The sequence below is a fragment of the Lepidothrix coronata genome, unplaced genomic scaffold (assembly GCF_001604755.1).
Source record: "Lepidothrix coronata isolate B3197 unplaced genomic scaffold, Lepidothrix_coronata-1.0 Scaffold19, whole genome shotgun sequence".
NCBI lineage: Eukaryota > Metazoa > Chordata > Aves > Passeriformes > Pipridae > Lepidothrix > Lepidothrix coronata.
The window spans coordinates 4,302,153-4,446,331 of NW_016690199.1; the positions used below are offsets into that span (position 1 = coordinate 4,302,153).

Here is a 144,179-nt window from a genome sequence, read left to right on the forward strand (position 1 = left end):
AGCAGGGGGATCCTCAAGAAATTCTAGATGCCATATTCCTTTGCGTACAACCTGACATAGTGCCAAATGTTAGTAAGTAAACACGGTGCACCCTTTTCCAGGGATAAACCTTTGGATACCCTTTGTAACCCATACAAAGTCACAAAGATACTTAAGCATCAAACTCTTGCTCTGACTCTCCCACTTCTCCAGCTGCAGAATGAGGAGAGGGAATTTAACCCCCCTCCCAGGCTCTTGTGACTGTAAGAAAACTCAGTGCATAGATGCCATGCTGTTAGGGCTACGTAAGGAGAGAAAAAGAGGGAGAGGAAAATTTCACACATTATGGGGCGTTTGGACAAATGGCTGCAAAAATTACTGGAGGTGATGTCATTAGAAGCATCAGCTTTACATTAACCCTGCCTCGAGTGACTCCAGCCAGCATCAGTGAGTTGAGGATCAGGCACAGCTACTGTCTGACACAGCAGTGTCAGAGAGAAATGAATGCAGTTGTTTGCCATGATGGACCTAAGGGGCTCAGGGGTTGATTCCAGTTCCTAGTTTTCTTGTGGTTTTAGACCCATTTTTAATTGCTTTTTCTCATCAGGGAAAACAAGTATGTGAGTCACAGGTCTTTGTTCTGTAAACTATAAAGTGCTAAGAGATTATAAGTATTATCATCACTATTTATTTTACCCTTTGGTGTTTCGTCTCTTTCCTGATTGGTTTATCATGACTATCTCTGTTCCCACTTATATGTCTCTTGGGCAAAGAGACAATGTAATATGACATTTAATACAGTGTACCACAGGCCATCCTCTCTCTTATGAACATTAAAATCACACACATAGCAAAAAGCACTCATAACAATAGATGTATCTTTTATTCACAGATAAAAACTGAAGCAAGCTGTTATAATACATATTTATACAAAGGATTTGAAAAAACCATAAAAAGGAAGATGATTAGAAAATATGATTCGTTATGAAATGTGGTATTACATACACTATTAAACCTTTCCAAAAGTATTTGTTTGGCAACAATTTATCAATAGTTTCCACACTTAAGTGGCCTCCTTCAAAAAAGCACAAATCTCATGCAGCATGTATAAACTTGATCCTGAGGGTTTGCCTTCCTTAGAAAAACTGTAAAAAGATATACTATTTGTCTTAAAAGTTCAAAATGCAAATGCTATATTTATAGTCAAAACTATATAAAAATATGGACCTAACTTAACATTTACAAAAACTTTTTGCTCCCTTTTTTTTGTTTGTTTTATGGTTTTGGTAATAAACATAATTCTCAATTCCTGCAGTCAGAGAGGAAAAAAGAAAACCAAAACAAACCACAGTGCCCTCTGTAGACTTCCTCACATTAAGTTTACGACTCCAAAAAGACCAGGTCTGTGAAAATTGAGGTTAGTAACCAAGGAAGTAGGTAAGCAGTTAATATATATCTATATATGTATATATAAAATGGAAAACAAACATTTATTTTGATCTGAAAAAGTAATAATACAAAACCTGAAGGTAAAACAATCATCTCAAAATGCCATAATACTCCTTTTCAATAGATAAATGTTCATAAAAATATCTTGAACCCTAACCAAGAAAACAATTATAATACAATTTTAATTCTGCTACATAAAACAGCTTTTCTATGAAACAAGAAGGCAAGTTCAGGTATGAAAACATAATTTACTTATTGCTTTTGCTACAATGTTGTTTGTTTTTTACATATAGTCATAAATACACTATACAGTATAAAATATTTCGTAGGAATACATTTTGTGGTCTGCTTAGGTTTGCTGGCTTTAATTCTAGCACCAAATACAAAAATGAAAAATCAAATGAACTTTAAAGGCACTTCCATTGTATGTTTGTTTGTTAATTAACATCACGGTTTGTACTAAATTTTTTCACTTCCCTCTGGTAGAAGCAATACTTGATCCTACTTTTATCTTTGTACAGCTCAGGTCACGTTGAGGCACCAAATGATTTATGAACATTCCCATCCCTCAGCTGTTTCTTTCTCTTACAACATTCATTGTTGCTTTTTAGTCTTCACCTTTCCTCCTTCGCTTCCCAGCTACTTTATCTCTTTACTTCTTCATGTCGGACAACCCAGCTTCACTTCCTTCAGTCCCTTGAAAAACCTCTCTTCAAACCTCCACTTCCCTTACTCCATCTTGCGCATCTGTTATTCCAATATCAAAACAGGTCACTATCATGATATGTGACTTGCACAGATTAACACACTGCTCCAGTTCTTCTGTCACTTGTTCCAGTGCCTCCAGGTACTCCTGTGACTCCTTGTCAAGATCAGGATCCACCTCAACTGCCAGAAAAAAAATTACTGAGTAAGAGAAACAGCTCATCATAAAATATTATTCTATCACAAAGGAGACAATAACGTAAAGTAAAATTTAATTTTTCTTGAACTCAGATTTTTTTTCCCCACTTTGTTCAGCAGATGCAAAACTCCACCTTGAGACTCCAGTTAAACAGAGCACTCAGTCCGTGAACAAATCTCATGTCTCAGTTTCCCAGCTATAACACGGACATATAAATATTTAATATTAACAAGCATCACAGTGTGTCTCTGCACCACTTTGACGTTCTCTTCTGGTTGGTTTGGAGGATGTTTTTTTTTCAAATCCCATATTAAAGAAACACAGACTGAGTCACAGATTATTTTAGGGTTCGATTCAGCAAAATATCTTATCAGGTGCTCAGTGGGACTGTTGACATGTTGAAAATCTGTTAGATGCTGATCATACCCACTTTTGCAAAATACTTACAGTCTTCTTTCCACTTATTTGGATCCATCATCAACCTGCACTTTGTCTCTTCCAACTCTTCCTTCAAAAATTCATGCTTTGCCTTTATTTCTCTGATTCGTTGCTGGCGCCTTTCTAGTATCTTCAGCTTGGTGTGGAAATACATCAGACCCTTTTAAGACACAGAAAAGACCATTCCATGAATTTTCCTGTTGTGAGCTGACTTTCAACAGTCTGACACAAGCTTATTACTTACTTGTAAGAGTTAGCAGGTGGGTTATTTTGTTTGGTTGTGGGGTTGGTGTGGTTTTTATCTTTTTGGGGGTCTTTTTATTTGAAGTTTACATTAATAGATTCTAATGTAGAGGATCAGCAAGCTACATCACTTGAGCATTTGTTCACTTCTCTGAATTGGCAAGCATCTCTTAATACATTCTGAAATTACTACTGATTGTAGATAAATATTTTTTCCAGCAGTGAAAATTATAAACACAGTCTAATGATAATGTTAGAGTTACAGTTAATACTAAAACAGATGAATTCTTATTTTCTTAAAAGCATTCCTACCTTCTCAACATCCTGGAAAGGCTATTATGAAAGAAATGGGAAAAAGGCATCAGTAGAACATAGAATTCTGGTCTTCAAAATAGAATTAGCTGAAGTGTTTTCCAATTAGAAGTAAATTAAACTCAGTGTATCCCTGATCTAATAGAATTCTGTCATCTACATAAAGAGTTAATGATCCTGTTGTTGAGGGAGCCTGTAAGGTTTCATCAGTCAGGCTAAGATTATGAAGTCTTCTCATAATGTATTCATTGGTAACTTCCATTTACACCATCAGTCATGTTAGACACAATTAATTTTAGACAGTAATCATTTTCATTTTCTGTGTTAAGAGTACCCCAACATATGAATTGTAAAATTAATAATTATAGTACTTTAATTGCAATCAATTTCCTGAACACCATTCCAGCATTCAAGCAAGGACTCTGTCTGTATATTGTAATTTAACTTGTCTACATTTGTTGTAAAATATGTGCTGACCTCAGTTTCCTCTTGTCTGTGCCGCTGTAATCGTTCCACATCATCAATCTCATAAACTTTAATTTCAAATGGCTCTTTTAAAGTGCCTGGCAAAGGTGGCAGATCAACCCACTGGCCAGTGACACTGGGTTTCCTTCCTAGGGAGGCAGCATCTGGCAATGGAGCAGGAATCAGTCTACGACGCTGGAGACCTAAAATACAGAAAACAAGCGTTCCTCAGACTCTAAGAGACTTAACACACTGCAGAATGTACTGCAGTCAATTAAAGAAAGATCTAGGTTCTCAGAATACTCAGGAAGAAATGCTTTTCTTGATCTTTTCCTTTTAGTAAAATACCCTCAGGCTGCTAATTGAGTTACTGCCTTGACAAAGTATGTCTCACTTGGTTCACAGATGGGAGTAACAGCAGTTCCTCTCCCAAAGCAGATGTCTGAACACCAGTTCTTTATTCTATCCTCACAAAAATATTTTGCCTGGATTGATTTTTCTTTGGTGCACTACAGTGGTATTCATTACCTTGCAAAGGCAATGAGATGGTGAGTAATCCAATACTGATATTGGCAGATGTATCTGGAAATCTCCTGCTCCTCCAGTTAAAGCCAAGCAAGGCTAAGATCCCTCTCATTGTACTACCTCTTTGCAAAGACCAAACAGTTCCCTCCAGAACTACTACTGATATTTTAGAGTGCTAAATACCACCAGTTATCAGTGACTTTGCTGGATCGAGAGGCATTCAGAAGGCATCAACCAACCAATCTGCAACTTCAGCCACCTCTAGCATTGAGATGTATGACCCCTTTGAAGCAGCACTCGGAAGATCAGTGCATGACAAAACTCACCACTTCTGGCAGCCCTCAATAGGGGTGTTCCCAGATCTACCAAGAAACATCACACCAAGAAACATGCCACCATTGATGTGTCTGCTAGGGATCAAGTTTCAAGAAGCAGAGACTGAGTTATGTCCTTCAAAAATGCTGATACTTTTGATTACAAGAGTTAGTACTTTCGTGTCCAGCATTTTTTTGTGATTATAAGTCTCTCTTCATTCTGTAAAAGGCTGATCTTTACACTATATGTGCCAAAGATGAGAGTATGCACAGAGCCACACTAACAAGGTTGCAGTTCAATCCCTAGGTAAGGGAGGGCTGAAAGCCACCAGAAACAAGCTGAAACGACACAGTAGCAGTAAGTAGAAGCAGTTTTTGGGTGACTAGTGACAATAAATTTAGTACTTAAGTTCTTCCTCTTAATTAAAAAATAACTAAGGGGTAAGGTATCTTCTGCTCTTACAAAAGGGAGCATATCAACAGAAGAGACAGCACTGCTCAGAGTACAGTGCTGCCAAAATAACTTCTGGACTGAGATGTCTGCAGGAGAGGTAAGTGCAAGTTAAGGCTGTCAGGTAAGCCCTGTCATGAACTTCAACATGAAAAGAAGACAAAATTCCAGCAGGTACTCCTAAAGCAACACAAAGCCACTGATACTTGAAGACCTACCTGCTTTATACACTCTTAAGAAAAACATCCCTCATTCTTAATTTCATCCTTGCTAATTTCTAAGTAACAAGAACAAAACAGGAATGTTTTCAAAAGGGGAAGACTTGATTCTACTTCTACAACACCTGTTCACCATTCTCACACACTAATCCTTTTAGCCTGAAACACCACTATCATCCTGTCAGATGAAACCACAGACTGTAACTCTGATCCTGTAACCACTTTGGTCCTCTGAAGAGGACAAACAGATAAAACCAAACACATGCAAGAAGCCAGAAAACTTCATATCCTTCCACTGTACAAGCCAGGGTCATCATCATTTCTCCGAGGATGAGGTTAAAGGATAAGGGAACAAGGTTTTCAGTGACATATGGGAGTAGGATCTGTCCTTAAATCCAGAGACTGCAGGACTCCAACACAGTTTGGAGCAACAGAAGCTACTCCAAGAACCTCTAATAATGTGCAAAGATTACAATTATTTTAGGATAATAAAGGGTCTGAAGTAAACATTTCTCATAAGAAATATTTGATGCACATCCTAGCAAACCTCATTTCATGTATAAAACACACTACTTTCTTGAAGTCTACAGCACTCCAAAAAAAGTAATACATAATTTACTGATATAGAGCAATTACAGTTGGAAAAAGAAATAGTTTGTCATTTTTAAAGACCTTATAAGCATTTCCTGGGGCAAAAACAAATACAAATCCATCAGTGGGTAATGCCTTCTCAATATGTGTGCAACTCATACAGCTGTTAATATTGATTTGCTGGAAAGGTTTAAGAGGTTGATATGAAAGAGAACTGCGGCAAACGTTGCACTAAGTTTCCAGAAGGGTTTATCACCTGATGAAGCAACTCGGTAGCCTTGACCGGAAAGCACCATGAGATCTACATCAGCTTCACTCATTTGGTTTTACTGGCAGAACTGAGCATCATGGGTATCTACAGGGATTGCAATAATCACCGCTGTCCAACCAAAAGTTCAGATTCAGTGCATTGTTGATATTAGTTCTATTATGTTTCCTACAGTCAGTACGCTCAGGTTGCTGAAGGAGACTTTTGATTATCAGCTACAGATTCTTTACAATACCATAGGACCTCAACTTAGATCAGTAAAACTGAATGCTGTAACAGCAGTTATATGAGCCTGATTTTGAAGATGGCTACAAATACATTCGACTACAAAAGCACTTACATGAGCACCACCTGCGAAAGCAATAAGGAAAGGCACCAGAGAGAAGGAAAGGGGACCTGGCTCTCAAACGCCCACCTTTGCAAGCTGTGGTCAGACACAGAAAGTGAGCCAGAGTAGCCTCTTCCCAGCTACTAACTGTCAGTAGTTTCCTACTGCTCAGTCAGTTTCCTACTGCTTACGGTGTCCACAGATACACACTAAAAGTTCTTTATATAACTACTATTATCATGCAGTACAATAATTTTACAATTAGCTGGGAGCATTAACCTAAGAGTCACTGCATCTTATGTACACACCCTAATGTTCTGCCTCTAAGCCTTATCTTTAGGTAATCTAATGCACATTCAGCAATCCTCATTAATTCACAAACACTCTTCTCCCCTCCAGGCCTTTCCTTTGTTTCCAAACTATAGTCTCAGCCCTCTCACTGACATTCCCTCACAGATGCCTAGCAGCAGAGCTCCTCCTTTCCTCACTGCCCTTCTTTCACCAGTCTTCCAGGATCACTTACTTGATCCTCACAAAAACTCATCAGCACTCACCCAGCACCCTCACTTTTACCAACACACCCATAACACCCTCCTGTTCTGGGCCACCCTGGTGCTGTGCTCACTGCCGGCCCTGCCAAGGGAGGAAGGAATATCCCCCATCTGCCGCCTCTTCCCTCGTAGGGAGGCTGCCGGCACCCCGGGGCACCCTGCATCTCTCCTGCCCTCTCCACCACAGCACCTGTCTCACACCTGCAGCTTTGAAGTGAAATAAATGACAAGCAGCTGCTGTCACAGCAATACACATGCACACACAGGCACACGCAGTCAGTCCACCTCCCTGCTTTGAGACCCCTCCAAACCTCCGCTCCTTCTCTGTCAGAGATGCCACAAAGCACCTCCATCCCCAGGGATGCAGCAGAGCACCAGCGGACACACCTGGACACCTGCCCCTTTATTTCTTACCTGTTGATCGTTTCTTGGGGGATTTAAGGCTCCTCATCCGACCCGGCGAGGACATCCCGCTCTCGCTCATGGAGTCGTGTGCCGAGGAGGCGCTGCCAGTGGCCTCACTGTCCCGAATCATGCTCTCATAGCCGCTGCTGCCCCCACTGTGGTAGAACAGAGCTGTCCTCCCCATGGCTGGAGGCAGCTCCCCGCTCAGGACACTACTGTTGTCACTGCCGTGCCCACTGCTGTAGCGCTGTGGTCGCCGTGGTGCTGTGATCTTGCTGTATGGGGATGGCAGAACCGGGATTTGTGACTTCTCATCGCTGAGGTTAATGCCACTGTCATTGCCACTGTCGGAGTCGGTGGAGCCTCGGAAGTGGCCTGCCTTGGCAGAGCCACCTGACACCAGCTCATTCACACGGCTGTTGGCTGCCCTCATGGCCTGCTTGGTCCCCATGATGGTCCCTCGGCCAGGTTTGCCACTGACAGGCTGCACAGAACGGGGGGCTGCCTTCCCACCAGGGGCCATGCCAGAGCTCTTCCCTGCAGGCTGTGCCAGGGACTTCACAGAGGAGCTGAGAGATTTTGACCCACTGGCAGAGAGGCCCCGGTTTTTGTTCCCATTGGCTGGCACCTTCTGGTTAGCAGTGGGTTTTGCCTGGTTGTTTTTACCCGGTGCAGGGGCAGCAAAGGGCAGTGGTAAACCCACACTGGAAGCAGCAGGGGGGACCCCCAGCCTGGGGACAGAGCGTCCCGCCCGGCTGTTGCCGGTGCTCCCGCTCTCCCTCACCACACTTGCTTTGGATCCAACCGATGTCAGGCTGTCGCACCTCTCCAGAGACATGTGGCTCCCATATCGGTGCACAGCTTCACTCTTTGATGTCTTCGCCTTTAAGCTGGACGTCATCTTGGGCAAAGAGTGGTCACCCTTCAGGTTCATTTTGCTGCTGGCACTTTCGCTAAAGTAAGACCCAGCTTTGAACCGTAAATCTGCTTCATCTTCAGCCTTCGGCGTCGGAGCTCTGGCAAAGTCCAGGTCAGAGGCTTTCCCCCCACCATTACCCAGACCGACAGGTTTCTGCTCCAGGCTCGACTTGCGTACAGGAGGCGTTGGAGGTGTTGGCCCACCTGGTCTGGGCAACATGGTTGATTTCTGTGGTGCATTCTTCTTTCCCAGTGACGATTTCAAGCTGCCAGTGGCCAAGGGAGCATCCGAATTCCCTCGGGTCACAGATTCTGGCAAAGTACTGTTAGCATGTGACACCGGCATCACTCCAAGTGTGGTGGCTCCTCTCTTCAGCTGTGGCATCTTCATTACAACTTCTGACTTCTTTGCAGTTCCACTGGAAGATTTGCAGGCCATTTCGCAGCCATCCACAACCCTCTGAGAGCAGGCAAGCATAGTCTGCGACTTCGCTGGCCTGGATGCTGTGCCAAAATACTGGGCAGCCTTTTCTGGCTGCTTCTCAGTACCAAACGTGTGAGATTTTGGAGACAGCAGTGAGTCCACAGGTTTTGCTTCCAGCTGATAATCGGTGCGTAACAGCCAAGGATCTTCAAATATGCCATGTGGATTCTGCAGCTCTTTATAGCTGAGAACAGTATTATTGTGGATTGGAGAAGAGGTAGTTTTTGTTTTCCTAGGAAGACTAGAATGTATTGTTTCTATCACAGGTGTATCACGAGAATTACTAAATTTAATTTTTACGGGCTGATCAGTGACACAAAAAGCACTTTTGATCTGAGATGCTTTGGTAGTTTCAGAGGTTTGAGGGCTTTTGCTGATGCCTGAGGACAGCTTGCTGGAACTCAGGCTCTCACTCTCCAGTTCAGAGAAGCAAAATCCACTGTCGTTCAGAGCGCTTTTCAGGGGGACACATAAATGGGATGAATCCAAGTTGAAGGGTTCCTCGGACTTATTACAGCTGTAAGATGACTGTGCAACAAAACTGTCACTAGACTGAGCTCCATCACTTTCAACTGTACAGATGCTGACTTCACTAAGCCATGAACTGATGGAGGAACGTCTGCTGCTGGTAAAGGGATCCTTAGCAAAGGGCACAACAATATCAATATTTACACCAGTAGAAGTCTCCTGTGAGGTATAAGCATCAAACTCATCATTTATGCTGCTGATAATACTGACCGGCCTCGAACCCGATGCAAGGGCTTGAAGGGAACAGTCACTGTTAAAGCTAATGATACTGGAAGGTCTTCCATTATCCATAATTCCACTAATAGACAGCTCTTCCACCACTGTGAAAACAAGCTCATCCTCTCCATTCAGCTCAACAGGCTGCTGCAAAGTCACTGTGGTGGTCAGTATATCCCGATCAAAACACTTTCCTCTGAACGCTGACCTGAAGCTGTGTACCTCTATCGCACCTGACTGATTCTGGGCATTGCTACCAACCAGGAATGTGCTTCCTACAGGGTTTTGCTCAGGGTTGTTTCCCATCTGTTTGCTCATTCCCACAGGAGGAGTCCGAACTGCATTGCTATTGTCCAGCTCCAAATTCTCAGCTTTGGAGCCCAGTGAGTGCTCTCTCTGCTGTGGAGGGGGAGGTGCTGGGCTTGGCAAGGGTCTCTTCATGTATGAGGACTTTTCCTTAATGACACATTCAGCTGGGGCCTTATTCTGCTCTGGATTTCTTGAAGGGCTACACCTTGAAGACTGCAGGGATTCAGTGATTGTCTCTCTCTCTCCCTCCAGTATGGAGTCTATTATTTTGTTGTCAGCTCTGCTCTGCAGCTTGGAAACCTCTGCTTTCAAGTGAGGTGTGCTATTTTCTTGACAGTTGCCATTGCCACCCCTTGGTACAACAGCCTGGAAAGGAAGATTATGTCCTTTCTTGGGAGATGCAGCTTCTTGTGGAATTGGTTTCTTAAATCCTCCAGAAGGAGAGGACATTTTTTCCTTTATCAGCTTAGACTGGGTGTTTTCCGTACCTCCAGGAACAGGACTACAACTGGACCCAACAGAGATTTCTCCACAAGCAAATTTCATGGGCTCCTCACTTCCATCAATGCACTCTAACCTTTCTTGCAGTTCAGCAAAAGTGTTGCATTTAAAATGGTCCTTGTCAGAACTCCTACCAATAGCAGAATTGTCTTTATTTCTTTTCTTATTTAGGGATGGGATTATGGGAACAAACTCTGGAGGACCTTCATTGTCCGTCAATTCCCTGTCGGACAAAGCTGCCCCATTGGGACCAACATATATAACAGTATCACAAGACTGTTCACTGCTGGAGGAATAATCTGGATCACTGGATATATTCAGGACAGGAAGGTCAGGGTCAAGGGCAACAGTTCGTGGGTGGAATGGTCGCAAATGGGGCGGTCTCCGGACATGTCCTTCTTCACATGAACTCTCTCCTCCAGAGGAGCTGGATGCATACTGCAAATGATCAACACAGCAAAAGTTATTAATATTAATTGATAAATAAGGATATATATGTGCATGTAATTGATCAAAAGGTCAAGTTTGCTATATACTTCATGCTTTGGGTATACTATCACCACTACATCTAGTGGGAAAATAAAATTAGAGTGGAGGGTGAATTAAAACAACAAGGTCACGCTACATAGATTTTATTGTATTAGGAGTAATATAACAATCACACCTTTTCAGATAATTTCCATTAAATATTATGCATTATCTTTCTCCCCAACAGTTTTCTGTTCCTTATTGGTTTTCAATTAATACAAATAGAAGCTTTTGAAATAGTTCCACATGTAGGCAAAGAAAGAATACGTGCTTGAAACAAAAAGAAGGGAATTTCAGGATTAAGGATTGGGGGCAAGATGATGGCTCAGTGCCAAGTCATTTGTCAGTTCCTCTCCTGAGCTTTTATGCATTTTGTATTACTTCTTACCATTGAGAAACCCCATGTTCCCCTACCAAGAGGTTAGGAAAACTCATTTTCAAATGAATTAATTTCTGCTTGTTTGTGAACCAACCTTGGATTTCTTCTTTCTCATTCGGTGGATTCGCGATGCGAGCTGAATGGTGGTGAGAGTTTCTGCATAATTGGCTGGGGAGTCAGAAATATGTGCAATCATAGTAGTTCTGCAGTTGATGTTCCCAAGTGATTCCCTCAATAACATTGTCAACTTGTTGTCCCTGTGCAACAAATGAGAATGCTAGAGTGACCCAAAGAAATCACAGTCTTGTTCTGCAGAATTTTACACCACAAACCATGCTTTCGCTTTCATAGGATACATGCATGTATGCTACATGTAGATAAGAAACATATTCCTATTATTGACTGCACTTCAAATGTGCCTAAAAGTGCACATACGAAGATACTAATATTTTAATTTATCTGCCTGTGTATTTACAGTATGATAAGTCATTTTCTTTGTTACTTAGAAAACTGTAAAACAACTGACTGATAACTCTTAGTTCAGGTTTAGCTCATATTACCCAAAACAGCTCATGAGTGCTGTATTTTTAGCTGAACAGACTTAGTACTAAGATAGTTGCACTCTGTGAACTCTGTGCAAACGATTTTGATAATAAGAAAAAACTAAGTCAAGAGAAACGTTAAGAAATTTCTAAACAAATACAACCATGTTAGATACCAGAAATATATTGTAAGTGTCACCCCAACCAATCTACTTTCCATTCTACCACCTATGGTCTGCTCTGACATAGCAAAGAGAAGCAGAAGGCTTTCCTGGTGATGCAAATCCTCCACTGTGGATAGTAAAGCTGACAAGAGAGGTGACATTTTGTCCTCCACTGGTCTCCAAGCCACCTCTCCCCAGGGCTCCCCGGAGTCCTACTGCCCCCCTGAGATAGTCCAACTGAGGGAACTACTGTCATGTGTGCTCACTAAACCATGGTAGACGACAAAGTTGAGGATCTGCCCTTCCCTACTCTAACCCATCCATCTTCCATTCCATACACAAATCTAGCAACTAGCCCGAGGAAAATATCTTTCTGCCTAATACAGAAAGAAACAACACCTGTTTGAGATACATCACTAGATAAATATGTGAAATGACATGATTGATAACAACAGCGCAAAGTTATAATGCATAAAGACAGGTAGCAATTAAATTTAAGGACTGAAGGCCAAGTTCTGGTAAGGGTATCACCAGTGTGGCTGTTGTCTTTCAGCTGGGCTCCCCACAGGTGTGTTTGACACAAAATTATTGTCAAGTACACTCCACAAAGGAATACACCTAAGTGTTCACTTCTGCTAAACAAATGTGCAACGTGGTGGTCTTTTTTTTTTTATCATTCAAAAAAGACAAACAGAAATAACAACCTTTTGATGACCATACTTGACAAACTCTCAAATATTTTCTGAAATTTCAGTTTAAGCTTTATGTTTGGAAAAAGAAGAGAAAATCCTATGAAATTTTGGTTAAATTGTTCACTGATGTCCAGCTGGCTGAGATCAGCCGTGATTCCAAATCCAGGAAACAAAAAAGAGATAGAAAGAAAACATCTTGGTCATTTTCCCTCCACTTTTTTCAACAACCAAACTATCCCAAACATTTCACTCAACTTCAGTATATACCAATATGAATATAGTTTTTGACCATGTAACTAAGAATTTCATTTTACATTGTAACATTTAGAAAACTGTGTGTATGTATATATGGACAAGTAGATGAATAGATACATGTGTCTGTAATATAGAAGTGACCTTAAAAGAGGACAGATCCCTCTCTGAGAGAATTTCCTTTAACTTGATCTTAAGTGAAGAGTAAGTTGTTATTGCAATTCATTTCTCAGGTAACACCAGCCACAAATTTAAGCTAATGCAGACAAGAATTCACTTACTTATATGGCACATGCTTAGCACCATTAATTAAGGCCAAAATTACATTGCCCAGGGCAGAGAGAGACAGACACAGAGAGCCTCCTCCATCTCGGCTCTTGCTCAGCACTTTTTCACAGCTCCCCAGATCAATGAGATGCAAACGACTGCGTCCTCCAGACACTAAAACAAAAAGGGGAAAAACAGTTGTACATCACGTTCTTGCATGGACTCAAGCCAACCCTGGTATTCAAGATGTATTCAAATGAGGAAAATAATGAATACAGCATGTGATAATGACCAAATTAAATATTAATTGTGAGGAAACCAGATATTGGCCACAGCTACAAAAGTTAAAGGTGACTCAACTGGCTTGAGAGTTCACTTCATTTTTTCTTTTTAAGTTTATTGCAAATTATTATTAAAACTAACCCAAGACCACATAATTTGAAAATAAACAATAGGGCAAGAAGATTCATACTTCCTCCTTTGCCACTCTTCTCCATGCGATACTGGTATATGTGAAGAGTAAAGAGCATATGTGAATTCCTCCTATCCTCTTCCTCGCATTCAGGTTTGCTGGTGCTTCTGGCAGCAATTGCAGCATCAAGAAAAAAGGCAGCTTTCTCTGCTGTCGGGGCCCTTAGCTCACTTTGGTTTTGAAGCTTGAATATAAACAAGAAAATGACTAATTAGCACAGGCGCATTTTTTTATTATTCTTTTGCTGAACTGTCTAAATCTCCAGGGCACTAAAAGAAACAAATATGTACACCATGGGAGAAGGGTTTATAAATTAAAAGCAATAATTTTTTTTTACTGTCTTAAAAGTTGTCATAATTGTTGTCAGATAACAGGAGATAAAAAGTAGAAGAAAGTCAGGCTCAAAAAAATCTATGCTCTGATATTCATTATACCTGGGTTCCACATATTGGATCTTCTCTCAGATAAACCCCGGGAGATTGGCCATCCTGAAGGCTGCCAGTGGCTACTTCAGCTAACAAATCCTTAAGGTTTTCATCTTTGCCACTGATCTCCACAGCAGATACTCTAATAGAGAAACGAGTTCCAGTTTTTTCTTTACGTTCATTGATTAATTTGAAGAGCCAAGAAATTGCACAGGGGATGATACCAAGGCTTTGTGTGGAGTTATCTTTCCCAATCATGGTAAAAGATTTTCCTAGAATGAAAAGACAAACACAAACATAATTTACCTTTCTTGTACAAGACAGTGTCTCTTCATATCACCACTGTACATCGCATGTAATGCCATACAAAGAACAGATGCAAAAATTCAAAGTATGTAATTATTAATCTATTACTGTTTATTCAATTAGGTTTGAAATTTTTGTAAGTCAGACCCACAGCAAATTAATGTTAAAGACATCTCTGATCTTTTGATTTTCATCACAACGCACCTACATAAACCTGCTCTTGAATAAGCTAATCTGATGCTACATTTTACCTTTTCAAATTAAAACTTACAGTCACGGTGTAGAAATAAACCATGATAAGTTTGCAAAGCTAATTAAAAAGAAATTCTAATCTATTCATATACTCCAGGTTTATTGTTCCAGGAGCTGACAGCATGTAATTACCAGACTGACATAGTAATTAACTGTAACGAATTTGGGAGCTCACCAAGCTTGACATGACCGAAGCAAAATATGCAACCATCTGCACCATTCACAACAGACTGAATTACTTCTGCTACTGTTCCAGAGCATACCTCAGCCTGAAAGAAAGATTGGAGACAAATAAGTAAAAGCCATATACTGCTGTGGTTTTTACTATTCTTCTGTAATGAAATGAACGACTCAATATTTTTGAGGCGTAGTATTCTCCCCATTTTTGTGGCATCAGTCCTATTGTTTTAGTAACTATGCTATCTTAAAAAAATAATAAGATATGCTACTACAGCCTAAAATAGTTTTCAATTCTATTAAACCTATTCTCTTGGAATATTGATTCTATGACTAATGTAGCAGACTGAATGCTATCCAACCAGGCTTCCTGCTGGTATAATAGCTTAGCCAAGGCTATTCAGTAATAGTAGCAACTCCACTGAAATTAAGCTACTGAGGAGCGCTCACGAGAATTAAAAAGACATCCATACTGAAGAAAATGCATTAAGATCCCTGAATAAGATTTCATAGTATCACATTTTCCTTTTCCAAGGGAAACATCATCATCAATAAGGAGAACTTGCTAAAATATTTGAGTGTGTTAAAACCAGTTTATCCACGTCAGTGAAGGTTTCAAATACACGATACGATGATCTATCAAGTAGAGCAACTGGGGGTAAGGGAGAGGGCTGGTGTAAATATGTAACTACAGTGAAATGATAAGGCTCTGTTTGCAGGTGCATGGCAGCAAGTTTTACTCCAGCAATGACACCTGCACAAAAGTGGCTGCACTGGCCAACATTACCCAGAAACACCACAACAGGCCACCCAACAGGCCCACCACAAGGGATTGAAAAGCCAGCCCAAACCAGAGCTCAATAGCCTGAAGGACTGGTGCCAAAAACAGCAGGGAAGCAGGTTGTGACCAGCCACCTTGCAGCAGGGCTGGCAGCACAAGTGAGGAAAAAAACTCACTTCCAGTTCTGGACTAATGTTGAGATCACCATTTCATATTTCTTCACAAAGACCCTGTTTGAACACATGCAGGATCTTAAAAACAGCCTCCAGATGTGGTTACCATTGCTCTGGGCACTGCTGTGTGGGGGAAGTTATTCTCCCTTTTTAGTGCTTGGCTAGAACTTAGACTTAATAGATAATTTCATATCTATAGTCTGGGACCCAAAAAATTAAGAACACTAGGAGAAGATCTGATCTTGGGATTATGAACTAGATCTTGTCATATTTTCTCAACATTAATAGACTATTTTCACCCTGAATGCTTTGTGGTATTTTTCACCCTAATTTTCTTTCCAGCAGTTCAAACTTGGCATAGTTCATCATACACTGTTGAATTTGTTCTTGTTTTTAAAGTTGTTCTAGGATTTTTTTTCCTGAACCGAAGATTTTTTTCCCCAGAAGGAAACTTCAGGTGTCCATGAGGAGAACCTCACTGAATACACTGCAGATCACAATCCTCTCCAAGACCAGTCGTCCCTCCTGTATAGCTGATTTCAGGTCTGGGGCTACTACTGTACAAATATACTCTTTTACAGGCCAAAAGAAAGGCATACACCACCATCAGCACAACAGTCAAGATAAAATAATCAGTCAAAACCACAGTATAAATGAACTGGAAAAGGTGAAGAGAATATTAAAGCTCCCTAAATGTTTCAGTACAGCAATCCCAAGGGGTTAGCTTTATCTTTGCTCCTAACAACAGCATTTAGTTTAACATTAAGCACATGTTTATTTCTCATTGAAAGCCATGGGGAAGGACTTTATTTCCATGCCATCAAATGGATGGAAACTGAATTTCAAATTGGCTGTCTGTCTTGCTCTAACAAGAGAAAATGAAGGAAGGTAATTTAGTCAGCAAATCCATCTCCCCAGATATTATTCCTTAATTTTACATCTCAACCAAACTGAAAAACATAAGAATTTACCTACTTGTCTGTTAATTACCATGTTTTTTTCCAGCACTAAGGTAACTCATTTAAATAAAGTTCCCCAGAAACAGAAGGAACTCTTCAGGCAATCAAATGCAGTGGCCATGAGAAGACTCGGGAGGTTTACATGAGTGACTCCAGTACCTGTGAAGCATCCTGGGGGAAAACTGCATCAAAGGCAAACATCTTTGGGACAGCAACAACACCTCTTCTGTGACCTGCATTCGAAGGCCCACTTGCTGCTGGATCATAAAATGTGATTTGTTTTTTTCGTGGGTCTACCTTTAGGAAGGACATGGATTCAGATGTTTCATGTGCTCCTTGAGAGGAACAAATCCTTACCATCACTTTCACCTGCAAGAATTCAGAAGAAAGCGACAACTTGAGTTCCCAGCTACAGATAAACACATGCAAAACATTCCTCCCAAACCCACTCTTCTTCCCATGATGTGTTTGTTTGTAATGGTTAGGTGTGTCAGAACAGCCGTGGGACAAACATAGAGCCAGATTTTCCAGCCTGGGGTCTTCACTGAACTAACTGGCTTTTAAAGGTGCATTTTGTCTCTTCAGTTGATTCTGTTCCAATTTTACCATTTCAATTTATAAATGTCTGACCTGCAGGTATGATCCACTGTAGGTGTAACACCACACCAAAGAAAAGAAAATGCTAGTGACCTACCTTTCAAGTACTCAGTGTGACCAAAAAGACATAACACTTTGAAAATCAGGCTGAATAAGACAGGGCTCAGACAGTTAGTCCATTTGAAGTAAATCTAGAAACTTTCAATTCCTTGTTCACATTATTCTAATAAAGAGGTGTTTTTCTCATAAATTTCCCAGGCAGATGCCTTTATGCTGTCATTGCTAGGCTCTTTAGTGGTTAATTGCACATTTAATGGAGAAAAAAAGGAAGGAAAAATTCCCCACAAACCATTAAAAAGTCAAAAAGCTTGAAACAAAACCACTTGGAAAGTACTTTTCTATTGCAACACTACAAATGATGATATCCTACACAAAGATTTTTAAAACAATATTTTTAGAAAGCTCAGACATGTTGTCTGTGATTTCCAAAGCAGCTTATGGGAGCCAAATGACTGGGTCTGAGGAAAGTTCAGCAACGGCTGCACACCTGCTTCTTTTAAGTTTCCTGGAAATCATATTCTTACTTGAAAAACTTGTGAAATACTGCCTCACACCTACTTACGACCATTTATCCTTATGAAATTATTCCAAGGTCAGTACCAACATGTTTTATACACCTTGCATTGAAGTAAATTACCATTACAGGTGCAACTACAACTCTGAACTGTCCAGTGGATCAAACTTCAGGGAAAAGCACTGTTTGGCCAGAATTACTTTTTCCATGGCCAGTCTGAAATGTTTCAATAACAAGCCGAACAACAATATTATCTCCTTATCCAACTACCAGACAACTCTCTCAGTACCAGTGTTAACCAGGTAGTTTCACTGGATGAAGAGCCTCCATGGCTACCATAGCTGGAACACTTGCACTCTCCATAGCACCCACCAGGAGCTTCATCTCCTGCAACACAGCTGCTTACCCACTAAACATCCACTCCTGTTAAAGCACTTGCACTTGATTTGGAAGGGGAGTGACAGAGAGGAACCCCTCCACTGCAAATCTACCAGGTGAACCCTCCAGACACAGAGCACACAGTCACCTACTGATGAGTCATCACTTGGCACTGGTGAGGCCACACCTCAAATCCTGTATTCAGTTTTGGGCCTCGCACTTCAAGAAAGACTTTTCGGTGCTGGAGCATGTCCTGAGAAGGGCAACACAACTGGTGAAGAGTCTGGAGCACAGGTCTGATGAGGAGCAGCTTAAGGGAGCTGGGAAAAGAGGAGGCTCAGGGGGACCTTATTGCTCTCTACAGAGAACGATAGGCTGAAAGGCTGTAGCGAGTTGGGGGTTGATTTCTCCTCACAGGTAACAAGTGATAGGGCAAGAGGAGATGGCCTCAAGTTGCACCAGGAGAGGTTTAGGCTGAATATTAGAAAAATATTCTTCACCTAAAGGGTTGTCAAGCCCTGGAACAGGCTGCTGAGGGAAGTGGTAGAGACACCATCCCAGGAGGTATTTAAAGGACATGTGGATGTGGCACTTGGGGACATGGTCTAATGGTGGGCTTGGCAGTGCTCGGTTGACAGTTGGACTCGATCTTAAAGATCCTTTCCAACCTAAACAATTCTGTGTTTCTACGAGACGGGCTCACTTTCAGCCCTGAGCTGGATACTGCACATGGAAGCCAGGTTCGAAAGCTCACATCTCTGATAAAGAATGATTCTCCATTTTATTGCTAAATTTAACCTTATATCTCCCAGAACAATTTAACTCCTACTTACTATGTTTCAATAACATTGTCATTAAAATGGTGTGCACTTATTACACTGACACATTGTGTCTTTGCAAAAAGAATTGACTTAACAGTCAGCACTTCCCCGTCACTCCTGGATCCAGAGAAATAAAAGCTACTTCAGCAAAGCAAAAAATGGGAAATGCAGGCAGCGAACAGAGCACTTATCTAAACAGCCACCCTCTGGGACTGCCCTTCATACCAGACAAGATGAAAAGATGATGGCATACACACCTGCACCCAGTGTGTGCAGTGAATTGCAGTGCCCAAGCCAGGATGATCTACAGCAGACAGGTGGGAACAGCAGGAAGCACAACGCTGAACTGTCCCTGCCTTTATCAGCTGGGAAGGGCAGGTAATTTGAACATTTCATTGAAGTTCTCAACTGTTCCATTTTTCCATGTCCTCCTCTCTATGGCAGTTAACCTGCACACAGGCATCCCTACACAATTATTCAAGGACCCTCACAGAAAATATTTTCCACAAAGCAGCTACAAAAGCTTTTCCCCAACATTTTTTCCAAACAAAGAGGTTAAGAAACAACCAGCCCTTCCCATAAACACTGCAGGAGGCTCCACCAAAGGTAGCAGCAAATTCTTCCACCTATTGACTCAAGCAGTCCCCTTATTCAACACTTTCTTTTCTTTCCCCTTTCATGGTAATATGAATATGAAAATACAGTTGCAGAAAACAAGCAAACCTTAGAATAAATAAAACAGCTGCCTCAAAAGCAAAGTGCATCAGAGGTGACACATTCAAGGCTGTTTCCCCATAAAAGCTGCATGAAGCCAGCTTTGTGTATTAGCCTGCTAGCTCAACCTTGACATGCTACCAGGGTGCTCATAGAAATAACCTCCCTTGGGCAAAAAAAAAGAAACAAAAACTAAATGTATAAATATGTGTAAGTACAAATGCCCACTCCAGGGTCACTTGATTAAAATGAATTTTAAAATATATGCTGTTTTCAGAGCACTTATCTAAACAGTCCTTTCTGTTCTCTCTTCCACCTATTAGATTATAGCAGTCAGAGCTTGGATAAGAGGAAAATTGGTTTGCTCCTGACCTAAACATCAAGTTACCTTCATCAGGGTGTTGCTCCCCCTAAACACAATGATGGCTTCACCCTCAGAAAAACCCTGCATGTCAAATTAGCTTTTTAAGACCACCTCTCTGAAGCAGAAAGATTATAAAATAGCTTCCCATACTGGATCAGATCCCAAACTTAACAGGTCTCGAGGGTCATCTTCATTTTTAAAGTGGAAGTGAGCTTTCGAGACAAATGGGAGTAGGAGGAGAAAAATCAGCTTAAGGGAGTTCCCCTTTTAATGTTTAAAAGCAGATTTGCCAGTAGAAAAACAATGATTACACATTTCGTTTCTCTGCCCACTAAATAAATCTATAAGTGGTATCTACCAGAGACTGTAGGGTTATAATGTGTCTCACTTATTCATGATGCTGAGCCAGACTGATTTCACTCAGAAATAAAGCAGAAGTGCTCATGAAAGTACCAACAAGCATGAAGGTTACTCAAACATATCCCTTCACAACAGCAAAAACTAAGAGCAGGCAGATCCCAGGTGCATGCACAAACTTCTAAGTGCATAAGCAAAGGTTTGGTGCAATACTATTTATTCTTCTTACACTTCTTGCATGCCTGTGCCTGAGGACCAATATTAAGTGACAGGTTTATATTCTCAGCTCTGAAGTTCATCCCAGTACTCTTCTGGAATGAATACTGCTGGAAAAGCAGTGTACTATAGAGCTAGCATGGCTCTTGCCTTGAGGATCAATTTAACTGCAGCTTCTCCTGGGTCTCTTTATCTAGTTCTCATACAAAAGACATGCTCACCTGCAGGGACAGCAATGTGCAGTGCAGGAAATCATCCAGATACAAGGGCTTGCAGGGAAGGGAGGATTCAAGATAACATGTGAACCCATAAATCTGAAAGTAACTTTGGCCCATAACTAGAGAGCGAATCAGCAATAACTGCGCTCCAATGCTTTTATTCACTTATGAAAATGAATTATTATAATTAAGTGCAATAACAATAATTTCAGGCCCACTCAGGATCACACCCAGCATAGGCAACTATTCGACAACATGTCCAGCTTTGTGTGGTCAACTCCAGCTGCAGTGGTACCAGCTACTGGTAACGTTTGTAAAAAGCAAGGAAACACAAGATAAGGAATTTAGAGGAGAATGAACAAAGAAATGGAAGAATAAGACAAGTAGAAAGAAATAAGAACAGGTCTGGTGGGGGGTGGAAAGAGAGCTAAAAGAAATGGGGGGAGAGGGGAGAGAGAAAGAACAGAAAAAAAGAAAGACAATACAGATTTGGTGATTTCAGAAAAGTCATCCCAGGCTATGGGCATCCTGCCCTGACCTCCTCTTACACTCCTTAAGGAGAACTAAGACAGCACATCCATCCTGTGATGGAAATGACCCTTATTGCTAGAACCGGGTATTATTACTAACTCCTTTTTTTTCCCCCCTTTTGTGTATTTCTTCTTCAATGCAGAGGACAGTGCAGGGCAAGAAAAAGAAATGCAAGTGGAAGTTTATAATCATAAGGATACAAGACTTTGTACACAGACATTCATACAGACATCAAATACTGGATAGAGACTCTATTTTAATGAGGGTGTGAATGGAAAAGGAGGCTAGTTTTATATTTGAGTTCCATTTTTGCAAATAAAATAAACACAAACATCACAATACTTGCAGATTAGTAACATTTTTCTCAGTGCCTGAAGACAACCTAAATCATGCAAACCACTGAAGTATTTCATTAATTAACTGGCTCTGATCTGGTGGGTTTTGTACACTGGGGTTTCACACTCCATTGCTGAACTTTTCCAAACTCATGTTTCTGCAGAAACCAGCAGGTCAGCAGAATTGCTGCAGGAAATCCTATTAAAATCAAAAGTGTTTGGGAAAAGAAGATAGCAAATACATCTTGAATATGTCATTACAAGATAAAGAATTTTTTAAAAATAAATAAACAAGGACCTAATTTGGAAAAGCTCTAGAAATTGGTGGCACAAGGTCAGAGACCCCTCACCCAGCACAACAATGGATGTAATTTTAACCTTCACTGGCAAGGGTGGGAGAGACATTCAGAGCAATGAAGGAATTATTTTTTTTTTAAGTTTATCTGTCTGTCAGCCTACAGTGGAAGTCAGGGCAAAGAAAGGCAACAAAAGAAAACAATTGCAAGCTAGAATTAATTCCAGCTATGTAAGGGCAAGCCTAATGGATGGATGCTGAAGCATAAAAAAAAATCGTACCACAGTTTGTGTAAACATAAAGAATTTTAAGGGAGAAAAACTGGCAAAAGGGCACATTTCTGAAAAGAAAGGGGGGGAAAGAAAAGGCCCACGTGTGGATGACAAGGGCAATGTGGATGATTCTGGGACTAAACCCCAAAAAGTTTTAGAAACATCTGATGAGATCACTAGAAAACCACAGATCCACTCAAATTTCAGTAACCTGTTGGAGTCCTGAGACAAAACTCTAGGCCTTGAGATCTTTGACCCTTATTAAAGTAAAATCTAAATGCATATTTAACAATTTTCACCTAAATACTGAAATAACTCAGAAACTGAAGGCTGTACATGCTGGTTGGTACCAGCCCTTCCTCCTCTTGCAGCTCTCCTCCTCCACTGCTACTGGTTGCCCCGTTTCACACCTAAGGGTCACAAGGAGAGACCTCCTGCCCCACCACCACATGGCAGTCACTGTTCCCATGCTGTGACCTTCTCCACTGTTGCCAGTCCCGTGGGACCCTTTTGTGTGGACTCGTGATTTCCAGATCCTCCCCTGAACATACTGAACGAGTTGGAGTTGAGGAGAATGGGATGAGGGAGTCACAGCAACCAAAATAATGAGTTGACTTCTGGACTCATCAAGACAGTGCAGAACATCAAGCCTATGTCACTGCCAGAAGACAGGTCTGGAAAAAGTAAGAGACAGACCAAAAAACTGTGAAACCCAAAATTCGAAGCAACTCTGACAGCAAGACATGAATGTGAGACTGATGGTCAGAGGCAAGCTAACAATTTTATCTAATAAAGCCCATATATTTTGGATATGCTGAATTGAATGGAGCTATCACAAAGTCACATGTCAATGAACACAAAACTCCCCTAAGACCAGTGAGGCATGTGTTGTCCCAGAAGAAATCACATCCAAGGCTGAATTGGTAGAGAAAAGAGAGCCAGTGATAACAGAGGGAATGAGCTACACAATTCTACACAATTTTAGACAGAAACAGCCAGGAGACTGACAGTCAGGTTCTCACAGATTACTACCCCATAACCAAGAGAGATGGAAAGGCTATAAACTCGGAGACCAGAGAAAGGGGAAAGACCATCTCACACTTAAAGAACCATATGATTTGAATTCTGTTCTTAAGACTATCATGGACCTCTACTATATGTTTTAGACAATTAAAAATGTATTTATATAAATATATAAATAGAGAGAGAGAGAGATATCAAAGTTGTTCATTCATCTCTAAGTGGAGGGTGCCAAATACTCTACACAGTTTAATGAGGGGCAGACATGTAGATGGAAAAGACTCCACTAATTCACTAGGTAATGACTAGACTCCATGGCATTTTGAATGGTGAGGAAATTAAGATCCTGACCCAGCCAAGTATGTTAGCACAGGCATAACTGTAACATATGGTACCTCCTTTGAAATCAATGGATGTGCAGTGTTTATGTTTTTGTAGTGATGTTTTGTTACATTTGATGCTTATGTAGTTGTCAAGTTTCAAATTAGACAGAATGAGAAGGAAAAAGTAAAAGGAATGGATTAAAAAGCATGTAAAATTTTAAAATACATGGGCTCAAGCCTTTTTACTAAAATAAAGTGACTTAATCTGTCTGTATTTTGGGAAGGTGATGGCACTATACTGGAATCCATTTTAGAAATGCTGGTCATATTCTGCATAAGAGCAGTATCATAATTCCTAAATGAACAACCAATTTGATCTTTAGCAATAAATGTCATTATATCAAATTTGAACAGACACTAAATATTCCCTGGAAACACACATCTTTGACAGGCATCGTGCAGCCAGGAGGTTAATTTTGCCCAATGTTCACAAAATGGCATATAGCAGCAGGTTAATTAAATAACTATGTTTAGACACCCACCACTCTGAATTAAGATTTCTCAGTGAGAAATTACAAAGAATTCACATTCAGTCGAATAAAGACCATTTTCCAATGAAATCACTTATTTTTCAACTACAGTGTAAATCAAATTACAAAAGTCCTAGTTCAGAGCCAATATTTTTCATGGATTTAATTGTAACTGACAGATATATAACCCTTGCTAAATTGGTTTACTGTGGGTAGTTCTTACAAGCTTTTCATATACTGCCACTACAAATGGATGGCAAATTTATATGCAAAATTGCCATGCTAGCATAGACCAGCTAGCTCCCCTGGGAGAACCTAAAAAAAAAGAAAAAAAAATCACTTCTATATTGTACTCTGTTAAAGAATAATTGATTCTCTACTCCCAGAAAACATGAAGGAAACTATTTCATTTTTTCAAGGTGAAAACAGTAGAAGGTGAAAGTAGAAGAATTTATGTATTTTTATCTAACTTTTCCACATTTTTGTTTAAGCAGTTCAAGGTGTTTTGGCAGGGATACACACACTTGGGATGATACAGTGCTACATACATCGATAGACAAGTACTTAGTATGATACATGACCTAGATCAGAAATAACGCTTTAGTCATTAGGAAACAAGGAGCAATAAAGATGACAAAATTAAGTACCTATTTGTTATCTGTCATCAAACCATTCTGAGAAGCAGTGAATGGGACACACAGCAAACTTAAGAAAATCCTGCATGATTAGTAAATCATATTAGCAGTACCTTAGCTATCACTTGGTAAAGCATAAATGAAAGTAAATGCCTAAAACTCGTAAACGGAGACCAGTATACATATACCTGTCCAAGAAACATGTCTGACAATTCAGGTCCTCTGTAAATGCTCCACTTCAATTATCTTACACAGGAGGATTCTGTCATTCTAACACAAAAAAATTGACAGAATCCTTGAAAGCGACAAGCACTTAAAGTTGCTGTTGTAAGTGATGCAGTATTATAAAGAATGAGCTGAACAGAATCCCAGAAAAAAAAAAAACATTTTGCATGAAAAAGGTTTCCTACCACGCTAAAGAAAAATAGCACATTAGAATGCTACGCAGCAGCCACTGTAAAAAGGATGCCTTTTTTAATACCACAATATGATAAATTATCTTAAGTAGCACATTAATGTCAGAAATTGAGCATAATCTAACTTCTTTCCAGTGACAATATTAAATGGTTTTCAGACGTCTTTCCTACTATTCTGACATTAAATTTAATAACACCCAGAGAGACCACAAAAATGATTCGGTTACAAGAATCATACTGCACTGGATCATTGCCTTTTAAGTAGGATTCAGCTAAATGATTTGGACTCTGATGCTTTTGGCACATTCAAGAGAAAGGTATGAATTTTACTATGTAACATTTATCAGTAGTGAGCAAAATTCCTTTCAGCATCCAGTTTGCATTGGTAGTGGGATTTTCCTTTGTGCAAGAGTTTGATTATTGTTGATTACATGAAACACAGGTCGCAGACAGACCTACCATTCTAATTTTTTTTTTTTTAAACTTTTCTCTGCTTGGTATTGTTGAATATCGACAATCCCTACAAGCACCTGTTAGAGTGTATAACATTTTGCAGTATTAGTAAAGAAAATTAACAAAAGGCTTAATTAAAGATTTATATCACGGGACAAGTCCACATACTGCTGCTGAAATTATTATAATGGGAAAAATTAGTATTTCCGAAATGTAAAAGAAATTAATAAGATATTTATTTTCCACCTTCCAGAAGAGTACTTGAAACAGTGAGAAATTATAAATTCAAATTGTAAAAGATACACACAGGCTCTCTGCTGAAGTAGGTCTCTAATAACAAATGCATTCAACCATAAAAGCCATATAGCAATTTCACCGCAGCAGAACTGTATGATACACATGGAGATGATGATGTGAGATTAGGAATAAATTTAGATGTTAGGCTAAAATAATCAATAACTGAGTTCAAGTGCAAGAACTGGCCATCGAAATCTCTCCGCATCCTGTCTCGTCCAGCAGTTCTCACAATGCACAGTAACTGCCTTTGCTGTAGTCATGCAGCTTACGAAAAGCAAGAATTCAAGCCTCTTCCTTTCCCCAAATGCCTGTTGGGCTCAGAAGTTCAAGAAAAGGTTCCACAATCAGTGGCAGGACCTGTCCAATTATAGACACCACAGAAGAACGCAAAATAATCCAGATGCTGCCTTCAAACAGTTCCTTAGATTCAACTGTCCCATCACCCAATTCAGAATAACTCTTATTTCTATGTTTAACTTTGAAACCAATGAAAAAGGCTTAACACCTTCAGCTCACTATTGAGTCAGTGCTTTTGCCAAAGGGAGTTTTTTGCATGATAAGCCAATAGTCACAGTAGGACAGCTTTGAAAGTGCATATCAAGTAAGGATAAGGAAGATAAAATTCTAAGTACAGATGTTAATTTGTTTGGTGAGGTCTTTTCTCCAAAGGTTTAGGCTGACTGGGGTCAAGGTCTATGCCAGCAGTGAAATACGCTCCACTGCTGCTTCTGCATGCTGGAGTCTGAGGACCCAGTCCTTCCCTCACTCAGTCACAGGAGTGCCTCTCCTCTGAGAAGGTAATTTGGAGATAAATACATGATAGAGGAGGAGACATCTTTATATTTCTTGTTACCATCCTCTCAAACTTCTTTAAAGATCTCACCTCAAGGAAGAAGGCGAGTACAGGAAAAAAACATCAATGAGTGGCTGTTATTTATACATCATGAGCCTGAGGAGGAACATGTATTTACATCACATATTGTTAGAGATCCCCTAAAAGTAACAATGCTTAATCTTTTTGCCTTCTAAACAGTCAGTAAAGCATTTCTTTAGAAGCTCAGGTTGATAACAAACTAATGCTGTAGCTTCCACATTGGCTGTTAAAATGGGTTCTAGTCATGTCTGATTTCCTCACAGCTTACTGTTTGTGCATGCAGAGTCAGAGCTGCTTTTCTTGCACACGTTACCCTGTATTAATCAATATGAAAGTCCATCTGCCTCCTTACTCACCCAGTAACTTCAGTGTCATGACAGCATTTCCCAAATCTTCACAGTCAGTTTTAGTTTTGGCTGCTGTGAATACACAGCTTCACCACCTCACCCAAACTATGTAATAGAGACAACACCAAACCAGGATGGATTTCCATATGACAACACTGCTAACTTTCCTTCAGTGTGAAATCTACCCTCGTTTCCTACCAGTTATTAAGCCACTAGAGAATACATGACAAATTAGAGTTTTTTAAGAAACTTAGGTCAAGGCACTTGTCAAAAAGCTTTTACATAATCCAAATACACTCTATAAATCAGACCAACCCTATTCTAATGTTCACTGACTCTTCCGCAAAATGCTAATGTATGTGCTCCATCTGTAAAAGCTTCAACAACTGATCCCTCCTATATGGCATTAATCCCTGCCTGCTAATTTTTATCTTTATTATTGTTTCAACCACTTTGCCTGGATACCTGGTCTCAAAGTCAGCCTATACTTCTAGATTCCCTCTGGACACCTTGTTCTACTTTTGGCCCTCACATCTTCCACATTATGTTCCTGTGTCTCTTACAGCATATTGAATACCAGATAAAATACAACCTTCAGTATCCCTGGGCTAACAAAATATTTAGAATTACCACTGCAGGGACCATACAGAAAGCCATTCATATTTGCCATTGTAAATGTTTCAATGTGCACTTGACTCTAAGTTTCCAGCAGATTTACAAAAGAAATGAGACTACTAAGAATGAGTAGTCTCAGATAATAATTAGTTGCTGTAGTATTCAGGCCTTAATCACTTACAATAAATGGTATTTTGGTACAGTTGGCATATCATTCATCTCTTCAGTTTGCCACATTGCTCTCACTGAAGCATCTTGGACACTTCATGGATTTCCAGTTTGTTACTTCTATTCATCATTCTTGCACAACTTCCTCTCCTCGGAGGTGAGGGAGGAAAAAGCTGCCCCACCAGCTGCTTAACCCACTGTAACTACACAGTAATAGTTCGGTGAGGGACACTGCTGACATGGAAATGATCACATAAACCAAGGACGGCATGAGCCACAGATGCTGTGGTAGGAAAAAGTGACTCCATAATTCATCACTGATTCTGTCCCCTGGACAGGCTGCAAAAAAAAACCTGAGGAAAATGATAAGCAGGAGGAGTGTAAAGTAAAAAGCTGTTAGAAGAGAGACTGAAGTTAACAGAGGATCACAGCACAACTGCCAGTGTTTACTGATTGTTCTCTCAATTGCTGTGATACTTAAAGCAGCGAGGAATAAAAGTGATTACTTTATTCCCATCACCCTCATCATGAGATACCAGCTGAGTAAATCTTGATCAGCAGAAGTCGATGAAGAGGAAATAATGGAGAGTGCTAATGCATAGTGAGCTAAATGCTATCAAAAGCTGTTTGGCATTGCTCAGAAAAGGTTAAAAACTATGAGTTTTTACTACTAAAGTACACCTATAAAGAAGTGACACTTCCTTTGACCACAAGTTCTAAGAATTTGGACACATGAGATTTCATTTGTGCTGACTCATAATTTTTACAAAAAGCTGTATTGCTGGAGGGCTTTTTTTATGGGCCAACACTGATATTTGTGATGTTGCAAAAGAGGAATGGGTTAAGAGAGATATTTAATAGGTATTGCATATCAAACTGGATCAGAGAAGATGCCTAGTTACTTTGTTTTTTGAGAACTAGGAACTAGCACACCACATCACCATTTGGATGGTCTAGGTTTTAACTGTAAGAACTAAAGGGCTGATTCAATTAGCAGAGAGTTTCTATCCTCTCCAGCACAGCACAGGGTTCTTCCAAATTTTGGTTAACAAGTATGTGGTGAGAAGGACTCAGCTGAAATCCTGGGCCCAAACAAACAGCATCTTCAATACTCAATAATCCTTGCAGGTCCTGTCCAACTCAGGATATGCTATGATTCTATGTTTTTAATGTTTTCAGCTAAGAGCTAAACAACAGACATTTTGAGGGTCAATAGTAACTCACTGACCCATAAACTCTGGAAATTCTTGTTGTAACATGCTGGGCAGGGGAGGAATGTCACCCATATTTCCAGCACACTACAGATATATATCCTGTGCTGAAAGACAAGCTTCCACAGTTGATTTGCTCAAGGTCCTACCGTATTCCTTAGCATTTTGGTAGAGCTCTTCCCTTGGAAAGCTCTCTGCTCTACTCGCTAATGAAGAAAGTAGGTAGAGCACATGACTCAAGGCATATAATCTCCTGCTATCTGGGATAATGCATTTGATCTATATTAGACTTTTCAATCTTGTTTAAGACACCAGATAAACCAGAGCTTTCCATAAAGTACAGGTCTTGCTGAGAAGCTCCACCAGCCACCCTCAAAGCATAGTACAAAGGCTGAAGTTTCTTGGCTAGACATAGCTGGAGGCACACAAGTGCAGTGAGGTGCAAAGACAGTTTTATTGAGCCGTAGGCACAAGGATATACAATCACACTTAAAGGTCTTCCTAAGGGAACGTGCCTCAGAAATGCCATGCTCCCTGTTATTGTGCCATGGACAAGTACTAAGTCTCACAGAAAAAAGGCAGGCACAACAAATGGGCTCTGTTAAAAACACACACATAGAAAGGGTATTCCTTAGCAAAACCTCATCCACCTGGGAACCTCTAAATTACTGTGTCAGGTTTTCTGTATTTCACCATTTAATACTTCCTCTTCTTTTCTAAGACATTGGGAAAACAGAAGAAACCACATTTTCATCTGTGAGTTTCCACCTGCTTAAAACAGCCAAAACTATTGCTTTGTTTTCCATTTAGCACAAATTCACTGAGTTAGGAAATACAGAATATTCACTGTGAGCAAGTGTCAGCTGTAGGTATTTAGGCTGACAATCTCTTTCTGTTAATGTTGATCTGTATAGTTAGTCTAGGTGCATATTTTAGTTCTCCTGTGCACATTACATACTTCAATTCTATCTTCAAACACTAGTCTCTTGTAGCCTATGTAAATAAGTGTTCAGACTCTGCTGTGTGGGTGATTAAACAGTTATAAATATGAATAAAGCTTTAAGTAATTGGCTTCTATTTTAATTAATTTTAGATAAAATTAGCACGAATTTTTCCATTTCAAAAGGTGCCGCATTTCCTAAGCTGGTGAAACGTATATTTCTCTCCTGCTACTCCATTTTCCTATTCTTGCTTTACAACGACATGCAAAGCAGAGGGAAACAAAGCCCCCTCAATGTATCTCCTTCGTCTCAGCTGACAGACAGCACCAGCACCAGTGGCTGAACCTTGCAGGCAATGCAGAGACTATTTCTTCCACAGGCAAAGCCTGTATGTGCATTGGTTTAGGACCAATGACATCAAAGGAAATTTTGTCTCTTACTTTAACAGAAGGGAGGGCAAAACAACCTTTGCCAATACTGTTGTCAGTGATGTTAACTGGCTTCAAGGAAGCCTGCACTCCAGCACTGAATCTGCCCTGAGCCTGCCAACTCTTCACAAAGTCAACAGGAGATAACAGGAACATTCAAAAGGATGTGGCTATATCTCTCTATCCCAAGACCCTTTCCTTGAGCCTACCCAGCTCTGTTCTAGGCTGAAAGCTTCCAGCCCCATTAATATTTGTCTAGAAAGCTGTTTTAAAAAATTGAAATCCAAAGTTACCTTTCCAATGCCAGGGTTGTCCTTGATTTTGGACACAGCTCTCAGAAGGCATGGTGGTGCTGGGGGAGGACAGAGCTGCAGGATGCCACTAAAGTTAGTAGCATAAATAGAGAAGTCGTGTGTGTGTGGCAGGGGTGGATGGTATTTCTTTCTCTTCGAAGACAGGTTAAGCTTCTGTGCTGCTCTGTATAAAAGTAATAGCAAGAAAGGACAATGTTACTAGATGTTAATGGGAATCTGGACCAGACAAACAGATGCTCATTGTCATCACTGCCTGCTTAACAAATCAAGTCATTGCATTCTAATCTGATTTCATAAGGATAAACCATCAGGATGCCAATAGAAGGAAATATGGGTAGGAAAATTACTGGCAAAATATTTAGTTAACTTCTCCACCAACAGAGTTTCAATTATTATCTAACTTTCCCTTCTTTCCCCCAACAGCTAACATCTGAATCCTAAAAAGCTAACATCTCACTGACATAATAAAAAGCTGAAATAATCCCCTTGTCACTGGCAGAACCAGATGGACTTTGTTGGTGATAACATTATGAAAGTAGTTCTTTGTACTCTACAAGTTACTCAAGGTAGAGAATAACACTCGAAGTCAGCCAAGCTCAAGATCCTCTCCTGTTGGCTGCACAGAAAATCCTTAGATAACAGAAAATTTCCTTCAAGACAGATTGGTTTTTCCTCCCCAATTCCATTCTTTCACATTAAAATGGAAAGCTATTAAAAAGACATGCTTTAATGTGCTGAATGATAATGATGCTGCTTTTGAAATGTAGAAATTCAAAACATAAAAGATGAAGGAGGAAAAATTAGAACATACAATTAAAATTGTAACATTTTTCCCTGTGAATAAAAATAGGAATATAATCAGTTCTTTTCTGTTATTTGCCATCAGCAACACTGAACAATACAGCAAGAAACAACAACAGAAACTCGAGTCTACATCAAAACCCACATGGAAAAAAAAAAAAATCACCCTGCAGATTTAAGTAGAATAAAAATATGTGTTAGCAAGCACATGCTGGGTATCTGGGGGTGGCAGTGGGGGTGAAACCTCAGCTCTCTCGAAGTCAAGGAGAGCTTTACTACCCAAATAACACATCTGTGATCTGACCCTGAGGCTGTCAGTAGATAGTAGTCCACTCACAAATAACTATCATAATCCAACATGTTATTTTTTAACATTACTTTGAACAATTGCAAAATGTTCAAAATTTGCAAAACTGCAAAGTGTTCCACTGCCAGCACCTGTGGACAACTCGAGGCCATGCTACTGATGCCAATAGGTCTTCTGGGGACAAATCCCTATTCTGGTCCATGCTTGCAACAAAACAGCTTGTCACTTTGAACATATTAGTTTATAAATATGTGATGACCAAAAGTATCTTTATACAATGACTACTTTATATTTTCATCATGTCTTTCAGCCCAAGATCTCCAAGTACTTTTCAGTGAGATCAAACTGGCACTAGCATCTGTGAAGTATTATAAGCAACAGACATGGAGAAACTAAGTCAATGCTTTGCTGTCATAACAAATTAAGGGTAAATCTAGAACTCTAACCTTGCCCTGAATCTTGTTGTCAGTCAGTCTCAGGCTGTCAGTTTAGTAAGCTGATCAGAGATAGAAACTCTTCCTTTTCTTATATTTATGGTAATAATAAATAATGGCCAGTCTTTGCGAGCGAAGATTTGGGAAAGGTCATTAACCCTTCGAGCCTGCGCAGTGGATTTTTTAGGTGAGACCCAGCGTGCGCTGAACTGAGCCCACCCTTTAATCCTGAGGTTCATCTGCCGGGGCCGAGCAAGCTTGGACAGTGGCAGTGAGGGACTCAGGACGTAGGTTTGTTTAGAGTGACCTTCTCTTAGATGGATTGCCTTACAGGGCTGACGAGCTCCATCTGCCCGGGGGGCTGGGAATCGAACCCCGGTCGCAGCGGTGAGAGTCCTGCACCCTAACCACTAGACCACCAGGGGCCCCTATATTTATGGTAGGTTAGAAGCAAAACCAAACACTAAGAGCAGAAGGGCCGCACAGTTTCTTCTAGCAGCGTTACTGGCTTCAAATGAGTAACAATACAAAGAACTGGTGGTATCTGAGGAGCAAAATGCCACATTTGAGTCAACATTAGACAGCTAGTCAGCATTAAGGGCAGGACTTTCAATACAGATCTCCAAAATTCCCAGTCCTATGTTCTATATTCCCAAACTTGTGTGTTATGAACCTTTTTACTTCAACTTCCAGAGTTGAGGACCCCCTAAGTGCTCCCTTTTCCCTCTATAAACACTGCAGCATTTAGAAAAAGACAAAGATTCATATGATGAAAAATGAGGCTCTAGTTCCAAACTCAGAGGGAGCCTGAAGCCACTGTCTATTGAGGAGCAAGCTGGACTTTTGCCTCTGAGGAAAGAAGCAGCTTTTGACTTCAACTGCATCCTGAAACCAGCAGGAACTGGATCCCACAGCGAAGCAAAATACCACAAGCATGGGTTTATACAGAACCTCGGCGGGTTGGTGGCAATGAGAACTGATTTAACTGCCTAAATCTCAAATCCCCTTGCTAATACTTCATTCAGTATGAAAACATATGCCTGACATAGGACACCAGGCACACAGTTGCACAACTTCCCAGTGGTTGCAGCTGCACATTAAAACTGTAATGCCTCCTAAATTATATACAGCTTTACTGTGCAGGAAAGAGTCTCTACCTGTTGGTACTGCCATTGTGGAACTCAAGACAGTCATTAGCCTCTATCTCCAAGTACCAATTAACAATTGTGGTTATTATTTAATCATCTTGTTGATTAATATGAAAGATAATGTTTATTTTCTTGTTTACATGCTATGATCCCTTGTTGAAATTATAAAAACTCCTCAAGAGAATGTCTTCAAAGCTCAATCAAGCTATACATTAAATCCTGATGAAATAATTACTCCTGCAACAGATCTGGCTAAAGGAGCTCCTCTGGGAAACATACATGAAAGAGAATGAGATACAAAGGACAAATTTACTCAGGAATTGTGTATTCAAGCAGCCAACTAAGCACTAACATTCAAGGAGTAACTGCACCCAAACAGGCCTAGCTAAGCAAAGCATACTAATAAATCAAGAGAAATTCCACTTTTTAGAAGTACAGAATCTCTCAAAATAACTCAGTAGCACATTTCTGGGACATTTTGATAAGCAGATCTAAGATACTGAATCCACTGCTAGTTCTCTTAACTTCCACACCAAGATAGAACAACTTTCAAAGTGGTTTGCTTTTGACAATACGCGCCACCTTTCTGCATCTCCACTGTTCAAAGGACAATGCCATTTGCTAGCTAAAGCAATTAACTGCTGTAGTGCTGATAAATCCTCTTCCTATGAGTCTGGAGTGCTACAGTTTTACGAAGAAATTTGGCAAAGGGACTGCTGATGTCCATGTGAGATAACAGGAAACTAAAAGGAGAGGAACTGGAGTAGCTGTTGTAGAAAATAATCGGTGCTTTGATGGGCAACAGGCCAATAGCTCTAATAATGATGTATGTGGTTCACACTTAAAAATCATCTCTTGTCAGGTAACAGAGCACAAAGCTTAATCACGACCTCTTTGTGTCTGAATGCAAGAATGACTTTGCCTGATATTAAAACAAGGTTGTTTCTGGAGCTGGAACATCACAGATATCTTGTACCAGCAGCATCAAACAGCTTGTGGGGTTTGGTTTTGTTGTTTTGGAAAAGGTTAAGGATCTAATGGAAAGAATAGGTTGATTTAGATAAAACATCACTATCAAGCCATGCACTCTGAATATGAATTCAAGTAATTGTCATCCTCAGCCCCCATAAAAAGCACAGTCAGTTCTTTAACAAAAAGCCAATTGGGCAGCAGCCCTCATATGCTTTGCTTGGGCTCCTGGACTTGCCCAGGCAAAGAGCACAGCATAAGGACTCATCAATCTTTATGAACTTCTTGCAGAACCAACAATATACTTGGTGGCATCCCAGTCAAGTACTCATTAGGCCAAAAAATAGGCCAAGCTGGTCTGGACAGGGGCCCAAATAAATTAAAATAAAATCCAACTTCACAAACCTCCTTCCTTCAGAAAAATTCATGAGAGGATGTATTTACATGAAACCAATGCTGAAACACTCCAGAGTGCTGGATTTTCTGCAGTCCTTATCCAACAACCCATTACTGAATCTATACCTAAGTTTCCAGTTGTGTCTTTTCTCCAGCATTCCTTTTCTCAGGAGGAATTTGTTCCATGGAGACAGGGCAGGCGAGGCTCTCCTAAACTGGGCCCTTTTTGCCTAGCACCAGAAAGACAGAATTCGGGCTCGTACCAGATCACTTTCTGTAGGAGCCTAATTGGGTGCCATGCCTGATTTGCTTCTTTCTCTCAAATTTAATCTTGCGCAGGAAGCCCTCACATACGTCTTCAGCACTACGGTGGGCTGTCTGACCTTCTTCAACATCAACTTCTGTTTCCTCACAGGAAAAATTATGACCTGTAGGGAATACTGTGCAAAACTTAAGCATTACAGTCATTTGTTTCTCCAGGCATTTGCCAAGCATTTTGTCACAGTTATACACTTCCCACCCAGCTTTGCTTTCCCCATTCAGCCTTCACAAGCACTCTTCTACAAAACATTCTCGCAATGGAAACTAAGCTCCATACTCCTAAGCTTCTCTTCCAATTAAAGCATGAGAGACATCCATGTATATTACTTTTACCTCCAGCTGTGAGATCTACTGTCTGCATTTTGCTTAACTCTTTCCCTCTTTAATAGAAGATGTCTTTTAAGATGCTCTGGAGAGTTCTTTCCTCATAGTTACGTGTCACAGTAGAAAATAAAACTAATATATGGCCCACGCAGGGGCACTCAAATATCAAATGACAAGGGACAGTCTCCTTACCCCACACAATTTACAGATTACTAGGTTTTCTGCCATGCATGGATGAGACCAGTGAGGAAAACTATGGCCAGATCAATTACATAATGCTTAGCATCTAGGGAACAAGACTGTGCAACAACAGCCTCTACAAAGCCTGCTCATTGAAAGAACCATACTATTTTTTACTTTAAATTCTGCCTATGTAGTTAGCATGACATTTCAGATAGTCTGATGTACAGCAAGCTGCTTCTAGCTTACACTCACTGCACACGTTCTGCACATTATAGCTGTGAAAGTAAACAGCACAGTTTAAATCCCTTAAGCATTCCTTCTGGGCATAATTTCTTCACAAAAAGAAAAAAAAAAAGAAAACTAGATTTGAAACTTTTATAACTATGCAAAATTACAAAATTTTTGCTTAACACTTTGTGGAATTTATTAAGCTTCACAAGGAAGAGGGATGTGAAATATGTTCTGGGATGCATACTAGAAATGGGTCAACTGAGATAAACGTAGAGGACTTAATTGACACCGTGGGTTTATGGACAAACTGCCGCAAGTCAGAAAGAGAACTGGGAGTCCTGCTTCCCATTACTAACATCCACAGACAAGAAAAATAAAAGAAAACTTCTGTACGTTCATTTCAGCATGACTCATTACATATTAACAGTTTTAGTGTTATTAGCCAGCCTTATCTTTCAGAGATCACAATCATTATTCATATTGTGAGAATGCTTAAGGGCTTCACTGAAAAAGTCAAGGCCAAAGTGTACAGTCCAAGCCTTAAATAGCCTGACATTCAGAGTTTACTCAAGAGAATGCTTACTCAAGACTTTTGGTTTGACCTTGACAGACATCATGGAAGTGACTTTTATCCTGATTCTGAACCCTCTGCAAAGTTTTCAAGATTGTAGTTGCAGGTTTACACTGAGAATCAGTCTACTCTAAAGCAAAGCTTTCCTGAACTTTCCCAGCTCCAACAAGGCATCAATCACCTCCCATAACCAATATCCCAAGCTTTTCCCACTGCAAACCAGCCCTAAAGGAAGCAGTGGGAAAGTCACAGCCTATCATCATATCTGCAGTTTCAGTTATTGTTTCCTTAATTACTCATCAATACAGATAATAAATAGACGGATGTCCTACAATACACCCTCCAGCACTCTGTCCCAAGCCTTCCACAACTCACAGAATACACTTGGTAGGCATTATTATTTTTCTTATCCCTATTACTGTTTGATTTGTGGTTCTAAAACTAAAAAAGGTAGCACAATGAAAAAGTGCAGTTGCTACCCAAAACCCCAAGGAAAATTAAAAATTAGTTTCCACTAACAGCATGCAACGTGGAAAATAAAATATGATTTAGAAAAAGACATTTTTAAAGAGAAAACTGGGAATGTCTAAATCTGTCGTGAAAGTTTGGAAAGGATAGGCATCATCTGTATTTCTACAGTAAATTTTGCTCAAGAAACCATTTCTAAAATACACATAAAACTTTGAGGTTGTGGTCTCTTCTTCCCCCTAGAACAAGCTTAGAGTTTCCTGGGATGCATATATAGCTCCAGGAGGATATAAAGGCTTTTTTCCCCACTTAGTACCACTACACAAGTACAGCACCAAACCTTTGTTTGCTTAGCTGTCCCAGCAATGTTGCTGAGAAGCACTGCCAGGAAGAACAAACAATTAATGTTCCTTATTTCCGTGGTTCAACTTCCTCAATAAATAATCATTTCATCTGGATCACAATGCACAGCCTCAAACAATGGCACTTTTATAATGGGTGATGGTAATAAAGTTTCAATAGAAACCCATTATTCTGAAACATTCCAAAATGTCAAACCACATTTAATACTGTGGGGATGTTACCACGCCAGCATTATAAAAGAAAGTATCCCCAATACGAGACTAGGTTCATGCTTTGCCTCTTGCACATAGCATAAGCTTGCAATCTGGGCTTGGATTTCACTTTGACCTCTTACTTTTCTCTTACTATCTCTTATTAAAATCCGCGAGGCAGAAATAAAAATCAGCTATTTATTAGGAAAAGCATCTTCTCGCAGCTGGAAGAAGATGAGTCCAGAAGAGATTTTAAGAGGTTATCTACACTTTCCCAATGCTAAAGGGTAGGATGAACTTTACCTAATACAATCCAATATATATTTCTCCAACTTATTCTTGGAAATCTCCAGTGAAAGCAAGTCCACAGCCTCCCAAGGCAATCAATTCCAGTTTTTAACTAGTCTTAGAAAATGCACATCTCATGTCTCTCATTCTTTATCTTCCCCCCACCTCACCACCAGACATGCAGAGAAGCTTATTTCCTTCTCCTGCAGAAGCTGTTACCTGTATGAAAGCCACTACCATACCCCAGTCCTTTTTTTTTTTACAAATTGAAAAGTTCTGACCCTTCCAACCTGTCCTCACAGGTCAGGTTTCCTTGATTTCTGACTATCCTTGTTGTTCTCCCCCTACTGTATTCATAGCTTCATAAAGTATGGAATCAGGGCTTCTTACATCAGTGAGAAATAATCAAGCGTCACCTAAATGTAGGCACCGTAGAGAAAAGCCAGGCAAAGCCACTTTGGGATAATCTCAAAGAGACCTCTAGAAGATGACAAGTTAAAACAAACCAGCTGGGTACCCTGAAATCAGAAGAGCTTCTTCATGCCATACAGAACCAAGAGTGATCCCTCCTCTCAGCTACACATTATTAATTTAGCAGAAGCAACCAATCAAGCCCATCTTCAAGCATTCAAGTAATATTCTTAGAGGAATTCAAGAAGGTGTTTTCACTATGGTTCTCTGTAATTTTTCCCCAGGTTTGAGAAACACCAAAGGGCAGATCCTCACAAGCACTGATAGTTACACACTCCAGCCACTTTTTCTGCTCTCCCAAAGCAGCAGCTTCCGAGGTTGCTGCTACAAAATTGTCATGGGTGACATCAGCTCCGTATTCTCTTCAGATTGAAGATTTAAGATGCTTTTCTGGCCAAAGAACATTGCTTCAGCAGCCAGGACCAGCATTCAGGAATTGACTTTTATATATATACACATACACTCACCAGAATAACAGCTAGTCACCGCAGCCTGCCACATACCATTTCCAGCTCTGTTCACTAATGATGTTAAACAAAGCAAGAGCAGACGAACATATTGCTGCACTTCCACACTCACTGTTTACAATTGTACCATATGACAAACTGCTGAAAACCTGTGTAGGTTAATCTTTAAGTAAGCAAGACTGTCAACACCTAATATAGAAATATGTCAGTTCCCAGGCTACACACTGCATAGCTATGTAGTGAAAATACAGCTACCTGAACACCAGCAGTATTTCCCAGCTCTGTTTCATGACCTAACTGAGCTAAAGCAGGCGGAATCACATCAATCTAAGCTCACTCCTTAGGCAAAAAACATTGGACTTATTTGCCAGCAAGACGCAGACTCATGAAACAGTCAGGTTGAGCAAAACAGAATTCTAGCCTCATTTGTATTCTGTCAAGAAAAAGTAATAAAGACATTTTTAAAGCTACAAAGTAATGAAATTTAAGCAATGGTGTTAACTAGCCTTTCATTATTAAAGTAATCACTTAAATAGATCACTTAAAATTTTGCTCTGTAGTATCAGCTCCCGGTGCACAGAAAGAAGACAATATTTTTTTTTTGTTACAAAAGATATTACACTCCATGCTATTCATCAAAAACAATCTGCTATGAAAAGCAAAAGCATTCTACTCATTCAGGCTGCTCCAGGAAAGACATAGATGCACTTGTAAGTGGAAAAGATGAGAGAGAAAATACATGACATCACTAACAAGGGTTCATCTGAAGCACTATATTCAGACAAGTATCTGACAGGAAAGAGGAGGACTAAAAGGGGGGAAATTCACTATTTTCACATTCCTGATTGCATATACCAGTCTGAATACAAGTGAGCATATGTGATTGTAATGTCTCCTTTACCTTAAAAGCTGTGGGGTGAGTTACATTTTCAGGTTACCTTCCTTTGCCCCAACACGCCATGCCCACAGGCAAACCTTTCTCATCAATTTCAGCTCCCTCAGTTCCATATTTTATTGCACATCTAGAAAAATCCACAGAGGATCCATTCCCACTTCAGCTGGGTTTTATTTCTGATGCTTAGTCAAAGTCTTGACACCTATACTGCCAAGCAAATAACTTCCCAGGGGGGCATTTACTTATTCGTACTGTTAGTGAGTTAAATGGTCACCGACAGCACTAAATGATGCAGGGGAAATCACCCAAGTACAGGAGTCACGTGCCCACACAATGACTATTTTTAAACAGAAGAGGGGCACATGGGCTTCTAAACCCAGGGTTTCTATGATTTATTTAACTGACATCAGTTCTGAAGCGATATTTCTCAGAGGTATAATGGGCTGAAATTACAGCACCATTTAAAATAGCACTTAACAGGAAAATTTGAGATGCATGTTCTTCCTTCACTGAGGATGGAGAGATTTGACTATTTCTGACTCAAAGATGATAACTTCAAATTTCAGTAGAAATTAGCGACTCCTGAAGACCTGCTGAGACACCGTATCAAAAGATATTCTGAAGCTTGCCCTGAACTCCAACAAGCTTCAGTAATAACATTTAGATTAGATTCATTTTATGCTGATTAACTTCCACTGAGTCATTTCCTCCCAGTAAGAACTCTATAGGGCAGTACTTCTTAGTAAGTGAGCTCCACCACTGTGGACACAAAAAGCCCAGCAAAGCAGAAAGCAACCCCAAGAGCAGCACTATACTGATGTTAAGCGAGGTACTGGCTAAGCTGTTTGAAATGTCCTGCCAAAAGAAACATCTTCCATCCTCCAGCAGGAAAGATGAAGGAAATTTTAGAAAGCCAAAATACAATGATATTTCATAGAGAATTTAAAAGTATCTTCAGAGTAATCCTGCAGTTGATCAAGCACTGCAGCTATAGTGCTAGTGCATTATTTTGGCTTGACATTTCATTTTTGTTATAAATGATAATGTGGGATGTCTTATTTTGCCACAAGCACAAGAAAGCAAAGCAATGTTGCTCAGAATAGAGAAAGTGTCACTTCAAAGTCCATCTGCCCTGCAAACCACATCGTGCACATCATAAACTTAGTGTTAGATTGACTGCAAGTTAGCCATGAGAACTAAATACTCAATTAACTATTAGTCTGGTTTAACTATTTCACCTGCTAAATCTGTCTGTCTTAACAACATACTAAAATAGTTAAATATGTTACTGGAAGAGTCTGAAAGTCACTAACAAAGTTATAAAACAGGTGCAAACTGTCAAAGTACATCCCCACAGGAAAGTAACCATTATCATTTTACCTATGGAATGCTCCATTCCCACTGCAGCAAAACCACCAGTGCAGCTGCCACTGCTGCCAAGCTGAGGAGCCCCAAATAACGGAGTCAGAGCAAGCGCTGGTGTTCAGGAGTCCAGGAACCAAAAAAGCAGGCAGACTGGGAAGGCTGGGGTGAGGAGGAGGCAGGAGAAGTACTCCTCTTGACAAGCTAGGAAGGGCAGAAAGAAGGGAAAAAGCCAAACGGAAAGAGAGACTCTGGTAGCCAGACAACAGCGAGATTCCATACAGTCAGGAAAACAGAATGATCGAGTGTGTTCAGCTAGGGAGGAAGGAGAAAATATAGAAAGGATCATATAAAAAAATCCTAAAATTAAGGGAGAAAATATTAAGTCCAGGCAAGCAGAAGATCCAAGAGAGGACAAAGTAAGAAGAAATATCTGCATGACTCCAGTCAAATACTTCAGACTTTTCCCTAGTTTAAAATCCACTGACCACCATTTACTCACACAAATAAATTCAAACTTGGGTAGCTCTGAAGTCTCCCCTCTGGCATACTTGTGGACACATCTGTTTTAAATTATTCTTTGCTCTTCCTCATGGGCATCAGGGACATGTCAGAATATAGACCTAATCCAAGACCCAACCACTGCAACTGCCATCTGTACTGAACCACCTACAGTAGCTCAAAAAGTCAACACATCTCCTGAAGGGGCTGCCTCTGGTACTCCAGAATCTCTTGTATTATCATCCATCAAGGCACTCAGAGCTGACCAAAATCAGTCCTCCTTAGGGGTAGCTTCGCATGCTAAAGATCTTTAAGGTATTCAGTCAGCAGGAAACACTGCAAGTGCTTTGTTGTGCCCAAATCTGCTTTTGCTATGAACTTGGAATAAAGACCTAGAACATCCTCTCCAAAATCCTGACCTAATCATGAGGTTCCCACGTTATTAGATCCATTTTTCCCATCTTTCACTGTTTCCTCCTTTTCATATTTCCTGCCAATCTGTTTGGCAGCAGGTTCCCTCCTTTTTTCACTCTGCCATCTCCTGCCCAACCTGTTCAGCCACAAGTCCTACAGCCTATGCTATTCAAGTGAGGTTTCTCCTTCCAACATGTCCCTGACATTGATGCCTTACATCATCTCTCCTTGGTTCATACACCATGATCCTTAATACTCTATATGGGGAGATTCATCTTCCAAGGCAATGACTCACAGATGCCCAGTGCTGGTTCATCTGGTCACCACCCAGTTCCCTCTGAGGCTCTCTCAAATCGTCACCATGTGCTCTCCACCTTGGCTGATCACTCAGTGTCTGTCCCCTCGAAATCAATAGGCATATCCCGATCACAAATCTGTTAGACTTTGGGACATTTTTCATGCTTTCAGTAGTGTTCTAACTCAGCAGTGCTGACATCCAAATTCTACCTTCCCTCTCCTCTCAGCTACTCCAATTTCTTTACCTCCTCCCTTGGCTGAACTACAGCTCTGTGCCTCATGTCTGTTTGCCCAGTCAATCTCTCAGTCATCATCGATGAGCTCTCCATAGCGGGGGGCCTGGCTCACCGTAAGCTGATAACACACTGTGTAAATGTACAATGCTGTATTAGCAGTAACGATGTTCTGCTGCTAAACATGCTGTCCTGAGAGTCATTTGTGTTCCCAAGGACAAAGACTACTAAATTCAGGCTTATCTCCTAATTTATCCTCCTTACAGGCTAAAGTGAAACGGGATATACCTAAAGCATGCACTCGTTGTTTGTCCTTAATTACAGGCAGTATTATGCTGCCACAGCAACTAGGAAGGCTTAAGCTGCCCTGAGATGATATAAGATACCGCACAATGCCTCACACCCTGCCCTGTCCCCTGTCCCCACATAGTGCTGTGCTACGTGCGGGTCATGTTTGCTCTCTAGCAACCACATTCCAGCAGCCACGGCATGGCACCGGCAAGACAAGGCAAGCCCTTTGGTGACACCCGCTCCCTCTCCATTTACACATCTGCATGACGGCTTTCTTGCTCTTCCCAGCTCCATGCAGAGAGCAGAAAGGGGACAGGAGGGCATCCCTCTCTCCAGCCTCATGCAGTGGGGAGGACACCGCAGGGATCGGGCTGCTCCAGCTTTCTAAGTCCAGAGTAGGGAGGTCATTAAGGGGGAAAGAATAATTATGTATCTAATTATGTATCTGGCTGACCCTTGAAACAGCTGGATGCTCCACTTCATCTCCACATCCATAGTTCTCCCCAAAGCCACAAATTTCTCAGCCACCCTTCCTGACCAGCGACCAAATGGTCGCAAGAGAAATTGGGGCATTCCAGGCATTTAACAAAGAAGGGATGGTGCACTGAGGGGTTGTTGGGCTGCATTAATGCCAGCAAGCCACAATGTCCCTGAGGAGCCCTGCAACTCCCATGATACTGCTACGACACTGTAAATTAGAGACAAACCACGCATGGGTTTGGGATAAATCTGCCAGCAAAGCAGCCTTAATTGGGAAGAGCTGGTACCCTCCTTTCCTAGGTAACCAGTTCAAAGAAAATTTTCCCACATCCCCTCAACGCAGGATTCCTTAGGCATGGGTTATGCTTACTGAAGAAGCTTTAACAAGTGACTGCACTGCTTCTCTTGACCCATGATTTATCAAGAATTTACTATGGTTACCTGCTACTATAGTAAGCACTTCTGTTTCAGCCTCACAGACTAGCTTAACTACTACAGGTCAGCACAAAAATCTCTAACTCAGGATCCAATGAATTACACATTTTCCTCACCTTTTGGTGAACTACTGCTTATTCGTAACCCAGTTATCCACTTTATCTGTCAAAGAGACTTAATTTGTGCCAGCTCTGCACAAAGGCAGGATACCAGTGCATCCCAGCAGGGTACTGGGCAAAAGTTTACAGCTATTAAATACAGGGAACTACATTATGAGCTTAGCAGAAATATAATTCTTGCTTTTAACAGGACAGAGAACGACAGGCTGAGGTGATTTACTTAGAAACATCTTAAACACGGCAACTTAAAAAAAAGTATGGGTTTTCTTTCCTTCTCTTTTTCCCCCCTGCGTTAAATTCTGAAAGCACTGGTAGTCATGGAATAATCAGGTTTAACAGGTTAGCAGTAATATATGCCTCAAGTGTTCCTAATACATCATAATCTTCTTTCACAGAATTTGCATCACTGTCAAACTGAACTACCGATTTTCAGTTGATGCTTTTAACATGTTTCTATGGTTACTTTCCAAGGTCGCATTACAGAAGCCTGAACAGTAGTTCAGAAAGACAAAAGGCATTTTGCACCCTTCACCATATTAAATAATTTATGAAAGTTAAGGCATCCTCATGGAAAAAAAAATCATAAAAGAATGGGCTCTGAGGTTATTTTCTCAGCACCGGTTTGAAGCACAGCAAAATCAATATCTCTACAAAAGCTTTCAAGACAAGACTATTTGATTAATGTTCCGTATGGTAGAAAATGCTAAGGAACACATTCTAAGTTTAGATTATATGCACAAGTCTACATGAACTGCATGAATGGACCTTAAAGCAAAATGTAGACATCTAGTTTGCTGCTATCAGCTTCATCTTTTAAATCAGGCATTAGGCATCGTCTCAATAATCTAAATCTAAAACATGCAAAAAAGAAAATGAAAAAAAAAGGAAGTAAAAACAGTAATGGCAGCCTTTATTACTTCCACCATTTTTCATTCAAAGCCCCACAGATTTCATCTGTCCCCTAAATGTTACAAATTCTGACTAGTGTAATGAAAGCTTGTACACAAAATATCTGAATTCTCTGCCTACCGCTACACTAGATCAGAGTTTATTGGAACTAATTGAAGTGTCTAAGGCTTGGAACAAAAACACATTAGTCATTTAGTGGTTGTGCTAATATTGCTATGCCTTTCCTGCAGTTTCATTAGATACAGACTGCTTCAATACCCTAATCATATGCTCAGTCACAGCACAATCAGGACACAGAGTACTGACAAGCTGTCCCACCATGCCTGAAGCTGATAAGGTGTCTGCTCTATGAGTAACCTCAATTATTGACTATATTTTATGGTCAATCTAATGACCAAATGCTTATCAGTGAACCATCAGGTGCCTGTAATAGGATAGTGACCCTTAGTTTATATGTACCATTACTGCTCATTAGTGAATAATTAGATTCTTTAATCCAAACTCACAGGCATTAAAATATGATGGAATATCCTGACTCTAGAAAAAGACAACTATGCTTATTTTAACTCTTCAGATGTTCAATTACACTACTTGGAGATTGTATATTCTGTTAAGAAAAGCTGCTTGCAAAAGCATATCATGTGCAATGTTTTATATCATGTCTAAATTGACACAGCTTTCCCAAACATGCAGGAAGATGAGAGTGGAAAGATAATGGGTGTGATTCACCACCATAATTCTCCAGATTTATTAACTTAAATGTTTTTAATCTAGCAAAGCCCAGCAACACTGGAAATAATTTAGAAAACTGAAAAGCAGTGAGTGCATAGTGAGTGTTATATGTTTAGAAGAGTAATTTGTCAAACAAAAGCAAGCAGATACAAGGGAAAGAAGCTACAACTACAGAAACATTTCCCTGCTTCAAAGGCAGCAGTGCCACAGCAGCAAGTGCAACCTGTAACTAAGACAGTTTGAAAAGATCAACAACTCGACATCAAAGAAGATGACAATTTTAGAAGACGGACTTAATACAGTTTGTCTTCTGCTCAACACTGCTTGCTTTGATATCCATTTTCTTCTAAACAGCTTTGATTCATCCTACCTGCCCTGTCACTGCTCAAACCTTCCTTCCAGCTTGTGCACTGGGGGCAGCTCCCCATGGTCTCACCCCAACAGCAGCACAGGCACTGCTGCCACCACTGTCACCAGCCACTGACAGGCAGAAATGGCATGTTAATGGTGACAGCTTCGATTTACTGGGGGTCTTGATTCACCTCCCAAGGGAGTGGTATTTTCTTTTTTGTCAGATAGCCCATTAACCTCTTCCCAAGTGCATGCCTCTTCTCCTCATCACTGCCCTTCTCCTGCCTGTTCTTGGAAACACCATTTCCTCTCCTTCCCAGGTGTCCAGGTGACAAAAAAGCCCAAGAGCTTGTTACAGTTTTATAACAAAATATGCCAATATTTACTTAGTTACAAGCATAACCCACAGAAGGGTCCTACAATTATCTCACATATTTTCACTTAATAATATAAAGTTTGTTCAGGTTCCTTATACAAAAAAAAAAAAAAAAGACACCTGAAAAGAGGTATAAAGCAAGGAGCACTAGGCAAGGCACAGTTCATATTACACCAAGGGACAAAGGCCAGATGCATTCTTTTTAAATCTGAAGAATGTAAGAATAAACTTCTCCTCTTGAATCATGAGGGTGAACTGGGAGTCTCTTCACAGCCATCCATGAACATGAGCTGTGCTTTTTACCCGAGCTTTCTTATTCTGTCAGTGACCTACTGAGAAGCTCCATTTTCTGCTAAAACCTCTGGTCCTTCGGTAACACAACCACTGAGTAATGTCTGGCAATTTGCTTGCGTGACACAGTCAGATGTTAATCAAAGCTTTCCTCCTTCTGTGACAGATCACAGTGAGGAAAAAAGCTTAAAACTGATTTAATTTCTTAATACGCTTCTGTCTGCTGTCTTTAATATTTGGCTTTGATTTTGAATACTTAGCACTTCTCTGCATTCCTTGGTAATGAATAAAATACTTTTTTTTAAGCAGAAGATAATTAAGCTTCAAGAAATTAAATATGACATTCAAATGAGAAAGAGTTTTGGATGAATATGTAGATTTGGGCTGCACATATGCTTAACAAAATCAATGCATTCACTGCAAAGAATACCTTAAACATACTCATTTTAATCATGGGTACCTCTTATCACCAGGTAAAAGTTTTACTTCAGCTCTTAGTTTTAATTTTCCAGGTGAGGAAATGAACTTTCTGTACCATTCTTTGAGTTTGTGACCTTTGAAACACAAAACTCTGACTCTCAAGGAACAACCTGGAGCAAAACTAAGCAACCAACCAAAAAAAAACCCAGTTCACAAGCAAGAGTGTAAGGCTGTTATTTCACCAAATAGGTACTCTAGCTTTAATGTGAAAAAGACATTTATGTGTTGCCAGGAAACCATGTCACAATCCAAAAGCTAACTGTGCTGTACAAGCACAGTTAATGCTGTTTCATGAAGAATAAGACTGAAATCCTTTATTCATGTGGAAAAAGTCTATATCTAGTGTCACTGCAGCTCAAGAAATCACAAATGCAGTTTTCACAAGCATCATATGAAGGCTTTGTCTTCCAAAGTAACTAACCCTACACCCGAACATACTGAACATTAATATGCATGCAAATTTTTACCTTGCTACTCTATTTCTAAGGCCAAAGTTCCAACCAGAGCTCCTTTTACAGAAGGCTCATGTAAAAAGATGAAGGTCATCAGTAGACTTGGTCAAAGAGAGGCCAATGATTTGCAAAAAAAAAAAGTATATGTGTGTATGTGTGCGTGGGTGGTGGTGGGGGATTATCAATATATTAACTGCATTTATTCCACAAGAACAAAGTGTGCCAGGCTCTGCATAACATGAGTAACACACCGGGTTTGCTACAAAGTTCAGAATTTAAGTGGCTGAGGAGTGAAACGCAGCAAGGAAAAAAAAAAAAAAATCAGCAAATGTAATGAACAGGAACTACAGCCTAACACTACTGCCATGACTTCTCTTTTATCTCCAGGTGCTTCCTGGGAGAGGATTAGCTGAACAGAGAGATGAAGGAGAGAGAAGTGGATGCTGCTGCAAAGGATTCGAGGCAGGGCTGACCTTCTTCCTCAGCAAGTTCACAGCTGGATGGTGCAAAGGGAAACAGACAGGACTGGAAAGGCTGAAGCAAAGCAGCCTGATAGCCCACCAGTACCGGACAAAAAATCCAGACTGCTGATATCCTAATACCTGTGGTCCCTGGATGAGCCATTTCTCCCAGGATCTATGGTAACTCACTCATCCTTGCAGATGATCTCCTCTTCCTCTCCCCTTCTGGTGAGAACTCCACACCTTGAGGGTGGGAGGAAGACTCAGCATGAAAACTTGGATCCATAAAGGTCCCTATGGCATGAGGAGTCAGAAGAGCAGGAACAGTGGCAGAGGGAGCCTCTCCTGAGGTTAGTGCCAACGTTGGGGGAGCAGCCCAGCCAGGACTACGCAATGGTTCCCATCTGAGGACCTGCTCAACATATTTATGACTGCCAGGGATCAATGAAGGACCTCTCTCCCCCAGCCCTTGCGAGATTTTTTGCGTATCAACAACAACACAAAGAACAAACAGAAGTGCTTTGCACACAAAAATTTCAACCAGCCCTGTTCTTTGGTTAAAAAATTGAAGAGAAACAATTTTGAACAGAGGAAACGTGGATAGGGAATAAGCAAGGTACTAATGGGTTTTTAAAATGTTTTATCTAGCACATAGCTGCTAAAGCTATAAAACTCTGATTCACTTGAGGCAAAGACAGATTCATGAGAAGCAATTAGGGCCTGATCCAAAGTACAGTGATGTCATTTGCAGTCTTGCTGCTGACTTCAAGAATTTTTGATTCAAGCTAATGACAATCACTTCACAATAAAAACAGAACTGAGTTTTGCTGACCATTGACAAAAGCATCAACGGGAGAAAAGATTTTGGGTCTTATTTCAGACTGCTAGGCACCGATTTCTTTCAGTTCCAAGGAAGGTATTTTATTTTCTGGCTTACCCTATGAAAGGGACAAGTCTTTACATTTGTTTGCGACATACAGATTAACACTGAAATAAATCCAAAGTAGATTAAGCTAAAATCACACTGTTTATACCCATAATATGAAACACAGTAATGAAAGCTGTGCTGCTGTCCATTCTAGATACTTTGGAGAATATTCGTCTGTCCTTATTTAGGTAACTAAACAAGAAGAGAGATGCCTGAGCTTTTCCCCTTATTCTTCCTCTCCAGTCCCACTCATTTCAGATACCTATCTTTAAATTAAACCAATCATCCTCTGTAGGCAACCATTTCTCTGTGTTGGCTACAAACCCACAGCACAGAGACAAACCACTAACTTACACAGAGCACTCTTAGGGCAGTCATTTCCAAACCTCTTGTGTACAGACAGACTGTGATATGTAGGCATTCAAGTCTCATTGTACTATGTTCTTCTAAAAAAACAAAACTTGGGAAGTTGAGCTCCTTCTGAGGTCAGGCTGCAACTTATAGTAAACATGATTTATTTAATGGTACAAAACATGTTAAAGACCAATGAAAAGGAAACAACACAATTACTATTGTGATTAAATGATAAGAAGTATTCTCACTCTGTGCATAAATCTAACTTTACTGCCATTCACAGACATACGTTTTTCAATATTGTCTGAAAATATGTTCAGTTCTGAATTAAAAAAGAGTTGGAATGCAAGTACAAAGCCCTGAATTTTGTTGTTTTAAATACCATCTGCTTGACAGCGTATTGCATTTAATCAACATTGCTAATTACAACAAACATCCAAACAAAACTAACATATCATTTTTGTTATAAGACCAAGGAATGAAAGCAAAAGATTGTTCTGAGCTACTGTTAAAAAAAAGAATGTCTTAAACTGCTTTAACTGTTGCTACCAACCATGTAAAAACTTTCATTTGGACACAGGTCATGCTACTGAATAAAAATCTAACTTTTTTTTTTTTAAACTTGGTACTTCAGTTTTAGCATCAAGGAAACCTACAGAATAAAAGGCTTATGGTAGAAATGGCCATTAAGGACTAGAAAATGCCCAACACACAATTTCTAGGATTTTGGTTAAGTTCCTGCTGAGGTCTCCAGAGAGAAACAGGGCATCACCATCACACCCCTGCACCCCAGTGGCAGCAGAAAGCCAAAGCCATGACCAGGTGACCAACCCCATTTCCCAGCAACCAGCATCACACAGTACACCTTCGACCCATGGCAAAGATTCAACAGCATTTCACAACTGTTTGAAGACCCACGAGCAGTTAGGGAAACTAGAAAGGTGAAAAACTACCTTATGAAGAACGAAGCTGCAGCCGAAGTACCTGCCGAGACTCCAGCCGGAGCGACCATGCTCTGGGAGGCTGCCATGCCTCCGGCTCCCGAGGGGTCGGAGTTGTGCTGCCCTGAGCTGATCTGAACACTGGGAACATCTCGACCACTTTCTGGTGCTGTTTCTGCCTGAAAAAAAAAAATAAATAAAACCATATGCACAGGTTAGTACTAGTTAATACATGGCCACAGCAGGGAAAATCTCATGCAGCACTTCCAGTGAGTGTCTTTGAAGACGAAGATCAGCAGCGGCTGAGGAGTGATACAGCTGGACAAGTGTAGCACAGTAGGTCCAGCAACAGAGAATGTAAAAACCATGACCACAGCAGAGGAGCAGAAAAACACAGAGAACCTTTGTGATTGGTAATGCACAGTTAAATAGTTTGACAGGCATGAAGAAATGGAAAACGATAAGCAGAACCCTTTTGTTTTACAGTGTTATTTGGGAGCTGGCAGAACTGTTTATCTGGTTCAGTTATAACTGTCAGGAATTATTTCTCAGTGGCACATCACCTACAGGACCTATCTGTTTAAGAGGAACTAACCAAACAGTCACATTTGTAACACGTTTCCACATGAATAACTCCAAGAACTAAATAAAAAATTGATTTTTTTTTTTAAAAAAACATATATACTGCCTTGTTTTTCAGCATTATTTATCCTAGCAGCACAAGTGTATGACACTTTTTTCTCCTGCAGACTACTCTAGCGGAAGAACAGGAGCAACTGGAGATGCATCTTCTCCAGCATAATGTATCTGCAGTGTCTGAGAAGTTTGGAAGGTGATGATTATTTTGAAATTTTTGCCAAAATATCAGACATCTGTATTGTGAAATTGTGCCATGTCTATATCTTCGTGTTTAGGCCACCAACTCTTTCAAATACCGACTTCAATTAAGCCCCATCAGTCAAATGCTCACTGAAAGTGCTGGGGTGCTTCCTTTTCGGAAAAACCTGCTCTATGTCTAGGAGTGCTGAAGATTTAATTAAAGATGACACTACAATAAATATCTGTCAAAAGAGTTAATTGCTTCATGTATGATAATATATGATATTTCTGTCATCTGAAATACTATTTTGACATTTCCAACTAATTAGCTAAAATAAATTCCAGGAAAGCAGACAGCCTTGTAATGAAGCACAAATGCAATTAGGTATTTCCTGGGATGCCACCAAATTTTAAATTTTGAGCTGCCATAGATCATGTTTTACAACTACAGATATGCAGACATGCTAATAGGGCCTTCCCAGTTACATACACACCCTCAATTTTCTCATACACCAACAACACAAATAGAGATTTTCTCATGAGAATTGAGGCAGTACCTAATTGAGGCAATACCCTGTTATTAGGTACCAAGTAAAAGAAAACTCTGTCAACCAAGCAGTGTTCAACAGGTGCATGAAAAGACGTCTGGAGTTTCCTCTGGAGTCATTCCTATAGACTGAATGCTGAATTCCCAGTTCCCGGCGAAGTCAACAAGCAAAAAGTACACCCAAAAGCAGCTCTTTTGAACATCTGCTCTTTAAAGATTAGTACTACTATCAGTATTATGGAGTGGCTGACTAAAGCTTCACCATAGAGTGCTACACAAAAATGTACTTTTATAGAGCTCACCTAAGAGATCTGAGGCTGAGACACAGAAGAACAGTCATGCAGATTAACTTAATCCTAGCAAAGCTACTCACGCTAGAAGCCAAACTGCAAACTTTGAATAACCTTCTACAAAATCCTTCACTTTATAATGCAGAAGTCTCATGAGATCAGATTTCTTAGCGCTGCAGGCAGAAAGACAGACCAAGTACTGCTCAAGACCGAGACTGGCACATAGAAATGGTATGGCAAGAAAATGTGCTTTACAAAGCACATGGCAATGACAGCCAGGAACAGAGATGCTTGGAAAAGGATCAGATCCACTCACGTGGTTAATTGCTTATAACTAAGTGATGGAGTAATGAACCTTGAGAGGGTCGATAAAGCAGGTATTTGATCATTAATGCACTGAAGCAACAGATGTGTGGTCCTGACCTATACCAGTCACAGAAAGTACATGGCATGGAGAAAAACACAGATGGGTGAAATCCACTGTGATATCTGAACTTCAGAGTTACATGAACTGACACAAAGCACTGACAAATAAGTGGAGATTACTATGGATTTAGCAATTTGCAGACTTAAAAAAAAAAAAAATCTACATCAGAAGCTTTGGAGCCATCACGAGGAGCCTAAAAACTGGCACATCAGGGACTTGCATTTTCAGCAGCTATGGCCTGATGGCCAGCAAGAGAATGACACCCAATCAGCAACCACAGTGGCAGACACTGTCACATTAGTGTCTGAATATTCCCCCACATTCTGTCAGGAAGACAACCATAATCCTCTGTCACATAAGATGTTGTCTCGGATTAAAAATTGCAGGCTCAAGATTAATTCCCAACACATTTTTCCACTCTATTTCAGCAGGGGCTGTATAACACAATGGACCTTGAAACAAAGAAAATTACGTTTAAGCAAAATTTTGGATAAAAAAGGCAGAAGCAGCAACATGTTTCTAACTAATTGCACTTTAACTAGTGTATAATCTCAATGATAGCACGATCTAAAGCTAAATATGAAATCTGCAGAGTTAGTGTGAAATGTCACTGAATTTTACAGTAAAGTGTAAGAGACTTGTAAGAACTGACTGGAACCTCTTAACAGATCAATTCCTGTAAAAGCTATTCACACTTAACAAAAATATGATCAACGTGTAACACATATTCCTTTTACACCACTTTTTTATTTCTATGAGAACGTAGAAGCCTGTATTTCTAAGAGACCAATGATTTTGGACATATTAGGCATGTAACTTGAAATATCCAAATCAAATCTGATATTTCAGATAGCAAATGGTTAATATACTTTCCAGAACAACATATCTAAGTTGGATGTCTGTAAATTGCCATTCCCACATTAAACACACTTTCAAAACTGTAATTTCTGGATAAATCTGGAAGTTTTTTTCTCAGTTCTGTGTGTGCATGAAAGGAAGATGAAGAGAAGCCAAGGACACTGATTCTTGTAAAGGGAGAAAAAGTGAAGACATGCAAAATAAAAATAATCAGAAAACTACTGCAGAAGACAACCCATAGAGTTTCATTTGTCTTCAACTACCCAATTAGTATTCTTAAACACAGAGATATCATCAGTTTTGCTGCATAGTGAGAAGCTGAAAAACCACAAAACTTCTTCCAAGTTTAGGACTCATTTCAAGGACTGCTGGTACCATCCAAAGTGACAGGATTTTCCAGCACAGCCATATTCAGGTCTCCCTGAGACAGCTACATCTCTCAGGAGATGAAGAGGAGGACTCAGGTATGAGGAAACTTGCCAGGTTCAAGTCATATGCCCTGAGGCAAGAACACTAAAGACAGGTAGTGGACCTGGGCACTTCAGCTTGTCACACCACAAAAAAAAGAATCCAGGAATTACTTCATGCTCCTTCCTCATCTCAACACATACTTTTTTCACAAGTGTGTATGGAAAATATAATTCTCTAGAGGACTGCAAGCAACTTTGCATGACTTTTTCAAGCATGCAAGTCTGCACAAAGAGAAGACTCCAGACTGCAGCTGAGAGGGCACTGTGCTTCAAAATTTACTGAATTTTCATAAATCACTCATGATCAAATGCTGAATCATAATCTTGTCACTATAAAGTGTTACTGACTGCACTGAATATTTGAAGTGTCATAGGCCTCCACATTCAGAAAGTAATGTTTGTTTTAATTTTCTAAGAAAAGGTTCGCTAGACAAAAGCCATTAACCCTCTGGAAACAAGCTAAACATCAAAGGAAGGATTTCCAAAACTGCTCTATAGGACCCCTTTTCTCCTATGTCACAGACAGGAGGGTTTTGGTACCAGGTCCCAGTGCCCACTCTGAGGACATGGGAAAAGTGCTAGACATGCTGTGTTCCCATCTGGCAGCGTCCACACACACAGCTGAAGTTGGCACGACCACAAGAAGAAATTACAGCATGAGTTGTTCCCGCTTAAGACACTCCCCTCAAAGGCTAGGGGAGAGAGCAGGAAGAGATGGAGGTGACCAGACATCCTCGAGCTACAGAGGTGTGCTGGGCAGAGCAGGGACATTCACATTACACAGGTTCTCTGCCGTGACTAGATGGCAGGAAACATCTGCCTGGGTTTAAACAAGTCAGATTAGTCCAAAATCACACTGTAAAGAAGTTGGCCATAAATGAAATATCCAGGTACGCAGTACTCTGTCAAGCCATTACCATCCAAAGGACAATTACAATCCTAACAAGCTCTTTGCAAGTTTGAAATGCAAAGCCAAAAACTAAGCCATTAATGTTTTCAGTTTCCCGAATACTTCCATTATCTGGACATTGACCTTTGTCCAGGGATCCAAAAAAGCCAAGCTAAATCATGCCACTTGATCTCTGTAACACGTGCAAAACATATACCTGGTGACAGGCAAGAAAAACATGGGACTATAAAAATAGAGAGAAAAACTAATCCCAGGATTAGCCCCAGGACAGTACTGTTGTGGCAAAAGAAAACCAGAAGGTTGGATAGAACTGCAAAAGGCTATCAAGAAGAGAATCACAGAAGACAGAACAGAGAAAATTACAAGAGCCTCAACAAGTCTAACACACATCTGTGTAATCAGAGTCAGAACTCAATACAACTTACTTTGTTTCAAAAAATTAGTCCCATAATGAAAGCACTCAACAGGGTTTCAACAGTGTATTGCAGGTAAAGCTCTAGCTGCTCTAGTACAGCCTGAGTCTGTACTGGTGATTTTTCCCCCTTTTCTTCTTGTTTTTATCCCTTTCTGACCAGCAGTCAGACATACAGAATTCTGAGTATTTGCTTTAACTTACCATTTTCTCCTTACTGAGTAGAATGTCACAGTCAATTAAATTGTAAAAACTGCTCGATCTAATGATTTTGCAATATCTTAAAGCTACTGTTTGTATATGATAAAACAATAATTTTCTGCCTAAATGATTCATGCAAAGACTCTCATGACCAGTAACTGGAACAAATGTGACGTAAATCTCTAGCTGGATAATGCTCATAATATAAACCCCTCTTTCAAGTAAGCATGGATAAGTCCTGCACACGTCTTCTGTGTGAAATTCCTCCTCCTGACTGACGAGCATTACATAAAGTTAACAGGGCAGCATATGCCAGGTTGAAGTGAAACATGTTCTGGGATAAACTTTTTTACTGCCATTTGACGTTGTTTCATCCAGGGCTCATTATAAAATAACTGGGGTGTTTTATAACTACAATACACTACTGTAGTCATTTTATAACCCGCAGCTGTGATGTGGTAACCAGAATGCCTAAACCTGTAGTTTCAAACTTTTATATGCATCTCGTGTTCGGTGCAAATCAAATGCAGAGCACAGTATCCCTTCTCTCAAAAAAGGTTTTTAGCTGCAAAAGTTGCTAATGCCTGGCTTATCACTGATCTCTGAAAATGAGGCAGAAGGAGAAAAATTACAGAGAAATAGAATTAAACAGAAATAGGAGGGCCCATCTGCTGTCACAGACTGGAAAGTAATATAGGCGATCCAAAGACAACCTCAGAGCTCTTGCTTTTTGAAATTATATGTAAATTACTAAAACAGGTTGAGGGTTTGGATCTCAACCACCAAAAATTACAAGCAGTCTGTGCTTCATGCACAGAAAAGACCTCATCCTTCAAGTGCAGGGCACATGCACCCAGCTACATCCAGCACTGGCACCCCTGAGAGTACAAGAATGGAGAATTAGCAGCTTCTTCTCTCTGATCAGGGGCTTTTGATCTCAGTCTGAACCAGATCTCTCCTAAACCATGATCCTTGGTCCTTGAGAAATCTATTAAGGTTTTGGGCTGACCTGCATCTACAAAATGAAATGTCATTCCTTCCTTCACATTGCCCACGTTCTCAGCCTCTGAAGCCAGGGCTCTGGTAGTGCAAAGATGCCAACAGGCAGTGACAAACCAATTGTTCCACATTTCAGCTACTCTGGACACCAATACCAAAAGAGACAGCAAGCGATGCTCTTTTTCTTTCCTTCTTCACAGATATCTGACCACCAGTCACATGAACCTCACCTTCCTATTTGCTCATGTAAACCCACCACCTGGAAAGCCAGGAAGCCATGAAATGAGCTGTCAAGAAGGACATAGATCCTGCTGCACATTAACATTTCAAATAAGGACTTTTCATGTGCAGTGGATTTAAAACAGCCAGGCTAGAGGAACTGTTTCTTCCAACACCTCCAGGCAAGCAGTAAGTGTTGCCCAGAGCCTTTCCTGCTGACAGGTATTACAATAGTTACAGCCTCCAAAGCCAAAAAATATAGCTGTGTACTGCTCAGGGTATTTATTCAAGTGGGCAAATATACAGTTGAACTCCTGCTTTTTGTCAGAGGTTGATATGAGCAAGCAAAGGAATTCATTAACAAGCTCATAATAATGCAAATTTCTGTCAGTTTAGGGTTGGGTTTCCGACAAGACAAATGCTTTTCCATTAGGACTGACTTCCCAAGGCCAGATGTGTTTCAAACAGCCACTAAACACAGGACACATACAGAGCTTTGAGTTGGGAGAACTTGTGTCGCCTTCCTGATTCCACAGCAAAATTTCTCAATGATTTAGGCAACTCAACCAAATCTCACTGTACCTTGATTACTCTCTATTCAGCAAAGGAATTACCATGTTCCCAATTTTATTATAATCACTATATTGTTATAATGATTGACATACAATGTCATCAAATAAAGGCAAAGGTGGACGGAGACTGTCATACCTAATTTCTATTTCAGTCATGCTTGAACTGCTTACATATTAGATGTAACTGCTTTAAAAAGAACATCCCTTGGGATCAATTTGCCTGACAGCTACCACATGCAAGCCACCCATTGACTAGTATCTCACTTGAAGAGGTACGAGCCCTCATTATCTGAAGGAAAAACTGGGTATTTAGTACACCCAAATCCAGAGACTAAGATTCAATTACAGGCAAGCTCACGAAGCAGCATTAAGTTTGCACAGCTGTGATCACTGGGATGATTGCTGAAGGGCACTGAGGGCCCAAATGAGGGATGGAGCTGTGCAGGTGCAGCTCTTGTCTTCTGGCTGTTCCTTGCTATGTGCTGTTTGCTCCCAACGTGGGAACTGTGTAACCCAGGCACACAGACAGCCATGATCCACCACGACTAGAGTGAAATCTGCAAGCCTGTAGATGTCCCAAAGCTCTTTCAAGTAGCCAAATGCCAGTATTAAGGAATTCCAGAAGAATTTCCCAAATATGAGTGAGCAAAGAAGTGTCAGGTGAGATTTGACATAGATAAGACCATGTACATGGGGAAAAATAACTAAATAACTCCTCCACAGTGCTGAGCCAAAAACCTGCACCTACAGCTTGGAAGATCCAAGGGTTATTGACAGTTCCTCTGAATCAAGATTCAGAGCCAAGAAAAAATAAAAAAAAAACTTTTGGACATCACAATGCAGGGCACAAAGAACAAGGAGGGTGTTCACATACTGAGAACCACAGAATCACAGAATCTGCTGAGTTGGAAGGGACCCACAAGAATCACCAAATCCAACTCTTAGACCTGCACAGGATCATCCCCAAGAGTCACACCATGTACCTGAGAGTAACATCCAAAGACTGAACTCTATCAGGCTTGGTGCTGTGACCACTTCTCTGGGAAACCTGTTCCAGTGCCCAGCCACCCTCTGGGTGAAAAACCTTTTTCTGATATCCAACCTACATCCCCCTGACACAACTTCAGGCCATTCCCTCAGATTCTGTCACTGGTCACCACAGAGAAGAGATCAGTGTCTGCTCCTCCTCTATGAGTCCTAGTCCTGCATCTCAAGACAGGGTAGTGGAGTAAGGGAAATGACAGAGACAAGTAAGTAAATGGTCAAGAAGATGAAGCAACTGCCCAGGAGGAGAGATGAAAGAGGATGGAGAGGGGAAGATTGAGGGCAGCCTGATTAAGGTTTACAAATTCATGGAAGCGCACTGGGACAGTGAACTTGTGGAACCTGCTGACATAGGAGGCTGTGGAGGTAGAGAGTGTTTGCAGGGTCAGAAAGGAATTAGATCAATTCCTGCATAGCAGGTCCACAAACAGATACTAAAGGGAACAGACAGTGCCTCCTTGTGAATTTTCCAAGTGTGGGCACTGGGGAGTATGTGCAGACCGCAGAGAGCAGCTCTCCCTAAACACCATTTCCAGCTTCACTGCTGGAGACAGCCCTGGGCTAGATGGGCTACAGCTGAGACCCAGCAGGATATTATTAATGTTCTTACCATTCCCATATAATCTTTTCACTACAGTCTTAGTTTAACAGTAACAGAAGGTTGTGCTATTGCCACAGGCCCCCATAAGTATTTCAGAGTCATCAGGAGAGGCTGATGAGACTCAAGGGGATATCCACACAGCTACCTGGCATGAACAAACTAAACCCAGACCTTTCCCAAGCCGGGCATCACAAGGGTCACTCTCCCCTTCTTCATCCTTCCATTGCCATCTCCCCCTAAAACTGCCTTTCACAACTTCACCACTATCATTTTTGAGAAACAGGACAGGGACAGTTCTGAATGGCAGATCCATTAGCTTTGCCAAACAACACCAAAAACACAGCAAAGGACTCCTGCCTATGGCACCTTTCAAACACTTCCTTCAAATCAGAACAGAACAAACTCATCCAGTTTTGAGATAGTGGTAGTTATGTAAATCCAGAGGAATTAACTCAGAACCATTTGGGCACCAAACAAAAGTAATAGTAATATTAAGTCTGTTTTGGAAAATACCTAACCACAACATCAGTTTGTATAATAATTTATTTGGACTCACTTCTCTAGAAGAGTTTCACACTTAATCTTACAAGTATTACTTTCAGATTCAAAGAAAATCTCTAATCACTAAGCCTCATTACAGAGAATCACAGAATGCCTGGGGATGGAAGGGACCTCTGGAGATATATAGTGACAACCCCCTGCTTAAGCAGGTTCACCTAGAGCAGGTTGCACGGGATTGTGTTCAGACAGGTTTTGAATATCTCCAGAGAAGGAGATTCCACAACATCTCCAGGAAGCCTGTTCCAGTGCTCCCACATTTCAGTTTGTGACTGTTGCGCCTTCCCCTGTCACTGGACACCACTGAAAAGAGTCTGCTCCCATCTTCTTGACAGCTGTCCTTACAATATTTGTATACAATAAGATCCACTCTCAATTGTCTCTTCTCCAGGCTAAATGGGCCCAGCTCCCTCAACCTTTTCTCATGAGATGCTCCAGTCCCCTCATCATGTTCACAGCCCCTCCCCTGGACCCTCTCCAGGATCTCCATGTCTTCCTCGAACAGAGGAGCCCAGAACTACACACAGTGCTACAGGCGCAGCCTCGCTAGTGCTGAGTACAGGGGCAGGATACCTCCCTCGACCTACTGGCAGTGCTTTTCCTAATGCAGCCCAGGATATCATTGGCCTTCTTGGCCACAAGGGCACACTGCTGGCTCATGCTTTACTTGTTGTCTTATCAGGATCCTGAGAGCTGCTTTCCAGTAGGTCAGCCCCAAGTCTGTACTGGTACGTAGGATTAATGCTCCCCAGGTGCAGGACCCTGCACTTGCCTTTGCTGAATTTCTTTAGGTTCATCTCCTCCCGTGTCTTCAGTCTGTCCACATCTTGCTGAATGGCAGCATAGCACTCTGGGGTATCAAGCACTCCTTCCAGCTTTTCATCCTACACAAACTTCCCGAGGCTGCACTCTGTCCCTCATCCAGGGTATTGATGAGTAAGATGAATGAGAGTGGACACAGTACTGACCCCTGGGGAACACCACTGGCTGTAGGGTTCCAACTGGACTCTGTGCTACCGATCACAGCCAGGGTCCAGCATAGCACCTCTCCTCGTTGGCTTTTCTATCATTTGAAGAAGAATGATTTCCAACACATTCCAGGAACCTCTTGGATTGTTTATGCCCTGCTATGTTGTCCCTCCAACAGATATCAGGGTGGTTGAAGGATCAGGGCTTCTGAACATCAGATTGCTCCTATCTGTCTATGGAGGACCTCACCCACTCAGTTTTCCTGGTTGGGCAGCCCACTCACTATAAAGTCACTGGTAAATTACCTCATCGTAGTTTTAAAGTTCTATTTTAAGTCTAATAATCTTATCATTGATTACTGTGACTGTATTCAAATTATAAATCCATTAGCAGCTCAACAATGAAACAAAATCAATAATGCACGTAAATGGGAAAAAAGGAATTTAAATGCATACATTAATGTCACTTCAAGTAGCACTATTTTATGCGCCATCTCTAACAAAACCGTGTCACATCATTAGCAATAATGTGAAAAATCTTTTTCAATTAACAGAGCTGATTTGATGCTATATTCAGTAAAGTGGCAATCCATTCCATTAAACACACACATATGAAATGCTTGAAATATCTATGAACTCTATCTATACATCATAAATTGTCTCCTAAGTGCTGAAACACAGAAGTAGATGCTTTTTCTATTGATGGTTTTTAGACCTTGTCTCAGAAGCTACCACCCAGGGCACCTCAGTAATTCTAGTTGCAAGTAACAAAGAGCATCAGTTTTTGCCCCACGCTCTGCTACTCATGCCACAAAACAACAGGAGATGCTTTCAGCAATGCTCACACTGTGCACAGCTCAACTGCCTGGAGTCCCACAACCTCAACATGCCATAGTTCCAGGAAACAACCTATGGAGCAAATGTTACATTCAAAGCACTTTCAAAAAAAAAAAAAAGGTTCAAATCCTATTTTTACACAAGCAGGACAACTGGGAAATCCACACCTGCATCCAGCTGTGCAAATCAGTTCCTTCCATGTGGTATACAGAGACCACTGCAAAAGACTTTCTCTCCACCAGCCTGCACACAACTGAAGTCTAAACTCAGCCCAAAATCATCCGATTTCACTGCTGTATTAACTTTAGAACCCAAAGGGCATTATTCAGCTTCAGCCCACCCTTAACCCATATAGCCAGTGCAGAGCAATAGTAGCCTCATAAAAGCTGTTCTACATGAGATATGTAGAGCCTTTCTCAAATGTTGGATGACACTTCTGAGCTCCAGCCAAAAAGTACAAACCTTCCTTGTATGGTGATTTGAAATGTTAGGGTGGCATGGGATGCATTGATTAACCATCAGTACACTGAAGAATTCATAGGAGAGCAAATTCACAGTATAAATGTACCAGCAGGAAGCAAAAGAAGCTGAAGAAAATGAAGTGAACAGAAAAGGCCATCCCAAAGAAACTAGTTGAAAGGCAAGAGTAGAAAACTTAAATATTTGGGGTATTTAGTGTACCTTATGATACATTTGCCAGATGAGAGAATGACCTGTGGGCGAAAGGTAAATCCAGTGGATTATCAATTGCACATAATCTTTCAAGTCTGCTTGTCTTAAACCTACTTCTGATGAGTTACAGGTGAAGTCTGGGCCAACATTCCTTATTATTGCCTGTTGACTTCAATTGTCAACAAAGGCAAGTATGGACTTGTTTCCCCTTGAGACCTGTAATAACAACTGCTTACCCTGCAGCGGTGAAAGATCAAAAGAACTGCTTTCAGGTTGTAATTTGAGCCACAAGAGGGTCTGAGTCCTACAAATAGTTACCCTGTCCCACAACTGTAAAACCAGTATTATTGTGGAAGTGTCAAACACACAACATAAAGAAACGCAGTCCACACCCTCATCTAAGAACATGCTCATTTCCATCTTGTAGCCAATAATCTTCCTGTTAACTCTTGACATTTTTCCTACATCACTCTGATACCTGGAAATACATTAAAAAGTAACCTCATTTTGACCCTCAGCATCCTACACTGGGGACAAGCTGGAATAAGAGAGCACAAAGATCTTAGCAACTGTACAAAATGGAGGGCCATGGTTTCAATCTGGGTGGCTAAGGCTGAATTTGCAACTCACACTTTCCAAGCCAGTCTGCCACCTGGCTGCTGGGGCAGGGGCTTGGTGACAGTGGCAGCACTGGCCTCCTACATTACATCCCTCCCTCTGCATTTGCTAAGGCAGCAAAGTACAAAGCAAGGCATGACTGCACAGCAGAGATGCAGCAGTCACAGGAAAGGTCTTTTCCATGGGGGGTTTATATCAGGTCAGTATGAGAAAGCATTTAGTAACTTGGAGCAAAAGGCTTCCTTCTCCCGTTGAGATTTGTTATGGAAAGTGACCCTCAGTAACTTTGAAGAGTAGTGTATTTTGCCACCCCCTTTCCTTCATGAACTTCCTCTACAAGAGCAATGTCACCAACACCACTGGAGCTAAAAGGAAGACAAAAAAGCCTCTATGCAGTCCTGGCCCCACCAGCTGTCTGACATTGACTTCTTGAGATTCAAGATGTTATACATGGAGTCAGAAATATCCCAAAGCTCAAAGACATCCATATGTCTCACAGACAAGATTTATGGTCAATACACTGTATTTTAATTGTTTCATTACAAAATATATTTCCCACGTTGTATTAATAAAAGGTCACTGAGAAAGCTATCAAGAAGGATTTTAAAAATTAATTTAAAAATCCATTTGGTATGACATTTATCAAAGTAAAAAAGCAAATGCTGGAAAGTAAATCTTGCCATTCTTTTGTTTTCTGCAGTCAGCTTTTTATTGCATCTTTTAAACAAAATGTAAGTCACCCTTGCTATAAACAAACAAAGAGGTTTTAAGGAAAGTCAGAGGCTAAACTACTCTCTGACAAATCCATCTGGTTTAGATTAGGGTAAGGAAAAGACTTACTCATAGAAACTACAGGAAAGCTTGAATTGTGACTAAAATAACTCAGAGGTTTTTCACATAAGACAAGCAAACGTAATTAACTTTATAATCTCTACACCCATTTACATGTGCTGTGGGCAGACCCTCCCTCTTTGAACCTTGCAGACCCAGGCCATAAACTCGCACCTAACTTTAAATTTGTGAATATTCTCAGGAATGTACACAAAGCTTTTGATAATTTTACAATTTTACATATATATGCTTTAAAAGTTTTACTTAAGTCACTTTGAACTTTACAGCACTCCAACCTTTTCAATTTCCTAGTGGTGCATTTTTTAATATTTTTTAAAACGACTTACAAACTAGTAAAGTTTCAAGGAGCCACAATATTTTGCCTTATAAGCAGTACCAATTGTATGTATTCAAATAAGAAATAGTGTGACAAGGATTTCATTTTGCACAGAGATAAAAGAAAAAGCAATTTGCAAATAAGCTCTATTTCACTGTGATGTCTTTATAGCACATGGCATGGCTATTTTAGCACTTTTATGCAGTACATAACACTGCATAATAATAACACAGTCAATTTAAAGCACACAGTAAGACCTTTTTTTTCACACAATACAAAATAAATGCAGATACTTCTAATAGGTTTACAAGGTACTTTCAGTGGTCTTAATATTCTACCTCTCAGCCAGATTCCAACACATCTGAGAATCCTAAATTACCCTCAGTTCTCTGCTTTTGCATTTAACTGAGTGCCAGTGCTGAGCAATGTTAATGTTTTTTCATTTGAGTAGTAACCTTATATTCACTTGTCAGTTTAGAACTAAAAACATCAATATAAAACTATTTATTAATTAAAGTTGTCAGGCATCCACTACAAATCACCTGTCTTACCCAGAGTTATACCCGCTCTCTCCACAGTGCTTGTTGTCTGGTCAGACAACTTATCACTGCTACTGGTGATTATTATTTGTAATTTTTCACAGCAGGCCACTTGGGTAAAGCAACTGATTACATCTTCACCTTTTGCACCTTGGTTGAAATCCTACTCTTCCCCTCCCTGAACCTTCCTCCAGATCCTTAATTACTGTTCCTCTTCACAGCTCCCAAAGCCCAGTTATTATTTTGGTTTGAGTAGCAGCCTCACTATGCTTCAAACACACGTTCCTGTTCAAAAAATTTATAATCTATATAATGGATTTTTCACACTTGAACTCCAAACATGTATTAAAAATTCACAATGTCCTGCACTTGTGACCCCCAGCATTCAGCCCAGAAGTGTTTTTGCAACCATAAGTGACATTACAAGGTAATACATGCGAGTTTGGAGAGGGAGATGAGAGGAGCAAAAAATCAAATCATTTTTTTCCCTCTCCACAGGCAATTCCACTACCATCACTATTAAAACTAACCATGAATAAAAAATGCGGATCCTGGAGAAATGTCTGTAGGTACAAAGTCTCCTGAGGTCTGGCAGATGTACACTGGGGTGTATTTTCACTCTCAGAAGGCACTGGGCACACAGTACCCTGCATCAGCCAACCACGCAAGGATTTGCTCCACATCACCCACCTGGGCTCTGCCAGCACCAGCTGAAAGCCACAGGCACCTTTGGTGGACCAAGGCAGACCAGGACACTCATCCAAGGTGAGAAGGACAAGGCACCTCTTGGAGGTGCCTGTTGCTATTCCACAGCTACAAGAGAAGCCTCAGTAATTAGCTTAGAACAAACAACTGTCTTTTGGGCAGCTAAAAATACTTGAGATGAACCCCAGCCTTCACCTGTACCTGCCTTCCCATTTTTAGAAAATTAATCACTCTCATTTCATATGCCTCAGTGAGTTAAATCACTGAGAGGTTAGGAATTGGGTAACAGCTTCCCACCAGGGAGTTCAGCACTTGTTTCAAGTACCCTTTGGTAAGGAAAAAAGGCAAAAAGATTCCCAGTGAAACGGATACATACAGAGTGGTTAAAATAACTGGTATCACAACCAAGAGTGTAAACTCCCTGGGAAAAGATCCATCTTTTTCTTCTCCATTTGTGCAGTATCTTGCCTAAACTGGGGCTGAAGACTCCAAGATGCAGTCACACATACAGTAAATGCAGTGCTGTCCTTTCTACTGCAGTAGTTCTACTTGTTCCAGAATTCCTCTGGCCAGACCAGCTTTGCTCTACAAGAAGATGGGAAATGTTACTAAAGGCATCACTAAAAGTACGTACATCTACATCTTTCTTCTGGCTTAATCTGAAACCTAAACTCTGCCTTCAACTTCAGGAAAGAAAAGCCAAAATTATCTCTCTAACCAGGGTTTAACAAAAAAAAATAAAGGAAATAAATCAAGTAAACTTTTCTAATAGGAAAGGAAGTTCAGACTTGAGAATCAAGAGAAATAGGGAAATCCCAGTCCTTGAAAAATTGTAAGAAGAGGTCAGATAAGCATTGGACAAGAATGTTATGCAGTGAATGCTATCCTAGACAAGGGCTATACTAGATTTTTCCTGAAATCTCTCCAATCCTATTTCCTTCAACACCTGTGATTCCTCAGGGGAAGAGCGTAGGGGAAGCACTTTCTGCCTCACCCACCCAAACAGCTTCATCAGACACAAGGCTCTTAATAACACAAAAGGCAGTAGAAGAATTCAGACAGACACAAGAAGTAGAATTTGGAAAGAGATACACACACAGTTTTCGGTAACTACACTTGGATGTAAATGAATTTTTTTAAAAAAAATTAAAAGAGATAAAACAACTGAAGACTAGCTCCTCTCCAAAAACTGCTTATAAATCGAAACTGCCCTTGCAGGTGCCTGGATCACATCCAAGCTGTCTCCAACAGCTTGTTTGTCCTTTCATTAAAGGTCACTGTTTTCCAGGCTACTGAGTTTCTTTGCACATTTCTTGATCGCACTTAATCTCTGTTGCATTATACACATTTTTCCTTCACAGGGGTTAAATGAGGCAACAGTTTTATGTTAGAATAGTACAGTGGTTAGGGAAAACCACATCTATCAGTCAGCATGGTTAAGCAGGAAGAAATCTGGAGCTGGCTGTTAGTGAATTATTTAGGACAGGAATAAGGGCAGACAAGGAATGAACAGGCAAATGGAAATACTTCTGCTTTCAAAGTGCAGGCTTCTTAACCCAGTAGCCTTCCCAGTTTCCCTTCTACATTTCTGAGATATACACAGAATTTAAAAGGTAATTTAAAGACAACATCATACACTTACATTGGCCAAATTTATCCCTAGTGCATGGAGCAACATCTTAAAGAAAAGCTCTTACAGCAGCAGTTCCTTACAAACTATGAAGAGCTGAATGGGCCAGGTTTTTTCCTTTTTTCAATGAGTGATCTGATGCCAGTGGGTATTCACTGGATTTAAATGGGAACCCCTCAGAGATGGGATGTATGTGAATTCACAAATTTCCATATGAGAGAGAAGCATGGGAGGGAGGAATCATGCCTCCAAGCCTTTTCTGGAAGAAAACGCAACAGTCAGGCTGCAAAAGTAATGTTACACAGCAGCACTGTTAAATATTTATCACTGATGATCTTGGAGCTCAACCAGCTGAAGCTACGAAGCAATATTAGGCAGTGTTTACATACAACAGCACAGAAGGCATTATGTTAAATTTAAAACTGTCTAGCACCAACATACCTGGTCTTGCAGGATCTGTTACATCTTTTAAGTGAAAACCACTACTTCAAATTGTATACATTTCATCATTACACACACTCCCCTGTTCACTACCTTGTGAAAACCATTTAGGAATAGATCTTAGTCAAAACCAATCACTATATCCTTCTTCTTAGCACAGTTCCTTAGATAGTCACAAATACATAATAAACTTGATTTTAAAGGTAACATGCACCTCTATAAAGCTTTTTCATTTCCCACAAGAGTTCTCAAAATGCATGCAGAATACAGGAAATCAACACCAATGCTTAAAATCCAAGTGCAATGACATTTCCAGGCATGTGGCTCTGAAGCAACCTTCTGAGCACCCTACTCAGCAGCAAACTGTTTTGCAACACATCTAACCTGAAGATTAATGCTCATCACGGTCCATCAACAGCAACTGCTGAATTGTACACAGCATCAGAAGCTCAGTGCTAGACTTGAGGGTCAAGTTCATCTTTGATATAATCCCATGAAGCTTCCAGAGTTTCATATGTGACAAACTTGGCCTTTTATGTTTTTCTAAAGGGGTTACCTGGTAGGTGACAGACAAATAACATCGCCTGCGTACGTGAAGCTAAAGTAGGTGCAAAAACATCTGAGGAAAGGATCTCACCATCTGAGATAAGAAAGCAAATTCCCTGTGACATCTGATAGAACATCATTCAAAGCTCTTTTTCAGCCCTTGAAACATGGCTTAGAATACCATTAGCTGATCCCGCTAAGATAAATATGTATACATCTCAAGTTTTATCTTTGTCTCTCTGTATGTCCACACACATGTAAACAGAACTCAAACAGCTAAATTATTGCTACTTACTAGACAAGCCTGAGGCAGGAAGCTGTTCACCCTGGAGATACTCCACATGCCCTCGAGGTACTGCTGAGCTTGGATGGTGACCGAGCTCAGAGCGCCGCTGAGACCGCTGGGGGCCACCGTCACTTGAACGCTGGAGTTCGGAAAACCGCCCACGCCTTGAGACCATCCAAGTCCCTTCTTCCTCTCTGCTGCAGAGAACAGATTTGGCGACTTTCCAGGCTGCCTGCCCACCTGCCCAGCAATGAGTGGCAGGTCTCTCTGGGAGGAGACAGTGACCATCCTGGGTACCATGCTGGTCACTGCCCCAGCACCGGGCGGGAGGTCGGGCATTTCTGGGTAGCTGGTTTGACTGAGGGTGTGCATCATCTGAATGGCTTCCTGCTTCAGCTGATTCAAGTGAGTGGCACAAGTTTCGCATCTGCTCTCTCCTTCATTCCTGTTTTTCTGTAAATAGTCAGGCACTTGAAGCTTGTCAAAAATTAAAGCTGATAATCGTGGGTCCTAAAGAAGTGGAGAAAGGCAGAAAAAAAAAAAACCATACTGAGTGAATACAGAAAGATAAAAAAAAAGTTCTCTGATTTGCTCTCCGCTCACGGAAGTACTTTAAATCTGTTCTGGTAACTCTCAATCTTTTTTACCCTGAATACCTCAACAGGCTCGCAGGTTGCAGTGGATTAATAAACCGTAAGTGCATTCATTTGTATCAGACCCAGCATGAAAATTATCATCAGAATTAAACAGTGGAGTTGTGATGTGCTTGATAACTGCTCATTTTTCTAATTAACTCTCCTTTGGAGACATCTAAAGTGCTTGTGTTTCCCATGCTCAGGAGCATTGTTATTTGAGATGCTGAACCTACAAATATCATAACTTGATTCAAAGGCATACCACCACCAGAAGCCCAGGCAAATTAGACTTTAAAGCATTTTAAAACATTAATGCATGACCTGGTAAACGTTTTGCTGTCTTCATCCTCAGAAATGATTAATCAAGTGGCATAAAAGCCAGTTTACGTGGTGCTGCCCACAGCTGGTTCCTCTGCTAGCAAGGACCGTTATTTCTGATCTTTGCAACCCAGATGGTTGCAATATTCCCTTATGCTACAGTTGCTTTGATGAGAAATAGATTTGAGCCTACAGCCGTGTGTGAAGGTGTGACAATGTACATACTAAGAAGCTGATTCAAAAGCAACACCTATTTTGTTTCTACAAAGCAATTCCCCACCACCCCTTTGCCAGTTCATTTTAAGGCTCCTCAGACATTTTAAAACCCAGCACCATGTTTCCACTTCAGAGATAGAGTTACCTATCTCCTGGAATGCACAAATTCCTTCCCATCCCAAGCCTGCTACTGTAAAGATTAGTCGAGAGATTAAATCCAGCCCTGTTGTAAATCTGCTATGGAGACTAATGCCATGCAGTAAAACTGACCCAACTTAACACACTCTCATTGAGCTCTCTAAACAAATAAGGTTTTAATGAAATCTCAGCACAGCCAAAGGTTTATTTGTATAATTATTTTAAGTGAAAATATTTAATTTGCTTGTTAATAAGGAGGGCACACATAGCTAATAAGTCTGCCATCCAGCATATGCTGGGGATATCCCCAGACCAGTTCTTGTTTTTAAAAGTGTATTACTTTATGCCAAGCTGCAATTGCTCTCTAGGAAATGAATGTCCTGTTAGAAAACTAATTCTGGTTTTAATTACAACATGCATCAATAAAACTCTTTAAAGAAGTTTTGGCACTGGTACTTTGCTTTGCTCTGAATTCGGAAAGTCCTAAAACACTGCCTAATTTCTGCAGCAGCAGCACAGAATTCATCTCATGTTCAGCTGTTGGACTATTCCTGGAATAGTTTTAATCTCTCACAAGACACACAGAGTGTTGATAGAAGCCATTGTGAGTATATCTAGCATTCCACAGCCAAAAGCCATTAACAAAAGTTGCTCTTTCCGCAATAATCTAAATTATTGTTTATTTACTGACTTAAAAAAAAAATACTTCTCAGGCTAAGAAAAGCTACTCCTGCTGCTGATTGAACAATAAATTGCACTCACATTAGTGAATCAAAATAAAAAATGAAGTGAAAGACACTTTCATTTTTGTCTCTTCTCTTCATTGAGGTTTAGATCCTAATAAAAATGCTTCTGAAGTTTCACCATTTGCTTACCCTTCAAGAGGAGGAAAATTCTTTCCCTCCAAACCTCCCAAAAGATGATAATACTAAATTAACAGATATTAGTCAGGGAAAAAAGGGAGTAATTAATATTTTAGGAACTTTTTTCTAACCCTTCAGCAGAAAGTGCTATTGGTTAGACTTAAACATAGAGACTTAGTGCTGCAAGCACTATTTAGCTTTAGGCAAAACAAAGGCCACACAGTCTATCTCCCAAGAAAAACAAACAACACCATGCTCTGTGCTCCACAGAAACCTCTCCAAGAGAGAGCCCTCTGAGCAAATTCTTGCTGAGGCTGACACACAGCATCTATTCAAACAGCCCCAGAACACAGCACCTTCCAGCACTGGGTGCCCCGTCTGCGGCCAGGCACATCCCTGGGCTCACTCCTTTGATCCAAGTTGGGCACACAAGGAAGCACCTGCAGGTTCCCAAATTGCATGAGCCTCATCTGGCAATGTTTAAATTGCTATCAAATGTCAAAAGTTTCAAATAAGCAATTAAAGCGAATTACTAGGTGAAACAGGCTTCTCATTTAAAAGAAATTACTTCTTTTGATGTAAAGAAAATTAATGACCCCAATTCTAGCTCCATAAACACAGTTTACAGCATAAGGCACATCAGAGTCAGGCCTGTCTTGCAGTTACAAAGAAATCAAGTGGATGCCATATTAAAGGGGGGGAACAAAAATAAATTTAAAGAAAATAATATATTTAGAAAATTACACAGAGCAAAAGCATATGGGCACATAGTATACCAAATTTAAACCTTGTAATTTATTTATGGTGAAAAAAAAAGGCATCTCATTTCCAATGCTTATATTTTTCCAGGGATTACAAGGAGCCTCTTAACCCACTCAACCAGCCTCTGTGACCCCCAGTTTGCATCTGTGGCCAACATCCTCCAGCACCTCAGTGAGGGCCCAGCTGGACAGTTAGATTACTTTTATTTTTCCACTCTGTGCAACAAAAACACCTGGCTAATGGTTGGGCGTGAAGGCCAGAGGAAACACAAGTTACTGTTAAAAACATTAACCATAACTTAAAAGTTTAGCCAGCCCCATTAAAGAGGTTTTACTATCCGGTGACAATGCCTGGTCCTGGGGAGCCCCTGCTTCGGCAGCTTGTGCCCTAACAAGGTTGGAGTGGAAGTTACACTCTCATGTTTTACAGAGGGAAGAAATAAAACTTGAGTGACCAAATGTGTTAGACACACACACAGGAGGGGTGAAGCAGCTAAAGCCATCCTTCTTGCAGCTCCACCAGCAGAGAGGCAGCCCAGACAAAGGGGGTGTGCAAATCGCTGGGGGGAATGGTGCAAAAACTAAATGTACAACGTACAAGCCTCTATTCCAAACAGTGCTCCTAAACCACTTTAGTCTGCTGTGCTACAAAGAACATGACTCTTTTGTTCCTCCACAGCATAAATAAACTATGCTGTCTTTGTCACACCTACTTTCCAAATGCTGTTCTTACCTCCTGAACAAGCAGGATAAGCAAAATACTGTGATGCTGTAATGTTCACAGCTTCCCCTCCTACTGCAGAAACCAAAACCCTAATTTCAGACTCAACTCGTTAACTTCTGCATACAAATTTTAGATATCCAAATATCACAGATTGTTAGAATTGTAAAATAAGTGGTCCCACTAGGAGCAACTGTACTGGGGAGACCAGTAAGGTCAAGACATGAGACAATTACATGTTGCTATACGAGGACAAATTTTCTGAAATGCCTGAATTTACCACTGCTTTTCAGCAAGCAGTTCTTACAGACACGAGCCAGCTTGCCAACTGCTGCTAGGAAATTAAACATACACATGCAAACTGCCCACATAAGAAGAGCTTGCAAGTCCTTCCAAGCTCAACTGGGCAGGACAGTAAGCTCAGAAAACCAGGATTTTTCTCCTGCTAGAACACATGGCAAAAAAAAACATTTCCTTCAACATCAGCACATTTAGCCTGAAGCCTGCCTTCAGGCTTTACCTCTGAAATTATGAGTGGGGAAAATGAGCACAGGTTTGAAAACACATCCAGCAACACATAACAGAGAGAAAGAAACAGTCACTGTAATTCACGCTTCCCTCTCTGACGTACACTTCACCTCTGCTGCCTCCACATGAAAGCAAGTGAGGATCAAGCAGGGCTTCAGCTATTCGAGTAACACCATGTGGGGCACACAAACAAAACTCACATCTCAAAACTGTAAAACACCACAGCCCGAGACCACTGCCCTTGAAACTACACACATATTCAAAACATCTGAGATGTGACCAAAGGCCAATATCTCCAAAAACCTTCCTTTAGCTTAGGTACCTAAGCCATAGCCAGGTTTTTAAAGCATGAAATAACAAATTACCTTCTTGTAGCTAAACTTTTCTGAAAACAGTCTGTCAGGGATACTGCACTTCCAGTAGATTCTTTTGACATTTTAGCTCCATCTGTAATTTTCTTAAATTAAAGTTAACTTAAAGTTTGCAGTTAGATTTTCTGTTCAATTAACAAGGAGCAGTATAGAGGTTTTTTCCATTGCATAAGAGAAACAAAGATACAAGCTTTGAAACTTACCTGCAGCTACTGACTTCTAACTCCCAAACTAAGCAAGAGGAAAGGAGGCAGAAAAGCATCTGGATTCTCACTTAAGAAGTCCCTGAAGTAATACCCACCCATCTGTAACCTAATCCTTTCAGTGAGGAACTGTCCACAGAGTGCGAACAAACGATGACGAACAAATGATGAAAAGTCAAATTGCCAACAACCAGCCTCAGTAATTACCTGCAATTCTGCCTGGCAATAGTTTCTGCAATGCGAGCGTATCTGGAGCAGTATTCTGAATTGAATTAAATTCTTAATATAAACATAATTAAAAAGAAAGAAGAAACACTGAATGTCACACTATAATACATAATTAAACACAGACCTAGGTGAACAACATTTTTAAAGGATGCTTTCGGAGACAGGAATGTACTATTCCAGTGCAAAAGAATCAATGTTAATGATTTTTTGTCTTAATTGTCTTTCCAGATTTCTGCTGCACTGCTTACAAATTAGTTTTTATCTTACATGACATTGTGAAATATCCACTATTATCTTCTATATTGACAAATACTTTAAAGGTTGAGGCTTGCTTTCAACTATAAAGCAGTCATGGTCAAAAAAAACCCAAAATACAAAAGCATTATACTCAGCAAACCCAGGGGCTGCTCAGTGTAATCAAAGAAAAAAAAAAACCCAGTGTTAATAATTAATTTTTTTTTTTTAAGAAAAGTTTCCAACTATCTGACTATCTCAAGGGAGTAAAAATATGACGTGTAAGTCTTCAAGTAACCTGTGTTGTGAATTCATTCACGTAACTGACTTAATCTTATCAGAATATAAACAATCAAGGAAAAACAAACACATGAAGCCTTCACAAAAACAGAATTCACCTGAAGTCCTATCTCCCGCTGGTTAAGGGTATCTGGAACTTGCAGTGTAACTTTGCTATCCTTGAAAACATCCCTCTGAATAAGCAGAAGAGCAATCCACATTTCCAAAGTGAGCAAAATTTAAAAAACAAGCAAATGCATTTTTAAGGCCAAATTCCATTCGGCCTCCCTACAGGAATGCCTCACTACCTTTAGGTGAAAGATTAATTTAAGCCAATGGATTGTGGTCCTCCTCCCATTCTATTTGCTAGCAGAATTTCTTCACATCTCCAATCACATTATTCTGTTTCTAACCACAACCTGAGGTAGTGCATACAGACATATCCCACTGACTCTACCCAGCTGAGGCTCAACCCCATTTCTTTTTATCTCTGGTATCCCAAAGAGTTTGAAAACAAAGTATCCAAGCACCTTTTCCTACTTTAAAAAAAAAGTATACTGCATCTCTTAAACGGCACCCATCTTTCTAACAAAAGTCAAGCAACATGATAAATCTGCTAAAAAACGCATGACCCCCACACTAAAAATGACTGTGGTGTGTTTAGTTATCCAGCAGCCTCCACTGAACTCTATTTATTTCCATTTCCTGCCCACTTTAATGTACTTCAGTGGCCCGCAGTAAAGTTAAAGCAATAGGTGTCTGTCATAAAGATGAATAGTGCTATTGGAATGCATAATACAGTGGAAAGAGGAAATGAGAGCAATCTGGTTTATTTACATCTCAGGCTCCCATCAGCACCTCAACCCACCTCCCAATGGTTTCAGCTGCCTTTCCTGTTATCTTGCTGTATAGTCCCCTGCAATGATTTGGCTTTTAACCTTCCAGAACCAGAGGGTATGAGCTGATCTCCCAGATTTACTTTCATGAGCTGGCAGAGTATTAGAGCAAACAGCCATGCAGTGTGTTCAGGGTAAAGAAAACAAAATAAAGGTGGTGGTTGCCATTTAAAATAATTAAAAGACACAAACAAAACAAAAGACCCCAAAGAGATCTGCTATCACCGTTAAATTTAGATCAACACACAGGAACCTCACTACTTCTGAAAAACAGTAATTACTGTTTCACAAAATATTACTTTTAATCTTCTTTCTTTACAATCTAATTAAACAGATATTTTACTTGCCTTTGGAAAATGTTTTTCTTAATTTCATTCAATTTTAACATTTGGTGTATTCTATAAACTACACATCCAAACTAGTATGTAATTTTGTGCTTATTTTTAATAGTGCATGACTTCATTTAAAATTGATGACTTTTAATTTGCATGTTTATTGTTGGTTTTAAGTAATCTTTTAATTTTCCCTCTTGGGTCTGTGGCTTACTATAACTTCGCAATGTAAATTCAGTACTGATTTTGTTCATATGAAAACACCGTCTTCCAACAGCCATTGTGTCTTTTTTAATTTTTCCTCTTATATTTCTTATAAACCTTCAACAAAGTATTATCCCCTTGAACAGCAGCAAGTGTTTGGGGAAATACTTGAACATCTATCACTACACAACACTTGGTGTCTGAAAAGTCTTTGTTTGACTCTACTTCCGGAAATACCTGCTTAGATGAAGTTGCCTTTCAGAAATTCACACAAAAACATCTGATAGAAATTAGACACTTTTATTTAAAGAGTTTCCCATCCATAATTATTTTTCTTTGAAACTAGAGAGTAAATTTTGGTTAGCCTGTGAGCACAGTAAATCAGACTATAAGAACTGTGCCTATTAGAGTCACAACTGCATAGAAAGTCACAACTTTTCTTTCCTCTTCAAAGCAAATCATGTACTTATGTGTTAGAACAGCTACTTGGGAAAATGATGCTGTCTGATACCTTCACCACATTGAATACTTCTACTTCACATAGAGTTTGAGTTCAGTCAGGCTGCTCAGATAATAAAGTAGCTCTGAATTGCAGCATAGGGATGAAAATCATAGCACAGCACCTCTACACAGAAACATGCTGCCTTGTCAAAATGCCTCGGAAACATCAACTCCTAATATCATTTTACTGGAAACAAAAGGCTGTTCCCACTATTAGAATTATTTAGTCAACAGCCTGTGTTTTCAGAATGACAAATTGCAATGTAAGCCTGGCAAGATGAACTCCTTCACTGATGAACTCTGGCCAGAGACCAGCAACCCAACCCAGCCAGCCCAATGGAGAGGAGTCATGCCTCAGATGAGATCTTCAGCACATTTGTCCCGGCAGAACTGTGCCCATTTCTATCAGACAGATCTTTAACGAGGGAGTTTGAGAACGTCTGGACACCAGCCACAGTGAAAGCAACTCTGGCTCAGAAAGACTGAATAGGAAAAAAAAAAAAAAAAGTCCTTGGAACCTGTATATGTATATGAACCCTGCAACTGTTTCAGTCCAACCATCTGAATCCAATTAAGAGAACGCTCAGCGGCAGAAGTTAGGGAGTGGACACATTTTCCAAATGAACACCATTAACATAATGTAGATTTAAAATCAACTACGAAAACCAGTGCTTGGCATTGGATTACTCTCTCTTAGTGTCTCTTTCACTCGCTCATTTTATCAATTATGTGGTAAATGAATACTTGAGGACCATACAGGAACGATTTAGCTTTCACAACCAAAAGGCTGCCCATTGTGCACTCCTCTTGCAAGCTACAAATTGCTGCATGCAGTGCACAGTTAGCAGGCCATGCAGTTTTTATTATTAAAAAAGTGGATTTCACTTATTCTGCATCTTAATTAAGTTCCACTGTCTCAGTTTAGCTGCTTCTACAAAAAAAAAAAAAAAAAAATCATTTTGGCTAAAAAATTTTGGATTTACATCTGAATTTACGTAGTACTGTAGTGGGTTAGAGCTTTTCCTTTTTCTTCTTGCTGGGGCTTAATCAAGGGGGTAAAAAGAAAACACAACCACAAAATAGAAAAGGAATGATGAAGAGAATCTCTAACTCCTCAACCACAAGCAGGCCACACTCTGCCTGAAGAGTCTGCTCCAGATCCTTTGCTTACTAGGTGGCACATACGTGAAACACCACCTCCCTCTCCAATCTGTTCATCCCACAGCTGCTCTAAAAAAAAGCCATCCAAGAATCCATTTTAAATAGCACTCTTCAGCAGAGGAACTTCAGCAAGTAAATTCAGAAATCTGTCATCAGCTACCTATTGGAAAGTGGGATCCTGTGCCTCCAGTATCTCTGGACTTGGATGGAAGCAATGTCCATGCTTGTCCCTTAGTTTCAGATACAATACTGCTGCATAGAAGTAATTGACCTCATTCTGCTGGCCCCAGCTTGCATTAGAAAGAAAATATAACTATGCAGATACTAAGGGATTTATGCAGGTAGAGGATATTGCCCAAAGAATCAAATGATCCTCCTATGGAATCTCTTTAGGTGAAGTATGATCCCAGCCATATAAAACACAGATGGAGACAGAACATTTGAGGAGTCTCTATAGGACAAAAAGCAGTTTAGAAAACAAGAATGTTGCAGGAAGCTAGAAGAAGTGTGGTTTATTTAGTTTAGAAGAGAGAAAATTGATCAGAATCCTTCAGTACACAAAAAGTGGTAGAAAAGAGACTGGTGACAAATTACTTTCCATATCCACTTGAGAAGGGAAAATAGAAATCATGCTACTTTTCAGCAGAGATGACAAGAAAAAACTTTCAAAGCCAAGTGAATATTGGCAATTGCTACAGAATGATGTTGAGAAATCTTGTTCCTTTGAGACAGTTTCTGAAGAGCAGGTAAAAAATATCAGTGGGAGGTGATCTAGAGATAGGATGACCCATTTCAGTGGAGGAAGCTGGACTACTTTTTAAAGATCTGAAGATCCTTTCCCAGCCCTATGTTCTTATGATCCTAGTTTTGGAAACATGGGTAACACATCTGTAGACAGACTTGTTGCTTGGGTCCAAGTGCCATAGACAAGGAATCAAAGACTTCAAAATACTGCTCTCCTTAGATGACTATTCAGTAACCTATGCTATCTTGCTTGCACCAAGTTTTCCAATTTACATCATTCCTATATTAAATTCCATACTTCTTGTCTTAGTTGTGACCGTCTATACATCTTGAATAATTCTCCTTTTGTCAAATTCTCACAGCCCATCACTACCATATCCAAAACTTTCTCTATCATATATAGTTTACTTCAATCTTCCCTTAGAGATACAAAGTATAGCATTGTTACATTTCATTCCCTACAAGTTGGAGGGATAGCTTTGGAATACAAATGAGATGCCTAAATTCGATGGTGCAAGTCCAGCCACTCCTACCTCTCTATCTTGATGGACATCAGTGACAAGTGGTGTCTCTCAGGGGTCCGTATTGGGACCATTGTTATTTAATATATTCATTAATGACATAAAGGGATCAAGTGCAGCCTCAGCAAATTTGCAGGTGGTACCAAGCCAAGTGATGCTGTTGATAAACCTGAGAGGTGGGATGCCATCCAGAGGGACCTGGACAAGATCAGGAAGTGGGCCCATGGCAATCTCAAGAGGTTTAACAAACCAAGTACAGGGTGGTGCACCTGGGGCAGGGCAACCCCCAGTATCAACACAGGCTGGAGGCTGAACAGATTGAGAGCAGCCCTGCTGAGAAGGACTTGTGGATGCTGGTGGATGAGAGGCTGGACACGAGCTGGCCATAGGCACTCACAGCCCAGAAAGACAGTTGTATCCTGGGCTGCATCAAAAGCAGCGTGGCCAGCAGCTTGGGCGAGATGATTGCCTCCCTCTACTCTGCTCTCATGAGACCCCACCTGGAGTACTGGATCGAGCTCTGGAGTCCCAGGCACAGGAAGGACATGGACCTGTTGAAGTGAGTCCAGAAGAGGCCACCAAGATGATGAGAGGGATGGTGCACCTCTTCTAAGAGGAAAATTGGGATTGTTCAACCTGGAGAAGAAAAGGCTTTGTGGTGACCTAACTGTGGCCTTCCAGTACCTGAAGGCTGAACAGCCCCAACTCTCTCAGTCTGTCTTCAGAGGAGAGATGTTCCAGCCCTCTGATCATCTTCATGGCCTCCTCTAAACTCATTCCAAGTCCACACCCTTCTTACATTGGGGACCCCAGAACTGGACACAGTGCTGCAGGTGGGGTTTCATGAGAGCAGAGTAGAGGAAAACAATCACATCCCTTGACCTGCTTCCCATATTGCTTTGGATGCAGCTCAGGATACAACTGGCTTTCTGGGCTGCAAGCACACATTGCCAGGTCATGTTGGCCTCATAGCAAGAACAAGATTGTATTAGGAGCAGATACTCCTGCTGTGTTTGCTGAGACTGTTGGCCTTCAGAAGCCATTACCTGAACAGTATTAGATAATCCTACCTACAAACCTACTGTTTTCTAGCTGTCCTATGTCAGATCAATCAATCGCTTTGCATGAGAGTACTTTGGTTTTCCCTAATACCACTTTTTGTAAGTTGGCTGCTATCCTTTGATCATACAGTCTTGTAACAAGCCTTTCAGTGGTTGTACTGCATTGTTGACAACAAAGCATATATCCATCCCTGAATCCTTAAAACGCCTGACTGGGCACCAAAAGGCATTGTGCATTTTCTATGCAACCTAAATAACAAATGGGAATTGCCTTTATCAGCCCAGCAAATCACATTTGTGTGAGCGGAACAACAACAGTCTGGTGATCAATACCCACCTGTAATCCTTATGCTAAGAAGCCCTGCGGTGGTCCTGTGAAAACTGCAAGCTGTGCAACCTCTTGCCATCCAAAGGGATAGCATAATCCAAGGGGAGCAACTCCCTTTGCCTAAGGTTTTCCTTCTACAAACATAAATCGATAGGGCTATGCCCACAGGCAGACAAAAACCCACTCTACCCATGCTCAAAGCATCTCAAAACCCATGTTAATAGGGCTTGTAAACTCTGCTAAGGCACAGGATATAAACATATTAAACCCATGAGCAAAGTGAGCTTGTATCTGCCTGTAACTAACACACATGTAGACATACCCACAGATGACTGGCAAAAATATCTCTGTAAACTCCTCACAAGTGCACATACACAAAACAAGCCTTATCTCCTGAGACACAGCAGCAATCAAACACCTGGCAACAACTTTCAAAACCCTTCAAGCCAGATCCTATTAAAAACAGCAACTAAGAGATGAAAGGATCTAGCTTGTCCTACCAGTCACACTTAACAGGGCCCTTAAACATTTACTGTATCTAACACTGCCTCTATAGAAATTCCACAAATGTAGACAATGCCTAACATCATAGGGTACATTAATGCTTCCGTTCAATTGAAGGTACTACATAAAAGGATGTTTTTATTTTAATTTGTGTTCTGAGACCTTGGAAAAGCAGCTGCCTCATCACCTGCTGGAAAAGGCCAAGTACAGAGGAAGAAAGGGTTCTTTTAAGAACAGAAATTACAGCCCCAGAGTGGGACCTGGGACCTAAAGTAGTCCATGGCAACATTCATACTGAAAGTCAAGTCATTATATCCCCCTCTAAATTGAAGCATCCCTGTTCCTAATTTCAAATTAACAGTGAACTCTTTCACCAACTTGTCTTTCCACTTCAGAAAATGCCCACAAAATGCATGTTTGCAGTTATTAGATGATTAATTAAGTTACATTTTACTGTGTAAATTCCCCCCTTCTTTTCAAAGTGAAGTTTTGTGGAAGTAACTTGTGTGTCAAATTTGCAGTAAATCATTAAAAAAAAAAAACACCACCCGAGTTGTCTTAGTGTTATTACTACAGATATAAATACACATTTATAACCAGTAAAGTGAGTGTAATCATGCCTTGTTAATATCCTTATAAAATCTGACAGCTTGTCAAACAGCTCTAAAGTGTGGACAGCACTAAAGCAGTTCTACAGATCATTAAAGGCCAGGGAAGATAACCATCTTGTCTGGCCTCCTGCACATCACAGCTCTGCTAATTTCAATCACCAGAAGTAGTGATCCTGATAGGCTTCTTTAATGAAAGTAGATGCTTTTGTATTTTAAGAAACACTTTTATTTAAGCCTACATGTCTTCCAAGGCCACAATACTGGGGGGAGAGGGGGAGGAGGAAGAAGGAAAAAAATCACATTTTTAAAGTACAAGGTGTATGAATAAAAAAAACATACAATCAAACAGGTAGGGACAGTACTTGAGCTAATGTAAATCCAGAGCCAACACACATTATTCTTTGCTCCTATGCAAGTGTATATCAGCTGGGCCAGAAACTCTACTCCCAGCAGCCAACTCGAAAAATCCAAGTGGCTGAGTCCAGGACCCTCAGCACCATTCCAGACACTGACACTGTACTGTCAACATTTGATGTACACTTGCAGCCCTAGTCTCAGAGAAACCTATTATGCAGGACATCCTGAAAGATGTGTGTTTTTTCCCCACGTGACTGATGCTATGATTCACAGGGAAAACCTGCACACAAGGTACAGGCTGGGATGTTACTGCTCCAAGCTCCATCAGCAAATAGTCACTGAAATAACTTAACACCAGCATCTCATGGAAGTCTCTGCACGAAAAAGTTAGGCAAGATTTATTCAAGACTATAATCTCAGGAGAAACTCATCAGAATCAAAGGTAAGCCAATAAATAAATAAATTAAAACAGGACCAGCTAGAATAACAAAGCAGCACGGCCAAGGCAGCAGCCACATGACAGCCAGAGGCATCTCTACAGTGATCAGAACAACTGTCCACAGATCTTGCCAATGAGCCAGATGCTGCTGCTGGAAGAAGGCTTGTGTTGATATAAACTCAGAGATGTGAGATGCTTAACACCAAGTGCAATCAATCTTCACCATTCCCACGTGGCTGCCAAGCTTTGCTATTATGCCTCAAAGAGATGAAAACAAACTTCATGAAACACATGTAGATTCTACATGACATTAAACTCCCTCCACCCTCCCCTTACTACTCAGAAACAAACCAGTGATTTGGGTGTAGCTATAAATGACCTGATGCTTTTCCTGAGTTAACAACAGAATCAGGAAAGAATATCGTTGGCTAAACAGTGCACTGCACACACACTGCCAGAAAACCAATGAACTTATCATACTGTATAGGAAATTCCTATCTTCCACACCAATTAGTGACCCAAGAGTGATTGATTTTATAATCCCAAACTTGACTTACAAAGTGACCTCCTCTGGGGCCAACTTTCCATTACCCAGCATGTGGAAAATTGCATATGGTCAGTGCACTATGAAAACCAAGGAAAAATAAGTGCTATTGAAACCCCAATTCTACCATGCCTCCACATTCCTTCTTTCCTAAGGGAGATGCACTCTCGACAGTTACTTCCTTTCCCTGCCCCAACATCCTATCTGCACCACACACCAGCTGGGCACTCAATCAAAACAGAAACAACAACAGGAACTAGCAGCTATTCATTACAATAGGATCAAAACATTTCTAGGTATTAGTGCTTCGCCAAGTCACTGTCCTTGAAGACCTGCCACAATCCACTTCTTCTCTCCCATCACAGACACCACTTCAGCATGAAGCACCGCATATTAAAGATTGTGGCTTTTTAATCAGAAGCCACTTGGTGGCTGGCAGTCACATCTCACAAGTGCAGGAGGCAATGAAACTGGGCAGCAGAAAGGTGAGAAAATTAACTGGCCAACAACACAGGCCGATGTTTAACCTTTATTTTAATCAAGCTAACATTAGCTCCAGTCTATAAAACCAGAATTGCACTACACACTAACTACCAGTGTAATCACAGAAACAGCACAGCAATATGATTACTGGACACTAATTATATCTTATAAAGAGTTAAAGACAATCAAGTACACGTAATAAAGATTTATATGCGGTTTTTCACTGACCTGGAGACAGCTTCATACATTAGTAAGTTAACGTTACTGCAGGAACAAAGCAAACACATCTACATGACAAAATACATGAGACACAAGAGCCAGATGTTGGGTCTTTTCATCAAGGAAACAATTATTTAATTCCTGGGAAGAGATATTTTCTCTCATTGATTCATCAATACATATTACCTCTAATAAAAGACCCAGTCCTGGCTCCCTGGCCTGGTCTGGGTACAAATCTGCAGGTCTGCACAGTGGCATGAACCCAGGGTCTTCTTTTCCCACTCTGCCATTGCTTCTGGGCAGTGAGCAGAGAGCAACTGGCGACACTGTATCTTGAATACAATTCCTTTTCTTAAATTTGTGTTATACTTTGTATCTCATGAGACGCACGAGGGAATATCTTTTGGATTTAATGATTTGGGGAGCAAACTATATTAGCAGTTCCCAGGAACTCCTTTGTAACTGAGGATGCTTCCATTTAACAACTTTCTTTCAAAGGGAAGGGGAGATGCCAGCATCCATGAGATATTCTTGGACCGTATCCATATCTCCCCATTCATGCACAACAGCACAGACCCCAAGGTGGCTGTCAAGACTGTGCTTCCCCTCATACCTCTCAAGGAAGGCCAGTTCTCCATGAGTAAGCATAACAGGGAATGCCAGGGAGCTGCCCACACTCTCCATCACAGTTGCTGACTTTCAGCTCCCAGACACAAGGGGTCCCTTGGCCACCAACTGATGGCTCCCTGCTAAAACCCCATCAAGAACTGCTGGTCTTTGGTGACTCACTTTGCTCATACCCTGTCACCGATTGTTGATCCCCTCAGATAATAACACTTGTCATCTCTCAACAGGTCAACAGCCATCATTAGCATCCACCCAGAGATCACGGGATACTTTGGATTGCAAAGGTCCTAAAAGATCATCCTGTTCCAACTTCCCTGCCATGGGCAGCAACACCTTCCACAAGACCAGGGTGCTTTAAGCTCCATCCAAACTGGTCAAATCCATAGGCCCAGCTGGGTCTAGGCCCTCCTGTGTCAAAATCACAACTCTAAAGCATCTAATGATTTTATCAAAAATCATAAATTATACGGGACCCTCCACCACAAACAATTCAGCAGTTTTGCTAACTACGCTACAGACATCATACCTGAAAAAGCACATCCCTCTGTAAGGTTATTCCAAGGCTGTCAGTGGATAAACCAGTCAGCCTCAGCCTGAAAATACCATATGTAAGGCACGCTCCTGAACAAGACACAACAGATAGGAGCACTTAATAAACAGAGCCATTAACTGGGAAACATCCCTGCAGCAATTAAAAGTTTGCAAAGTACTACAGTGTGCACCTGGTTATTGCTCTGACATCTGCTTAGGTTTTCTATGTGTTTATAAGTTGGACCAAAGAGAAAGATAATTGAGTTTATGGACATATCATGACAAAAATGACAACAAGGTGCTGTTAATTGTTCATGAAAAATAGCATAAAAACTCAAATAAAGCATGTGTACTGCCTGAAATGCTTAAAAGTTACTGCATTTTATAATGAACCATATATGACCAAATGGTGTTCCTCCTACTGCTAAAGAATAAAATTATTCTAAAATAAGGATCCCATCATAAAATGGGAGGAAATTCATAGTCTGAACAATTGCAGTTGTGCTAAGCACATTTTTAGGCATATGGCAATTTTATAATGGTCATTTGGGATGAAGAGCTAAAACTCTGTTGCAGATTCTGAATTTAAGACATTTCACATAAAATTGCATATCTCAGGAAACAAATTTTTAAGTGTGCATCCTCATAATGTTACAGACAACATTTGGCATAGGTAAATCTGACTACCTCAAAATATGAATGGTATTTCTGTACAATGACCCAATTCCTTAATAAAGGGTCCAAATAAGTTTTTAAAAAATGCCTGAAGGCATCACTAAAAGAAAGCAAATAAAGAGATCTGCTTTAACTTTATACAGACTTACCGCAACATTATGCAACTGCAGTATGCGATCCAGTGTTCCCAAGTAAATGCCCCAATTACTATTGTAAGTCTGTCATTTAAATAGTTCCTTCCTGTTTAAAATGTAGAAAGCCAAATGCATTTTCCCACCGCTAAGCATTGTGTAAGACTCCTTTCTCTTCCAGCAAGCTGGCTGAAGATGGATGAGCTTCCAAACTGATATCATTTTTAATTACGTGTTTTTCTCTCATTACTAATTTCCTAAACATGTCTCTAATCTTGCAGTGAAATCTCTGAGCGCAGTAGGTGTATCCACATACATCATACTCTAGAAAATTAATATAAGATAATGATCAGGACTGCCATCACAACATAACCTGAAACAAGCAAGATACACAGGAGGTGATACATACTGAGAAGACTCTGATCTCAAGTGTTTCTGGAAAGCAGTGGTTAATGGATGGTTTCCATCCCTCCTACTGGCCCCTCTTGGAGCCAGTAATACAGTTACTGGGATCTAGGAGAGGGAGATGCTTCAAGCAACCTCCCCTTTGCACTTTCCACAACGCATTTATAAGTTTGTGATGCCAAATGTGTATTCACCCCTTCACTCCCTTCCCCTAAATACTCCACCAAGAAGCACGCTTTGCATAAGGGAGCCATGATCAGCAGCTCCTCTACAGAAGATAAGCACAGGTATCCCAGTTCCTTCCTGCCATCAGGGGTCCAACAGCTCCCTCCACCTAGGACAAGGTTTCCTCAAGTCAAAAGTCTTCTCCAAGAGCACCAGGAAGCATTAGAAGCAGCCGCACCCACCGAATGGGTAGTGAGGCACATGCCCACGCACGCCCCACGTACCAAAAGGGGTCACACACCCAGCAGCTTGTCTGCATCAGATGCTCTTCTGGCAGACAGGAATCAGGGCTATGTATAGACCCGCCAGCTTAGGTCAACCAAGTGCCAGCCAGTTATTCCCACGGGATCTCTCATTCCTCAGATACCTCTCACTACCTGAAAGGCACTGCACAGCTAAACAACACTGCAGCATTCTTTCACCATTAAACCAGCAAGGCAAGGCGGCAACTTTTCAGGGAAAAAGAAAACAAAAACAAAAGGGTAACTGTCACAGGGCTTTTTTTCCCAGCTAAACACATACTAAATTCTTAAGGGAATGATGCTTTCAGCACACCAGCTGCCTTCTCATCAACTGACACTTCCCAAATAAAGGAGGAAAGTCCTGGAACTGTTCAGAGTGGCTGACATCTAAGAAATCAAATAAAACAAGATAAATCACTGGCACTTAAATAAGTTTATATTTTCTAAGTGGTCTTAAAGTATGTCGCAAGTATGATTCTGCCTACTCACTCAAAGAAAAAGGATCACTGCTGTTTCACAGTCAAAAAGATGAAGGTAGAGAGGGATTAGAAATATGGTTGAAGTAAACACGCACATAAAACCAGTGCAAATATAAGGAACACCAACAGGAGGGCTCTGGTGTATATGTATGCAACTCACTAGTCTGTAATCACATGCTGATCAAAATGCATATGCTAAATGGGGTAAGCTTATCTAAAAATGTAATGCTAGCTAAATTGCCCTGGGTCCCAAGGGAAGCCTGCAGCACAGACAATGTGAGTGGGCTGGAGTTCAGATGTTTCACTGTATTCACACATTGCTGCTATGGAAGCTGACTGACAGAAAACTACACCATTTCACATTTTCCTCTCAAAAAAGAAAAGTCAACAAAATTCCATCCTGTTTTTCTGTCTGCTATCCATCTACTGACCAAGATCAAAAGCTTTAAATCCAGCCTTAACTTCCTCAAGAATCTGATGAAGAAATTCCTGCAAGAAACCTGGTTCCTCTTAAAAACAAATACTTCTACTAAACTTCACTCATTCAGCAGATGGAAGGAAAAGCTGGTGGATGCTCCTATTTTCTTTTCCCACAGCATCCTGGAAGGACCATGAAGAGGGCACATACAAATTCAAGGCTCCACTAGAGCTTCGCTGTGCACCACCCACCCCCTTGACTGGAAGCAGGGCCCACATGGGAGTCACGTAACACTGAACTGAGCAACGCAACCCTCCAGCTCAGGTGGGAATTAACTGACCGCTGAAGGCACGGCAAGCCTTTCAAGTGACTCTGCTGGGCTATGACTGGTCTCCTGCTTCTTTTTAATTCTCGTTAACATTTGCTGACACCTCTTTTACAACCAGAGGGACTGGTTCTTTACAAGAAGCTGTTTCACCTTCCCCAGTTAATGTCTTAATCCACAGACTGAAGCAGGTCAGATTATCTACACTTATCAAAGACAACATTATGCTTCATAAGCTATTTTTCTGCTTCAGTAAGGAATAAGCACGTTTTATTTCTTACTATGTTTACCCATTACCTCACCAAGAAGCATTATTGTTAGTCTTTCTGAGGCTCTCCTAGAATAGGAGCATATAAAACAGGATTTCCTCCAGCTCTGCATACCTACTTACCCCAGAGTCATTAATGACATAGGACTGGATTGAACAAAGACTTAGGATCAAATGAGCATTCAAAACAGCTGGGAACAAAAATATATCTGCCTGGAACACTGCATCTGTGTTTTGTCTTTTAAAAAAATGCCAATGAGGCAAAAGTTTGCTTTCAAGACCACTTTTACAGGAGTGTTTTCATGAGAAAAAAGAAAAATGGCTAAATATTTGCATATGGGACATGTATCTCAGTGGTCTCTAAATTAAGTTTATAGCAGTTTTTATATATAAATCTGCAAATCAAGTTGTCCTTTTACTGGAGATCAGAAGTACCTTCACTGCTGTCAAAAGGAACTCTGCAGAAAATACCCAAGAGCTGCACAGGAATCCTCCAAAAACCCAAACCCAAATTGTCTTCCACGTGATAACGAGCAATAGCTGAAATACCCAAGGATAGGTAACTATCCTCAGAACTTACCTCTGAGATTTTTAAAATACCTCTAACCAATGTTTTAGGAAAACTTATAGATGTATATATGTAAGAAAAATACAAGTGATATTGTTCCAGGATTGGTAGAAGCTGATTCTTCGGGTTGTTACACTATTTGAGTGTCAGGTGAGAATATTTATCAGACAGACTCTCTCCCCTGACAGGGTGTGTTTCCCAGCAGAGCCTGCAGGATGACATGGGCCCTGTACCCATCACATCATGCAGCAGGACAGGCTGCTGATAGCCCGGCACTGAGACACAGCACACGCTGTTCCATTTCCTTCTCCCTTCCCTCCCCACTGTCCCACAGACAGACATAAAACTCAGGGTAGGCCTCCAGAATCCAACCTCTAAGCACATCTCCCCTGAAAATTATTTGGAAAAAATTTTAGGTAAACAATGAAAAAACAATCCAAAAGCTGTCCATATAATTACCCCATATAGGGCCAAAGTCAGTAGGACATGGGAAAAATAACCCAAGCTAAGCTTGGGTTCAGTGGTTAGCATCCAAAATTACTTTGGCAGTCTCTTAAAGACCTCGGTAGGGATGGTGTACACAAAAGCAGTAGCAGCCAGCAGGTTGGGAGAAGCACAGAGCAATATAGGGATGCTTGAAGAGAAACACTACTGCTCTGTGTAATGTTATCAGATCCTACCTGCCCCAGGACATTTCCTACCTCTACCTACAAACACAGTGATTCTCCAACCATTAAGTAAACAGCCTTTGAAGATAACAAAGCTTATTCTAATCTCTCACTGATGTCACTCCTGTATTGTACTCAGCTGAGCTACAGAACTCCTGGATTAACTAACTCCTCTGTAAAATCAGGATTACCTTAACTCTTTAATCCAGCACAGACTTCAGGAATCCTGTTCAGGTACAGAAAGAAGTAGATTTTTCACACAGTGGATTTACATTTTTTCTAATTGAACCACCATAGACATTTTTCACCTCCCTCCTTTAGCAGCGAGTGAACCATTTCTATTCCATTATACTTAGTGAAGGTTTCTCAAGGAAAGTACAAGCACAGCCTCTAGAAAGTAGGGAATGCCATGGACTATTTTCCAATATTAGCAAACAGGACTGTTCTTCCAGTGGCAAGATGAAAGAAAAAATCAGATTGAGCCTGGACTAGTGTGGTGTGATTCTTGATGTGGTCCTGTGCAGGGCCAGGAGTTGGACTTTGACGATCCTTGTGGGTCCCTTCCAACTCGGGATATTCTATGATTCTATTGAGAGAAATTAAAATAGAAACTACAAAAAGAAAACAGAAAAGTGATGATCTTCCAATGTACCACCTCAGAGGACAATGCCTTTGTGTTCTCATTTGTGTTCACTTCCCAGGGTAAAGTCTTTTTTCTGCATTGCAGTTCTTTAACTATCTACTCCACACTTCTGATTGCACCCGATCCTACAAGAGTCAAGCCCTCTCACAGGAATAAAACACTCAGTGAAAAACTCAGGGTGAGTCAGAAAAGCCAGCCCTGTGTATAACACATCTTTCATGTCATCAAAAGTCTTGTCAATAAGAAGCTGAAACCCAACTAAATTCTTACAGCACATATCAGAGCTATTTTGCTCCTGAGCTATGTGTGCTTATGAGTAGCCATGACCAGAATAATAAAAGGACACAGCACAAATCTGAGAAAGGGGGCTCAAGTTGTGCCTGAATGTTCACGCTTACTCAGTCGCAAAGCAAATTTCCTTTGAACAGCCTGAATATCACCAGCTTGGGTTGTCTGCCTCTTCAATAAGCTATGTCTTAGTTATAACAAACAGATCCTGGCACTATTTCCACACACATACACATAAACAGGTAATTATGTTCTCACTGAACAGAAAAATGAAGAGGATGTGCTGGAAAAAAAGCAGACGGAGGTAATGATACCTACACAGAGAGATGGATTTGGAATACAGACATTGACCCAGTTCTGCAGTCTGGCTTCCTCTTCATTTCACCCTTGTAAATCAACTGAAACTACAAGAGCCAACAGGCTTCATTTTCCACCTGTTAACACATTTTTGATTCCACTGTCAATAAAAGAACCACGATGCAAACTGTTCTGAAATGAAAATCCAGCATCATATGTAACTGAAGACAGAAGCAGAGAGATGAACAGCCAGATTCAGGATGAAATATTGCTGAAAATACTCTTCCCTGAACCAAGTCATTGCTCCCCAAAGGGTTGTTACCAAAGACATGACTACTTTCCACTGCCAAACTGCCCTCAGGGAGCCAGTAAGGCTGAGGCCAGGGTGTTGCTACTGATGATCAACTGAGCAAACACTGAGCACAAAGTCCACCCTTCCACACGAAAATCAGAGAAATCCATTCACAGCCTGTGTTTCACAACATGTCAGGATGAGAAACTCTCTCAATCACACGAATATTTTTCTAATAATTTGGTTCTTTGTCAAGGTCTCAGATTTTAAACTTGAATAACAAGTAACTTCACCAGAGGTCAGTCAAGCAGCAGTAAGACTGCACGAGGTGGCAGGTTAAAGCATCTCTTGTGTATAAGAGTACAAGTATGAAATTCAGAAAGGGCCCCCAGGGATCCCAATGCAAGACATGAAGGTGTAATTAAAAACCATATATCCATCAAACGAAAAATATGTAGACTTAATATATTAACTCATATATTTTTCTTCCTTGAACACATGTGTCTTACTCTATACTCCTTTGGAGCCTACAAATAAAAAACTAACAATATCAGAAGAAATATTTCTTCGTATGTGGAATGTGAATATCAATAATAAATGCTTTTTACTTTATTCTTACAGGTAATTGCTGAAAGAAGCTATCTCAGCAGACTGCTGAGATTCTGTGCATATTATAAATTACTTCAACTGTATCTCCTCTTTATAAAACCCACAAAAGGACAATATCTTACAATGTTTCCATGCCACTCAATCATCCACACAAAATTACCCATGAGAGCTTGTTGGAAGAATGTCAAATGTATTTCCCTGTCTTTGCAACAAAATCTTCAGAGAAAGACAGCAAAATAGTTCACAGTTTACAGTTACACAAGTTACACTAACACCTGAATATTTTAACTGCAGATTCTGGGTTTAAACTTGGTATTTCAAGCTACAGGCAAAATAGTTACAGGCCTGTGTTTCACCCACAGAATAGTTTTCAAGATAGCTTACAAAAGCTCTGCAGCACCTGTAGGTCATATTACGGCTAAGGCACCTCTTCTAAAAACAGTATTTGGGACAAACCAGCCCTTCCACCTTCTACTCACTAACTGGAAAAGTAGCACCAGCATCACCCAGAAATGACAGAGGCAAAGACACTCGCCTCCATCCTACAAAGGCCAAATTTTGTAGAGCAAATTTGTTTCTCACGATTAATGAGTGCTTCCTCGGGACCATATGGCCCAGGGCCAGGCAGCAGTATGGGAACACCACTCTTCCTGATGACACAGACAGTGTTATGGCACATGTGTGGGGATTATGTGATGCTCACATCAGAGGTTCAACTCAGTTTCCTCACTGTTGCTGGTGCACTTGTTCTCACAGTGAGGTAACCAGGTCTCTACACGAACATGTGTACATGTGTTCAGCACAAAAGTGATTCATTATTACAACATGGCTAATGCTTCTCAAATAATACCCAACTCAGCAAAATATCTCTTTTCCTAATGCTCAGTGATCACTTTTACTAAATCCAGGCCAAAACTCTAACACAACTCTGCTGCTCTGCCAACACAACACACAATGGCAGACAATGGCATACTCTTTAAAATTGTCCTAAGCACACTCACCACATGGGAAGCCAAACCCTCCTAGTCCTGGATGTCATGGATCAGCTCACTCAACTACCTCCCCACCCTTCCTTCAATCACTTGGATGTCAGGTGCTCTGGCATTATTAGTCAAGCTTCCCCTGCTGAACAGAAACCAGATCTGTCCAACTTTTCCTATTTGCAGTGGAAAATCATTTATTTGTATGAAAACAGGCCATGTGGGATGTTCCTAGTCTGGGCTGGTGACTGGTCACCCAGGCCTGGCAGTCACCTTGGCACCTGGAGCCACTTCCACACCAATGTCTACCAAGCACTCCACAAATGCACATTGATAGGGTTTTCCTCTTGGCCACTAAACCCCCCTAGGAACTGTTCCATTAGTCATATAGACTGGCTGCAGCTGGGAAGTACGTACAAGCAGTTGCTTTTACACTCCACACTAGGCAATTTGGTGTTAAAGAGGGGGTTTGTGGCAACACCAGCATGTTTTGTCCAGGGACAAAAAGAGGTCCTCAAAGAGGACCCAACAGCTACCAAGAAAAAAAGCAGAGTGCTTTCACCATTCCACAACAAGCACTAGAGAAACCATCAACAGATGACTCAAAAGTAGTAAAGCAACTGAAACAAGGATGGTCAGATTTCCTGATCGTATAAGGCACTTGTTTGTCTTCGAGTTTCTAACAGTTGTAAAGACTGTCACATTCCACAGAGTCCCTGGAGACAGCTCATGGTCTGGGGATGGCAACTGCTGCCCTATTTTGGGGTGGGAACTGGACATATGCCACCAATCCAGCATAGTGCAATTGATCTCAATCACCTGACCAGTCTCATCTCCTCCAACACACTCAAAAGTATCACTCTGCTGAGGGCCCCATGATGTAACCTGGGCATAGCTACCACCCCTGAACTACTCAGGAGCCACATAAGATGCAAATGCAGCAGGAAACCACTGAAAACAAATTTTTACTTGATAAAGCTACATGCAAACTGTAGGAAACTGCTGTACTCAGATCCAGGAGAAAAGCAGCAATGCCAAAAGGAGTAAATGCATGATACAACATACAATACAGTGAGAACAACACACAAAAAAAAGAGAGTACAATACAAACTGAGTACATCTGACTTCCCAAATGACTTAAACCACAAAGTCAAATGCTGCCCATTTATAGTATAATCAGCACTGATCGATATATACACACAGACAGCGACACAAACCACATTGTAACAAATGGTAAATTGCAGTAAAACAGGAAACACATTTAAACATAACCTTTTGAATGCTGTGAGAACTAGGACTAATGCCTCGCTTTCGCCATTCATACTGAAAGTCAGTCAATGCCCAACCTAGCCAGAAGTATCACATTTCAGTTTTGTAGAGAGGGCTTCCCATTCTGTTCAACCAGCAGCATAAAATCCCTCAGCAACATCCAGGGAAGATCTGATAAGAGCTAAACGAAAACTGATCATTTCCCCACAGCTGTCCAGTCCAACCAATCCTGCACAGGTATTGACACATGGTAACGCCAGCCCAGCCCCAGCCAAAACTTGGAGCGGCTTGCCAAACTCCAGGAACGCTGATCAAAGAAGAATTTTAAGACTTGACTCAAAGAAGGATAGTTGTACTCACCTAAGCCTCTTTTTGTGAGCAAGTGCTGAGATTTCACTGATTCACTGCACTTTAGAATGATGTATAGAGCAGTCAGATTCTCAGAGATAAAACAAACACGCAACAATGGCATTATGCTGCCTAAAATAGGTGGATATATTTACACTAAACATTCTTTCTCCAGCATGAAAATGAACATCTGCCAGCTACATCTTAAAAGTTCACACAACTTCAAAGCAAAGAATTCAGTCCAAAGAACTATACACCAAAGGTTTACATTCACTTTAATTTATCCTAGAGAAGAACACATTACTCCTGCAAAGTGACATATTCCCACCATATTCTAAATGATTGAAATAACAATTTGAAGCTCTGTTCTTATGTTCCCCTATAAAATTTACCTTTCTTTCCACTTAAAAATAAAATGTTTTTAATTAAAAACTGGTAAGTAATACACTTTGGCATAAACTTCAACAGCAATATTAGGGACTGAAGCCACTGAAGAGTTTTCAGTTTACAAGGCCACACCATATTTCCACAAGGCAGCTTTCCAGTTTCATCACAGGGAGGCACACCACAGTACACAGATACACCCTTTTTAGATACCATCAGCACAGTTCTAATCCTTGCTACCTGAGCTGATCTGATACCTGCTACTTAATAAAGCTCCAACTGGACACACACCACAGCATCTTCAGACCCCTCCCACAGCCTCACCACTCCCCTCCTGGCGAAGTGGCATATTTCCAGGACTACCTGTTACTGTCTTCGTGGTTTATCTGAAGTCCCTGGCTTTGTTTGCTGTTTCTGCTGTTGCAGTGACCCCAGTCCCAGAACCCCCTCGCCTACATCCAACCTTAAAGTTCATTTGCCAGTCACAGAGCCTCCTGATTTCTGTGTCCCTATGTTATATATTCTTCCTTATTATACGTATTATAGGAGTAATCAGCTCTATTAAGAACAGCAGTTGATGGGGCTCAATCCTATACAAGGAAAAGAGTCTCCACCATAAAAAAAAAATGTTTTTACTGGAAATGGAAAAAAGATGGAAGCATTTTCTCTTTGCTGAGCAAAGGAGAAACTAAGCACAAGATTATTAAGCAGTTTGCCCAAATTCACAAAGTCAGTGACAGATCTAGGGATTAACTCAGGTCTTACATCCCTGCAATGGGACACAATTCCTCCAGTTAATAGAGGGAGCAGGAAGCATGATTCTTATGGAAATAAGGCGCAAGCTTTCTCCCATAAACCACTCATCTGTACAAAATTAGTAGACACTCATTCGAGAAGTCAGACAGCTCCTGATCACAAGCATAGCCAGCAACAGATAAGACTCCCACCTTCCTGATGGTGTCTTCCATTTGGGGATATATTGGACACGCAAATACAAAACAGTTATTCCAGTGCTGCAGGTCTGAAGTCAGAGGACAAGGAGACAAATCCAGACAAATTAAATTCCATTAAATAATAAAAAGCAGTAAATAATAAAAAGCAGATACAATACTCCCAACTGGACAGTTGCCTGGCCATACACAATATGAGCAATATCCAAATAGATGTAGTTCCTGAAAGTAATCCAATCTTGAGAAAGGCAACAGCACTGGCATGGAAATATCTTCCATAAGTCAAGAACATGCTTCCAGATAGATTCTCCTCATCTAACCAGGGTGAAGCAAAATCTCTGCTCGCTTTTCACAAAAAAAAATGTTCATCTGCCAGCTGAAAACCCAGAGACTAATTAGCTTTTCTCTACATCAGCATTGTCACTGTGAGAAGTACAACTCAGGCCCACAGAGGGCAGCCATAGTGGGGTACCTGAGCAGCAGGAGACACAGCAACTGTCAATATGGCAGGTGAGCTTGGTCTTGGGAAAAAAAAACTGATTTCAGTCATTCCCACTCTTATACCCTACAGTGCCAAGTCCAGAGCAGCAGCCACTATCAGGTGCTGTGAGCCAGGGAAGAGCAGGATGACTACTGCCTCCAACAACCTCACTGTTAACAAGTCAGAGGTTGGGATCACTGTAGGTGGAAACCCTTGGCAAAAACAATAAAGCAGCTACTACATATTTCAACAGGTTCAAAGTAACCTCAGACTTTAGGAGCAGATGCTCTTTTCCACCCCCTGGGATTTTGAAATGGTATATGTGTTTCCTCCCTTTTTCCTAATAGGGCAGGGTGCTGAAGGAATTAGCCAGAGAAAGAGCCAGAGCAATACTAATTACCCTCAGCTACCCAGGAGACCACAGTATCTTCAGCTAATTGTCCAATCCCCTATTCCCCTAGTGAGAAGGTCTCTTGGTCTCTTGCCTCCAGCTTCTGAACTGCAAGATAATCCCACTCACCTGTATTTTAAAAGGGCATGCTTGAAAATCCTAAATGTCTAAAACAAACTCATTACAATTAGTTTCCACAGCCTATCATATCACACAGGGACTACTGCACTGACTGAAACAAGGGAACTGCTCGTGTCAACACATCTGACACTGTGCTGTCACTAACCCTGTTATTAGACTGCACACGTACCTGAAATCCACATCTGAGATCATTGCCTGAAGCACTCCACTCCTGAAGCCAAGTCTCTGCAAGAGTCTCTCTCACAAAATTAAATATTAAGTGTGCATCTTAAAAAAAATGCCCTGTAGTTTCATATTTATTAACTAAGACATTACTTTTCCACTTGCACATTTTTTAAATGTTAAATGTAGAATATTTTGAGGTGCATTTAGTGCTTGTAAAGAGCCGTGAAAATTGGATTCCTCTAGAGAGCAATCTGTAAAAGGTAGCTCTCCCACTCAATTCCCCTTATCTGTATCAACCCAGTTGCAGAAAGATATCCCATGAAAATAAAAGGAGCCCCTAAGTAAAAGGACCCCAAACTTATCCAAGACCCAGCAGTCTCACCATCGTGACTTCAAAATTCCAGGTGACCATGCCACCCAATAGTAATACATTAATAGAAAATAATGGGCACAGGAAGGAAAACTCAGTGAAGGAAGAGTTTGCTTCCAAAAGCTCAGACCTAGTTCCCGTGCACATCAAATGCTGCAAGAAGTCCCCATATGCTCTGAATCCTTGCTCTTTTAGGGAAGCATAAGCCTGCAGACAAATGGTGAGGACATAGAGCCCTCTCCCGGGCCCACATGCAGCACAGGTTTCTGGAGCATCCAACAGTGCACACCACAGTGAGGAGACAGGTACTGGCAGCCAGGGATCACACAAGCTCTCCTTGGCACTACTCCTGCTGATACCATGGCATCACAGTGGCTACAGCGGGTATAACAAAGCATACCTAACTCTCACACATTAAGACCACAGTCTTCAATTCAATGCCTGTCCCCTTGGCCTGGTTTTCCAAAGCAATAAGAACAGATTCATTGCCCTCCCTTCCATCCTCCTTGCTGCCAGCCCTTCTTAACAGCTTTTGAACCTGTCAAATGACCTGAAATTGAGGTAGAAGGCTCAGAGCAAGTTCCTACAACTTCCACAAACTGGCATTGAGAGAAACTGGGCAGGACCCACATGTTGTTAGTTGTTTGGCAGAAGACAGATGTCTAAGTACTATCTTACTATCAATCAGACTGTGGCTGTGCAGCTGCAGAGAAGATGGAGTCTTCTGGGACAAGGAGGGCACAGTTGGGATTAATGCAGAAGGATGGGGAAAACAAATGCAGTGAACATTCATCCTACCAAACCCTCTTTCAGCTGCTCATGGAAAGGTGGGGGTTATTTAGCACACAGGAGAAACCCACAGGAAAGAGTATGCCCCTCCCAAAACTTTGTTCTTGATCTCCCCTTCGGGTGATGCAATCAGCAGCACATACAGGTGTTCCACCAAGAGACCATCACTTTGATTAGAAGGAGTGATGGGAGTTCCATCCAGCATTTGCACAGTTAAGGCACATCCATATAAACAGCATGTCTAAAGCCGCAGCTGTCCTTCCTTTTTCTTTCCTGGAGAAGCTGGGTTTCCTCAAACTCTGGCTGGTGTAACACTGAGCCTTGACTAGGATATAGCAGGCTAAGACTTGCTTAGCTCTCTAAAATGATTCATTAGCAACCAAGGCATGACCTGTCCTGGTCACTGAGACTCCCCGCAGACCAGGGCTGGCAGCATGCTCCTTTGTATCCAGCCACAGTTCACCTGGGCAACTGGGAATACAGGGGTTTTTAGGTATTGGAGAAGAAACATTGCAAACCCCACCAGCAGCAAAGAGCCACACTCACTTCTTTGTCCTTCAGGCCCTTGGAAGCCATCCAGTGGTTGTATCTCATGTAACTTGCAGTGCAGAGAATGCAATGGGGACAAAAAGAAAAAACAAAACAACAAAATTGGGAAGAGAAGCTCTTAAAAACTAAGACAGCAAGAATTTCCTGAACCTAAGCTACAATAAAATATGAATGTTTCTGCCCCACTTAATGTTGCCTCTGACACCCACCTCCACTGGCATTAGGTACAATATAAACTCAGATTGGCAGAGTTGGGAATGAGGACAAGGGATGGGGACAAGGGTGTCTGAATCCCTGGGTTCAGAGAAACACAACCATCAAAGCTAATCATCATCATCATGGCTAGGCTTTGAGAACGAAGCTAATCACTTCCAAATATCCACTGGTCTTGGCCTCCTTTCAGTACTGATAAAAAAATTCTTTTATTCCAGTGTAGCTGGTACAATTATTACTTTTCTATAACCAAAGTATTCACACCAGGATGAAACCCTTCTGTGGATGTAGTTGCATCCATGTGTGCATTCCTCACACCATGAGAGCTTTCTTCCTCTTCTCAAAAGGGATTAGATAAAATCATTTTACAGTAGCTGTATATCCTTAAGGCTATTGCCTTCACCAGAGGCAGCACAGAGTTCACTTCCAGCAGTGCAGCCACAGGAGCACATCCCTCATGTTGAACAGTCCCTGCCTGTCCCCTTCCTTTTGGAGACACACACCTTGCTCGGACATACAGGTCTTTTGAAACAGCATGTTTGGGTTTTACCTAACAGGGGCATCACACAAATTGACTAATTAACATTTGTGAAGCACTGTGAAGATTTTAGGTGCTAAGTATTATTATTACTAATTTAATCTACATCCCATTCAATCCTTAGCCTCTCCTGTGAAACTGCCAACAGTGATGCCAATTAGCGGTAATTGTTGTGGTGGTTTTGTGACAAGGCTATTTGCCAACTGGGAGTGAGACACAGACCACCAACTCATTTTCCGTGGATTGTCCCACAGCTGCCAACAGCAACAGCTTCCAGGCACAGCAACCTGCTCTCCACTCCAGCCAGAACTCTGGCAGTAGGAGATCCTGTATCCCATTACCAACTCCCCAGGGACACAGCCTGCAAAACTTTTAATTAGGGATAAACCAAGGCACCTTGTTTTTCCCTCCATTAGTTCAGTACATGACCTGACAACTGATGCTGATACTGCAATACCAAAATGCTAATCTGGAATAATTTCAAATTAAACTTTGCTCATTTCCATTCACGCTTGATGAAAATCACGTTTTGATTCACATACAGGCCTCACTGTGGTGGCAAACTGTAAAGGCAGCAGCAGTAAAATGAAGGGAATTGAGAGTGTAGGGTGCAATAAATCTTGTACTTGGGAGACTGTTAAAAGAATTTTAACATAAGCAAAGAGGTGTATCTTTTTATCAGCTGTCCACAGAGATTTGGAGGACTTTGAAGAGACACAAACAACTGACAGTATTCTGTAATCAATGCACATCATCTGAGCACCGAAACTTTAAATTATTTATATACTTTAAATACGTCTAATTGAAAGGACAGCAACACATAAACTGTATGAATCATAGCCCTCTCAAGCAATTAGATTTGTTATCCCTGCAGACTGCAAACAGTATGTTGGCTTTTTATTCTAATGTGAATTCAATCCCTTGTCAGCTGCCCCACGCATGAGAATACACCTCCTCTCTTTCATCAGGAAAGATATCAACAGCAGGAAACTAGCCCTTCTTTCATCTCTGAGGCACCCACCCACCTTTCCAAAGGGTTTTCAACCAGGTGTGGAAATCTTTCTGAATCTGTGCTGAAAGATCTCTTAATTATTATGGCAAAGGAGGTAAATCCTTTGAGAGCAGCATGCTCCAAGCAGTACCCTTCTGGTGTTTACTCATCCAGTAGTTGCTTAGTTTGACAGTGCATCAGAAGAGCTTACAAGAAACTTTGGACTTGCATTGTATGGGCATGAAACTCTGTAAAAGAGAAGCTGCTTTTTCAGATGTCTTGTTATATAATTAAACAAGAAAGGGAGGGGGGTGGAAATCGAGCAAGCTGCCTTTCTGGCACAAACATTACACAGTGCTCACCCTGCCAGCATATTGCATCAGATTCCCACTGCAAGGCCAATTCACAGCAGCTGAGTAGCCAAACCCCTGACTGTTATCTCCTGCTAACCTACTTCACGCTCAGAAGGCAGTAAGTACGACTGTTTATTGCATCTTCCTTCCTGAGGAGCTGCTCACTACACCAGGGTTAGGGGGGGGTCTGAGCTTGCAATTAGGCTGCAGGTCACACAAGCGTCAGAGAATGTAGCTTTTAAAAAATTTCAAACATCAAACACTACTGTATGCTACACAATGAGTAAACTCCAGGTATCTGTTACTTTGTGCTCAGGTCTGTCGAGGTTCTGACACTGTGATGACTACTATTTTATTACGTTCCTAGGCATGCTTTGAAACCCTGCAGAAAAAGGGGATCAATTTACCCATCATCAAGTGCTTATCAGGGAAGTCCCCTGAGACTTGCAGGAAGGAGACCACACAAACAGGCCTTTGCTCACAGGTCTCCTCATCTGAACACCTGGCCGAGGGCCCCAGACTCTCCTGCACTGGCAACTTTTTTTTTCCCATGGCAGAGATCCACTCCCAGATAGAACACAATTCTTTATGGCAGTCCCACCCCAGCAATGGGAACAGGGCTTTCTGTGCTCCTCACTGAAGCAGCCTATTGCAGGCACTTCACAAGGGAAATTAAACTTCTTTCCACCACTTGCAGCAATCCAGAAAACAAAAGGTCCAGCAGTCCTGAATCCAGTGATATAAGATACATGACCTTTTACACCACAGAAATAAGAGCCCACTCCAAACCCGGCAAGTCAATAGGGAGACTCCTGTTGATTTCAAAGGGTTTTGGATCCTGCCTGAAAATGCAAACCTCACCATGCATTCGGACGCTGCTCCACAATGCACTTCCAAACAAAACTATATTTAGATTCAATGGGAATTCTGTAGATCATACAGGAACTCTTTGAATGAAAACGAAGGTCAGTAGGGTTTGGCTTCCTCTTCAGACCCTCCCCCCCATTCTTGCAAACATCCAGATAAGCATTGTTTAGAAAACAATACATTACTTCCAAATGTTATCAAAACCCCAACACACGTTTTGTGTGTCCTGAAACAGAATCTCAGGGTCTTCTGTTGCATTTTGCCCCATCAGCTAGTCCACATGATCTCTTCAGATGTCTAGACAAGACTCTATTTTTTCACCTGTACCACCTTTCAAAAGCTTTGCTTCACCTGTTCTGACTGAAGGAAAAGGACAAGGATAATAAAGGCCTTTGATATACAGAAAACAAACTCAGAAAGGAAAAACTGTGCAGACAGTTACAATACATACAAATGAAGCTGCACCTGTGTTAGAAGAAATCTCTGGCACCCTCGTGCACTTTCTCCATTCCCTACCAGATATGAAATACCATCGTGGAGCACAAACTGAAGGGAAATGACACAGCCAGTGCTTGCGCGAGGGACACTAAGGACAGGAGTGAGCCCATAAGCCAGGCAGGCACATTCAAGCACTCAGAGGGTGAAAGCACAGCAAAATCATCCCACTCAAAGTTTCCTCCAGAGCCACAACCACGAGTGCGTGATTCTCAGCTGCACTTTATGGGCTCCTCGGAAGGAGGAGCTGAACCGCTGCCACCGGCAGCTCCTCTTAGGAAGGATGAAGGCAAAGCCCAGTCGCAGCACCGAGCCGGCATCCCCGGGGCGGTGTCAGCAGGGCTGGGCGGCACAGGGTCCTGCGGAGCGGTACGAGGAGCTCCCCCGGGCTCCGAGGCGGCTCCGAGGGCGCGTCCCGAACGGCTCTCGCACAGCCGCTCCTCGGCTCTCTCCCTCCGCTTCCCAAACTCCCTATTTTATTTTTAACTGTTTCTGGCAGTCAGCGAGAGCCCAGCCGCACAGTTTCGCTTTTTGACAAAGTCCGGGACGGGAAATCCTTGAACTTCTGAAGAACCGTCCTGGGTTGGAAATCACCCGCTTTGCCGTCACGCTCCCCTCCCAAATCCATAGGGACGTACCTCTGACCCCGGGCCGGACCAGGGCCAGGCTCCCGCGGGTCCCGCACCATCCGCGACCCCCGGCGGACTTACCGGCGGGGCGTTGGGCGGGCAGCCGCCGGCGGCGAGCCGGGCCGCCTGTCTCCTCAGCTCGGCCAGCTGCGCCTGGCAGCTCCGGCACCAGCCCCCGGCCGCCGCCCGCTCCAGCGGCCGCTGCTCGGCCCCCGCGGCGGCCCCCGCGCCCTCGGGCGGCGGGCGGCTGGCGCAGCGCTCCTCCTCGGCCCCCGGCCTCTTCCTCGGGGAGAGCTCCCGCGCCGCGCTCCCCTCCGCCACCTGCGGAGACAGCACAGCTCAGCAACGCGGGACGCGGAGGCAACGCGGCTCCCCCCACCCACCTCGCGGGAAAAAAAAAAAAAAAAAAAAAAAAAAAAGGAAAAAGGGGGTGAAGGAAAAACAAGGAAAAATAAATTAAAAAAAAAAAAAAAGGTCAGCTGCGGGGAGCAGTGTTGTCACAACTTACCCCCGGCGCCCGGGGCTCAGGTCCCAGACCCTTCCTGCCGGCGGCCGCGATCATGGTAGCGGGGGATGCTCCCCTGCCCCGCGCCCCGCTGCGCTAATGCGGGCGGCGCGGTGCCCGGCGGCGCGGCCGGCCCGGGGCGCCCATGGCCGGGCGGGGGTCGGGGGTGCCAACAGTGATCGCGCCGGTTCCCCGCCGCCCGCTCGGTCGCTCTAGGTGATGTTGCCTCCCATGTCGAGACGGGAGTGAAGTTTGGGATGGGAGAGGGAGGCGGAGTGAACTCCCCACGGCAGCACGGGGAAGGACCCAGAGCACGGGAGCACGTCGGCAAAAAAGCTGGAAAAGTGCTCGGAGGGCAAGGGAGGAGGGGCTGGGCTGGGCTGGGGGGGGGGGGGGGGGGGGGGGGGGGGTAAGCGGGGCGGGCTGGGATTTGGGTTTAGGTTTGGGATAGCGGCGGGGAGAAAAAGATACCATTTCGTAGTGACCCTACGAGATAGTCCCAAAACCGGTGTGACATAAGTTGTTGCCCTCTTCACACTCCAACACCCAAGTTCCTCAAGAGTGCGCAAAAAAGGGCCGGGCAGGGTGTGCGGGTCCCGCTGCGGAGCGCGGGGACACGAAAGCGGTGCTGTGGGTGCGGACCAGCCGCCAGCGGGGGCCGAGGGTCTGGCCGGGGAGCGTTTTCCCCGCTCCGCCCCGCGGCTGCTGCTCTCCTGCGCGGGTTGGGGTGCGGTACCCCCCCTCTGCGGGCAGATGCGCAGTGCCGCGGGGCACAGCCCCCGCGGAGCCTGCTCCCCAGCCGCTCGGCGGGCGCGACGGGATGCTCCTACACGCGAAAATTGACCTGGCAGATGGAGAAATTAACGTTCCCGCAGCTAGTTGTCTACTTGGCTGCCGCTCCGGCTCATATATTTAGCACTTTTCTCCTTTTTTAGCATTTTTTTTTCCCCGAGAGAGGAATACTCGCCGCTGTCTGTCACGACACCCCCCCAGTGCCGGTCCCGGTGGCCGGGCCGGGACGTGCCCGGACCCGCGGGGCTCAGCACCGTCCCTGTGACCAGAGTGCCACCTGCCGGCACCGCGCGGCCGCACAGCGGAGCCTCCGGTCCCGCCCGGGACAAGAACGGAGATGGACACGGAGATGGAGCCCCGCGGGGCCGCACCGGGTGACGGCGGCGGCTTCCCCCGGCGATGCCAGCGCAGCTCCTCGGCCCTTTCCCCACTCGTGAGTGGCCGCTGCTGGCACTGAACTGCGGGGTAGGGTCTGCGGCAGAGTGAGAAGCGCCGAGCACAAAGAGTGGGGAAATGCATATATATATACGGGGGGGGGGGAATAATCCTCCCCAAGAAGCGCCCTTCACCGCCGCTTAAACTTTTCTGGCTCTCCAGAGCACGTGTGTGAAGCGCTTTACCCCCACGACCACCCACCCCTCCCCCGCTATGCCCAAGGGTACGTGCCCTGGCACCGCGGGCAGAGCCCCCCATCCACTACGGATGCTGCCCCCCGCCCGTCCGGACCTCCCTAAAAAAGTTTGGATGGGGAGCAGAAGACGGGGGCGCGAGCTGTTGCCCGGGGGTGCCGTGAGCTCCTCTTGGGGAAGCGGGACTGACACAGACACAAGCACCCCGGCAGTGCGCCCCGACTCCCTTCTCCCGCCTGCTCGGAGCAATGCTGGTCTATGGGAACTTGCTCCGAAATTTCCTGTGCCCAAACAACGGCTGCAAAACCCTCCCGCGGCTCCGAGTCTCGGGTTGGACGGGGCGGGGGGTAAAGGGGTGGGCTCCCCGACCGGCGCTGGGCTGAGCCGTGCTGCGAGGCTGAGCCACCTCCTTTTCTTAATAAAAAAAACCCTCCTGGAAATAGCGGGACGCAGTGCCCCCACTTCCCATCTGAAACTGGGGTCACATCAGGCGCCGCAGTGTCCGCGGGGAGCCCCGGGAGCGGGCCGGCAGCGCGGTCCCCCCGCACCGGTGCGCGGAGCCGCCAGGACTGTTCGTGGTGCTGAAACGTGCCCGGCACCGCCGCCTGCAACTTCGCACCGCCAAGTTTGCTCATCCCCTTCCCGTGAGCCGGCCAAGAACAGGGCAGGCAGCACGACCCCACGACCCTCTCCCGGGCCGCAGCTCCCTGGGACCGAGGCAAGGTCTCCTTACCTTGGCTTTCCTCCGCAGGAGGTGGCTGGTGAAGCCGAAGATGATCTCCGAATCCAAACACAAGGCTCCTATTTCCAAGAGGCTGGGGTTTTTCCTCGTGGCATTGGAGGCATCGGGCGATTTTTGAAAAGCCATAGTTTGGGATTGGAAATATCCGGCTCCCTGAGCGGAGGCGATGTATTTGTATACACACAAGCACACAGAGGGAGGAAAAAAAAAAAAAGAAAAAAAAAGGATAAAATACAAACACCTCCCACCCCTTAAAAAAAAAGAAGGGGGGGAAAAAAGGGAAAAAAAAAAGCCAGGCGCGGGTGAGTTACTCCGTCATCTGCCAGGATGCACCGCCCGGTGAGGTAGCCAGCAGCCGGGCAGACCCACCAGCCTCCCTGCCTCTCTCTGCCGCTCTCCACCTCTCTCCCTCCCGTTTTATCCCCCTCAGCGCACCTTGCCTGACGAGCGAGCGCGGGCGCGGACCCCTCAGCGCCCCACCGGCGCCGGGACCGCGGCCGGGGCCGCCGCTGCGCTGGGTGCGCGGGGCCGGCAGCGCCCTGATCCCCCGCCGCCGGCCATCAGCTCGCCGAGCGAGGGGGCTCCCACCGCCCGCTGGCCAGGAACCCGCACTGCGAGCCTCCTGCCTTCCCCCATCCACTGCTGGGTGGGTTTAGTGGCTGGGTTGGTGGGTTGTTTTTTCCCTCCTCCTTCTCCTCCTCCTCCGGGGTGAGCGCAAGGAGGAAAAAGCTACCAGTGAAGTCAGTTTAGGAGGGAAGATAGACACGGGGGAAAAAAAAAAAAAAAAAGGAGAGGGGAAGGTGAAAAAAAGGAAAGCCTGAGGGAGCAGCAGAGGTAAAGCACTTTCCGGAAGGTATCCGGCCTTTCACTCTTTCACTCGTCCAAAAAAAACTTCCCCCTCTTTTCTCCCCTGTGCTTAATTTTACGTGTAGTGGGTGCAGACGCCAGGACGGAGCGAGCTCTTCCTCATCGAGGGGTCGAGACACGGGTACCCGACGGCTCCCCGGAGCAGGCAGCCCTCACTGCAGGCTACCTCTCCAGCCGCCCCCTCCGCCGCGTGTCCCAGCCTGGGGGCCGGGGCAGAGCCCTTGGATCGGGGGTCTCCGTCAAGGCGTGGCCCGTCCCGTCGGGGCGGGCGGGATGACTGAGGCTCCCCGGAGAAGCGGGGAGGGGGCTCTGAGCAAAGCGCTAATCCCTTCCCGAGTTCTTTCCCGTTAGACAAATAATCCCGCCCTGACAAAAGCATTATCCAGCTTCATATCGCCTGCAGTGAAAGGTTGTTGAATAATCTGTTTAGCCCGGCTCCGCGGGGCAGCCCCGCCCGGACACCGGGTGCTGCTGGGCGGGGGGCGGGGGTCCCGCTCCTCCCACCCGCAACTGCGTCCTGGGCAGGGCTGAGGTCCGGGGGTGAACTGCGAGATGGTGGGTGTTTCGGGGAGGAGGGAGGGAAGGAGGAAAGGAAGGATAGAGATGAGGAAAGGGAAGAGGAATGGAGGAAGGGAAGAGAGGGAGGGAGGGACAATGGAAAAGTAACTAGAGGAAGTGAGAAGAGAGAAAGAATAGAGGGAAGAGAGATGTCCTAAGTCTCTATGGCCATGAAAGGACATCGTAGCTTATCTTTACTCTGAATTTACTGGGTTGTCTGTTCTGGGATTCCAGCTAATGATGATCCTGTGTTAGACGAAGGAAGTGGGTTAATGAGTGTCTCTGTAGGATGGAGGTACACAGATGTCACTGGCAGGCACAGAAGCAGTGCTGGAGGGAGCACAGGGGGATGAGAATGGTGAGATGCTTACAGCAAATGTGCAAGGATTTGTTTGGCTCCTCATTGCATCCCTTCCTGATGTACAAATCAGACCAGAGATGTGCTAATGTGTTACCTGGTCCCTGAACCCACCCAGGAATGGTGTCTGCAGGGACTCACTCCCTGTAACACCTTGCACAGACTCATCCTCTCACTCCCCAACAACCCTGTCCCAGCCTCCTGTCTTGCTGTGCACCACTATGCATTCAAAGTCTTCCACCACCCTCTGCCGCACAAGAGAACATTCCCCTGCCCCAGAACATCCCCGGGCTTGAAAGGCATCACATTATCAAGGCATTGTGAAGAAGTGAGTGAAGGGGAGGGCAGAAGGAAAACCTATTCAAGCAAAATGGTGGTATGGACAACAATCCAGGTAAAAAGTGTCACCACCTAGGCACTCAGCTCAGGTGTTCAGCATGAGGTAGAACAGTGCCCATCCCCAGAACCAGAAGCATGAAATGTCACTTCCCATGCATTGGGGTCTTTCCCACCTCGGCTTGGAAACATCCAAGGGTAGAGACAAACTCGGCCAGGCCAGGGAGGCTTGTTGCCTGCTTTGGAGAAGGCCTGAGGCATCTACCTCCATCCCCCACATCTTCAGGCCAACCAAATTTAAGCACTCACACCATTCTGTTCTGGCCTCAAGAAGAGCCCACGTCTTCACTGCCCTTAGGTCACTTCTGGCCCACCAGGTCTCCCTTCCACACCACAGTTTGTCCCTCCTCCCTGACTCTTGGCAAAGACCCTGGGAAGGTTTGGGTCTAAAACAAGCACTGAGTGTCAGGCACTGAGGGTCCCTGTGCAACCCTAACCTCATCCCTAGTTCTGGAGTCTCCCTTTAATCACCTCTATTAAAGCAAATATCTCTCCACCCCACTGCCCTCAGATGTCTTGCTGATAAACAAGCTGAAGGAAAAGTTATTACCTTTTATTCACGGTGTCTAAACTAAAGTAAAACATCAACAGGGTGACTGTACATAATAATAGACTAGATAAAGTCCATTTTTCTTGGGCCCTCTGAAAGCGATCCCCAAGCATTAGAACGGGTCTCTTAATAAATATCTTATCTCCCTGCCACAGAGCCCTGGCTGCAGATAACCAGACAGCCATTACTGTTCCTCTGAAATAACCCCATTTCCATCAGGGCCACTTCAAACAGGCTTCTCTTTAAAGACCACCCTCCTTCCTCCCCAAGGGGAGGTGGGAGAAGGCTCGAACCTCTCAGGGTGGGGGATTTCATCCAAGTCCCTAAGCAAGGTATGAGGTTACTGCATTGCAATGCATTCCCATCCACAAGTAACCAAGGTATTCCCTCTGCAAACCACAAGTATAAATCCATCCCACTTGTGCTCTGCTTTGGGGTGAGTAATGCTGGGCTCCACAGTTCTGCTCCCCTGGGCTCACTCTGCAAGCAGAGAGAAAGTTGGCCAGGAGATCAGGGACACGGCAGGCAGCTGCCATCTCCTCGAGGGAAATGGCCTTCCCATGTGTGCATCACAGACTGCAAGGTGATGCTGTACAGGTTGCACTGGACTCCTTTATTAATGCACCATACAGGTGATAGTGGATTTGTTAAGTATATTGCTGCGATTTCACATTTAATTTACTAAGAATACAATGGTTTGGGCTAGAGGACCCAAGGGAAATCTAGGCAACAGTGAGCAAAAATCCATGAAATTCAATGTAGCACACTAATCATGGAGGCATTATAGTATTAATTGCTATAATGATATACTTCTAATCCTATCTTACACTGTGCCACATAATTTCATTGAGTAAGAGAGGAAAGGAATTAAATTTAGTTCAGTACAGGCAAGTGTGTAACTTAATAGAGTAGTTTGACTCTGGCACACTCAGGAGTTTAGGACTAATGTCACACAACACAGTCAGCAGCTGGGAAGAAGGTCGGCACAAGACTTTTAACACCCTCACTGAAATCTGGAAGCAATATGGAAAAGTGTTAGATTTCTGCTTTTCGAGAGGCAACCTGGCCAAATAAAGGATAATTAGAGTTCGTTGCAAAGATGATTTATCATGTCTATCATTGTGCTTGAAAAGGCTAGGTCACCCATGAATGCTGATGAAATTTCAAAGATCTACTCCCCAAGGACTTTCTACATCTGCTGCCCTCTGAGATGGGGAAATAGCCCAGGGCAAGCTTCTCATTAATACTGCAGGAAAATATAAGCATTTTGTCTGACATAACATTTTTCTTCAGTATTATACCTGACATGATCAGATCTTTAAATAACGTGGTAATAGGGCTCACTTTAAAGTTCATGTACTTGGTGTTGCGTCCCCCCTTCCCGTTCTTCACCTTCATCCTCCCCCCCCCCCAACAAGGCAGCGTTTTGACCCGAAACACACTTTCNCCCCTCTCTAACAAGGCAGCGTTTTGACCCGAAACACACTTTCTCCCGTAACAAATATTGTGTGAGGTGGGCGGAGGTGGTAAAAGTAGCTTTTGATCTTGTTTGTATAATGTGCAAGAGGACATCAAAGCGAGGGAAGAGGGGGAGGGAGGGAAAGGAAAGCAGAGCAGAAATAACCCTAGTCAGTGGAACACCAAATAGCTCATGAATAGCTAAATAAAACATAATTAGGAAAACACGATAAATGAGTGGTTCTTTAAAGAGGGCGATGGCGGAGCGCGCTGGGAGGGCGGCCAGGGAAGGCGGGCACGGCCCGATTCAAAGCCATCCCCGAGGCGACAGAAGCGGGGCCCGGACCTCGGAGGAGGGGCAGCAGGATCCCTCGGGTAGCCCCCTCGCCGCCCCGAAGGCGGCTTTCCCCGGCCTCATCCCTGTCGGGGAGCCCCAGGACAGCTCGAGGGGCGGGAGGAGCCGGGGGGGTTCCGGCGGCGTCCGGACCCACTCCCTGCGGCGGGATAAGGGGGAGCTGGTTTCCCCGCGGGGCGCTCCAGGTTTCGGGGCGTTCCCGGTCGCTCTCCACGGCGGAATGCCCGAGGGGCGAGGGGGGGGGTGCCCTGGGAGCCGCGGGGGCGCCGGTTTGTTTTGGGTTGGTTTGTTTGTTTGCTGTGTGGCCTCCCCTTTATGTCGATCAGGCCGACGCTGGGTTTAATTGATCTGCGGGGCGGGCAGTTGAGACCATCAAGAGAAACTTCAGCCCTTGCAGACTGTGGAGAAAATAACGATCGTATCGGTTGAAACCAGCGTGAAACGCAAACACAGCCACCTCCCCCCGCTCCTTCCCCCACGCGTGTTCACACACAGGTGGGGATGCGGCCACCCCAGAGACCCGGGGGTGCCCCGGTGAAGCTGCAGGGCGACCGCATGGGACATCCCTGGGGCCGGGGGGATGTTCGGAGGAGACCCTGGCCCTCTTCCCGTCGCCAGTTACAGTCTGAGGGCTCCGAGAGGGACGATGCCGGGTCCTCAGTGACACTGCAGTGGCTCTGAGGGCAGGATGCGCCTGCACCAGAAGGGACGGAGAGGACACATGGAGAAGGGTGGTTAAATTCAGCCCCCGAGGCAGATTTCCTTTCTGTCTCGCAGGTGAGCCAGGCTGGCCAACTCCATCCTGACTCTGGGTAGTTCTCCCTCCAGCTCTGCACTTGGGTAATTCTTCCCCACAACCCTGCAGCTCTGCTCTCTGCTCATTTCAAAGATGCTTCCTTGCAACATCTGTTGTCCTGAAGGGTCAAGCCCAGCCTGCAGGACCCCTTTTCAGTTTCCACCACAGTAAGGGGGCCCCTAGCCATGCCAAGACCATGTCCTGTCTGCACTTGGGGCAATTCAGGCTCCAGTGAGGATCTCATAAGTCTGGAGCAAAGCAGGGGCTTAAGAAGGCCCTAAATCATGACCTGCCGTGTAGGGAAGGGCTGGGTAAGGCAGTTCAGTGCAAGGGTTCTCCTGTCACTGCCTGGGCTTGGCAGCTCAGAGCAGATCTCGGATCTGCTCTGTCTCAGTCTCTTGCCTTTTCCTGACCCTGTTCTCCAAGGGGAGACCAAAAACCCTCCTGTAAACAATTGGTGAAGGTCAGGGGAAGGAAAGCCTGACACCACTTAATGAAAGACAGTTACGGACAATCTTTTGCTCAGTTGTCCGTGTCTGGGAGGCGTGGGGATCTCTGTGTTCAAGCTTTTTAATTTCCATTCTAATTTGCAAGTCATAAAGAGAGACAGTATGCAGTCCATGGTCTCCCGTTTAATTTCTTGTCACCCTAATCATGCCAGTTTAACCCTCACTTGCTTGCCTAGGAGCTTCTTATGCTCAGCCCTAGCTACAGTCTCCTCTGTGAAACAATCTACCCAGGCATATTAGCGCTCTGCTTCCACTGTAGATCTGGGATTCTAATACTGGTCCAATGACTGCTGCCCAGATGCATTTGAGCAGCAACAGCCCGTAGGAAGAGCGGAAAACAAACAAACAAACAAACAAACAAAATCAAAGACAAACCAAACCCCACAACTGCCTCCTTTTCAACGTTTGGTTGGGTGGTTTTTAAAGGGGAGAGTAGGAGAGACGTTTACTTTTTCCATGCTCTGCCAGCCTGGTTAAACCGCCTTTTCCCTCGATGTGGGACACGCATCTGGAGAGTCGCCGGCAAGGATTTGCGGGACGGCGGGGTGGGCCCAAAGGCTGGTTCCCTTTCCGTGCTGCCAGGGGGGACGAGGATCCCGTGGCCCCTCCCCTGGTTGGATAAGGCGGCTGGCGGAGATTCAGCACCTTGGAGAGCGGCCCTGTGCCCGGCGGGGACGCCGCCGCCTTCCTCCGCCAGCGGCCGCTCCCTCTGCGGGGGAACGGGGGTCGGGAGAAGATGCCCGCACGACTCCGCCTCAGTGGACGTGAAGGGCAGAGGTCAAAAAAAAAGAGATTCTGGCAGCAACTGGGTATTGTGGCTTAGTCTCCTCGTTGGGAGCATCCCCCCAGAGGGATCCCGCGGGTTGCAAGGGATAGGTGGTGATGGACGCTCCCACAGGAGCGGGAACTCAGGGGACTGTTCTGCTCTCTCCCGTGACAGCTTGGTATTAACGAGCCCACACAAACGGCGTGAGAAGCAAGGAAAATCGCTTGTTCCTTAAACAAGGCAGCAGCCCCACGCTGCCCAACCCTGGGGTGCCACGGGCAAACTTCACTCCATTGCAGAGGTGTGAACTGGTATTAACCAAATGCCCTCCTCTTCCTCCTCCTCTCAACAGTGGAGTGACTTCAGATGGACGGGAAACCCTCTCGGAGGGCTCCAAGAGCCCTGGGCAGCAAACAGGACCCAGGGGAAGACTTCATGCATGAGGGAGGGCAAAGAGAAAGGGAACAAACCAGCACTGGCTTCTAGTCTTCAGCAAATAGTTCCCCATCTCCCCAGCATGGCGCACATGGAAGTGTTCTCAGGGACAGTATGCTATGTGACAAAAGACTCGTTTAAAAAGGACAAGCATCAAGTTTTACACAGCTATATTTTCATCAAAGGTAGAATAGCATCAAAGGTAAAATAGCATCACAACAAACACGAGAATACCCAAGGAGCTGCCACAGAAAGAATCAGCTCTGCTGGCCACGCACAGGAGAAGCATTTACAGCTTTTGTGACTTGAGAACATATCGAGCATGGCCCTGGAAGTGCAGCCTTCTCCCCTCCCTCATCCCCTCCTACAGAATGAAGGAACAAATATTGTAAGGAACAAAGACAGGAAATGTGCTACAGGGAGCTCGGTGTGGCCTCGTATCGTATCTCTTCTCAGCTCACATTTTCTGACTGGAGAAGTTGCTCTTTTATTTCCTTCACCACGCCAGATCTTGAGTGCATTTTTCTTATGGCCCCAACCTTTCTTATCACCTTATTAATTCTTTAACCAAGCAGAGAGACTCAATTTTCTACATTCAATTTTTAAATGTATTTGTTTGAAAAGAGAAAATGGTGTATATCAACGGTAAAGGGGCTGGTTTGCCAGCAAAGAGACATAGAACAGGGAAGGTGGGATTACATTTCATCAGCCGACTGGATCCTCAGAGCAGGTATCACTCGCAGCAACAAGCAAGAACTTTTTGATTGAAAAACACCGGTGATCCTGAGAACCGCACCAGAGGCGCTGGAATCACAAACTCGGGAAAAGACACCACCGAGTATTCATCCATCCTTCATCAGCGCCGGTCGGTGCTCGGCGTTCCCGGCAGGTGGTGCTGCTCCGCCAGGAACCATCCGGGACCGGGCGCGGGGCTGAGAGGCACCGGGACATGAGGGACCTGAGTCGGGCGGGACAGGGAATACTGTCGTGGGCAACTGCTGGGATGTGGCCATGCCTTCTGCACATCGGAAAAGGTCCTGATATTTCGCAGAATCACAGAGTGATTTGGGTTGGAAGGGCCACCTCGTCCAACCTCCCTGCTCAGGCAGGATCCCGTGGCGCACGTTTTTTGGGATTGTGTCCAGACAGCAAGAGATGCCACAGCCTTTCTGTGTCAGTGCTCAGTCACCCACACAGTAAAGAAGTTCTTCCTCATGTTCAGGTGGCAGTTCCCACGTTCCAGTTTCCACCTATTGCATCTCATCCTACTACTTGGCACCACCAAGAAGAACCTGGCTTGACACCCTCCCTTCAGATACTCATATACATTGATGAGGTCCCCTCTCAGTTGTCCCTTCTTGAGGCTGAACAGGCCCAGCTCCCCCAGCCTTTTCTCATAAGAGAGATGGTCATCAGTGTAGCTCTCCACTGGACCCACTCTAGGAGCTCTATGTCTCTCTTGTACTGAGAGGCTCAGAACTGGACTCATTATCACACTCTGTGCCACTGATCAGAACCCCCTGAGACCTGCCATTGAGCCAGTTCTCACCTCACAATGTCACAATAAACAAATCGAACAGCTGACAACCAATAGTTCTTTCCTTCTCTCCCCACCTCACCCCATCCCATCCTGTATGAGGGTCCTTTACAAAGGAAGTTTTAAAATCAAGTGGCTAGACCATCCAAGTCATTGAGTGATTTTCCTCAGAAAAACCTTCTTTTCGTAGTTATTCAACTTTTGCACTGAAGTTTGGCTGTAAATTTTTTATTCTCTGTCCTAGAATGGAAAGGGTGAAGACCTGAACCACTGTCAGGGCGCTGACAGCTTGAGAAGGAAAAGGAGAATTAATGCAGTTTTCTGTGAAACAAGGCAGAAAGGGGGTGTGAGAGCATCAGTCTTGCACATGGAAAACATTGCTGCAGAGCCTATGACACAAAAAGCGATGACAGGTTCTTGCAAAATATGACAGTTCAAACTACAAATGGCTCCCTAAACTGGAAAAGCACTCCCTCTGTACCCACTCAGACCCAGACATTTTCAAGCCACAAGTACTTGTACATGAGGCTGCTATGGGCTCACCAATGTATCTCTGGGCCATCCTAAACCAGTAGTCAACACACATGGAGGAAATGAAAAGCAGGACCAGCTCCAGTTACTGGCAAAATAAGCAGTTGTTTAGTGCAACAGGCAACCACACGTGGCTAAATGACCCTGAGCTCCAGTGCCTCTATCTCCTTTGCCAAAGCTCTGGAAAGCCAGGCCTGAAGTTATGGACCCTTCTGTGGAAAAAGGGAAGGTCTCTTTGGCTCTCTTATGAGCACATCTCCCCCACAACAGTAGAGACTCTAAGCCAGAACCTCTCCCCCAATATTTTTCTTTCCCATTGCAGAAGACACCTGGCCAATGCCCTTATTTATAGAACAATGTATCAAATTTTGGCTCCTCTGCCTGCATAGCTGAGGAGCCTTCAGTCAGCTCTGCTAAATGCATCAAGACAAAACAGTCCATCACACAACAGATGCAAATTGATCATTCAAACAAAGGAAAATTTTGTTTCCAGTGGGGGAGAATAGAATTCAGACACATCATCTTCAGAAGACTGAAACAATAACTGGGAGAGGCAATCTCCCTGGTTCACCGAGTCTGCTAACTAAACCATAACTGGGTCTAACTCGGAAAAACTAGCAACAGCTTTGAGCAACAGAGGGTACATTCTCCTCTGATAATCCTTCTGGCAGGTGGTACTGGAGAAAAAAGTCAGAGTGAAACAAGATTTTGGAAATGCAGTCAGGAAGAAGATGTATGAAGATTAAAGCAGACATGAGAGAAAAGAGGGAAAGAAATATAGCAAGTGAAGGCAAAGGGCAGAAAAAGTAGCATTCCCACACAGAGGAAGACACCTCACTGGGAGAAAGATTAGGAATCAAACCTTCACTGAAAAAGATCCCAAAATAAATGAATACCTAAGACACTCTCTTTTCTATGGCTTTCCTAACACATTCATCCTACATCCTGCACCAGAGCACCTGTCCCCTTCTTGCTTTCCTTTCACCTTTTTTATCAAACATACACAGAAACATGAGCTTAGTACAGCACAACAAACACCTTGCCTGGCTGCTTTCCTAGGCGAGTGCCTCCCCATGCCAATCCTGCAGCAAGATACCCATCACCAATGCCAAGCCACCATTTATCTACTTCATGAGCAGCAAGAGCTTCCAGCTCCTTTGGCAACACAGCAGCTCCCCTGGCCCCACAATAACCTACTATTTTCAGCTCCTTAGTAGATCTTGCTCAGTTTCCAGTACACCATCAGGAATAACCCCGGTTTATACAAGGTTACACATGCTCCCCGCAGATTTCCAGCCACTCAGAAGCCAGATTCACATCTAAAGGGATGGTGATAGCAGTAAAATCTTCAGTTATACTGCTGACTTACCTTGGCAAAGACAGCAGTTTCCATTTTATCAACACCAGTAACCCAAAAGCACCTGAATGAAAGACCAAAGCCATCCGGATTAGAGCCTACAGCACCAGCATTTCTACAGTTCTATCCTCCCTCCAGCTCCAGCTCAGATATGTAGAGTGACACAGCACATACTATCGCCAAAAAAATGGCCCTTTGCTTTTTTACAACTAACAACACACACATGAAGGAGGGGTACAGGAGTGGATGGTTTGCTGTTACAATTAGGTCAGCTCATAGTCTATTTTTTTTTCCTTAACTTCCTCAGTTATATGAATGCTGGTATAGCTAAATGTGGCAAAACTGCTGCAGGCACACAGGTCCCAGAGATGTCTCCTCTCGTCTCTGAATGAACTTCTGTTCCAGGATAGAGCAGCTGCTACCAGCAATAAAGAATATCTCTTGCAGAAGGCTTAGCCTTAATGGAAGATTAAGAGCTTAAGTCAGCTCTTAATGGAAGATGGACAGCAACTTATTATTATTACCATTATATTCCAAAAAGTTTTCAAGAGACATTGTATAATAAGCTGACTATAATCTTCATGCTCTTTCTGGAACTTGTGGTACATGGAAGACTATAAATACTTGCCCTTGGTAGGAAGCCACCTGAAGCCAGGTTGGTTCTCTCTCTTTCTATCAAAAAAATTACAGGTTTATGCAAACACATTCTGTATTTGTTTTTATTGATCAGTAAATAACAAGTAATGATAATGCATAGTTTTATGGAGCCATTTCCATAGGCTGAACCACCTGCCATAGAAACACTGTTCGCTCATCACTAAATAGCATCTGAAGTCACAGCTATGTGGGTTCCAACTGACACCACCCCAGATGTGATGAGTAGTGGACAGTCCATGAATACTGGCAATGCCCATGTTCCTGGATGCTGACAGGCTGAAAGATGGAGTATTTTACATGTTGACTTTCTAGACCACTTAAAATTAAGTCTAAGTATGGATTTTGGAGCTAAATTTAGGCTTTGGGTCTGAAAAGGCATGACTTTTCCAGGAGGCTGGCCTCTTCTGGAATATTAGGTGCTTAACACGCTGTCTGCACAAATATAAAAATCCAGTGTTTGTTTTTAAAGTAGTGTGGTCATTCTGTTTTTTTCTTTAAACCCTCATTACCAAATGGAATGCATAAGAAGAGCCAGGAAAAATATGTTTGTATTTACTAGGGAAAGAAAAATAGAGAGAGAAGACACGAACAACATTATTATATGTGCTGAATCTCCTGTTTATTTTAGAAAGTCTGGAAATTGCCTTACTTTTTCAGTTGGACCACATGTCCTTGTTAAAGATGTGTTCTACTCCAAACCATAAATATTCCAGGGACATTCTATTAGCAGTGTTATGCAAGATGGGGAACTAGATTATCCCAATGGAAGGTATTCACACTGCTTCCTAACACACATTTGATTTGAGTCTTCTATACTCCCTCTCCAGCAAAGGGGATTCTGTCCAGGAGCCTTGCTACAGTCCTCTGTCCTTCCTTTGGAGAAGTCTGGGAAGATAAACTTCTCACACATGGCATCTAAAATTAGTGTCATGTGAATATCCTCTTCTGGCCTTATAAACTTTGAGTCTGTGAAAACAATAAAACACTATTCTTTAATTTGACATGAGCACAAAACTGCCTTTTACAATTGTACATCTGAATCTGGTTAGAGTGAGCCTGGGATGCCACTACTTTGACCTTTAGTATTTGGCAATGTGCTGCTGAGGTAGGAAGCCAACAGTGGTCCCCAGAGAAACCTGCACAATTCTGCTGAGTCCACATCAAGCTGTGGGAATATGGCTGGGAAGAGCATGGTCTGAAGAGGCAAGTTTACAACAAGGCTGCAGTGAGAGCAGAAGAATCAAATTGGAATCAAAACTCTGTCACACCTCCTCCTAATTCTAAGTCACCTCATAGATCTCATCCATCTATCAGGGAGATTAAGGTGCCCAGGATCATGATCCACAGAAGTCATCATACTCCTCAGGAAGCTGATCTTGTGAGAAGAAAAATTCAGAAGGGAAGCTCAAGACACTGGAGAGAGAAAGGCTATAGTGCACAAAGCCACTTCTTCCTACTACAGATCCTCCCTTGCCTGGACCCAAGCAGTTATGAATTCTGTCCCTGGGCAATAGAGTCACCAAGGGAACCTCTTTCCATATCTCTTGCTGCCAGAATTTAAACTGCACTTCTCCATAGCCCACCAAAAGTAAGTTTTCCATGAGTCAATCAAGCCTCACAAGCCTTGTGACCTAGTAATAGATCAGCAAAACACAGATTGGGCCAGACAGAATTTGGGACTGGGAATCACTGGTTTTACCTGAAATGACAAATGCACAGATCATTGTAGCAGTTTTAGCATCTTCTGTTTTTTTTATTCTATTCCATCACTGTACACAAATAACTGGTGTTTTCCTGGGTTTAAGCCCATGTGAAAGAGAAAAGATTTGGCTTTCTGTTTAGATGTCATAATATTAATAGAGAACATCTTTAGAGGCTTATTACAATGCAATATTGCCAATTCGAACTATTAGGAAAATGAGGGGAAAGAAAGAGGACATAATGAATCATTCATCCCCACCCTTCAACAGAAATCACGAGAGTAAAAATGGCTTTGATTCCATTTGTTTACCAGTTTCTGAGCATTTCTGTGTCGTCAGAATACTATTTCAAACCCTTCTGCCACAATGGGAGCTAGGACCTGTCTTAAATAAAGACACTCAGTTATCTTTAAATCACACAAATCCTGAAGGTGCAGCATTTGGGGAAAAAGAGATCTAACAATGTAAGCTAAAAAAGTACTTGGAATGAAAACACCAGAGCAATTAATGAAATATCAACACTGAACAGGTTCATAAGGTTGACTGTGCCGCAAGACCCAGAAAAGATGACATTTGTTAGAACAGATTTAAAATGCCTGAAATGAAAAAAGGGCCAATTCGGTTATTAACCCATATCAGCTATGCAAAATGTTCCTGGGAAAAAAAATTATCCAAACAAAAACCCACCCCCAAAAAGCAGCAGGGGCTTTGAGACCAGTTCTCTTAGTCCTGATTTCTAATGGAGTCAGCAAAAAAGCTACTGGCAAAAATAGCTCTGTATAGGACTCACAAAATGTGATAACTAAATATTACTATAAATTTATTTCACCTTAACACCAAAACCAGCTCTACAGCTGTTTTATGATACCATGAAGGTTAAACTACTACAGAACAAGTACTCCTGCACGCAGCTACTATAAAAGTGTCACTGAATTATTTCTAATTTTAGTGCCCGTTGTTCTAAAAATTGCTTCTTGTTGCACTCCAGGAAGCAAGAAAAAAGGTGAATTACATAAACCTAGCAGCTGAGGAACTACATGGACATAACTGATGGAGCAGAGCAGCTACAGGGTTTGTATTGGACTAAGACTGAGCAGGGACTCACAAGAGGATTCAAGTCACCATGGTCCACAATGTGTAAGTCCCATGGCTGATTTAGTGATGCTGCCCCATTTTCTAGCAAACTAAGAGAAACAGGTACTTTTAAGGTAGAATGAGATTAATTTCAGCCACTCAGTTTAAGATGATGCGTTGATTCACACCTGAGAATGGCCATCTGTCTGCACTAACCATAAAGTTAGTTCAGGCAACTAGAAATTTTATTTATCTTTTTTTTTCAAGTGAATATTATCCAAGTGTCCAATAAAAGATAAATTGGCACAACACTACTCCAGCTACAAATACTGCTACACCTCCACCCTGTGGGACTCAAATATATGACCAAAAAAAAGGAGCGAAAGAAGCAAGAATAGTGGATATTACACCTTGATAATAGGCTTGTAGAAATTAGTGGTTTTGAAAGCCATTTCCTTTACTGGTATTCTCAAACACTATTTTAAAAAAAAACATATCTGCGTGCTGGATCTGTCTAAGAACATAAAAAAGATGACATGAAGCTGTGTAAGCTAAAGGGAGATCTTCAGTTTGGAAATGACTTCAAGGTCATCGAGTTCAACCATTAACCCAGCACCACCTCTCTCGCCCTGGACTCCCACAAACACTGTAGCAACTGAATAATTTTATTCTCAGAAATTGCTGGATACCATGAATACCTTTAAAATGAGCATCATGCAAATTCTAAATCACAGGTTGTCAGACAGGGGTTTTTTTGTCAAAGAAAGGAACCAAAACCAAATCAGTTAGAAAAGAAATCACACCTTCATTGTTACAAAGCACAGACTTTGTCACCCCATTTATCTTATGGGGATGCTGTTACTGCTGATATGGGCAATTAACTGTATTTGGAAAATGCATTTTTCAAAAATTATCTGCATTCTCCATCATCAATTTTGAGCAGAAAATCACTTGCAGGGAGAAATAATTTCAAGACCTGCACCTGAGTTGGGGTAAGCTGGTGCAGCTACACAGAAATGGAAGACCAAATGCCAATTTCCATGGGCTGAAAGAATGGCCCTTAATTCATGTCTGTAGGATTGGAAAGTTCCACCGGTGTATGAACCTTCTGTGTCCCCCAGGTAAACAAATCAAATGGTTGATCAGGCCCCAAAATTTCTGATACTCAAAGTGGTGGATGTGTGGTCTCTCAGCATGGAAATTATTGTGTGAAGAACATTTCAAGTACAATCCCAGAAGCCGAGGATAAACTCCCTGTGAATGTTGGCTACTGGTGTCTATATTTTTTATTTTGTATTAGTTTTTCATAAAACAACTTCTACTGTTATTTTTAAGGACTTTTAGAGATGCAACTGTCTTGTTCAGAGATGTAGCTATTCTTGTTCAAGAATCTAAGTATGATGCCTAAGTATGGTGCCTAGAATGCCCTGATTACAGCATTACTCAAGAGCTTTGAAGCAATAGTATCTAGATTGCTCATATGCAGAGGGCCTTATTCAGTAGATTAAACACACAGAGCAACCCAACACACCTTTCTTAATTCAAAGGTGGATTTGATTTGAATGCATACTGTACTCGGTGTTCCTACACAAATCTCTGACCAATCAGCATCCCACCCAACATATTCGTGTGTGTACTGAAACTCTGAGATGCTGCCAAAGCATTAAGCAGCCCACAGAAAAGGGTGGGGAGGGAGGAATGTGCGTCTACTTCCTGTTCTTGGGCAGAGCAGACAATGAGACTAACCTCCTTAGTCTAGGGGTTAGTCCAGAACCAGAGGGTTTAATCCACCTATCCTTTCAGTCTGGTCATAACACCTTTTTGCTATTCATTTCAAAAGGGAGTAAAAAAAAATTAAGCGTTATTATCCAAAGGCCAAGATTCCAGTGATAAGCAACTGAAATATTGTCTGGGATGTTAATAGTAAGAGCTAAAGTCATGCTCTGCAACTGCGGGGCAACATTTTACTAAGTTTGGCAGATGAGTCTCCTCCCCTCATCCCCTCAGGCTTTTGCTTAGCTTAGACAATATCACAAGGAAGGGCTGTTTGCCCAGAGGTTTTCATTGCGTATTTGTTGGGGCTTTTTGTTTGTTTGTTTGTTCATCCACATGGCTTACTGCCAACTTATGAAAACTACAAGCCTGTCACCAGGAGTTCACCCAGTCTGAGAGAGGAAAAGCAATGGTTAGAAGTCAACCTGATTCCATACCTTTAAAATGTCACAGAATAAAACACATGAAAAAAGACATTTCTGTAATGTTGTGACACTCTCCAGTTTCAGCCATGGACTACGATGAAACATCAGCTTTTGTAAGTAATCAGCAGAGGTCTGTCTTGACATGGACAACCCAGTACAAAAACATCAAGGTCTTGTCTTTGTGTAAGCAGAACCTTCCCCAGAGGTTTGCTCTTCCAGAACGATTAACACTATCCTTAAAAAAACCCAAAACTCTTCTCTCACTCCTATCAAACAGGTTTCTTTCAAACTTTTTCAGGGCACACTGCACTCGAACACAGGAAAAAAAACTTAGATCATCTTGAGCTGTACTAAGAAGTGCAAAAAAGATTCCCTCGAAACAGGAAATCCTACTTTGTACAGTTAGTATTCCTGCTGAAGCCAGCGGACAGCTTGGATACAGTCATCTGAGAGGATCAGATTTATCAACTGGAGATAGGGCAGGAGAGGAAAAAATACTGGGTCAAATCCCAGCTAGTGTAAATCAGTGTAACTCCACTGAAGTTAACAGGGCTGTGCCAATTCAAGCCAGCTGTGGATCTAACTCTTAGTGTGTTTTGCAAGTCTATTTTCAACTCTTCAGGGCTCTGCTCTGTTTAAACATCCACAACACCCACTGAAATTAATGAGAACTGTGTGTGAAAAATGCTAGTGTTACTTCTTTTTAAATATCTGGGAGGTGCTCAGAGACTGTGATAATGAGCGCCATATATTAGAACCCAGACAGAATGGTATTGAATCATCAGACCCTTAAGTGGGACAGGTCGTTAATCTTTTCCTTGGGAGAGTATTTCAATTTTTGCCTTGGCAAATGAGGAATCTTCATTAATAGATGTGGGGGTTCTACCTTTGCCAAGTCCCAGACAAAGTGTGTTTTTCCATTTGCCTTGGGCTTGTGTAAGCTTGCCTAAGGAGGCCAGCCTTGCAGTTTGAGAAACACTAAGCAGCCACCATACCCTCATTCCCAGCTAAATTAAACCCTATTATGCTGTAATTAACCTTGCCTAACTTGTTCTGAGTTACAGCAGTAGGTAAAAATCATGCTTTTCCTAGGCTGTCCCCAAGAAGAATTTTTACGTATCAGGCTTGCCTACTCTTCAGATATTTCCAGCTTCTCCGAGAAGCTCTTCTGAAGATCACAGCTCGACTGCAGACAGCATCAGAACTCTTCTCGACTTCAGTGAGGGCAGAATCCCCTGCAAATATACTTGTGCACCTCATATTCATACCAGATGGCACATTTTTGGAGCAGACAGAATGCCACAGAATGATGGTGAGAATACATATATACAACTTGTTGATTTTAAAGGTTTAAAACATACACATAGGCAGGCTCACTAAGTTTTCTTGATCAAATTTAAAACAGTAAAATTTGATTTTATGAATTAGTCTGCTGCCTGTTTTATTTAGATGCAAGTTAAAAAGGAAGGAAGAAACCTATTACATTTCTAGTTCAATTTGATAACTTGGGATAAGGGTGAAAAGAATGAGCACAAGGTAGGAGGAACTTCTCATTTACAAAGCTATACTTTTAAAAGAAAAATAAATTGTTGGCATGATTGCAGTTTCCAGGCTTTTTTTCCCCCTCCTTTTTTAAAATACTCAAAACTCTTCAGCTGTATTTTGAAAGATCCAGCATTTTAGCTAATGTCCATCCGAATAAGTCCATGGACCTTCAAGCCAAGCCATCGATGCAACAGTCCTAAAAGCAGACATCCTCAGAAGAAATTCAATGAAGGTAGGACAGAAAGTATATACAATCCTTTAGCTGCCTGCAGTAAGTGTATACATGGAAAATACAGTATAAACCAGCAAAACACAAAGGCTACAGTGCCCTAAGTAAAAGGGCACTCAAATTAAAAAAAAAAGTGCTATCACTGGATACATCTTGCATATTATCACCAGTGAAAAGGTGAGAAGCCTCTGAAGAATGAAGCCTGGACAGTCAATCCGATTTTTTTTTAAATCTATGCATCTCAGTGTATGGTGGAGAGAACAGATGGTTATGTATGCACTAAGTGTATCAGCCCGCCTCTAGCACAGCCAGCTGACAGCAGCTGCAGCAGCAGCAGGATTTATCCTACCTGTTCCTTTTAAGTTATTAAACTCCTCCGTTCCCACAGGACATGCAACAACTTTTTTTTTCTTTTCTTTTTTTTTCTTTTTTTTTTTTTTTTAAGCAGTTGCACCGACTTTCCTCGTCCCGCCATCCCCGGAGCGGGAACCGCGGCCAGCGTCCCTCCGCCTCTCCCGCCTCGCCGCCCGGTCCAGGTGCTGCGGGGCCGGGCCGGGCAGCTCCCCGAGCCTCTGCCTTTGCCTATGCTTTTGCCTCTGCCTCTGGCTCCGGCTCCTCCTCCCCGGGGCCGGCCCGGCGCTGCCCCGCTCCGGGTCTCTCCGCCGCCGGCGCTGCAGATTCTCCGGCGGCGCCCGGGGCGCGCTGGTCCGGCGCTGCCGGCCCGATGCCCGGGCCTCGCTGGTCAAGTGGTCCTAAACATTTCACAATTATGATAGAGAACTGTTGAACTGTTAAGAACCACTGCACCAAGGAGGCTGAGGGTCCGCGGGGAGCGGGGCGGGGGCGCCTTTCCCGCCCGCTCCTGCCCCGTGCTTGGCTCTTCCTTTCGCCACGGCGGACCTGGGGATGAGACAGAACACGCGGGGCTGGCGGGCGGGCGGCCCCAGAGCCGCGGGGACAGCGCCCTGCCCGGCCCGGCCCCGCACGCCCGCCCCGCACCTCCTCGCTCAGCGCCGCCACTTACTGATGGCCACCGTCCTGCGAGCATCCCCCCGGCCTGGCGCTGGGAGAGCCTGACGGCAACAAGCTTTCTTTAAAAAAGTGGAAAGGAAAAAAAAAAAACCACCCAAACAACCCAACAAAAAAAAAAGTTTTAAAAAGAACGGAACGAAACAGAACAAAACAAAGCAAAAAATAAAGCCATTCTCCTGAAGGGCCCCAGCTCGGCGGCAGCCCGGGCCGGGCGCCCGCGGCCGGTCCCCGCCACCCCTTGTGCCGCGGCCGCCCCTCTGCCGCGCCTGGCCGTGCGGGGCCCTTTTATACCCGCGCGGTACCTCGCGGTGATGAGCCGTCCCCTGCGCGGCAGCCAGGAATGCTGCCCTCGCCCCTCACACGACCAGTTTTTCCAGGCTGCCTTCGCACTGACGGGGCGGTTTTGTTTCCAGCCATCATCTGGGGCGGCCGAACGTCAGCAGGTAGAGAAGGACAAACCTGTTCCGAGGCGGCGCATTTCCTCCCTCTCCCTCCCTCCTCCCGCCGCCCTCCTGCCCTCCGCCCTGCCACGGGGGGAAACTGCTCGACAGGTTTCGCCGAAGCTGGAAGTGGCTCCGGGAGGTGTGTAAGAGACTCCACCCTGCACCCTCCCGACAGGAGCTGCCGCTGACGGGCCGCCTGCCCTCGCACCCTCCCGGCCCCCCTCGCCTGGCTGGCAGCCCTGGAAAACAAAACAACAAAACAAAACAAAACAAAAAAAAGTCCTAAACCGGCACGTCACGTTCTCCGGGGGATTTCATCGCCGCGGCGTGAACGCCCGGGCTCTGTGCGTGTCGTGGCGTCGCGCCTGTCGAGGACAGCGCTTCCCAGCCAGCCCCCGGGCAGGCCTGAGAGGGAGAGGTCTGGTGTCCTGCGTGCCATCCCCGGGGGCCGGAGACAGGTTTCCCCTCCTTCCCCACTGGCCAATTTTCTCTTGAGAAGGCAGTCTACCAAAGCCCCCCGATATCCCCGTGTGGGCTGGCAGTGTTGCCGTGTGCTGCCCAGCCCTGCAGAAGGGCAGCACAGGTGCCCTTCCCCATCTTGGAAGTGTTCACTGCTGGATTTACTCTTGAGTGTAGTTTTGCGTTTTCTCAGAAATGTCACAAGAAACAACCTGTTTTGTGCAAAAGGTTGGGTTTGCCCCATCTTCCACCATTCTCCCCACAGCCCTGCTGCTGTTTCTTCAGGTGAGGCACCTGAGGAGTCACCTTTGGGGAGGGCCATGCCTTTTCAGAGATAGCTTTCTGCTGCTGAATGTTCCCAACCTTGGTTTCAGAAAGGCAGGACTAAGAAGCCAGGATTGAAAAATGTGAAGAAGGGCCTGATGTTCAGAGATGTTGGGCAGCCAACAGGGAGGAAGGACACCTCGAACTTCGACTAGCAGTGAAACCTAATTTATGGAGGTTTCCGAGCTGTGTTGTTGGAGTGAGCTGAAGGGCCCTCACACCCTGCAGCCTCAGGATGGGGATTATGGTAACCTCACAGCAGGTTTCCCCGTGGTGGCAGTGGGGATGCTGGGCGTTGTTGGTGCCAGGCTGCCTGCGTTGCCTGACCGCACGCTGCACTTGCCAGCCAGGCCAGGAGACACCATTTCAAAAAGATGTGGATGGTAAACCCTGCTCTGCCAGTGACTCAACCTATGGCCTTAGCCAAGTCACTTCACCACACCTTGAAAGGGGAGAGATAATGCTTACCTACTTCATCTTATGAGGCTTCACTAATGTTTATATAGTGCTTTGAATGTTTAAAGAACTAAGTGCTGTGTATGAATTTTGGTGTTCCAGATCCTATGATCTTTGACCCTTTAAAAACATATAGGAGGCTCAAGCGGTCCCAGAGGAAATACCCATACAGGCATCACGGAGCAGCAGCAGGGGAGGGAGAAGCCCTTGTGGCTGCACACGGCTCGTGTGAACGTGGCACTCTCACCAGAAGCAGGAGCACTGGAACCAGAACAGGTTGCTCTAGGAGCCTATGCAAACCTCATGCTGAGGAAGCTCCCTGGATCTAGGCTGGAGGCGTTTCAGTCCATTTTGGTAAAACCAGCTCCTGCTCTTCTGCTCTGCCCTCTCACACTCCAAACCAGAAGTTGCCTTCTTCCAGATAGCTCAAGCCATAGAGGGTTTCTGGACCTTCACATTCTCCCAAAAGGATGTTCTCTTGCCTTGGAGAGAGGAGGGTGCACTATTTGTGAGTTCACTCAAAGAGGACCTCCGTTCTTGGCATCCACGGAAATCTGTGGAAGCAAGGCTGCTCTTTACGCCCTGTAAGAGGAGGCGTTTGTGCTATGACACATTGTGCTATGTGTTCTAGGTTGTCCACTCCTGCCAGTGATGTGTACAGCATGTGCAGCATGATTGCATGAGCTGGATTTTATATATAATCCCTCACTGGCAACTCTTGCTTGCCTCTGACAAACACAAACCCACACCCACGGCTCCACAATACCACCCAGCCAAATAATAACCTGACTGTCCATACTAACTGGGTGCAAAAGTCCAGCCAAACCAGTCAGAACCCATTTCTGCACTGGTGAGATGTATTAAAATCCCCAGAGATCCCATCGCTGTTCTGGTCCAGGGTCAGACACACATGGTGAGTGGCCCCTAAAGAACTCTGAGCACTAAGTGGGGAAATGCCTGGGGCAGCCAGGATACTCTGAGGTACCAGAACCTGTATGGGGTTTAGGTAGAATGAATCATCTTCTGCTTTGGCCTTCTTTTTTAATAAGTGTCGGTGGTTTTACTGATTGAATGGGCAAACGTACCTTTAATTTATTTATATAATTATTTAATAAGTTCTGTTTCTCACCTATATACCCTCAATTATAAAAGTGAGAAACCTAACATCCTGCTACCTTCCTTTGCTAGGTAGAGTCTCAGAGAACAGGCTGAAGGCTCTGAAAGGTAGAAGAGTAAAGGTGCCCAGCAGTAAAATGGACAGATAGCACTACACAAGGGATAAGCAATGTATTCTTACTCTGTGAAGGTATGAAAGATGATTGAAGCATTAAAATAATAGAATTGGTTGTGAAATTATATAAGGGGAAGATTTAGGTGTATTAGAAGGATTAGTACTTAGTCCTTTGTTTCTATTGGTGGTCAAACTAAGTATTGTTTATATCATACTCTTTTGAGCCACATGTATGTGACTACAGTAGTCCCGTGTTTGGATTTTAAGGGATCACAGTCCAATAAATGGCAAGGAGCAGGTAGGTCTCCCAGTTGTTTGCAGTCAGCACAAACCTAATGAAAAGGACTGTGGCACCCACCAATGGGGCCTCACCGCAGCAGATGCAGTGACTGCACTGACACTCCTGAAACCTGGAGGAGCAGCACACTGTAACATGGAACTTGATGGCTTGAGCACCTTGTATGGCAGGCAGAGTTTTCTTGGAACTGGAAAGCAAATACTAGTTGCTTGATAGTGTCAAACAAAGAGGGCAGCACAAAAGGAGACATAATGCCAGAGGTGACTGTAAGAGACAAAGAGCTGGTCTGGGAGGAAGTGAAGATGAAGGGTAAGCTTGTGGGAGGACATAAAAGGGTGTGCTGTTTGCATGGCAGAATATGGAAGATCATGAATGCTCTGGTAATGAGAGGGAGATTATATTTCAGGGAGGTTCTACTTTGAAAAAATGGAGTTATGAAAAATGCCTGGGAGGTGCTATCATTATTATCTATCAATATCCCCGTGCTTCTTTGGCAAAAGGTCCCAATACTTTCCTGCCAGTACCTTATTCCACAGGTAATGTGGAAGTGCATGGGACAACCCAAAGTACTATTCCTTGAACAACAACATGTTTTATCTGACAGTTCTAGATTTAAATCCAGCACACAAACTATGCTTGGACATGGAGCTTACCATTTCTCTGCTTATCATTTTTACCTTTGTCACTATTCCCCTACTGATTTGCTATTCTTGCTCATTGATGCTCACCTAAAACTAGATTTGCATTCTCTTCAACATAGACCTGGAGTCTGACATGTCCTGTAAAGTACCTTTCATATTCTTGGGCCTGGCAAACAGAACAAAAAAAAAGAAAAAAAATCTCTGCAAGTGGATTTTCTCCCACCCTGGGAAATCAGCATTCCATATGTTCATAGCAAACACTGATGGGGCAACTTCGTGTTTACTTTAGTTGGTTCAAACTGATTTGTCAATATAGCAGCCCACTGCATGTCACATGTGAACATAATAATAGCTTGATACTAACTTGCTTTGCAGTAATAAACACCCTAAGAGATGGCCTAATGCTTCCTCATAAATAGGAAGCCTTTTGAGCTTATTGTCTAAATAACATCAAGTGATTTGTAGAGAAACGTACAGGGTGGGATGTTTTCCCAACCAAGAACTTCCAGAAAGATCACTGTGGATTTACTATTCAGTAGTTAAATTAATAAAGACATGATAGAAATTAAAATAGGGATAAGAGCTTCTTATGAAGCCAAGAATTCACATTTTATTGGAAAATGCCACCCTTGTATGCATAAAATTTAAATTAAATCCAAAACTATCAATTTAGCTGGAGAGGGGTTTGTATCTCATGTACCTAAACAGAGAGTTCAATGTCCCTGAGCACTACAGAGGTTACATACCAATTTACTGTGTAATACCACTCTTCACCATTTTCCTTGTTCTGACTTAACATCTTGTTCATTCCAGAAGTTAACTGTGTAAATTACATTATACAAATTGGGGGTTTTTTTCCTTTTTGGCAGAAGTTTTCAAGTAAAACTCTGTCTGTATTCAGTAGCAAAACAGTGAGCAGTGGCATATAAATAACACTACAGATTCTCTGGTTTCTCCTTCAAATTTTCAATTTAATTGTTAAACACATCCGTTCTTTTAATAACAGGACTAGAATAAGGAGACCTCAAGGCTTTGCACACCTGTAGGCTTGTTCAGTGGGTACTATTTCCTGTGCATCAGCAGTTGCAAAAAGAAAAAAAAAAGGGTGAGTGCAGAGATGGTGTGTGAGCTGTCACACAGATATGTCCTGGGAGATCTGTCCACCTCTGCATCGAGCTTAATATTAGGGAGAAGCTTCAACTCTGGCCATAAAAAACATTAGGAAAAGCACATTGCAAGCAATGAGGAGGTACTTCTGCAGCCACGACGTACATTATACTTTGTCATGAGTTTCCACTGGAAGATTAGGAGGCCCAGCATCGAGATGGCAGCTGGAAATTTGCACATGAGAAATGGAATCCACCAAGTCCTGTTTTGCAATCAACTCTGGATAAACAGTCTCTGTAGCATTTTTACCAAATTTCAGGAAAGTTTGGTCTCATGGTTACATTTTTATCTCCTCACAACCAGGTCTTCTTTTTTTGTGTGTTGCTTTGTTTTTAATTTGAAATAAAAATACAAATTAAATAGCCAGTGAACACAATTGTGACATGACCAATTTTTAATGCTTCACTTCCCAGGTGTCTGACTCTATAAGGGCTGACTTCCATAAAATATCAGCCATGTTTTGTTCTACCATGAAGTTTCAGGCTAGACCCTGGAAGCTGACACTTGAAATCACTCACTTTATTTTTTTTAAACATTTCATCCAAGCAATTCATGTTTAAGATTAGCTGCTGTGCACTAAATCTGCTTTAAAAACTTCGTAATTGGTTGCAATGCCTAATTGTGCTAGCCATCAAAAACCTTGATTTTTCACGTTCACCCACCAGCACTTTTTTCAGAGTTGGCCGAATTACGTGTCCTGTGCCATAAACCCACGAGAAAGGAAGTAATTACTCATTATTTGACTATCTATTGAGATTTCCCAAGTATTTGCTGGTTAAAGCTATTGAAGATACAGTCAGACTGAGACTTTGCACTGACGTTGCATGGCAGTTTTTAGCAGCATGTCATATTTCCGGTTTTATGTCCTTGAATGTAGAACTTTACAAACAGGGGTGAATGGTGACATAGCTGTGGGCAGAGAGCTTGGTCAAAGTGGTCCAAGTAAATAAAGTGACTTATTTCACATCACACTCTTGTCAGATAGTAGAGATAACAGGCCTGTCATCTTTGCCCTGAAGCCCTGAAGTTCTACAGGATTCAACAGAGATCTTTGCTGGATGCCTCAAGAGTGCTGGAATCATGTCATCCCAAACTGACTCTTAAGGGGAATTAGAAATTCATATGCACCACAGAAAGGATTTGATGCACTGAAATCCCAGTTTTACTGAAATCCCAGTTTGGGCCCTGGTCACAAAGATCCACAGCAAAACATATCCAGGAAGAAGCCACACATCCTGGAAGATGCAAGTGTAATCATTCATGCACAGACATCAGCATCAGAGAATCTTCCCAGCACAGCAGCTTCTTGCATATGACAGGACTAATTTACAACTGTCTGTTCTAATTGTGATAACTCCTTATCTCTCAGCAAAAGATTGCCATTAAGATTCCTTTTTCTTCACCCTGAAATTCTTTTCTTTGCTATATGTGACCATTGCTACTGAATTGCCATGATCGTCATTCCCCTTCTATGCTAATAATTAATCATTTCATGTTAAGTAATTGGAAATCAAGGTGTAGAAATAACCGGCTGATGTAAGCAAACACTACTGTCATTCTCTTGCCCCTTTCTTAGCACCTTTCACTGTGTGGAGTCTCATGTAATGTCACTTGTAAGCTCTTAAAACCAGGATCTGTGACTGGTGAACACCAAGCATGAGAGCCTAATGGGATCTACAACAGTGGCACTAGAGAAGAAACACATTATTTGTGCACATAAACATGTAATAATGAGGCTTATCTGTACTCAGAAGTGCTGCATAGGATACTTAGCAGGCAGTTTTGGCCATGTAATATCTCCCCTGGCCACCACTCTTCTGGTCCCATGTTGAAGCTGAGAAGATGTGAAGGAATACCACGGCTTGAGAGAGGGGTTATTTATTGCTATGATATTTACTGCTGCTGCAAGGCAGGGAATTATCTCTCAGCTTTTTCCTGTCCCGTTGTGCAACGTGCCACGCATCAGGTCGCGCGATGCCGAAGCCTGGCAGTGCCTGTGCGCAGAGGAGGCTGCAGAGCAAAGCTGCAGGATATTGTTGGTTGGCGCCTTCCCATGGATTTGGCTGACGTCTCCCTCTGATGTGCAGCATCCTGGAGTGGGAGGGAGGTGCCAGTGTGAAGCTCAAAACGCCAGTGGGAGTGCAGAAGATATGCACTGGCTGAGCGTGTCCCAACAGGAGAGCCTTGGCGGGGCTGGGTGAGGGGGAGAGGGGCACTGCCCCTGCCCTGCCTGCAGAGCCTGCGAGGAGCATGGGCCCCATTTGTTATATCCTCCTGGTACATCAGCAGCAGTTGTGGTCAGACAACAACATAGATTTGGACATCAAGGACCAAATCCTTTGACCGTGAGATTTGTATCAACTCTTCCAAACAGAGCCACGTTAAGTAGTGCTGTTTTGTGTGCTCCACACCAGACATTTCATTTTTTTGCCATGATCCGGGATACTTGCCTCAGCTACACTCTTGAGATGTAGGCTTCTGCCTCTTCCCATTCAGCTGATCAGAGGTAAACAAATGTATGTATAATTATGTTTCTAAAGTAATTTCCAGGTAGACACTTTGCAAAATAATAAATCTGGTAGTACCAGATTTTATTCTGACTCATAGACTATCTAAGATGGCAACATTCGAGTCCCACAGATTCATTTGTATGGCTCAGTAGAGTACTTTACATACCTTATAAGCCTTCTACATTAGTAGCTTTTCTTAAAAGAGTCACTAAAATTAAAGTGTTGGTACAACCATGCAATCAAACACCACTGTGTCATAAAACACTGTTAAAGAATCATGGGAAGACTAGTCTTACTAGTCTAGAAGATGATTATACTGCTGATAGAGTCCACTTGGAATTCCGAGACACAAACACATCAGCAATGCTTGTGATAACATATGCTGGGCACATTTGATCAGTTCTTTATAAATTTCCTGTTTTCACCCATCATACAATTACTTCAGGTTTATCTCAGTGAATAACAAATTGTATTGCTGGAAACTAAAAGCATTTTGTTTCTTAATTGCTGTAATATGTCCTATGCAGGGATCAGCATAGGTGCCTGGACAAGTGGATTACACCTGTGCCTGCATTTGATCATGCTCTAGATCCATTTATGCTTTGTGTGTAAGTGGAACTAGGCACACTTTGTTGTCTATGACCAAGGGATACATTTCCCTCCTTGACTCATCTCACTACTTGAACAAGCCTTAAAAATGGAGAAATCTTCCAACTAGATCATAATCTTTTTGGAAGCATACCAGCAGATCACACCATTCAGAAGACTGCAAATAAAGAAACTCTGATTCAAGGAGGGGTTTAGTTCCAGATGAGAGATTTCATTATCACTCACTGCTGAACAGCAAAATCCTTGTATGAGACAACTGAGACATGCTACAGTATAGTAATTCTAAGTTAAGACGTGCAGAACTGGAGTTATTTAGCAATTTAAGAAGAAGGAGCAGATACTGAAGCTTTGCTGAACAGCTGATTTAATTCAGCAAGTACCGATCAGACACAATCAATCTGTCAGGGTGTCAACCAGCCTTGTCAGATGTTAATAGTTTACCACAAGGACATGGAATAAGAGAGTGAGCACATGCTGATTTTTTAAATAATTAAGAATGCCCTTCCATGACAAAAGCTTTATAAGAGATCTCCAAACAGAAACTTAATATTTTCAGCCATCAGTAAAAAAAGAAAGTGGCTGCATTCAGGAAAGGAAAGCTGTAGCTCAAATCAGACAGGAACTTGGACATGTTAGTTGTGCAAATCTCTGCCTTCTGCAGTGTTAGAGAAGTGCTGACATAGGCCAAGTAGTCCCTATCCCTTGGCAGTATTAGCTGGATCATTAGGAAAAAGAAACAAAGTGGAAGCTGGGTGTTGTCTTTCAAGTGAAGAAAGCTGTAGAATTGATGTAATGTTTGACTTTTAGAGGAGGCATTCATAGTGTCTCCTCCGTGGAGAGGCAGCAGATGTTCCAGCACCAGCATTCATTCCCAGAACATCACTGCAACTTAAAAGATTCAACACTGGAAATAAATCCAATGTTGGTGCAGCAGTTACGAGTCCCACATTATTGACTATGCCTTTACGCTGTTCTATAGTCACTGCTGAAATTGCAGGCAACAGGATGGTCCCAGACCCGCTGGAGTCTCTCTGAGGCTCACACAGGTGCAGGCTGTCTCTGGAGCTTGTGCACTTCCCTGGCATGGCATTTCACCTGGTGGGGATTCTGCAGTGCAAGGAAAACTACAGCCCGATCACTTGCATTACTGCACTGAGACTGGAAGAGAATGGGAGCCACTGCCGTGTCCTAGCAGAAATTAAAATGCCATCTTTATGTTCCAATTAAGTAATGAGACTAAAAAATATCACAAGCCTTTCTGCACCAAAAAAAAAAAAAAAAAAAGCAAAAGTAACTTTATCCAGCTTCCACCGTGCCATTCCAATGGGTACTGTGTCTGAAATACCAAGCACAGATCTGCAGATGATCCTCACAGCATGTGCTAGATCTCCCAAACTGTACTTGGATGTAGACATGGAAGGGTGCATGGACCTCATGGGTGACTGGAGTTAAAGCTGTTTGAGAAGTTGTGAAACCGACCCACAGTTAGTCCTGGCAATGGAATGAGGGTGTTTGCATTAGTATTGGCCCTGTACAGCTCCTTCATCTGCAACCCTTTACTGAGCAGAAGATTGCTGGATAAAAAGAGGTGTATTAGATCTTTTTAAGAATGATCTGAAGGAGAAAAATTAGGATGTTTAAAAAAATTAAGCTGCCTCTGGAATGTCTAGCATACTTTAACTAATGAAAGACACTCTGCTGCTTGCAGCAACTGAAATAGGTAGAAACAAATAGGAACAATTTTCATCCCCTACTAATATTAAGATTTTACTTTTGAGCAATAACTATGCAAAGCTTAAGGGTTACTACACACAAATAGATTCATCATAAGACTGGGAGTTATCACAGGAAGTATAATTATGATTATTAAATCCACTGCATGAAGCAAAGGGTGTTGTAGATGAACAAGACAAAAACAGGATCTCCAAAGTGTTACTGAAGTTTGTCCCCAACACCGAATCAAGAGCTGAAATTTCTGGTCTTGGGTGGGTGATTCTTGCCACTTTTTAAATCACAGCACTCTAGACACAGTTTCTCTTAACACTTGCAGACTGTTCACAGTTCTTGAATGAAATTTTGACACATATAAAAGAGATCCAGTTCTCCCTCAGATAAACATTAAATTTACCTTCATATGTCTGCCATTAAAACATATTGGTCTATTTATAAGGCAAATCACAAATTTTCCAGAAGATTGCAGGAACGTTATCTTAGGCAAGATGACATATTAATAGGATATATGTTTCTGTAAAGCTGTGTCAGAAAGAAGCTAATACTGCTTTATCCTTACAGTAAACATGACCCAAACAATTTCCTTTTAGCTTTATGAGCTTTTAAATAAAAGTCTTACTGGATCACATCTGGAAATGTCTTTTGTGTCTTTACCTGGCTTATATGCAGGACCAAAAAAATTCACCATTTTCTTACCTCTCCTGCAGTTTTACTGTTGAGACCTGTCGTTTCAGTAATACGCACCAGAATGTCATTTTTTGTTCAAAAGAAAAAGTATGTTTTGTACTTTAGATGGATATTGTATTTTAGAAATATAAGAAGTTATTGTTTAGAAAGTTTTCTATAGATCAGATGACCTTTTATTGAAAAGTATGAGGAGAATATTGGCACTTCTGTACATGTTGCAGTCAGCCATTTTGGTACAGAAATAAAGAATGGATGCTGTTATAGACAAATGATTGCATCTGAGAGTCATTGAAAAACAGAAAATATTCCAATGCCAAGAAAGTCACTTGCAGAGAAGTCTATCAAGGGATTGACTTGATAGTTGAGTGCATCAACATTTAGACTGCTGACAAGACAAGAGCTAAGATAATAGGTCTGAATACCATAGGAAGAAGAGTCTGCGCATGATTTTACTCCTGATGGTAAAAATTTTCACACACATTACTTTGCTACATACATCACCTTTATGTACTTACAGACAAGACACCAGAAAGATAATAAATTTGATGCCTGATTTTGGATGTTAGATCTCATTTACTTTATTCTGCATTCATTTTATTCAATCTAAAGCATGTTTATTGCAATGTAATATCAGCTATTTAATAATGAGACAGCATAGTTGTAATTTTTGTGACTGTAGTGAAGAGGTGCACTACTCTTCATATTAATCAAGCATTTTTATGGTTTGGTTTTGTTTTTAACTGGAGTGTATACAGCATTTTCTTAGACTACATGCACAGTTACCTTGTTTTAGTGGGATCTAACACGCAACATACCTTGGGAATCTTTTAATACTAACAGGCTGAGCAAGTAGTCCATGCAGCTTTTCTCTATGATAAGAATATCTGTGGGAAGATTGAATAGTATAAAGAGGAAAAAGAAAAAACTATCTGCACTTCAAAGATTCCCTTCAGATGAAGCAGATAGAAAATCCCCATAGACTACTGCAGAAGCTGTAGGTGAAATTAAAAGTTGCCATCTCCAGTATATGCATTTGACTGAATTATTCTCTTTGTTTACATATTCTACAGCAGACACAGCTGTAAAGATATGTATTGCTTTCTTTCTTTAGTTTGAAAGTGTTCAGACTTTAAACTTGGGGTCTGTTAATACTGAGATCCCATTTACAGTCCAAAGAATTTTGTGTCCAGCATGTAGCAATCTTGATTATATTCCGGTCAGGATGTGGGAAAGATGCTATTAGAAATAAAACAATCAATTCACTTAGGCAGTCCCACAAACATGCTTTATGGCATCTGCCTCCTACTCATTTCAAGTGAGGTTTTATAGTGACACATTGGTGAAGATTAGTACACAACTGCAGGCAGATGCCCATGACTGATTCAATTGTTTGCACTGACACTCACAATTGCTGTAATTGCAACTGAAGTGATACAAGTCGTTGCAAAAAACCAGACCAAGTGAAATCAACATTGTTCCTCAGAGATTTTATTAGTTGTAACCCAGAAATGCACAATCCACTGTTTTTCCTTGGTATGAAATCACCACAGCATTTCCATTTGCTATGCCTGCAATACTGTTAGTGAGCTAACATAAGAATATTCAAAAGGCCTCTTTAAAAACAGAATTTGTACAGGAATGACAATATATTCCAGCGTCACTTGTTTAAAAGAATTTCTTTTCAAAAAAAGTGATTAAAAGATAAAGCAGCAAATAATTTTTAGCAAAACAATGTGATTCTAAATAAAGAACCATTCTAAGCTCTAGCTTGCCTGTATGCCCCAAGCACAGCTACCATTGTTCCTTTCCTCTTTTTCTCCCATTAGGACTTAACACCATGAATGGTTCAAGTCGGTATTTCTGATGATGACTGAACATCTTCTGCAGCCTCTGGAGAAAGAGAAAATGGATGTTTAGAATTAGGCAGTATCCAGAACCTTCCTGAGAACAGATTACCTTGTAGCCTGCCAAGCCAGTTCTCATGCGGTACTGAAGACTTCCTTCAGTCCGCCTACACTACTAGTGGCTCAGTCCAAAGGAATTATGAGGTGATCCATGAAAGAGTTGAGGATTTAACACATTCACTCCCTACTTACAAAAGAAAAGTAATTTTTGCAGACCTATTCCACTGAAAATGGAAGTCCCTTCGCAATATAACTCATATTCTGAAGGTATTTTTGGCATCGTCATCCTGAACACTGGAAGACTTGAGACTGTGATTATATCTAATTCCTCTATATCAGCTGAAACCAAAGAAAACACCAGAACTTCAAAGCAAAGCAAAAAAACTGTGTCCCATGTTCATGTAGCCCGGTACACAGTGAATCAAAAATGCAGTTGTTCCAAGTGCAGTCCCCACTAACATCTCTCAAGTTGGACACAAGATTGGCCAGATAGCCACTCACACAGCAAAACCTTTAACTACATTTTGTGTTAACACATCCCAATATTTAAATTTGGACTAGACTTGCCAATATACTGGAGAAGAGATATCTAAATCAAAAATGTATTGCATCAGAAAGGAGCTCTGAGAAATGGAAGGCGAGTGTTTTAAATGCTTCCAGTTATGGCACAGCACTGGAGAAGGTCAAATACCCAAACAAGGTCCCTTAGAGATATTTGTCAGATCTGATGCTCTGAACACAAGGCACACACCTGCCTCACATGGACACGTCCAGGGAAACACACCTTGGATGAGAGCAGCACAAAAGAGAATCCATGCAGCGAGTCCATGTCAGGGACAACCAGGCAGCTGCATCCAAGATCTGAGCAAGAGGGAGACCATGGCACTGCCCTATCCTGCACTCAGAGCTGTGATCTCCTTGCAGCTGTACTGGGGAAGGGAACGCTCCTGCACTGGGGGCACAGCAGAGATCCAGGCCTGGCATCGTGTCTGGTAAAAGGCATTTCCTCTGTAGTGCAAGCAAGACAGAGGGGCAATTTATTGCAACAGGCCAAAGGGACAACACATTGTTGCCCTCAGTGGTTTTATTTGGTAGTTTTTACATTCCCAACCAAGTTCAGAACCACACTGTGGAATGCACAAAAACACCATTCCAGGTTCAGGCAGGAAGAGGAATAAACATTAGCCCCACTCTACAAGGAAGGATTAAAGTACCCGGAGTCCTATCAGAAACCAAGACAAGGACTGCAGCTGAACCAACATGTCCCAGGGTGAACTAGACAAAATCCCTCTTCATATGTGTGTATGTTGAGCTGAACATTCCAGAACTCCAGTACTTGAGAACTAGATCTTACCTTCTTCAGTGCTTTTGTCTAAGGAAGTCAAGAACCTCCTTCTGTCCTGTAGCCTCTGCCTGTAAGTAGAGATGTGAATTAAGTCTTGCCATCCTGTGCACCAGGACATGCAAATACTTACTTGTGGGAAGTAAGAGTATGTTACCACAAAATAATTAAAATCCAATTTAAATTTTAATTCCTCTGACATTGATGAGAAAAATTCTGGCTCCAACTATTTATTGCTTCACAAGAGCACCAGATTTGAGTTTGTAACAAATTCTAATCCAGTTTATAATCCACAAAGCAACATTTACTTTTCCTAAATGAATATTATCCGACAGTGCACGTTATTACTCACTCAGCTAGCACACCATACGGAGTACAGCACAACTTACTACTTGTAAGGGATTCCTGCCATCATAACCAGTTTGCTCCAGGTCTGCACCAGCTAGGTACCAGGCATACAACCCATCCACATCGCCTGTAGCTGCAAGGCTGGAAAAAGAATAATTAATATTGGTTCTAAATCTTTCCATTTCAGTGAGCTCCTGGATCCTGTCAATTAGCTCAGCAGGCAAATGCTGAACCAGAACAGACTCAACATGGCTGCCAGGGTAGAGAGGTAAGGAACACTATTACAACAGTTTTGAACAGCTGAGCAAGCAACACAGCTTGATGAATCAGTTCCTTAAATTAATAGGGCTGTGCTATAAGTACTTACAACAGGCTAGTTTCACATAGTGGGTGTGACTATGACCAAAGGGGAAAAAAAAGTCATCCAGTTTCATATTTCACAACACAATATTTATCTCGTGAAATGAGTTGGGGGGAGGGCAACAGCTAAATCAAGATACAGCTGAGTAAATGAGAGCACAAGCAGATGGGCCACTAATACACAGGACTTACTTAAAACCACTAAAAAACCCCCTTCACAAGTTTGCATAACTACGTTTGCTATCAGAAGTTATGTGAGCACATTTATGTGATATCATCTGGACAGTAACACAGCTATATGTTTTGAGTTTTACAAGATAATTTGTAAGGTTTAAATGGGCAGCAAGCAAAAAAAAGGCATTTTAAGGATGACCTCTGTCTTCCACATGTAACAAGCAATAGAAAGGATCAAAAAATAAGCAAGTTAAAGTTTTCAGAGGAATATACACCAGGTTATTTCTTCGCACATCTCCTGGTAGACTAATCCATAATACTTAAGGTTCATTTTTAACTTTCATTTTGGTAAAAGGCCTGTACATATGCAAAAGCATGACAGTCTGTACCAAGCCTGCAGACAGCCTGTACTGATGGGAAGGCTGGGAGGGCAACCTTCAGTCTCCTCAGGATAGCAGCATCTGTGAGGCTTCAGACCTCACCTCTGCTGTGAGCTTGCAGATTGTTTCAGCAGAACCATGCTGATAATCATCAAGTGAGGTTGAATCTCATTAAGAGAGGGGGAGCCCTCCCCACCCTTATTAAGTTCAGAGTTTGCTGCCTTAAACAGTGCTCGCTGGGGCTGAAAGGCACTGTGCTGGCATCAGGGATGGAGGTGGTGATGATGGGCTCTTGAGTATAATAACCAAGCCAGGCAGAGCTGGTGAAGAGTGGAGACGGCTCAAAGATGCAAGGGGCAGACAGTCAGGTAAACTCATGGAAGAAACCATGAAAGCAGGGCTGCAACATTCACTTCTCTGCTAGGTTGAAATCACTTCTCTTGTTGATTAAATCTCTTAAGTACCTGGAAATATGTTTTCAGGGGAGTGGAAGCCTCTAATTGCAGCAGTCTGAGGAGAAAGTCAGAGAGAGGCTTTTGCTTGCAGCAGTCCCAGAGGCTGGGCATGAAAAGAGAAAGCAAATAGTCTCTGTGTTCCTCTGTGTAACCCCCCAGATGACCTACAACTGGAGCCTTTGGGGGACAGGGAAGTGGTAGTTGGGTATTAAGAGGTTAACAGTGCTTCAGTCTGCCATCATGAAGGAAAGGATCATTAAATAATTAATGCAAACTGCCATCACAAAAATGGGGCCTCAGAAGCAATAAGGAAACAGAGGAAGGCAAAGGAGGTCTAACAGGAAGCTCAGTGGGAGGTCAGTAAGGAAACTGCAGGAAAGAAATGAGTATTAATAAAGAAAAAGTGTAACCATTAGTAAAGCAAAGAAATTGCTTAGCAGCCACTTCTGGAGCACCTGAATTATCTTAGTTACAAAAACTAGTCTCTTGCTGTTAACACTGTAAAGTCACAGATTAAGGAACTAACAAAAAACAAACAAAGAGCCTAACTAGAGAGTTACAAGCATCACCAACACTGGACAGAAAAGCCCTGTATTTGCCAAACAGAATCTCATCATTCAGTCACATACAAAGTGGAAACCACTTTGGGCAAAGACCAGCACTTTCAGAAGTATTACCAATCTACATATCGAGGGCAATTCAGCTATCACCAGTGTAAGCAACAAACAAGGACTGCTGCACTCACTTGAAAATTAACTGCCTAATAGCACCTGTTCAGAAAGAGCAATTTAACCCCCACTGCCATAGGTCAAACCTGTGAAGTGGTCTCCTTCCATGACATTAGAGCACTCCAAATACACAGAAGTATCTTCAATTTTGCAGCAGCCATTTACTGATCAAGTGAGAACTGTATTCTACGTGACCCAGAGAACATAAGGTGATGTAGCTTGAGAGAAAATTTAGATACCGCTCTAAATAGAAGATACCTACTATTTACCAAATTGATAATCACCACAAAACATTTTCTCCAGTTCCAGATTTCCATAGTTGAGGCATACACATCTGTACTTCCTTTACACACTGTAAATGTACTTCATATACTCAAATATATACAGAGGACTTCTCAATTTACACTATAGGCACCATTCCAACTACAAATGCAACCTCTAAGCAGCAAGTCCATCACTTTTATATCATGAAATGGACTAAAGATAGCTTCAATATACACTTACCAGGATGTTTAAAACCTGCTTAGTGATAAAGAACTACCTAACACATTTTACTAAACTGACTGATACTTTTTACAGCAGATAATCCTAGGCATGCTGCCTTATCAATACTCCTGCAGTCAGAAAAGAAATTATTATGTATCCATATCACAATTTCAGCAGGGCTAATGTAGCCATGATGATGACAGAGCTAAGATATCAAGAACAGTGACAGTGCAATTATGCTCTCTGATTCTGTGTCTCTCACCCCACCAGCATCAAGCTGCAGTTTAACGCGTGCTCTGTTACTGCCAAGGTACCAGGAGTGAAGCTGGTCAGGTCTCAGAGGGTTTATAAGGACAAGGGCCAATGCAGTTCTAGATTTGGGAAGTAATAAATACTGTGAAATGACACCTTGGGGTTCCCTCCTGCCTCCTCAGGTACTAGGATTTCATCTTTCCCAGGGACACAAAGCTGTGCTTTTTCAGCAATGCCAGCAATTCTCCTTTTTCAGTGTCCATATAAAGTGATCAGGAAAGACTTCCTTTTTTTCAGGTGTATCATCACCCTGGCAGAAGAGAGAATCTTTTATCTACTACTTTTTTTTTTTTTTAAAGACGAAAATCCTAAAAAAAAAGTTAAAAGTCCAGTGCAAAGAGTGTCTTGCATCCTGAACTAATTTGTGAGTGCTGCTCTTAGCTAGTGTCTCCACATCTATCCCAGCTGAGACAGACAGACTTCTTTGAAAGACAGCAGGCAGGAAGCTTGGTCCTAATTCCTGCTGAGACATATTTATCCTTCCTTCTCCAGCCTTACCCCTCAAGTCTGTGTCAAATTGAAGAAGTATCTTATTCTGAAAGGTGCTGATTTTGAAAGGCTGCATCCTTGTATATAATATCATTTTATGAAATCTGAGAATATGAAAGAAAAAGCTGGTTTGGCTTTATGCCCTTGTATTTTGTAAACTACAGATTTAAACAGAGTATCTCAATTCTATACAAATTTTTTTCCTTTAAAAAACCAAACACAAATCAACTGTTTACCAACTCCAGAACTCCACAAGCTTTCAGAATAAGCCTGAGTGTTCCAATTTATGTCATCATGGTTTGGGTTTGCAGACAGATGACAATACTACTGCAATATGAGAAGATATTCTGACATTTTTAACAGATTACTAACATTGAGATCTCATTTCAAAACAAAGCCATGAACCAGATACCAAACATCAACAAAGTGATTCCAAAGCCAGACTACCACCCCTCACTTAAAAAAAGACACCAGCAAATGAAACCATGGAAGATTTAATAACTAGATCATATTGGCTGCATCTATGTACATCTCCACTTCCTACACAAGAGTTCCCACTGATACTGTCCAACTCTCAGTTCTGGCTGGTACTCCTTTCCCTCTCAAACATCACCAATGCCAAAGGAACACATTTATTTTTATCTCCATAATCTTCCAACTGAACTATTCTATTCTATTATAAAATCATGAGTCTAAACAGAAGAGAGCTGAGGAGACGGTATTAGAACACAAAAATCACTGTTCATGGTCTTTTTTGAAAGTCAGTTTGTTCGAGGATTGCTAAGTAGCAAAGGGGAAAAACATGTTTATAGTTTCTGCTTCAGACAGAACTGTAAGGAGAAAAAGTTAAGTTAGCTAAGTGTAGGAACCAAGAGCTTATCAGAGAACAAGCAGCTTTTTCCTCCTAAGCCCCAAGAAGTTGAAATCCTGCCTTGGTGACAAATTCAGGTTGGTAAAAATGCAGCTTAAGGCACATTACAAGACAGATGAGATGTAGAAAAATAGTTCAAATCAGACAAAGGGGAGATGTTATAAATAGCTTGTTCTTTAACTAGCTTGACCAGGTGAACATGTTGACTGCCATGAAGGTGCCAGTGCCTGCAAAGAAAGGGCGTAAAAGGAGGAGGTAAGAAGCAGGAGAGAGAAGTGAGCCCAAGCATGCTGGAGAAATGAGTGTATCAGTAAGGTCATCTGAGGATATTGCAGAAGAAGTACCAGAGACATTTTGTCAAGAGGACAAACACCAGTACCTCAGATTTAATAACTTTTAGGCATCTAAATAACGCTCTGTGGAAAAAGTCCACTTTGGTGGAAGTGACTGTGCCAGGCCCTCTAAAACAGCAAGAGCAAAGGAAGCACTTAAGCTCTGCAGAAGCAGTGCAGGGAAGAGACACTGTTCACAGACTGTCTCTAAGCCTGACCACTGCCTGGCTGTGCTCCTGGTACAGGCCACGTGGTGATGCCTGTCCATGGACACACCTCTGGCCACGGCCACCACTCCAGAGAGTGGGAGAGAGCCACAGCCCCAGTTCCTGACCCACACCAATGTGGGAGCCTCTTCCCCTTTCATCCCGAGTATGGCACTCTGTGCTGAGTCCTCAGTCAGCCTCTGCACATCTGCACTCCCACCCCCTGTTTGGAAGATTTACATTGTTTTATACTAAAATTACAAACACCAATGCAAGTTCAAAAATATCTGAACTGTTGATTATCAAAATGTCAGCTTTGAACAACAGGAGACTGTGCAATACAGATGCAGGTGGTACAATGTTCCCTAAAAAGCTGTAACAAACTGCATCAGAACCACATTTTGTTTAAAACATCCTCTTTCTCTTTCCTTTTTTTTTTTTCTTTTGGGATATATTACTGACAGGTCAGCTAGCCAAACTGGTTCTGCATGTGGCACCAGGGCTAAGTAAGGGGCCAATTTATTTGCAGAGGAATGTCATTCCCTAAACCACTCCTCTCGCCTTTTGGCAGATGGAAACTACACAAACCAAGGGTTTAGTTCTGTCCTATCACTTGCAGTGCCCTGGGAAGTGCATATTTTAACTTCCTGGTAAAAGCCCTATTACCCAGTCTCCTCTGAGCATGTTATGACAATGGAAACACTCCAGCTAGTGTTTCTTAATTCTAGAATTACTCAAAGGATAGAGTCCAGTCTCTACACAGAATGCACATAAGCTTCACTTTGACCTTGTTTTGTAGACATTATACAGCCCTGGCTGGTCCCTGCAAATTTCATGGTTTCCTGCCAAGTCCTGATTCAAAGGCCAGTACTTAGGTGGTTTTTTGTTTGTTTTTCAAAAATAGAAAGAAGAAATGAAGTAAAAACTGTATTTTAGGAAATACATGAAAGTTTCTCGTGATTTTCAGAGTAATTTGTAATTCAGGACAAGTACTGGAAAAAATTAAATCTAATATCTATTTGGTTTCATAATACATATCCACATTGTTATGTATTAAAAGCAACTTTAACAGAGAATTATATCCTCCTAAACTCAAATATAGTGACACTGAGCAGTTGTTCACAAGTTTTGGGATTAAATCTATCTGTCCATTTGATTTAGTTATTTTTAAGAACATTACTATATACTAGTTAGAATAGAAGACACTTCCATATAACTGAAAAGTGGATTTTAAGACAATAAAAATGACACACAATGTGCAGCTCTATTTTTAAATAGAGATGTTATTAAGTCACATCTCGAACAGCTTCTTTCTCACCCTTCCTCAGTAAAACACCTTGGAAAAAAATGGGGTGTATGTGCTTCCAGGTCACTGATCTCCACAATACCGTCTACTTTGGAGGTCTCTTGAGTTACTGGTGCTTTGACATAGAGTTGATTCTTAATTTCATCACTTCACTTGTTTCCTTATTATTTGTCTAGCATCGAAATAGCCACTCATGTGCCAGGGACCCAAGTGCTTTTCCAAAGTTCTTCATTCTGGAGTCTTTTCTGAAAAACCATCCCCCTCCATCCCAATTTTAGGGCCACCTCACCTTGTATCACATTTACCTGCAGAGTATTGTTCCAGTATTCTCCAAGTCCTGGCTTGAAAGGTGCGCTCCCGTTTCCCGTAACAAATTAATCACTTGTATGTGCCTTTATGAGAGGAATAGAAAAAACAGAGAGAGTGTCTTGACCTGTAGGTTTTTTCCCCTAAATCCAGCATTGTCATATACACAAAGAGTCCAGTGAAAGTTCTTATATCAGATTTCCCACAATCACAGAATCAATGAATCTTCTCCAAGGTGACAGATGTCACAGAGATGTAAACAGAGCTGCCCTCCCTTTAAAAAATTCATTCATATACTAAGCTCAAGGAAGTGTTAAGTTCAGCTCTGAAAAGGAAATGGATGCATACTCTCCTCTTCCAAGAATTCTTAGTATCTTCACCTTAGTGCTAGCTTAAATTAACAGCAGAAATATTAGTGATTGAAATACATGCAAACAGTGAGATTACTTATTACATAGCATTGTTCCTGTATTTTAAAGAATGCAATGGCCATATATATCAGTCTTAAATATAAGGTGTTTCTTGCAGATAAGCAGTGAATCTTTAGGTTAATGGGGAAGCTAATCAGGTTTTTAGGGCTTCAAAATGATGGTAAGTATTCTTATGAACTGCCATCAAAAGCACACCTGTTCCTAACCCCCTCTTCCCAATGCCTTTATTATTTATTTCTACCTGGAGATTTTAGGAGGTCTTCATTGTCCTTTCCTTTGAAATAAAGGGACAAATAGCCAACACCTACACCTTAGTAAGATGTTTGAGAAACTCTATGGGAAAGGCTGCTCTCCAAAACTACTGTTGTGGGTAGAAAATAACATAACAGATGCAAAAATGTGTAAAAATACGTTTTTCATAAGTAACCTAGTGAAAGGTTTAGAGCTAGGTTTGAAAAGGAGGTGACAGAGTGCTCCTCTGCTAAACAACTGATCTAGTTTATAAATCAAAGCACAGGTTTTTTTCTCCAGAAAGAGCATGATGACCCAGTAGATCAGGAATAGTTTCACAGTTCCTATTTTAAGTAAGTTGCTATACTATAATACTTCAAAACAAAGAGGTAGGCTTATCATTTAATAGGAAATATATGAGCTTTTCCAACCCATTAGCTAAAAGCTCATCTGTAGTAATTAAAAATAAAAAATAAGCTCAGATACACTTTCTGCTTAATTACTTGCATTTTCTTGGTGATAGCCATGGGCCTTTTTATTCCATTAATTTCAACTGGATTAAACTGCTTATCTAATCCCTTTGCCTCCTTTTAGGAAACTGAATCTTCAGTCAGAAGCTACATTACAGTTATCCATATAAAGCCTATGTAAGTTTGTATGTTTCACATAAAATCTTTAATTTGCAAAGTAGCCAAAGAACTGTACAAATGCTCTAAGAATCATTTTGGTGTTCCAAACACAGGTTATTGAACCTAGCAGACCAATTTTTTTTAAAAATTGTGCTTTGTTTCAATTGACAGCCAAAAAAAA

The 144,179-nt window shown here is 42.4% G+C and overlaps 2 protein-coding genes across 2 annotated transcripts in view; both read right to left on the minus strand.

Moving 5' to 3' along the window:
- Positions 1 to 843: 843 nt before the first annotated feature.
- On the minus strand, positions 844 to 100,690 carry KIF26A (kinesin family member 26A). The gene is made up of 14 exons (XM_017807687.1): positions 100,658 to 100,690; positions 67,592 to 68,092; positions 50,258 to 50,424; positions 30,990 to 31,173; positions 16,926 to 17,135; positions 14,852 to 14,945; positions 14,128 to 14,390; positions 13,694 to 13,877; positions 13,236 to 13,395; positions 11,399 to 11,561; positions 7,451 to 10,835; positions 3,803 to 3,993; positions 2,780 to 2,930; positions 844 to 2,316 (listed from the first exon to the last, which is right to left on the minus strand). Exons 2-14 carry the CDS (start codon positions 67,955 to 67,957, stop codon positions 2,141 to 2,143), a joined length of 5,694 nt encoding a protein of 1,897 aa, XP_017663176.1. The 5' UTR covers positions 67,958 to 68,092; positions 100,658 to 100,690; the 3' UTR covers positions 844 to 2,140.
- A 33,479-nt stretch (positions 100,691 to 134,169) lies between these two features.
- ASPG (asparaginase) overlaps positions 134,170 to 144,179 on the minus strand; it is a 47,306-nt gene continuing 37,296 nt past the window's right edge. Inside the window, exons 12-15 of the mRNA XM_017807420.1 lie at positions 142,707 to 142,793; positions 136,344 to 136,443; positions 135,967 to 136,025; positions 134,170 to 134,598 (exon numbers count right to left, since the gene is read on the minus strand). Of these exons, the coding sequence (XP_017662909.1) occupies positions 135,972 to 136,025; positions 136,344 to 136,443; positions 142,707 to 142,793 (241 nt within the window). The 3' untranslated portion in view covers positions 134,170 to 134,598; positions 135,967 to 135,971. The remainder of the gene's footprint in view (positions 134,599 to 135,966; positions 136,026 to 136,343; positions 136,444 to 142,706; positions 142,794 to 144,179) is intronic.

What these genes read in the sequence shown, in the direction of transcription:
- KIF26A (XM_017807687.1), bottom strand. Translation starts at nt 67,957, where the DNA reads ATGATGCACACCCTCAGTCAAACCAGCTACCCAGAAATGCCCGACCTC. An exon ending in GCTAAGCATGTGCCATATAA is followed by an intron (nt 11,562 to 13,235) that starts GTAAGTGAATTC and finishes TTTGTTGCACAG; the next exon opens with GGACAACAAGTTGACAATGT. An exon ending in AAATAAGTGGAAAGAAGACT is followed by an intron (nt 2,317 to 2,779) that starts GTAAGTATTTTG and finishes TTTTTCTGGCAG; the next exon opens with TTGAGGTGGATCCTGATCTT.